The sequence below is a fragment of the Monodelphis domestica genome, chromosome 6, assembly GCF_027887165.1.
Source record: "Monodelphis domestica isolate mMonDom1 chromosome 6, mMonDom1.pri, whole genome shotgun sequence".
NCBI classification, from domain to species: Eukaryota; Metazoa; Chordata; class Mammalia; order Didelphimorphia; family Didelphidae; genus Monodelphis; species Monodelphis domestica.
The window spans coordinates 232,898,726-233,020,621 of NC_077232.1; the positions used below are offsets into that span (position 1 = coordinate 232,898,726).

Here is a 121,896-nt window from a genome sequence, read left to right on the forward strand (position 1 = left end):
ACATGAAAGTGTAGTTTAGAGGAGAGATTGGGCTGGATGGATAGATTTGAGAGTCATCTCAATTTAAACCTATGTGATCTAATGAGGCTACCAAGAGGAGGGAGAGAAAGGAGAGAATCAGGCCCAGGAGAAACACTTGAGGAGCCCCAAAGCCAGGGAGTGTGGCATGGATCAGGAACTAGCAGAGGAATCGTTAAACAGGTAAGAAAAGTCCTGGGAGGAAGTAAGGCCAGGAAAGCTCAAAGGGGAGAGAGTAGCCAAGAAGAGAATGTGGTCACCTGAGGAATGACCACTTAGGTCAATTCTTAACTCCTTTCCTATCGAGTATTAACCCTCTGTTAGCTATTTGTATTCTGTCATTGACAGGTCATTCTCCAGCAGAGAAATTGAGCAAAACAAGAAACTGAGCAGCTGTATCTTTTGGTGCAGTCATTTATTATTGTCCCATCCGCCCCAAGTCAAGGCTTTCTTTATTTTCTATTGATCTTATTTTGTCCCACTACTAGGGCAATGTCTGTTAAAGCAACTGAGCACTGAAGGCACTGCCCAGAGTCTGAAATGCAACACAGCCCAGCCATTGATAAGCACAGACACATCTTCAAGTTCACAAGGGAAAAGTAACCCAGGGCACAACCCTTCAATGAGTGAAAAAGCATCTTGGTGGTGCTTACCCTAAACTTCATGACATGAGGTTGGCAGAGGGTTAGAACAGAAATTCTTGGGTTTGCTCTGAGTTTAATCTCACCAATCTCAAACTCTTGGTATTTTAAGTATTAAGCTTTCCCAATGCCTATGAGCTCATTTTCCTTTTAAAAAGCTGTTGATTTGTAGTTTATTTCCATCACTTGTTCTCCAACTAATTTATTCTCCATCTTGACTTTTCAATCGAATCCATTTGAACCTGAAACATTTTTTTGTTTCTTCTTGGTGGAGATGAGAGGAAGGTGGCATTTTTTTCCCTCTAAGAATAGGAAAACATAGATTTGTCCCCTTTGTATATATGCACACTCCCATCTCATTATGCATATTTATTACCTTTGGGCTTCAGTTGGGTCACTTGGAGTCATTTGGATTTTAACTATGCAACTCTCAGCAGTTAACAAAAGAGGAGGCTGCATATTCAAAAGCAGATACTAGTGGGTCAATAGCAAGCATCATATTGCTAAGTAAAGCCATCACAACCTAATGGCACCATGGAGTGGTCACACATGGCCACACTTAGGAAGAAAAGACCCCACTGACTATTTGGAGCTTTGGGTTCATCCAAAAACATTTAGTACTTTTAGGCTACAAAGCACCTTGCAAATGATGCTATCTCATTTGAGCCTCACAGGCAGTGCTGGGAGGTTGGTACTACTATCTATCTCCATTTTATAGGTGGGAAAATTGAAACTCAGAAAGGTTACCCAGGGTTACCAAATCAGCAGATTTCAGAGGCAGATTAGAGCCCTGGGAGCCTGAGCTTGGGACTGTCCTGTCTGGTGAATGTCATGAGCCCACACTCACATGGCTAAATGACCCCCAATATCTGCCAGCCACAGCCACGATTTCCATTGTACCCTCTTCCATGGATATGTTCCTTAATCTCTTCTTCCTCCCTCTCCTGCTCTCTACAATCTCCATCTAGAATTCACAATCAAATCAATGTTGCTGTTATTGCTAAAGAGGATTCTATCCACCAAAGCACCCATGATTTCAGTTACATCTCTGTGACTTAAAACAAAAAACCATCCTGGCCACCATCACATTGTCTCCCCTAATTAGAATATAAACTCCTTTAGGACACAAATTGGTTTCCTTTTCTATTTTTACCACTAGGGCTTATCGTGATACAAGTATGCATTGAACATAGTTAATATTTAATAAATACTTCTTCATTCTTTCATTCTTCTCCCATGAATTAAGTTGACATTGCTAAAAGGACTCCTAAAACTATATATCTAACCCCAATTTCTTTCCAGAATGTCATCCATTGTCTCTAAGTGCTGCGTTAAATGCTGGAAGCTAAGTTGCAGAGTGGATAGGGCTCTGGCCTTGGAATCAGAAAGACCTGTCTTGCTGAGTTCAAATCTGGCCTCAGCTACTTATTAGATTTGATAAGGCTCAATCCCTTATCTAAAATGAGCTGGAGAAGGAAATGGTGGCAAGCCATTCCAAGATCCTCACCAAGAAAACCCCAATGGAGTCACCACGAGTTGGACGAGATTGTAAGGACTTGGCAGCAACAACAAAAGCTTATTGAACATCATTTGATTATCCCATGAGCAACTTATTCCACATTTCCAAAACTGAACTCTCAAACTCCTTCTTCCTCCCCCACACACACCCATTCCTCCTCCAAATGTCCCCAGATAATGGGATCCTTCTGTTACCTCTGAGTATTCATATTTCAGTTCCTGTTTACTGACATCAAACCCCTGACTGAACTTCCATGTTTTCTTTTTCCCAGTCAGAATGTAAGCTCCTTAGAGGGCGGACACAGTATTTTTTTTTCTTCCTTATATCCTCTTGGCACAAATGAGCACATGGTGTCTCATAAATGCTTATTTTCCAAGTAATTGATCTCAACCTCTTCTCCATGACAAACTAATAGTGATCACATGACACATCAGGGTGGTGAAAGAAAAAGGACAATTTATTGAAAAATAGAAAAAAAAATCCCCAATGGGGAATTGCCTGAAACAGAAATATTCTTTATAGCCTATTGCCAAAGCCTCCCAATCATTGGGGCAGGAGGCAACAAGGAGAGACCTGGACCAAGCCCCACCTTGGTGCCCTATACCTTTGCTCCCAATGCCCTGTGTCACCCAGACTTGGGGCTTTTGTTCCCATTGCTACACATGTAAAAGGATAGGCACTCATCATGCCATATACTCTGAGAGAGATAGACAAACAGGCAGAAAGAGAGAGGGAGGGAGGCAGGGAGAAAACACCCGCTTAAAAGTTGTCGACATGTACATGGAGTTTCTACATGCCCTGATTTCCAGCTTGCCTCCCTAGGGACTTCAGAGATTTCCCCTGTGGGTGAGCTTCAAGTCTCTTGGTTTGATCTCATCTTACTCTGGCAAAGAGTATATTCACTCTGGGGCACTTTCCCATATATGCTAATCTCTAAAATTTCTCCAATTTCTTTTTGCTCTTGAATAAATGGGTTTAGCCAGTCCTTGCTATTTGTGCCAGACTTGTACATGACCAGTGTTTGTGGGGAAGGGACCAAGGCAGCAGATACAAACTTAAGGCTTCCTCCCTACCCCTCCTTTAGCTAAGGGTATGTGACCAGCAAATTGAATTTTGTTTTGAACCATTAAAATATTCATCTTTGCTATGGTGTCAGATCCATAGAATTCTAGTCTACTACCCTCCCCCCTTGAAGACTGATAAACAAGAGTGGCCCTCTAGGACACCTCCCTTGCTCCCTTGCAGCTGAGTGGCTCAGAGGATTGAGAGCCATGCCTAGAGATGGGAAGTGCTAGGTTCAAATTTGGCCTCAGACACTTTCTAGCTGTGTGGCCTTGGGCAAGTCACTTATCCCCCATTGCCTCTCATTTACCACTCTTCTACCTTGGAACCAATACATAGTATTGATTCTAAGACAAAAGGTATGGATTTACAAATGAAATGAAACAGGAATTATTCTCACTTCTTTTAAAATTATTTTTTCCTTTTTTATTAATTCATTTAGAATATTTTTCCATGGTTACATGGTTCTGCCTCACTTCTTGCAGAGCCATAAATAAACAATAGCCCTTCATACTAAACAAGAGTCTCATTTAGACTACGCACACACGTGTACTTGTCTCATTCCTGTCCATCTTTGTATTTGCTCTTTACATGGATACTGTACACTTTCCCGTAGGCACTTGTTATCTTGTAAACTCCTTGAAAGCATGAATTGTTTCTTTCTTTCAACTTGTGTCTTCAGGACCCAGCACACTAGCTGGCCCCCAGTAGATGCTTAATAAATATTTGTAGATGCAGCGATTGTTTCATTGAGCAAGAAATGGCGAGTTAACAAGTTGTCCCCTTGCACAATCAGAAAAAGGGGATTCTTTCTGCTCTCTGCTGTGGGCCACGCTTGTGACTCTCCACAGGAAGGCTGAGTTCTTAACAATATGTTCCCAGTGCTCTTGGTCTGGAAGGGAATGTTCTCTGAGAGCTGGCAGAAGGCAACCTCGCCAAGTCCTGAGAGGGTCATCAGTAAGAGAGCTGTAACAAATCCACTGCATCAATGCCCCATCTGTAAGGCCAGAGGAAATCCCGATTTCCACAAACCACTAGGAGCAGCTAGATGGCACAGTAAATTATACCAGGCTTAGATTCAGGAAGACTCTTCTTCCTAAGTTCAAATCTGGCCCCAGCTACTTACTAGCTATGTGACCCTAGGCAAGTCACTTGACCCTGTTTGCCTCAGTTTCCTCATCTGTAAAGTGGGCTGGAGAAGGAAATGGTAAACCATTCCCGTATCTTTGCCAAGAAAACCCTAAGTGGGATAATGAAGTGACTTGACTGAATAACGACCACCATGATGACATTAGGAGTCTATGAGCTCAATAGTCTTTTCCCCAGTTTCTACTTCTCAGTCCTGGAAACTTGGAAGGTGCCCAGGCCTTGGAGATGGAAGACCTGGGTTCATGAACTGGTTTTGCCATTTACTACCTATGTGACTGGGGACAAGTTTCTGAGCCTCAGTTTCTTAATTCATGAGATAGTGATAATAGTGGCAAGAGTCAGATTTACTAAAATTTAGCCCAAATTTATGACAAATCCTACTGTTATGTTATTGTGGTACATATTATGTTTTTAAAAAATGATCATTATAGCTATATTGTCTTCCCCTCCCCATTTGCCCCCCCAAATAACTCGCCTCCTCCTGCTGCGTTTTTAAGGAAATAAAAGCTACAAATGAAAGAATATCATGCGGTCTATTTTTAAATCATTCCAATTCAGCCAATGCCTATGATGTTCAAGGCATGGGGAGTTCAAAGACAAGAATGAAACACAGTCCTTGTATTCAAAGAGTTTACACATTCTGCAGTACAGATCAATATATCTGAAGTATATAAAAAGTCATAAGAAATGGGAGCGGTGTTACTAACAACTGGGGGGGGGGTCAAGAAAGGTCACATTTAGATGAGCTTCACCTTTAAGGGATTCTAGGTTGAAAGAGATTCTCAAGTTGGCTGCAGGAGGATGAATTTTCCAGCCACAATAAAAACCAGCTAGTATGAAAAGTGGATAGAATGCTGGGTCAGAGTTAAAGAAGACTTGAATTCAAACCCAACCTCAGATGCTTCCTAGCTGTGTGACCCTGGGCAAGTCACTTAACCTCTGACTGCATCAGTTTTCTCCTCTGCAAAATGGAAATAATAATAGCACCTACCTCGTAGGATCCTTTCCAAGATAAAAATGAGATAATTATACAGTGCCTAGCACATAGTAAGTGCTACATAAATATTAGCTATAATCATTAAGCTGAAGAGTTATGATCTGTTTTGATAAATTATGTCCTTTAGTGAAATCACAGATTCTTGAGGTATAGAAGTTTATGTTTAACTACAAAAGAATCTGGAGGTAAAAAAAAAAATGAAGTTATCTTAAAAACAGACCTACATTGAAATAACAATAAGGGTGACCTAGAGACTCTGGAGGTCCTGGATTCAAATTAGACCTCAGATACTTCCTAGCTGTGTGACTCTGGGCAAGTCGCTTAACCTCCATTGCCTAGATTCCAGGATGGAAGGTAAGGGTTTAAAATCAATCAATAAATAACAATAAAAATAACTAGCATTTGCCTTGAACTTAGAGTTTGCAAAGTGATTTAGAAGTATTATCTCATTCTATTAGTGAACCATCAAAGGTTAAGGGACTTGCCCAGGATCACACAGTCTCCATTTGAACTTGGATCTTTCTGACTCCAGGTCCAGCACTCTAGCCACTCATGGTTCAGCCAACTAGAACAAATTGAATTCTGCCATGAGTCAATCTAAAAATGTTTTGGAGAGTAGTTTGGAGACATTCAATCGCCCCAGTTAAGTCAAGAGGCCCAGATTGATAACAAAAGTTTTCCAGTGCAGATAATATGAAAAGGAAGAGATTGGTTCGCAAAAGACTTACAGTTGTGATTTAAAAGAAAAAAGGAAAGTGTCTAAGTAGACAAGAGCTTGGGGGGGGGGGGTGGACCTCTGAATGTGTCTGAGGACAAATTATTATGTAATTCTAATTTACCTTCATCTGAACTCACTTTCAATGAATGCCCATTTCCTGTTCCCATGTTCTAAGTGGCTTTCCCAGAATAGATGAGATGAGTGTCCCAGCCAATTCTAGCTCTTCTGCCTAAATAAAGGATGTTCTGCCACCTGGTGGCTCAGCTGTTTCCCTGGTCACTTAGCAGGAATAAATAAAAAGAGTCTGTAGCTAAATAAAGTCTTCTGGGACCTCTTGACATTTCTCCCTTCCCTTTTGGCAGATAAGGAAATCAAGGCGTGCTCTCCTACTCTAACCCTCCCATCTCTGTCTCAGTTTTTCTCTCTGTCTGACTCACAGCTGTCCCTGAAGGCAGTGCTGAGTTAGAGATTCCTGATTCCTAAACCCAAAAGGGAGATAAGTCACTCACACTCAAAAAAGGACTAAGGAAAGATGGCGACCCTCGGAATGATTGCTGGTTTCAGAGCCTTTCAAGACACCATCCTGCTTCTTTTTCTCTTTCCCATGGGCATGGGGAAGCTCAGGAAAGGCAGCCTCCCTCTGGCTGTGCAGAGGAGACAAACCTTCTGCACTCTGTTGTCTTGGAGGACTGGAGATTTCCAATGGGAGCAGAGCTATGCCAGAGCCTATTTGAACCCACTCTAGAGACGGTTAAATTTTCAGTGTGCACATTTATACCTCAGGAATGAACAAATGCTACACATATTAGATTGACCCATTGTTTCCTTGCTCTTCTAGTCTTAAGAAAGTGATAGAGAAAATGTTAATGTTAAAGATTAAACGAAATGGGTGGTGTAGACATTTCTCACCCCCCTGGAGAGCTGATTATTAAACATTTCCCAGGGCACTGCTGTCTCAGAAGCCATCAAGGTCAATCCTTCCATTTTACAGATGAGGGAACAGAAACTAAGTGACTTAAGAGGTTGAGTGACTTGACCAAGATCACACAACCACTAGTTTTTGAACCCAGGACTTTCTGGCTTTGAGACCAAATCTTTATTCAGAATGTTGCCTCTTTGGGAGGGATCTTAAGCAGCAGCAGCAGAATAATACACTAAGAACATCAGTTAAACCTTTTAATCTTGCAAGGGTCAACTTGACTGCTTCAGTATATGATATTTAAGTGGAGATCTGAAACTTTTAAAAACCTCTACTCTCTGTCTTAGAATCAAGACTGTATTGGTTCCAAGGCAGAAGAGTGGTAAGGGCTAGGCAAGCAATGGAGTGAAGTGACCTGCCCAGGGTCATAGAGCCAGGAAGTGTCTGAGGTCACATTTGAAATCAGGACCTTCTGTCTCTAGACCTGGCGCTCAATTCATTGAGCCTTCTAGCTGCCCCCTGAAGTTAACACTTTACATCAGCCTCAACTTTGTGGTCACTTTAGCAACACAGACTCCTGGCGTGTGCTAAATGAATAGAGGATCTGACTGTCGGTCATATTAAACATCCTTATTGCAAATTAACTGAGGAAAATATCATTCATTGTTCTTTTGTCTTTGTATGAGATGAAAATCCCCTTAGGTACTTTTACTTTGTCATTTCTTATTCCTTAAAGAAGTAAAACTCTTGCCCTTTTCCATTTTGTTGATTGATTTGTCCTTGCATGAGCTTAGCCTCCTTTGGCTGCAAGTGAGAAGATCCTGATTATTTCTTGTAAAAGGACAGAAGACCGTCAGATCACATGTGAGTAGGCTGGTGGGGCCAGGATCTGGGCTAAAAGCCTCAGGTGACCCTGACACTTGAGACCCAGTCATCTCTGACTTTGAAGCACTTTTAACCTTTGAGTGACTGCTTACTGGATTTGTACCAGCAGGACTGGGGCATGTCAATGGGTTTTAGCACTTCATTCAGTACTTAAAAGTAGAATTATTAATTAGAGAGCATTATTGAACAACTATTGTGATGTACACCTTTGGCAAATTCTATATACAGATATTTATTTGTGTGTATGTGCGTGTATCTTTGAGTTACATAAAGATATTTAGCTTGGTGGGCAGCTAGGTGGCTCAGTGACTAGAGAGAGTCAGGCCTGGAGTCAGAAGGATTGGGGTTCAAATCTAATCTTAGAAATTTCCTACCTGCAAGTCACTTAACCCTATTTGCCTAGCCCTTGTCTTTCTATCTTAAGAGTTATTACTAAAACAAAGTATAAGAAGAAGAAAGAAAGAAAGACAGACAGACAGACAGAAGGAAAGAAGGAAAGAAAGAAAGAAAGAAAGAAAGAAAGAAAGAAAGAAAGAAAGAAAGAAAGAAAGAAAGAAAGAAAGAAAGAAAGAAAGAAAGAAAGAAAGAAAGAAAGAAAGAAAGAAAGAAAGAAAGAAAGAAAGAAAGAAAGAAAGAGAGAGAGAGAGAGAGAAAGAAAGAGAGAAAGAGAGAAAGAGAGGAAGAGAGGAAGGGAGAAAGAGAGGAAGGGAGGAAGGGAGGAAGGAAGGAAGGAAGGAAGGAAGGAAGGAAGGAAGGAAGGAAGGAAGGAAGGAAGGAAGGAAGGAAGGAAGGAAGGAAGAAAAGTACAGGGGGGGTGGGGAGGGGAGTGCAGCAGAGCTGCTCAGTGAATCAATAGCCAGGCCAAGATTTCAAATCTGTGACCTCAGACACTTCCTAGCTGTTTGATCCTGGGCAAGTCACTTAACCATATTCGCCTAATCCCTGCCCTTCTCTCTTAGAGTTGTTATTTAGAAAGAGAGTAAATGTTTAAAATATGTGTGTATACATATATCTATATATGCATATACAGATATATATATATATAACTTGATCATATACTAGTTATACATAAAGATATATATTTTTTATATTAGTGGACTATTTCTCTTCTTGTGTGTAAACACATACACACACACTCCACTAGTATAAAACATTGTCACTGTAATTTTAGCAGAGCTCTAGGACTTGCTCTGACCCCTGATTTACCCCTGAACCCTCTACTGGACATACATGAATGCCATATCAATGGTAAGAAAACCAAATCTCTTTTTCCTCTTTGAGAGAATTCTAGTCACTGGCTACATGCATCCTCACTATATTTCCTTTGTCCCATAGATTCAGCCAGCCCTAACCCCATAATTCCTGCAGTAGGTGGGAGGTATTTGTTCCATGGAATTTTCTTGAAGCGTTTTCTCTCAGTTGGTGAATCATGGTAGGCCAACTGGGAATCTACACTCCTCCATATTTGAGCCTATAAAATTTTGCACTAACTCCAGCTAAAAAGACTCAGGGTTCTCCAATTTTTCTTCCTCCTGGAGAAGGACTGCTGTCTTCCAACTCATAAACAAGGCCCCAAATCTAGAAGAAAAGCTGTTTCTCTCAAACCAGTTTTTAATCATCCATTATCAAGGGTCAAGGATAGCTACTATATCTTACCTCGCTAAGTCTCAGGTGAAGGGTGGAATTTCCTTTCTTGATATTCGCTACTGAAGAAAAGAAAAAAAAGAATTTTGTCTGGGTTCCAGCAGGGTTGGTGATCTGTTCTAAATCAGAACAGACTATAAAAGTCTCTGGTGTTTTATTAAGACCCTACTGACCACCAAGCTGACACAGGCATTCAACTCAGAAAATCCAAATCCGAGAATCCCATTCAAGGAGAAATGTGGAAGACAAATGAGAATAACAGTCATCACAGATTCCCTAGCCCCTCACTTGCTCCTCTCCCTCCCCCTGTCATTGTACCTGGGAAGATGTTTCCCTTTTTGGCCGACAGGCTGCCACTAGGGTACTGGAAAAGAAGTTAGGAGACCTGGGTTCTACTCCTAGTGTTGCCACAACGTTAGAATTTAGGCAAACTACATGCCCCTCTAGATCTGTTTCCTCAGCAGCAAAACCATAGGTTTAAGAACCAGAGAAAGTTATAGGATTAAGGGACAGTAGGGATTATTCAATCTATTTTCCTCTGATGGAGTAGAAAGTGTGCTAGGTTAGAAGTCAGGAGTCCTGAGTTCAAATCGAGCTCTGCTACTTACCACTTGTGTGCCTTGGGGGTAGTTAGTTGATTTTCCCATCCCTCAGATGCCTCAATTGCAAAATAAGGGGAGGGGGCTATCTGAACTCCAAGGTCCCTTCTACCTCCAAAATTCTATGATGTTTGTGCAGCCAAGGCTTGAGAAAGGAAGTGATACAAAAGAGGAAGAGCCATGACCCAGATTGGTGTCTTCCACTCCAAACCCAACATGCCTTGTTTGGCGGCCCTCAGTTTTGTGGTCACTCACACCTCTAAGCCCCGAGAGTCCAATTATCTTCACCACCCGAAGGACAATTTCCCTCCCTTAACAAGCCTGAGGGAGAATGACTTAGGGACTGGGGACAAGAGGACCCCCCCCCCAAGCAGTGAAACCTAAACTGGAACACGGGATTTCCTTTTCTCCTCCTCCCCTGGCTTGGGTTGGCCAATCCTAGTGGCTCTGTCGCTACTTGAGGCAGTCACTCAATCTATGACTCATTCAATAATCATGCATATCACGCTTACTACACGTTGGTCTGTGCTAAGCCCGGATAGAAAGAAAAAACCCCAAAAAGCTGACCTCAAGCAGGTTACATTTGAATGTGGGAGACTAGATCACATATGTGCCTATAGACACATGGATATGCATCTACATCCTGAATATACATGTGTAGATACATGGTACACTTAAGTATACATACACACATGTGTATATACAAATAGGTATGCATGCATACATACTCATAGAGGCATGGGGAGGAAGGATGGGAGAGAGACACAGAGAGAAAGACAGAGAAACAGAGACAGAGGATGGAGGGAGAGAGAAGAAAGGGTGGGAAAGATGGGAGATATGGAGGGAGAGAATGTGAAAGAGGGAGAGAGAAAGGGGGAGAGTGACACAGAGAAAAAGACAGAGGGACAGAGACAGATGGGAGAGAGACAGAGAGATAGAGAGATGAAAGGAGGGAGAGAGGATGTGAGAGAGGGAGAGAAGGAGGGAGGGAGAAAGGGAGGGAGAGTGACAGAAAAGAGAGAGAGAGAGAGAGAGAAAGAGAGAGAGAGAGAGAGAGAGAGAGAGAGAGAGAGAGAGAGAGAGAGAGAGAGAGAGAGAGAGAGAGAGAGAGAGAGAGAATGAGAATGAGAACAAGATTGGAAAGTGGTTTTTAAGGGAAAGAAAAGGAAAGGTATTAGCAGCTGTAGGGCCTGGGAAAGGTTAACTGGAAGAAGTGGTACTTAAATTTAGTCATAAGAAGCCAGGAATTCTAAGAGTCAGAGATGAGGAATGAGAACTCTCCAGGCATGGAAGACAGTGCAGAGGGCCAAAACCCAGAGATGGATATATGAGAAAAGAGAAGCTTGGTATGACTGACCCATAGAGTGGGCAGAGGGGAGTAATATGATAAAAGGATAGAAAGATAGGAAGGAGCCAGGTTGGAAGAGTTTTGCCTGCTAACTAGAGGAGTTTGTATTTGATCCTGGAGGTAATAGGGAGCCACTAGAGTTTATTATAGAATGAGTGATGAGGAAGGAGAGAATGATGCGGTCAGACCTGATAATTGGAAAACAATGAGGAGTTCTCCCATAGAAGAAATGACCTGCCTGGATCCCCCAAAACTCCTCAATTGAAACGTCCAGCATTCAAACATTCAGGGGACGGGGAAGGCAGAAGGGAGAGGGAGGGGGAAGTGGTGATCATTTTTCTAAGACTATAATGGCCTCCTGGTTGGGAAGAGAGAATAAGCTCAAGTCTCGTCTCTGACACAAGTTGATGGTGTGACCTTGAGGAAACCACTTCAGAGTGCTTCGGACCCCTCTCTAAGCTAAGGCTTGAAGAGCAAGGGCAGATGGGAATCAGCAGAGTGAGCCTCGTCCCTGAACCTTCCCCACCCCAAGTGGACTCTAATCCCCACAGGAACACGCAATCCAAATGCCTGTGCTCATTCTCTTCACCTTTATAAGGTGGGGCTCTTGCTGTGCTTTTCCTCCAAGCATGCTAGCCCTGCTTTTTCGGAATTCACTGATGTTGTATGACTGGTCCCTCAGAGCAGGGGGCCGGAAGGACGCGAAGAAGGGGACTAACTGGAGGGGGCCAGGCGGCATTTCCAAAGCTTCCCTTGCCAACATGAAGCAATTCCTACTGGTCCACGTTGTCTCTGGGAGGAGGCAGGCGCGGGCCCCTACACACCCTTTGCAGCACAAACCATGAAAGGCTGGGCATGTGGGCTCTGCTGAAACCTGATCTATTGAGGAGAAAGGTCGGACCACTCACTACAGAAGGCCAAGGCTAAAAATAAAGGCTGGCGCAGTGGGGCATCTTAGAGGTGTTCCCAGGGGTGAGTCATGGGGGGAGGGGCGGCTCAGGGAAGGAGGATGGGCGGAATTTCTCCAGTTCAGTCCTTCTACTGAGGAAAGAAACTGATTCTGAATGGAAAGTCATTTTTTTAGCAGAAGAGAACAGAGGGAGACACAGGCAAGGAGGGCAGCTATGAAATGAAAATATTGAATTCTATATAATTTTATTTATATTATAATAAATAAATAAATGTTATTTAAATAGTTATAATACCCAGAATAATTTATTGTTAGAGAAATAGTATACATTTATTATAACCATTATTTATAAGTAATATAGATTATTGTGAATAATTATACTAATATTTTCATTATTTTATGATATATAATAATGATAATATAGTAATACTATACACAAATTGTATTATAGAAATCATCTGTGTATAATATGATAAAAATAAATTCTATAAAATTTATATTAATATGTTACAATAGTGATAATAATAGCTAACAGTTATATAGCACCAACCATTTGCCAGACACTGTGCCAAGTATTTTTCACAAATATCATGTCAACTGATCCTCACCATAACTCTGTAAGGTAGGTCCTGTTATCATTTCTCTTTTATAAATAGAGGTTAAGTGACTTGCTCAGGGTCACACAGCTTAGACAGATCTTCGCTAACTCAGATTTTCCTGACTACAAGTCCAGCTTTTTGCTCGCCATTCCTTCTACCTACCTCATATAGGTCCAACTTTTTCAGGACTTACAAGAAATTGTCTTTTTTGCACTTCTGAGGGAAAAAAATGGGAATCTGTTAGTGTACCATTGTATAATTTCTGCATCAATATTTTGGGATTGTTTGAGAAGGAGGAATCCTGTAAAGTGATCTATTTAGAAACAAGATTCTAGTGTTAGAAGGGATTTCAGGCTACTTAGTCCAACTTCCTCATTTTACAGTTGAGTAAACTGAGGCTTAAATCAGGGAAGTGACTTTCTCCTAGAGTTATCTGGATAGAGCATTAGCCAGAAGTCTAGAGCATTGGACTCAAGAGTTAGGAAAACCCGAGTTGGAAATGTACCTCAAGCAACTAAGTTAAATCCTGCCTCTGACCAGGACAAGTCATTTAACATCTATCTCAGTTTCTTCACCTGTAAAATGCAGATAACAATAGCATCTGCCTCACAGGGTTGTTACAGGAACAAAATGAGATAACATATATGAAAAGCTTTGCCAACCTTGAGTCATATATAAATTATTAAATAACTATATATAATAATAATAATATAATAGATTTGCTATTGTGATTAGCTTGGGCATCAATCCAAGGTCAAAGACATCACAAATAACAGAGCCAAAATTGGAGCCCTTTTAGTCCAAATTCATATTTATAATTGATACACAATCGACTAAATATTTTCTAAAATCATATTTCATAAAATGAAGAGTACAAGTATAATGTATTTGGCTGCACATTTGCTATTCAATTGTAACTGACTCTCTGTGACTTGTTTTGGGGTTTTCTTGGCAAGGATCCTAGAGTGGTTTACTGTTTCCTTCTCTAGCTCATTTTACTGATGAGGAAACTGAGGCAAATGGGGATAAGTGACTTGGCCAGGGTCATATAGCTAGGAAGTGTCTGAGGCCAGATATGAACTCTGGAAAATGAGTCTTCCCAACTTCTGACCAAGTACTCTTTCTACTGTGTCACCTAGCTGCCCAGGTGCTATATTACTAATCTCATTTACAGATGAGGAAATCAAGGCAGACAGAAGTTAAATGACTTTCCTATAGGTGCTGGAGTTTGAATTGAATCTTGAAGAAAGCTTAAAGGAAAAAGTGAAGGAGGAGAGAATTCAAGGATGGAAGAAGCCTCTGTGCAAAAGGTGTGGCATTTGGGAAATGGAGAGTATGTGGAAGCAACAGCAGGTAGAGCAGTGAACGTTTAGTTTGCAAAAGCAAAGGAGACATGGAGCTAATCTGGAGGTCTCAACTTAATCCAAGCCAAGGATTCTAACCCAGTATATCCAGATCTATTCTGGACACTGGAGGAGGCACCAAGTTCACATAGACACAGTGTCTCCTACTCTCATGAAGAAGAACACACCAATAACTACAATGGGCAATAATTCAAGACAGGTAGTAACAGAGGTACCCAACACTGAGGCATCTTAAGGAGGATAAAGGTCATTACCAATACTGGGGGGAGGGGAAGGGGGAGAGAGAGAGGGAGAAAGAGAGAGACAGAGATAGAGACAGAAACAGAGAGAGAGAGAGAGAGAGAGAGAGAGAGAGAGAGAGAGAGAGAGAGAGAGAGAGAGAGAGAGAGAGAGGGAGGGAGAGTCCAAGGCAGCTGAGATAGAGATTATATAGTGCTTGGAGTCAGAAATACCCAGGTTCAAATCCAGTCTGAAACACTTGCCATGGGGCCCAATCTGTTCTGTAATACAGTGAGGTTGGACTTGAAAACTTCTAAGAGCCTTTCCAACTTTAAATCTGTGATCCTCTGAGCATCAATAGAGAAGAGGTCCAAGAACAGAAGTTTTAGGAGGAACATGTGTCTTGTGATAGACACAGTGGTGGTATAATGAATAGAGTAATGGACCTGGAGTCCAGAAGATCAAACCCAGCTTCAGACACTTATTAACTGTTTGAACCTTGGCAGGTCATTAAGCCTGCTTCCTGAACTGTAAAATGGGCATAGTAATAGCACCTACTTCATAAAGTTATTGCAAGGATCAAATGATAGAATATATTTTTATAACCCTTACCTTTCATCTTAGAATTAATACTAGCTATTGGTTGCAAGGCAGAAGAGTGGTAAGAACTAGGCACTGGGGATTAAGTGACTTGTCTAGGGTCACCCAGCTAAGAAGTGTCTGAGGTCATATTTGAACCCAGGACCTCCCATCTCCAAGCTTGGCACTCATTCCATTGAGTCACATAGTTGCCCCTGAATGATATAATTATTTTTTAAAATACTTGTCACATAGTCAGCCCTATATAAGTACTTATTCTCTTCCCTTACCCCTTTCCCTGATAGGACCAAGGTTTCCTGTTTCCTCAGAATAAGAATTTGTTTTCCCTGGAAAGCAACAAAGTTGTCCCTGGGAGTTCATTGTTGCAGCTTTCCTTGAAGCAATGCCTGGCACACAATAGTCACTTAGTGAATGTTTACTGATTGATTAAAGCTATTAAAAGTCCCATAAAAAGCTGGGCCTAGGTCTCCTCTGGCTTGCTGGATGTCTGAGGACCATTGAACTCACCTATCCTTTCCTGTAGACCAGATGCATTTCCATATGGAGATGGTAATGGGGGGATGGGGGCAGAGACCAGAACTTCATTGTTGTATATCTTTGCCATGTAAAATCATAGTAAACTTCCTTTTGTTAGCTGCTCAAAGACTTGTGAGCACCTGATTTTGTTCCAATATTGAGCCTGAACTAGCAGAATGGCAGAGTAAAGCCCATCTTTAATGTGCCATAAGCATTTATGAAGAAGAAAGATAGGGGTAAGGCAGAGAAGAAGTAGGAGAACCAGGAAATAGTGTTCGTTGTCCCTGAAGCCAAAGAGGAGAGTTTATCCTTAAAGGCTGGTGTGAATGATGGAACAAACTGTGTCAGTCCTTCAAAGAGGACAAGGATAGGGGAGGTGGCAGTTAGAGGTCATTGGTAACTTTGGAGAGATCATTTTCAAGAGGGAGATGACAAGAAGCCTGAGTATTACTGAAGTGGGACACTTCACAAAGTGAGTCCAAACACCCAGAATTTAAACTATTGGAACCGTGATTTATTAATAAAGAACAAATAAAAAAAAATCTACCAGCTGAGACAGACTTCCCTAGTAGAAGCTGCATCAGACTGACATTATAGGATAGCTTATATACATTCCAAGATACAAAGTTAATCCCTTTCAAATATAGGTTCTCATTTGACAAACAAACCTTATCACAAACACAGGTATGTGTAGTCAGAGACAATATTTAGGTTATCCAGGGGTTGTTAACTTTTACTGGTACCTTAATACACTCATCCCTAGTTTACTAAGTGTTATCTTGCATTCCATCCTGACCTCTTTGATATTCCTGAAATTCCCTTGTTTCTTGCCTTTCCTAATTCTCATCCCCAGGCTAAATAGAGTCTGGTCTGCTGCCTGCATAAGCAGCTTGACCTCCTGGGGGGAAGGAAGCTGGGACTGTTCCCAAAAAATGCTGTCAGGGATTTATCTGCTTTATCTACTTCAATTTTACTATCCTCCCCTTTTGGGACTACTTCATTTCTGTGCTCTAGGGTTTCCTCTCACTCTTATCTCCCTTGTATCTCATAGCCTATCAGTTATCAAGTGACACTGGCTCCTTCTCCTCACTGTCTCTCCCCTCTACTCCTTCCTCTCTCTCCCTTTTGACATAATCCTAGTAAGTGAATATGATTGTCTGCTCTCTGAAGAGAGATAGAAACAATCACTCCAGACTTTCCCCCTTCATGGTTCTAGCCTCAACTCTGCATTTAGAATCCTCTTTGGATCAGACACCTCCTTTCCCCAACATTCCCAGTTCTTATATACTGTATTATATAGAATAGTATACCATATATAACTACATAGATATATAGATATATATATAGTACACTATAGTCATATACTATGCCCTTGAAAATGGGCTTAGTATATATACCAAAATATTTATAGCATTTCTTTTGGTGGTGGCAAAGTATTAGAAACTGAGAGGAAGCTTTCTATCTGGGAAATAGCTGAACAAGTTATGGTATATGAATGTGATTGAATACTATTGTACTGTAATAAATAATGTAGTAATTTCAGAGGAACCTAGAAAGACTTGTATGAATTGATAAAACATGACGAAAGCAGAACCAAAACAATATATAGAATTATAACAATACTCCAAAGACAATCCACTTTGAAAGACATAAGAATTCTGAGTAACATGACCATCCATAATTCCAAAGAACTTATAACATATTCCATCTATCTCCAGATACATAACTGAAGGGCTGAGTGTGCAGTCCTTCTTTTCTTTTCTTTTCTTTCTTTCTTCTTTTCTTTCTTCCTTCCCTCCTTTCTTTGTTTCTTTGTTCCTTCCTTTGTTCCTTCTTTTGTTCATTCATTCGTTCATTTTTTCTTTCTTTCTTCCTTCTTTCCTTTATTTCTTCTTTCTTCCTTCATTCTTTAATTCCTTTGTTTCTTCCTTCATTCCTTCATGCCTTCATTTGTTCCTTCCTTCCTCCTTCATTCATTCTTCCTTTCTTTTTTCCTGCCTTCCTTCTGGCTAATTTGGGAATTTGTTTTCCATGTTTTCCATGACTCTACATACTTGTAATGGCTTTATTTTCCATGCCTTCTCAATAAGTAGAGAAAGGGAAGGAGAAAAAGAGAGAATTTAAAACTGAAAAATCAATTTAATTTCAATTTGATAAATTTAATTTACTTTTATTTTGGGAAAAGAAAGAAAATGACTAAGATAACACACATCTATAATCTCCATTACTGGGTAGCCTGAGACTGTTGGATTTCTGGAGCTCAGGAGTTTCAAGGCACAGTGAACTAAACTGATAGAGTATTTCTACTAGGTCTGGAACCAATACAATGAGCCCTCAGGAGTGGAGAGGCTATAGGGCTGTTGGGGGGGGGGGGGGGTGAACTAGCCTAGATCAGAAGTGAAGCAGGTCAAGCCTTCCATCCTGATCAGCAGGGGCTAGCTCCGCAGCAGCAGGAAGAACTTCGTTTTTTCAGCACAGCCTCTAATGAAGAGCGCGCACTAAGATACAGAGAGGTCGAGCTTTGGGTCAGCAGAGCGCCAATACTGACCCAGAAGAAATCAGATGTTGAGCTATGACAAATCCATACTTCCCCCTAGTGGTTGCTTGGCAGAATCTCTTACTAAATGACGCCAGCATAATTAGCCCAGAGCTGTGGAACTTTGGCACGCTTCAAAGCTGTGTTGTCTCCGTTATCTCCCTGCTTTTAATAACTTGTTTGTTACTAATTATTATTCATGTTAATGTTAATAAAATTGTATTGGCTGACTGTGTTGTTGTTAATGAATGAATCATGCTAATAATGGTTTGCATTGTATGACAGCGTCATGTGGTGCCCTGGGCTTTCTGAAGAGTCAGTTAAATTCCTCAATGACCAGATTTGTAACTGGGGAAACTAGGGACCTGGGAGAACTTAACTACTATTGCAGAAAGCCAAGATTCTCCAGAATCACTATGGGAGAAAGTATAAAGAATACTGGATCTGGCACTAGATAACCCAAATCCCGTGGCAGCGTAGATAGAGTGCTGAGCCTCGAGGCAGGAAGCCTCATCTTTGGGAGTTGGAATCTGGTCTCAGACACTTAGTAGCTGTGTGACCCTCAGCAAATCCTACCTCTGATATTTACTGACTGTGTGACCTCAGATAAGTCATTTGACCTCTCTGGGTCTCAGTTTCTTCATCTGTAAAATGTGAAAGTTGAATTTGATGACTTTTAAGATCTCTTTTGGCTTAAAATCTCTGATCTTGTAATCGATTGCTACTAATAGCAATGCAATTATCAAGAATAATCCCGTGGAACTTGCTATCAGCATCTAGAGAAAGAACTAGGGGAGTAGAAATACAGAAGAAAAATATATGATTTATCACTTGGTTACAAGGGTATATATGATTTGGGGTTGAAGTTTTTAAAAGATTACTCTATTACAAATATGAATAATAGGGAAAGAGGTATTGAGTGATAATACATGTATAAACCAGTAGAATTGTTTGTCAGCTCTGGGAGGGGTGAGGGAAGAGGGGAGGGAAAGAACATGAATCATGTAACTATGGAAAAATATTCTAAAAAAAAATAAATGATTTTTTAAAATCTCTGATCTTAGTATATTCCAGTAATATTACACATTTTTAATAATAAAACACAAGGTTAGATGAAATCCAATTAGAATAAATATAAAGTCTCCTTTTTTAAAAAGTCTCCAACTTCATAAATCCATGAAGCCATGGATAGAGAGCAGTTGAAAATATCTGGGTGTCTAAGTGGACCACAAGGTCAATACATATCAGAAGTATGTAGGGCAGCCAAAACAACGAATGCAACATCCTATTTTACTCCTCTGGAGACCTCTCTGGGAAAGAAAATCTCTTTATGCCAATATAGATTGCTACCTCCTGCATATTCTTAGATTATTGCTTAGAACAGTAGAGGTTAAGTGACTTCTCAGGCTGATGCAGCCAATATGTGGCAAAAGCAGGATGTAAATCCAGGTCTTCTTGACTCCAAGGCCAGTTCTTTATCCACTGTTCCAGACTGATTCTCCCATCATTACTAGTCATAAACTACAAAATATTACAAAATAGCAACCCAAGAACCACATGGTTTAAACCTTCTATAAACACCAAGAAAACTACTTATCCTGACATCTTTATCCAATGACCAATAAGTTGACACACTACTAGAGTAATAGCACTGATGTGCTAAGTATAAATGAAACCAAAAGACAAAATCAAGTGATGGTTTAATAGAAAAAATGGTGCACCCATTCTCTCTTGAGAGAATGACTTCCACAATAACACCAAGTCACTTCCTGTCTGGTAAAGTAGAAACAATTTCATTTTTTTATGACATTGTCTTGTGTTCATCCTGATTGTTTTCACCAGGAAAGTACTTCATATGCAAAGGTTTGAGACTTCTGGGTCTTCTATAACCTTTGACTTTTTTCTTACTCCTGAGCCAGATTTCCTAACATGCTCCTTGCCTAACTCAATATTGAAGTCTCTGAGTATCTAAGTGCATGTTGATTTAATTGGAAGGATGTCATCTATTTCTTCATAGAATTTCTCTCCCATTTTATCCAATAGTCCAGTCTGTAAGTCACAGTTTTTCCCCATGGTGATCTTTTTGCAAATTACCAAACTTCTCAACTCTGCCAATTTCTTCAATTTTTCTCTTTTAGGAGAGTGAGCAGATATGTCTACTTTCTTTAGATCTATATCACATTTTTAGGGGACTAACCCTTGAAAACATTGAAAGCATCCTTGAAGGAGGTATTAAAGAGAACAGGTAGGTCCTCATAAGTGAAATTCTAGTTGTTTCCCTTAACTATATGTATTTGCTACAAGGGCTTTAGGGTTTTTTCTTTTTCATTTTTGAGGAAAAGAAGGTAGATTTTGGTTAACTGAAAAAAATCTAATAAAAAATATCATATGCAACCATAAATATTTCCCATCAGAAACCCAACCAAAAGATATAAAGAATATAAAATCTCATTATTCTGATACATATATTTACACATTACAAAGATACATGTGTATATATATACACATACATAATACACATGTGTGTATATTTATTTATTTGTTTGTTTGTTTGTTTATTTATTTGACTTGGTAGAGAAAAATACCATCTTTATAGACTGTCCACCAAAATGATGTCTGCCCTATGTGTGAGAAAATTATCAGAGAGTCCTGGAAAGATACAATAACAGAGAAAACAGAGTTTAATGTCATCTGGTCAGGTAAGCAGAAAATAGGACAGTTACAAAATAAAAGAATTGACGGGTGGTTCAAATGTTTCATTAGTATCTTGACAATGTAAAAAAGAGGCAAAAGTTAAACTTCAAGGAAGACCCCCCCCTTGCCCAGTACATTCGGTTAACACCTTGTAGAGAATTTGTGGGGAGGGAAGAGAATTTGAATGCTGGACCATGAAATTGAATTGGTATTGACAGAGAGTAAAGCATGCAGTGGGACCAGTGATACTGATGTACAGTAGAAATTACATCCTAGTACTATTCCAAGATAGTGCCATATTATGCAACAAAAGCAAAGATTTTTTTAAAGCTTTCCATTTTGCCTTTGAAATTATGTTAAGGGAAGTCATTCAGATTTCTGAGAACATGATGAGATTGATTACCCTTTTGTTGTTTTTTTAAGTTATTTTTATTTATTGTGAAGATTTGAATGACTTTCCTTTTTTAAATTGTTTTATTTTAATTGAATTTATATTGAATTGAATTATTTGAATATCTTCCCTTCAGAGAGATGGATAGTAAACTAATAGAGGTAACCCTTCCACATCCCAACTTTCCCCATCCAGTTTCGCTATATCGCTGGTAAGCAAAGGAAATTAAAAGGGAATTTAGGGGGAGTCTTGCAGAAGCCACAGACAACGTGTGAAAGGCAGAAGACAACACAGAAAAAGTTCAGAAACTCAGATATGAATAAAATATATATGTAGTATTACATACAGTAGTAGCATACTACCAACACATTTTTTCTTATGCCATAAATATACACGATTTCTTTTTTTAAGTATAAGTAATAAGTAAATAAGTTTTATAGTAAAAATAAGTAAAATAAGTAAATAGTTAAATAAGTAAAAAAGTTAAAGTGTTCAAAAAGACAAAAGCCACATGCAAAGGCTAGAAATGGAGAGATAGGTGGCAGCTGGGTGGCTCAGTGGATTGAGAGCCAGACCTGGAGATGAGAGGTCCTGGGTTCAAATCTGGCCTCAGATACTTCCCAGCTGTCACTTAACCCCCATTGCCTAGCCCTTACCACTCTTCTGCCTTGGAACCAATACACAGTATTGATTCTAAGGTGGAAGGTAAGGATTAAAAAAAAGGTAGAAATGTCTTAACTTTGACTTACATATAGCCTACGACCAAATGCTTAAACCAGATTTTATAATAAGGTACTATAAATGTTCCATAAAAGAAAAAGAAAAAATCCAGACTTCTCTGGCAAGAAGGAAGGGTATATTTTTTACACAAATTATCAAGATCCCAAAGGTGCTGTGCCCCAACCCTCTCCCCCACACACATGTGATGTGGAAGGGAAACTTGTACTATGCTATTATTAGGATTAATTAAGCCATAGGGCTCATGGTAAAGAATAGTGGGTCTCTTTGTGGCCAGAGAAAATCTTGGCACGCCTGCCAGTTGGAATTCTGGGTAGTGACGTGTCAGTTGGTTTTCCAACTGCCAGCAGACTCCTGGCACTTTCTGGCCTAGGAGAAGGCTGGTGTTTTCTGTTCCCTGGAACAGAACACTGAACACTGAAGCAACCCAGTGGCAGGTGAAGGAGAAGAAAATCTCAGAGTTTCTGTAATAAGTTTGTGGGGGAAGTGAACAGCAAGGAGAAAGAGAGAAACTCTTTTTCCTCTGTGTGGAGTCTGAGAGGGCCCAGCCATTTTGCGACCTGCTTAGGCTGAAAAGCCTAGGTAGGCCCAAAAGGGCTGGCAGTGGGTAGAGTGAGTAAATAACCAAACGGGTTAAAAACTGAAAGAGATGTAAGGAGATAGAAAGAGACTGTGTGGCTGGAGACAGGAGCAGCCATTTTTGAGGCCTGTGTAAGCCCAGAAGCCTGCTTAGGCCGAAAAGCCTAGCAGTCGGCAGAGAGGCTGATTCAAAGCTGAGAGAAATTAACAGAGACAGTAAACGTTATTATAAATAAAAGGACTATAATTTAGCATAATGTATTTAGAATAGATCTGGGAATTAGTATAGATTAAGGAGTGATAAGAAGGCTTGGGAAGACCTGAGCAAGAAGCAAGTTTTTGCGAACTAGTGGGAAGTGGGTAAAAGTTTAGCCCCTCTTTTATTTATCTATTTTATTTTATTAATTAAGAAAATTTTTCCATGGTTACAAGATTCATGTTCTTTTCCTCCCCAATAACACCAACATAGAAGAAGTGTTTCAACATTTTTGATGTGTGTTAAATACTGGCATGGGGCTAGTAAGTACTACAGTGGATAGTGTACCAAGCATGGAGTCAGAAAGATTCATCTTCCTGAATTCAAAACATGCCCCAGCCGGATGGCCCTGTTTGCCTCAGTTTCCTCATCTGTAAAATAAGTCAAAGAAGGAAATGGCAGTTCCAGTATCTTGATCAAGAAAACTCCAAACAGGGTCAAAAAGAGTTAGATATGCCTGAAACAACTGAACAACAACAACAACAACAACAACAACAAAAACCCTGTTAGCATCATTACAAATGGCAGACTGGTATAATGCAAATAATGCTGGAATGAGAGTCAATAGACCTGGATTCAAATCTTGGTTCTGCTACTTACTATCTAGGTGATCTTGGGCAAGTCATTTCCCTACCCTCAAGAGCTCATCTTACTCTACAAATTGTAGGGATTACACTAAATGAACTCCATAATCCTTTCCAGCTATGAGTCTATGAGCATGGAAGGCAAAAGGATTAACCAATTAATAAGTTCTTAATAAGATATATGTAGATATAGATTTTTTTACATAGCCTAAGGATACATTAGATTTTTTTCAGCAATAACACACTATTGATATATTGAGCTTAAAGTCTATTGAAGCCCTAAATTTTATTTAAAAAATTTTATTTTTAAAGAAAAAAATCATAACTGCAGCCTCACTAATATGACCCAGGATATGAGATCTTCCTCAGCTTACACTCGTGAAATTGATTTTTTTGAAATTTCGTGTAAGACTTCTCATTTATCCAAATTAAATTTCCTATTGTTTGAGTCATTCCACAGATACTATGTAGAGGAAGGGGAGTAGAGGAGAAGGTTGGACATTTTCCAAGAACAGAGGAGAAATCCCAGGGTCTCCTCCTGTATATATTATATTCAGGTACAGAATGGTCCAATGTGCTAGAAATTTGGCATTAAAAATGAAGAGTTCATAACTCCATGCCTTGTTTTATTAATAGGTGCATGCATGTGATTATGACTGCTACCACATAATCCTTGAATGTTTTTGGCTTGGGTTTTTTCTTTTATTTCCTGTAGTCCTTTCTTTTAAACCAACCTTATTTAAGCTATTGATTAAATAACATGATCTGGGTTCAACTAGGTCTTAGCCACTTACTATGTAACCTGGGTAAATCATTTAGTATTCAGGGCCCCCCTTTTCCCTTCTTTAAAATGTGGGTGCTGGCCCAATGAAATTTCACATGGGCTATGGGAAGGGTGGGTGGAGGGGAGGGAGGGAAATAAAGTGATTATTGTAACCAAGGAATAATGTTCTAAATTGACTAAATAAACTAATTCAAATGGGGAAAAAATGTGGGTGCTGGGATAGAAGATCCCTAAAATCTATAGCCAAACAGGGTAATTGACTAAAATCTCTCAATTTATTTTTTTCAACACCCTGACTCTTCATTCTCCCTCCCCTTCCTCTGGCCTCAATGTTCTAGGATACCATTACCATATTTGAAAACCAAATGGGTTATCTCCTGGACTCCTTGTCACTTCTCACGTTGGCCAAAGGCCAGGCAGTGCTGGATTTGTACAGTGGACGTGTTCTGCAGAGCCCTATTCTCTCTGTCCTCTGGTAAGTGATATGAAGATCCTGTGATCACAGTCAGGTCATGTCCTTGGATGCTATTTGAGGCTTCCCTTTTCTTAAGAAAGTCAATGGAGTGAAAATGCTGAATATATATTCATTCCACTGGGAAACCTTTTGGGGGGAAATTCCAGCATCTCTTCTGAGCTAACATGGCAAATGCCACTTGTGCTAGGGGAGAGAAAATGAAGTCACTTCTATTTCTTGTTTCCTGTAGGGTCTAGAATATAGTCAACTAAAAATAATAGCCCTCTTCCTGGAAGGACTGAACACAGAAGAGATAGTACTGCTTCCTAACTAATATATAGGCTGAGTGTAAAACCTTGCAGGAAAATGAAGTTTGAATAATTTTGTGTATGTCCACTTTCAGAGAAAGAACTGATAAATCAAAACAAGCAAAACATAATTTTATATATAATAAATCTTGCCTTCTCTGGTATGAGGGAAGGAAAGGAGACATTTGAGAATTTAATGGAACAAACAAATAAAAACATTTAAGAAAATAAAAACTGATAGTAAAATTTAGAATGAATAGGCAAGAAATTTAAAGAATATTTATTTCAGTGTGATTTAGAGGAAACACGGTTGGATTTGAAGTGAAAGAAGCCAAATTGGAATCGTAGCTTTTCTATTTACTACCCCCTTTGAGTCCTTTGTGTAAGTCACAACCTCTTTGGATCTCATTTTCCTTATTTTTAATATGTGTCAATCTTGACCTCTACCATTCCTTCCTCTCTAAATCCTTTGATCTTTATATAGTCAGTATTTCAAAAGTTCTGTGGTTTTATCTGGGTGGGCAGTCCCTCAGCAACAGATCACTTTCTTCCTATTGCTTAGGAAGATTTCAAAAGTTAGTGTAGCCAATAAATCAATCAATCCACTGGCACTAAGCCTCTTAGATAATTTTTTTAAAAGAATATTTTATTTTTCCCCTATCACAAGTAAAAACACTTTTTTACATTCCTTTTTAAAATGTCAAGTTCCAAATTCTTCCCTTCCTTCTTCCTTTCCCCCAACCAATTCAGATTTTACAGGTATAATCATGTAAAACATCTTCCCATATTAATCATTTTGTGAAAAATATCTCAAGTGAAAAAAAAAGAAGAAAATGAAATATAGTGTGTTTCAGTCTGCACTCAGACTCCATCAGTTCTTTTTCAGAAGGTAGATTTTTTTTTTCATCATGAATCTCTGGGATTGTCTTAGATCATTACATTGCTGAGAATAACTAGGTCAGTCACCATTGTTCATCAAAGAATATTACTGTCATTGGGCATAATGTTCTTCTGGTTCTTTTCACTTCATGTTGCATCAGTTCATGTTAGTCTTTCCAGTTTTTTCTGAAACCAACCTGCTCTGCTCACCATTTCTTATAGTACAATAGTGGTCCATCACAATCATAAACCACAACTTGTTGAGCCAATCCTAACTGAAACAGGCTTTTTCTATATGACAAGCATCAGTGGGTCTATATTTGAAGTCCTTCCATCATGGTAGCCCAACGTAGACCTCCACAACGCTTTTCTCCACAACCATCTTTAAGCCACACACTTCCTCCCTTCCCTTTTCACCTCTACCTCTGGGAACAATAATCAACTCAACACTACTCTTCCTCGAAAGGGCACAATAATCAAATTTTCCAGAACCCTATTCACCATCTTTATTATTTTCTCGACAAAAATAACCTCTTGCTGGTATTCCTCCTCCATATGTATTATCTTTTCCTGTTAGAATGTAAGCTCCTTGAGGGCAAAGATCACATTGCTTTTTTGTCTGTATCCCCAGCTATTTGTGCCAAAGTATCTGGGACATAGTAAGTGGTTAATAAATGTGTGGCCATGGGCAAGTCACTTAACCCTATCAACTTCACTTTTCTCCATTTATAAGATGAACTGGAGAAGGAAAAGGCAAAACACACCAGTATCCTTGCCAAGAACACGTCAGAGGGGATCACAAAGAGTCAGGCACAACTGAAACAACTGAACAAGAACAACAATAAATGCTTTTTCATTCATTCATTGGCAACTAGGTTGCATAGTGGATACAGTGATGGATTTGGAATCAGTATAGAACTAAGTTAAATCCTGCCTTAGGCTCTTAGCTATGTGAATTTAATTTCACTGACCCAGTTTTCTCATATGTAAAATGTGAATAATAATAGAACCTACCCCATAGGTTGTTGTGAAAAACAAATATATGTAAGAAAAACTTTCTATACAAATAGAAAAGCTAGATAGCACACTAGAGAGAGAGAGCATCAAGACTGGAATTGGGAAGACCCAGGTTCAAATCTGTCCTCAATTCCTAGGTGTGTGATCCTGGTAAAGTCACTTAACCTCATTTGCCAAGCCCTTGCCCTTCTGTCTGGGAGGTGTTACTATGAGAGAAAGTCAGAATAAAAAAAAAGTTTTCAGTATTATAAAAATATTAAATATTATTATTGTTGTTTTAATACATTTATTTTTCAATTCATAGATTTTGAGTACCTGGATTTACCTCCTCACCACAAGAAAGCACTGGAGGAGAAATGTAGTGGAAGACCAAAGAATATGCCTAAATTTTTAAAGAAGTCATTATGGAAAATATAATTCTGGACTTTAAGACCTTTTTATACAGTGGTAGCTATAATAAGTACAGTGAGAATTTTTAAAAAACTTAATATATGATAATAGATGTAATACAACAACAAAATAGACAATTACTATTATTAGGATGTTTAGATAACTTTAGAATTAATTTGGATCTGTGTTTCATGGCATATGTTGAAAAAATTCTTATTTTTCATAGAGATCAATATAAAAATAATGTATTTTTAAAATAATGGGAGAAAATAGAATCCCATGTTTTGTTATAATTTTAAGAGATTAATGTGTGATAATGGAAAGAGAAATGGAGGGTCTCACCAGAGATGGTCATGTTTCAGTATGAAGAAAAGAACCCTTTATGTCCCCCCATAAAAGTTGCATTTTCCACCACTGGTTTCATTCAGGGTTCAAACTAGAAGAGATCTTAGATCATACAATAGAATGAGGACAATACTTATATATACTTAATGACAGTTTCTTATCCAAGATATAGAAAGAACTGACATAGATATATATACAAGGCCAAAAGTCAGATTCTACTCAGCAATTTTAGGCAGCTCAATTTAGTGGAAAGAATGCTGGGCTTGGAGTTAGACCTGAATTTGAGGCTGACTTCTGTCACGCATCATAGATATGGCTTTGGACAAGTCAAGTTACCTCTCTGGGCCTTAGTTTCCTCTAAGTCCCTCTCAGCTCTAGAGGACTCTACGTATTAAAAAAAATGAGTAAATATAGAGTGGAAATCATTAAATGGAAAAATGCTGCTGCTATATGAGGTAAACTAAAAAGACATGTGGCACACTTAACAGGTATTATACATTGTTGCTGTCAAAGACTTAATTTGACCAGTTAGGAGAATACTGCCCTAGAATGATCCCCATCCACTCACACATACATACACATAAATAGACAATTTGATTGACTCTCCAGGTCCTAAGAAAACTTCATCTCACAAATCTCACAAACATGGCATGAACTGTGTCAATAAATGGGCATAGTATGGTGTTTTAAAGGACCAATTGGGTATTCCTGTGTCCTACAGGAAGGCTCTGAGAACCCAGCTCTCCAAATGGGTCAATGAAGCCAGCGGTCTGTGTAGACACTGGCCTTGAAACCCAACTGATCCAAAGTTGAGCACTTCCTAAATTGGGCAAAATGGACAACCTCAGAACTCTAGCTAAGAATCACCCAAGAAACAATACCCCATTAACAGCATTCTTGATGCCCTGATAGCATTACAACATCATATGACCTATATCAGAAGGTGAGTGAAATCTGTCTACCTGTCTGTCTCTCTGCCTATCTCTCTATCTCTCTATGTCTGTCTCTGTGTCTGTCTATCTGTCTCTTTGCCTATCTATGTCTGTCTATGCCTATCATCTATCTGTCTATCTATCTGTCTGTCTCTATGTCTGTATCTGTCTATCTGTCTGCCTCTCTGTCTATCTATCTATATATCTGTCTCTCTGTCTGTCTATCTTTCTGTCTATTTAACTGTGTTTATATGTCATGCATACACATAGTGCTCTGCAAATCTTAAAATACTATATAAATTCAAATGATTATTATCATAATACATGCATGCATAATTTGTGTCACTAATAAATGCTTCAGGAATTTGAAGGTCAATCTGCTCATTATTTTCACTGTCCTAGCACCATAGATTTAGCTTTGCAAGGGACCTTAAAAGCCATTAAGTCTAATACTCTCTTTTACAAATGAGGCAACTGAGGTTCAGAGTGACTTATCTAGGGTCACATGAACCCAGGTAGATTTCTCAGGGTAATTAAATTTAACCTGATCCCAATTGGTTACACTAGTTGTGCAAGTGAAATTTCTACCCTTCGCATCATCCTATGAGTGTAATAAGCACACCTCAGCTGCAGGTTCTATGCTCTGGGGGCAGTGGACAGTGACTAAGGCCAATGCAGACTTCATTCTTTGATGGGCTGAGAAGCTCAGAATGAGCAAACATAGATCTATTACATTCTCTTTCCATAGTAATGTCAGAAGCGGTATCTGCTAGGGGCTCTGACCTCAGCTGCTGAGCTAATTTTCCCCTAAGAGGCAAGGAAATTGTTCTCAAAAATTGATTTGTCCCAGGGACTAGGGTTTGAGTCACTGATGATGTGATTTCAGAGTCCATGAGAAATCAGTGGTCGTGGGGCTTGACAAATAATCCATTGATGTGCAATTCAAAGCTTTTCTAGAAGAAGATGGCATCAACCTGAACTAGTGCTCGATCCTTGCTGAATAAAGTATACTTTCTATGCTATTGCTTAAGTAAACCTCTATTAGCTGTTAGATGGTCAAGGCATGTGTCATCACATTTCAGTCCTGGACAAGAACCATCAGATTGGCCCAAGTCTGGCTTGAACTAGAATGTTAGGTTTTAGTCGGCAATATTGAATTAGATTGAAGTGGGGGAAGAATGATATAGAGGATTGGGTGATGAAATGGTCAGATGCGGCATCCTGGAACCCTGTGGCACACTTCTGACCACCTAGAAAGCCATTTTTGTGAGAAAGAGAAGAGCCTCCCATTGATCCACCTCTGAGGACCTGGCTCTCAGGCTTGCCTGTCTCAACAATGTCTTTGGCCATTACAAAAAATAAAAAGAAGCAGAAGAAGCAGACACATGACTTTAATGGTCATTTATCTGGTAATAGGGTTCTCCTGGGGCATGAAAATCCTGACAAATGGTGTTCTATCATTTGATCTCCTGATGGGATGAACTGGGGACCATATTGTTGGTAGATAAACAGTCTTGAAAAAAGAGGGTAGATACAATCTTTCCCTACACTGTTTGATGGATGGCGGATGGTCTAGCTAAGTGGACTGGGGCATGGAGAGAACAGGATTAAACTCTCAAAGTTTCTCCCTTTTGGGGAAGATGGATAATGGAAGAATTTTGTTCATGCCTAAAGTTCTGAGCTTGTCAATGGACTACAATCCTTCTGCCTCTGCTGAACTGATCAGGTCCTTACATGAATGGCAAAAGCTGGGAAATGGATCCATCACTCATTAGGGAGCCATGATGTCATGTTACACTGGGTACCAGACCATATGGTCTCATTAACCAAGGATGAGATAATGACTTCTGCCTAATGGTGCTCATTGTTCTGGACAGTTCACTTTTGAAAGATCAATATACATGTTCCCATATGGTTCCTGACTTGCCTCAGACTTACAAATGGATTTATTGGGCCCTCGTCCCATTTCAGTATTAGTGGTTTGCCTTTACTTCAGTTGGTATCTATTCAGGATCTAGCACTACTATGCCAGTCAAATCTGCCACTAGAGTTCTCATTAAACCTTTTAGAATATGCCATTCTTTTATACCATTACCTCTGATCAGGACATCCAAGAGACCGAGAATGGGGTCCAAGATTGGGTCAGTGCTGTCACATTTGATGGATTTGATGATGATGACAATAATATAAATCAACAGCTAGAATTTATATAGCACCTACAAAGTGCTAGGCACTGTGCTAAGTGCTTTAAAAATGTCTCATCTGAAGGAAAAAGAGACCCTTAGGGAAACTCACAAAGGACATCCTAAATAACTAATGGGTCAAAGAAGCAATTAAATTTTAAGTAAAAAAGAGCTATAAGAATGGAACAATATATGCCATACCCAAATGGCATTTTTTAGAAAAATTTCCCATACATCTGGTGGGCAGTGGTTGTCAAAATCATAAGAGCCCTTCCTTCCTCTTCCCTGCTCCTGATCAGAAGGTGGAGCACCTCCCTCTACCTGAGGCAACTGGTGCTGTTGACCACTGGATGGGCTCTTGAAACAACAGCTTTATCCACCTCCAGAGAAAGAACAGTTGGAGTTGGAATGCAGAGGAAAGCATGTGATTTATCAATTGTTTATTGGGTACATGTTTGGGGATTTTGGTTCTGTAACATTATTCACTTACAAAAAATGAATAATATGGAAATATATTTCGCATGATAATACATGTATAACCCAGAATGAATTGCTTGCCAGCTCTGGGAGGGGAGAGGGAAGAAGAGAGGGAGACAATATGGATCATATAACTTTGGAAAACTTATGTGGAAATTTGTTATTAAAATAAAAAAAATTTTTTTAAAGAAACAACAGCTTTGTCCCTGTGCCCCTGACTGGAGGAGTTGTGTCTTACCTCCCAGAAGTCATGTATAGGTCAAATTAATGCCACCCTACCAATAGGGCATGCCCTCCTGTTAAGTTCAATGGTTTCTTGGAGCAAGCCTCCAAGAATACTTAGCTGATAAGTATAGCCTCCTTTTATAGGAAGCCTGGTTGATTCTTTCATACTTCTTTGATCTCAATCCTACCTCATAGTTGTCTGGGTCTCAAAGTCCCTGCCCACTTCAGAGGATTCCATATCCCCTGAGAAAATGATTTAGGTTCTCCTCTATTTGATGGCTGTTCTTTTCTTCCGGGTGGTTCTAAGAATTCCTTGGTTTGTTTGAGAAAGAACTTGGGAGAACATGGTGTGGAGTTGCTGAGAGATGTTTTCTTTAACATGGGGGAAGGTGAAACTGCCTCTACATAACTACGGAGATGGTGACTTGATGTGTGCTGGATGGAAGTTTCTTAGCCAACTTGATGACAATACCGAGAACCTGGATGAAGGTCAAGTAGAGTTCTCATGCAGGCCATGTGGAAGAAGAGGCAGATCCCCAGAAAAGGCCTCCTGAGGAATAGAAGGGGAAAAAGAAGGGTGAGAAGGAGAGGCAAGAGATTTGGTCCTTGCTCACCACCCCAAGCACTTCCCTCATTGGCCACCTCCCAATGAACACAGTTAGTGTTGGCAGTGTAGACTCAAAGTCAAGCTGATTGCCTATCTGGCAGCTCCATAGTGTGTTTGCCCTAGATTTTTTTAATGTGTTTTATTCATAAATGTACCCACAATGATGTGATTCCAATTTCACTAGCTTTCAGAGCAGAAATCTTACATCCTTTCTTCTGGAGAACCTGCTTCAATACAACAGTCCTCTTGCTGTTTCCCATTCTTGACTGGTTATAGGATGGCCATTTAGAAAACCTGTTCAAACAGGAGGAAAGGGGAGGTTAAAGGGAGAAGAGTTGATATTTCCAGAAGCACTCCAAGTCTTGGGGGTAGGGAGATTGCATAGGATCCTGTGGCAAAATGTCAACAGATTACTCAGGTGGCAATGCTGTTATGTTTCTTCTGAGGGGAACTACTGTTTTATATATTACACATTACATACACATATCATATATGTTCTAGCACATATACATAATATATGTAATATCTACATATCACACTTACACATTATGTTTTGTATATTATATAAAATACGTGCATATTTTATATATTACATATATTTACACAGAGAGAGAGAGACAGAGAGAGAGATTGGATTTAGAGGCAGCTATGAATAGTCATTGGACCCAGAGTCAAAAATACTTGAGTTTAAATCCAGCCTCAGACATTTACCAGCTATGTAACCTTGAATAAGTCACTACTTCTGTCTGCATCAGTTTCCCTACTTGTAAAATGGGGCTAATAACAGCACCTACCTATTATTAAGAATACATAATATAGGAGGCAGTTAGGCTCAGTGGATTGAGAGTCAAGCCCAGAGATGGGAGGTCCTGGGTTCAAATCTGACCTCAGACACTTCCTAGCTGGGTGACCCTGGGCAAGCCACTTAACCCCCATTGCCAACCCATTACCACTCTTCTGCTTTGGAAGCAATACATAGTATTGATTCCAAAATGGAAGGTAAGGGGTTTTTTTTAAAGACGTATAATATCTATTACATATATATATATGTATATATATAAATTAATTGTTGGTAATAGTGCCTCCCTATTATTGTGAAGATTAAAGGGAATAATAATTGTAAAGTTCTTAACACAATGCCTGGCCCATAGTACGTACTTATTAAATACCTGTTTCCTTTCTTCTTTCATGTACCTTATGTTTTCTCTCTTTTTAGGGACCCCTGTGGGTCCTTTTCATCTTTTCTCATTTTCTGTGGGATGGAATAAAGGCTATCCTCTGCCTGCCATATATTTATTATTTTCAGTTTTTATGTGAGAACTGGAGGCTAGAAACCTGGATATGAATTCTACCTCAGCTTTATTTGGAGATTTTCCTGGAATAAGCTGTAGGTGGGAGCATCAAAGCCAGGGAGAAACAATGTGCTTGGGCAGATCCCCCAGATGCAGCTTGGGGAGTTGTTAGACTCCCTAGACTAGTTGAAGGGAGACCCTAGGCTCTGGATTACATTAATCCTAGAGAATGAACCCAGAGAGTTCTCTTTCCTTAGCTGGCTGTTCTCACCCAGGGATTACTTCAGGAAAATCTGGTTTAAGCAGAGCTCTTGTCTAAGTTTCCACAACTGTAGTTAACAGAGGTCCTAGTTCCCATATAACAGAGCTCCCCAGAAATGTCAATTATATGACTATATTTATAGATATGTGGACATTTTTCTATGAAATACTGAGTGAAAAAGTCAATGATACACACATATAGATATCTGCACCTACATCCATTTACATGTATATGAATGAATTCATGTATTATGTCATGCTTTCAAGTTTACATAGCATTTTTAATAGTCCTGTTACAGAATTAGCAAGTCGAAGTGTTATTATCCATATTTTGCCAAAAAGGAAATCAAGGCTCAAGAGGGTAAACGACCAAACTAAAATCATAGGACTGGTATTTATCAGACTCAGATATTCTAGTTTCAAGTCCAGGGCTCTTTCCATTGAGTTTTCAGAGTACCAGTATCTTTTCTTGTTATTTGGATAACCACTTAATTATTGGCTTTCCTCAAGTCCTCCCCTGATGTCTCAAGGCAGTCATCAAGAGCAAACCCTGGCATGTTCTACCAAAAGGGAAAGTTCTCCTTCCAGCACTTCCTCCGCTGGGCTCTCTCTTCTTCATCAGAGGAGCAACCCAACTAAATGTGGAGTGTCAGCAATAGAACATTCACTGGTTCTTAGATGTTCACTTCTCCCCATCCCTGCAAGGAATACATTTTAAGGGGGTTGCCTTGAACCCAGGACTCCAGCTTCCAGACCCAGAGTTCTGTCCTCTACATAATAGTGCCTTTTTTTTTTTGACATTGTAAAGATATTATGGGTAAATATTTTTGAAAAGGTCAGAAGAGAAGCAGCTGGATTAAGTACAGTGGAAAGAGCAGTAACTCTAGAACCAGAGGACCCCATTTCAGATAGGGCTGCAGTTTTCTCAGTTGTAAAATGTCAGATTCCCAATTTCACCAAATGTCTTAATATTCAGAGCTAATTTCATTTCCTGTAAAGTCAGCGTTAAGCTAACGATAGAAAGTCAAATTTTTAACTAAAAATCCTTCTCTGTTCCTGCACACCCAGACTCACAGTCCTTGGCAATAACAACGTACTAATTAATACCTTACATTTCGTTTTCTCAGTCACCCAGTTATTATAATGAGAATAATCTGGGTTTAGAAAACTAATCATAGACGCCCCCAATCGGCATGCTTCCAGCTAATTACCAGCAGTGTATTAAATGTCCTCGCATACTAAACACTACCAGGGTTTCAGAGCAAATCTGAAGTGAATAAATCCCTGACCTAAAGTAGATTTTATGTGGAATAAGGAAGGACAGAAGACCCCCCCCCAAACATGGGAAACAGAGAAACGCACAGAATACACAACCCAGCAAAAGCACATGAGCTGTATCACAAATGTCCCGTCCAGCTCTGAAGGCTACGATTCTTTGGTACCAAGGGCTGCGAGAGGAAGAGGCGCCGGGAGACTGTCAGAGGATACTGAGAGGAAGGAACCAGCGGTGCGCTCCCTCTTAGGCTCCCTGAACGTTGGGGTTCGGGGGTGGGGAATGGCGTGCGAAGCTTCCTACTCCTTCCCCAAAGCCCTTTCTTGCTCGAGGGAGCCAGTGCAAGCCCGAGGTTAAAGCCCTTGTGGAGTCGTTTTCCACGTCTGTTCCCTAGTCAGTCCGTCCTGGAGGCCGGCTCCAGTATGCTATAAATACAGCAGGCCACATGCTGTTGTGACATAATGTTCCCTCCAGAGCCCAAGCCTGATAACATGAATTTGCCCTTTAAATGTCCCTAGAGGGAGCAGCAGGCCCCCAACCCGCTCAGACCTCCCGGAAGCGCCTCGCCCTCCGTGCCCTCTACTGAGGAATGGGATGGAGAGGGTATCCAGACACCTGTCCAGCCAATGCGCACGGAGCCAAATGGCCCGAGGGCCCTCCTCCTTCTCTCGCGAGACGGAGGGTCATATAAGGAGGTCTGGGGGAGAAGCGCTCTGCCCCTTTTGGATCCTGGTGGTGGGACGGAGAAGGGGGTCAGGGCTTCTGGCTGGGGGGAAGTTTAGGGAGCAGTTCCTTTGACATTGTGGGTACGACCAACTTCCGTCATGGGTGACCAAGCGCTGAGCTTCCTCAAAGACTTTCTGGCAGGTGGCATTGCCGCCGCGGTTTCCAAGACTGCGGTTGCTCCCATTGAGAGAGTCAAACTGCTTCTGCAGGTGAGGATTAGAGCTGGAATGGTTTTTGCATGCATTAGGGGCGAGGAGGTGAAGGGTCCTGCCCCGGGGAGGCAGTACCAGCTAAGTAGCTTTGAGGACAGGTGCTTTGTCCTCGGCCAGGGTGAAGGTGGGACAGGCCTTGGTCCAGCCCAGGTGGAAATGGGGCGGAGGGGCTCAGATAAGGGGGGTGAATGACTCGGGAGTCTAGCCTAGGGGAAAGCCGCTACTCTCTGGGCCGGGCCGGGGACGTGGAGATGGAATTGCTGGTGTCGGGTGGCGCCCAGCACTTCAGTGCCTAAATATGGAAAGCCTCCTGGGGATCGAGTTACATTGAGCAAGACTTCTCCCAACTGAGGCAGTGCGCAGACCTAGGCAAAGGTGGCAGGAGCTGTCCTCGCCCCGGCTCCCCTTCGCTCGACCTCCTTGTCCCCTTGCCCGGTAAAGGTCACTCATCCTCTGTTCTTACTACCTCCTCACCCTTCCTTAAAGGCAAAGGGCCATCCATGTGGGTGGAGCGTCCCAGCTGGGGCACCTCCAGGGGAGAGAGAAGAAAGGCTGGATTGAGAATGAGGAGACTCCTGTCACTGATTCACTGGAGACTGGACAAATCTCTCAGCCGGCGTCTGCCTCTGTTCAATGTGGCAGAAGGCTAGATTTTTCCCAGCTCTAACATTCTAGGAGCTGATCCTGGCACTCTTCCCATCCCTAGCTAGGGACTTGGGCAGCACCCCCACTACGGCTTAGAAAATGAGGCTTCCGGGACCCCAGTGAAATGCAAAGGCAGGAGTTTGCCGTCCCCGGGGGAGGGAATGGAGGGAAGTATTCATTGGCTGGCCCATAAGGCCTGAGCTGGGAAAGCGGTACAAGTCATTTTTTTCTCCCATCCCTTCCCCTCTTTCCTTGTCTTTTCCACTTCTTCCTGTGGTCTAGGTCCAACATGCCAGCAAACAGATCAAAGCAGAGCAGCAATATAAAGGCATAATTGACTGCGTGGTGAGAATCCCCAAGGAGCAAGGCTTCCTCTCCTTCTGGAGGGGCAACCTGGCCAATGTCATTCGTTACTTCCCCACCCAAGCCCTGAATTTTGCCTTCAAGGACAAATACAAGCAGATCTTCTTGGGGGGTGTGGACCGGCACAAGCAGTTCTGGCGTTACTTTGCTGGCAACCTTGCTTCTGGTGGAGCAGCTGGGGCCACTTCCCTCTGCTTTGTCTACCCACTGGACTTTGCTCGAACCAGGCTAGCCGCTGATGTGGGCAAAGGTGCCACTCAACGGGAGTTCAGTGGCCTGGGCGACTGTCTCACCAAGATCTTCAAGTCTGATGGCCTGAAGGGCCTCTACCAGGGCTTCAGTGTGTCTGTCCAGGGCATCATCATCTACAGGGCTGCCTACTTCGGGGTCTATGATACAGCCAAGGGTGAGAGGTTAATGGGGATAGAGTGAGAATTACCCAAAAGGGGCCCTTTTCCCCACTCACTTATCCTGATGCTACTGGCTGAGGAGGTGGGGATGCATTTAAAGGGAGTGCAATTTTCTCCTCTGATGGCCTCATTTTTCAGAGAGGAAAGTGAACAGCTTTTCACAGCAACTATCAGAGTAACTGATCCTTCCCTAGGATAAATACTGTTTAATCAGTCCTGTGGGCTCCTATGCCTTGGTCAGGCACCAAACTAAAATTGTGCGCTTCCCTATTAGCGCCTACCACTTCCCAGTTGACTGCTTGATACTCAAAGTCTAGGCTAAACAGGAAGGACATGAGGCAGGAAGTGGGGTGGGGATGGCTTTTTTTCCTTTTCTCCCAAAGTGGGCTAAATAAACAAATGTATATGTTTGATGCTGTCGGCATTCTTTACAGGAATGTTGCCTGACCCCAAGAACGTGCACATTATAGTAAGCTGGATGATTGCCCAGACAGTGACTGCAGTGGCAGGACTGGTGTCCTATCCCTTTGACACTGTCCGTCGTAGAATGATGATGCAGTCTGGCCGGAAAGGGGGTATGTTTTTCTTCATCTTCCATGTTGCTGCAAGCAAGGGGATAGGCAATTTCAGGAATCTGGTACGGCTGACTTGTCTAGCTCCCACCATTAGCAGTGATCAGTTCTTTTTACTGTCTAAAATGGCAAGAGAGGGGAGTGGAGAGGCTGAGATGATGGATTAAAAACTAGTCCCTCCTATTAGCTTTCCCCCCATTTTATTCTTAGGAAGAAATCAAAGACATCATCTTATCGAGAGAAAAAAGGGGAAACTAATTTAGTCGATAGTATGAGGGAACATGAGGGAATTAAAGAAAGGTTCTTGATCAGTATGGTGGCCCTTGGGTTACCACTTTTACAATCTGTATATACACAAAGTTAGAGAGCCTGGAGTCGATTATTCAGCTAAATTTCTTCAAGTATTTAGCTACTTCAAGTGCAACTATATTTCTTGAGGCGGAGGCTGTGTGGTAAATCATTTCTGGAACTCAGTTCCTGAGATTGTTGTTGTTCAATCATTTCAGTCATGGATCTTTGTGACCCCATTTGGGGTTTTCTTGGCAAAGATAATGGCGTGGTTTGCCATTTCTTTCTCCAGCTCATTTTGCAGATGAGGAGATTGAGGCAAAGAAGTTAAGTAACTTGTTCAGAATCACATTCATGTCCACATCTGAACTTGGGTCTTCCTTACTCCAGGCCTGTGCTTAATCTACTGAGCCAACTAGCTGCCTTAAAAGCAAAAGGGCTCTTTCTGTCTTAGCTTGTAATTTGATGGAAATATCTGCATAAATATCTATTCTCCAATTCCTCTTGTAGCTAGAAAAGACTAAGAATAAGAGGAAATCCTTGTCTACCCAGCTAAAGAAGATTTAGGCAACTGGTATTACACAGAACTGGAGCATAAAGTTCCAGTGGCTTAAATTTCGTGGATAAGATCTAAGCCTCTGTCACAAGAGATTTTAGAAAATGGGCTTTTATTAAAGTTATGAACAACTTACCAATTTTTGTCTCAACAGCTGATATTATGTACACTGGGACACTTGACTGCTGGAGGAAGATTGCAAAAGATGAAGGATCCAAAGCTTTCTTCAAAGGTGCCTGGTCCAATGTATTGAGAGGCATGGGCGGTGCTTTTGTATTAGTGTTGTATGATGAGATCAAAAAGTATGTCTAATTCAATTAAAACTCTTAAGTTCATTGGTCCCAGATCCAGTTTCTAATGTTACCCGTGGTTTAATAGACACTTCCTCAAAAACCTGGCAACACTTACATGGGATAACACCAGGCTGACATGGATATCATAGCATAAACTTGTTTTAGTCCACTGGACCACATATGAATTTTGCATTATACAGACAAAGTATACTTGCAAATATAAGGTAACCTTTATTTCTATGCTTCTACAATTAATTTGGGAAATGATGACAATGACCTAATGTGAACCATCAATAAATACTATTTAAGGCTCATTCTCTAAATTTTTACTTTATTAAAATCTTAAATGTCAAACAGGATGAAGAGTTCTTAAATCCCAATTGCAGATTATATGAAAAAGTAGTCCAAATGAAGGGTACAATTGCATGTCATGAACTATTTGTAAATATTTTGTAAATAAGTGACAATTTTTATAAACACAGACTACTACACTGACTACAAAGTTTTAGTAGCAACTCAAGAACACATACCCTATGCACAATCTTGCGGCAGGGATAAATAGTGGAGGATTAGAAAGGAATAAAATGGACAGCAATTTAAAATGTTTTACATGTTCTAACACTATTTCAAAGAGACATCTCAAGGGGCACTGGGGCTTTTCTTTCAAATAGTTTTAAAACCACTGTTTTAGGTAAAATGCATGATCTAGAAACAAATCCTGATTCAGTAAATCTATGCAGGGAAAGAAAAATAGATTAAGAAGTCATTTTAAATTGTATAATTTTTATCTAAAACAGAATAGGGTATAGGAATAAGGATTACAAACAACTGGGTTTTGCTCTATTACTATTAAATCACTTGCCCAGAAGTATAAAGCAGGGGCAAAATTAAGTAGAATTTGATCAACTCTCTATAGAACTTCACCTATGTAGCACCTGCTGGTTTCTTGAACATTTATTTGGGAGTTTAAAGAATGTTTAATTGAATTCCAAAAGGAGCTAACAGCTAGATGGAGGAATTAAAAGAAAACAGAACACAATTAAGCACTAAATTAATATGTAACAAGGAGAGGTAAAAGAGAAAGATCAATTATTAATATGGGAGTGGGAGAAATTAGAGAAGGCTGGAACTTGGCCTTAGAGAATAAGTAAAAAGACCTTTGAAGATGTACAAAAGCCAACAACTAGCTAATCTGATAAACTAATATGGGTTGATTACAGAGAAATAAAAATGCGTTTTCTCAACACAATATTTAATTCATCTTGCCCCTCCAAGGAAGTTTTGTTGGCCAGCTCAAGTGTGGTGCTAACAGAAAGGATTTCGGGGGAGGAAGGAAAGAGAAAGTCATCTTTAGAAGCATTTTTTCCCCATGATAACTATTAATAGACACAGCTAAATCATTCTTAGCCCTAAATACAGGAAATGTAGGAGAAAAACTCTGAAACATAAAAAAATCAGTCAGATCTAGGGAAGAGGAAGGTAGGCTGGTTCATGATTTAAAATCTATCCATTAAGCTAGATTAGGCTTAGACAAGTGATAAAGGTGATAAAAGCAAAGGTGCTTTTTAACAAAGGGAAAACCAAATCTTAACTCTGAATGTGTTCCAGACCATACATTTTGAAAAATTTATGCCAAAAGTACCATTTTGGGTCAAGATGGGGTTTCAGGCAGGCTTACATGAAAATCTCAATGAAAACTTGAAAATCTCAAGCTTCTACATTGCTTGGTTATATTTTGCTTCTCTCTTATTGCCTAGGAAGGCTTTTTAATCCCTATTAGCTATTAGTTAACCTCATGGCCTCTGTCCTTCCTGGACCTAAATGTTATAGAAGTCATTTAAGAATTGAAGGTAGCAGAGGGGCAGTTGGGTGGCTCAGTGGATTGAGAGTCAGGCCCAAAGACAGGAGGTCCTGGATTCAAATCTAACTTCAGATACTTCCTAGCAGTGTGACTCTGGGCAAGTCACTTAACCCCCACGGCCTACCTCTTACCACTTTTCTGCCTTGGAATCAATACATAGTATTGATTCTTAGATGAAAAGTGGTTAAAAAAAAGAAGAAGAATTAGTGGTAGCAGAAGATAATTAAAACAATCTTCTGGGGAAAAATCTTTGAAGATTCAGTAACAGAAACCATTCTCATGCCCGCCCGCTCCCCCCACCCCAACTTTACAGTTAGTCTGAAAAGTTTGGTTTACATAAAAAGACAACATCTAGCCAAAAGGTAAATCTTAGTTTAATTTCTCTTGTAATTTTTTTCCCAAAGTAATCTATAACAAAGGTCACAACGTGTTATTTAAAGCTTCATACACTAATTCACTTTTAAAACTGTACTTTGGTATTGTGATGACAGAATTTGACAATAAGCCCACTGGAACCATATCATGGTGGTTGTTTTTCTCAAACCATCCCTATGTGGTAGAAATAATCACAAAGAAAAAAAATAAAATCAATAAATTTAAATTTAAAAAATCACAGGACTCTCCTACCCATTATAATGTTCTCACTTCATTCAACCTTTAGCTTAAAGCGATTCTCTCACACTATTATGAGAGACAATCTTTAAGATATTTACCAAAAGATATTTTCCAATGCCAACAATGTTTTATGCTTTCTTTACATAGTTATATTGTATTTCTACCCCAAAATCATAAAACTGGTATTATACTTATAAATTTAAAAGGAAAAAATATCATAATTCCACCTATGATAAAAAATGATGGCGACTAGAAGCTTTTTAAAAAGCCATTGAAAATATAGGATAATGTGTAGTGCAATAAAAACTATAGTATATTAAGACCGAATATATTCACAATTAAATACCTATCCTTTAAATAGTTTAATTTAGTTAACATAATGCTTGAGACAATTATCTTAATTTCAAGAAAATGCTGAGACATTACTATTCCTGTAAGACTGCTTTACATTGCTTTCATTCTATTCAAAAGAAAAAACTTTATTTGAACTTACTCTTCATCTTAACAAATCATTTTTCTAATGTTTCAAATGGGGAAAATACATTTTATGACAGCCAAGATCAAAATCTAAGAACCATAATTTCAAATATTTTTTTCTAAACAGTTTTTTCCCATATCTATAAAATCTGAAGAGCTAAACCAGAAAGTTATACGTTTACTAAATTACTGTGCCAGAATTGTGACAGTTCTGTGTTAATAAAATTAGACATTATTGCACTTCATCTATGGCCATAGGTTTCACTACTCTCTTTCCCCTAAATGATACACAAATCACTTAAAGACTAAGATAATAATAAACTTAAGCACTGGGGCATCTAGGTGACTTAGGGGAGAGAGTATCAGATCTGGAGTTAGTTCAGTCACTTCCTAGCTGTGTGACTCTGGGCAAGTCACTTAAACCTAGCTGCCTAGCCCTTATCACTCTTCTGCCTTGGAACTAATATTTGGTATCAATTCTAAGACAGAAGGTAAGGGTTAAATAAATAAAATACACTTAAGCAATTGCCATATAATATCCCATATTTTATGATCTCCATAATTAAAAGATAAACTACATCATTAAAGTGTAAAATGAATAAAACTAATGATTATCAAATAAAACTTCTGGATTGTTGTTCAGGCAGCATTTGGAAATGGAGGTGATAGTTGAATGTATTTCTTCTACAGGCACCTGTGTTCAAGAAATACTTGAAGAAGCCTCCTTGAAATCAGAGACTTGTGGAACACTGTTTTAAAAGCTAGTGCCAAATTCAAACATACAAACACAAGTACTTCGTTGGAGTACTGTCTAAGAATGTTTTTGTGGAGATTATAAAAATGTCTGGCCATGCCTTGCACTTCCCAGCAAGGGAAATGGATCTCTTCCACAAGAAATAGTTCTAAATGGCTTGGAATTTGGGGACGAAGCATTTTGCTTCTAAAAAGAACAGCAGTCAGGTTAGCATTTGATAAAGAGCAAACCAATTCTGAATAAGAGTCTGGGCTAATAATCCTAAACCTAAGGGACAAATCACTTAACCAGAACCTTAGTTTCTTCATTCATAAAATGAGCAGATGGGCTATGTGATCTCTAAAGTTGTCTTTCAGCTCTAGAGTTTAGGAGTATGATTTCTGGTTGCAAATTCTTTCTAGGATATCAGAATCCTGAAATGGCAATCATATATTTACTAATTGGCTCAAATGTAAACAATTCTAAACATGTGATGGTTCTTTATGTTCATACTAGGCAATCTAGTGCTACCATAAACAACCTTCAAAGTACCTTTACTTTTATATCCAGAATATCCCCATTCTTCCTCAACTCTTGGGTTATTTTTATGGCACAGCTGAGTGGCAATCCAGTTCTATCCATGTGGAAATAAAACAAGTATGAACAAAGCTGAAGACCATCCCAACTTTTCTCTCCTATTCTTTTCCTTTAGGTTCCACCCCTTTTAAGCCCAATACTCTGTTGATCTCTGCTCCCTTCATCTTTCCCACTAGTGAAATCTAGAGCCATTAAGTTGATATCTAGGTTGACTGGACAGCTTTATTATTAAAGCTATGGCTGTGCACTCTTCAGACATGTTTCAGTAGTATTTCAAAGACCTGAAAGATAGCACAAATATTTAATAGATGCATACAAAATGCTCTTGGAGACTAATGTAGTTATGAACATAATAAACTTTATATTAATTTCCCTTCCCATTACAACTTACAAAAGCAACATACAAAAACTGACAATTTTCATCACTGAATGTCCAACATGCTGTTAAAATTCAGCCTCTTATTCCCCCCCCCCCAAGAAAGTTGGTGTACAAACATTAAAAGTGCAAGTTTAAAATGTGATCTTAATATTAAATACAGCTGTATCTCATTTTATAAGCAAAGCATGGTAAAACAGTTTAATTACCAGAGCAGCACATTAATAATTATGGCAGCGGCATTCAATGAACATTACAGTCGCAATGGAAGAAGCAGGATAATCTCAGAGTCAGTTTGCTTCCACATCACTGTTTAAACTCTGCCCTTGGCTCCCTCCCCCCACTAAACAAACTGTTCTAGATGCTAAGGATGTGAACTGATGTACAAGTCAGAAAACTGAGAATCAATGTTTAACATAACATAGTTTGGCTTACTGCCTAGAGTGCTGAAGAAATTAGCTTGTCTGTCTTGTCGACCAAATGTAGTTCATTTCAAAAGCACAGCAAGAGCGAAAGCTGGAGAATAAAAACCAACTCCCTTATTCTTGTGGCCATGGATCACAACTCTCAAAAAATGATTTGGCATTTAACATAGAAATGCCCCCCCAACTCCTCCAAACATTCTGCTGGGAGACTGAGAAGGCAAGTAGAGAAATAGAGTAATAATGATGGCAGCAGCATTATACTTCATCTTATGAAAGAAAAGCTTTTAAATAAGGACAGAAAAAGTTTCCAATTACTTATACCTATATTAAAACTCACTGTCCACTACCAATGTTAAATACAACTTGCAGTATTAAATAAAAGCTTGGCAAAATTATAGCTCCAGGCTATGACAAAAAAAAAGGGAAAAAAAGCACTAACATTTAAGAACAAATGTTGATTATTTAGGATTTCTTTTAGAGCACTATTCCTTTTAGCCTTATCAGTACTAGTAGCAACATCAAGAACTATTAAAAAATGTTGAGTCCTTTACCAAGTTCTTCCTTAATTCAGTTAATAATAAATAAGAAAATAAGAACATCACATACTAATAATGTTATCTCCTAAAACACAGATTGGTTTGATGCCTCCTGCTCCGCCTCTTAGCCTTTCAAAATGTAGTACCATCTTATTCTGAATCAAAAAATGTTTGCTTTGTTGCTTGTCTTGCTTGTCACACAAGACTAAAGCTGATGCAAATTTGGTCTTTAAAAAGTGCCATAAAGCAGCAGAGTTAAATTCCAAACTTCCCTTCACTCGCTCATTAACAATATTTCTATTCATCTAGAAATGGTGTGAAAATGTGGAAGAAGATTTTATACTCTGTACTCTCTGATGTTTGTTCACAGTTCTGAGGAGAGGAATAGATTAAAGTTTCAGGATCTAACTTGGGGCATCTATAGAGAATCAATAGTTGACTATTGGGGTGGTCCCACTATACACTTCCATCAATCTACCCTAACAATTTTCAGACCAAATTAACAGCTCCATCTGAAGGAAAAAAAAAGAAAATTTCAGTATATTTCTTAATGAAAACCATCAACTTAGCAAAGTGCTTCAATTATAAAATTCAAGCCATAAATCCACTCACATAGGTCCTGAAGCCCACTGAATAAATCAATTTAGGAGGTATGCTCATGGTTTAAAGTTTACTGGGAAAAAAAGAGAACTAAATAGTTAAAAATCCTGGGTCCAAAGTATTGCAATACCACCAAGCTGTCAGCATGACATTATGACTTGTTAATATGGTGAGAAAATTTACATGTATACTACCATCCCTGTATTAAATATACATGTGTGTATATATATATACACATACATCTCAGATAAATACATCCACACAGGAAACACTGATTTGACATGAAATTGTCCTTTGTAAAGTAAATTTTGCATCGTTACAATAAATTAATATAATGCTGTATACTTTAATCACTTAAAATAGGATTACAGACTTTTGCACAGAGAATTACAGTAATCTACAAGAGCAATTCAATAGAAATCTGGGTAATAACAATGTTCAAAATAAAATAAATTTCTTATAACCAAGCAGTACGAACATTAGGGGGTTTAGGTCTCAGCAGAGGGCCACTGGAAGCATCAGAAAGTGATCTTTCACTCTTACGACTGAGAGCACTCGTAGCACTGGATGACCTGGATGCTCCTCCTGATAACATACAAAAAAGCATGGAAAATTATCCAACCACATAAAATCTGGTCGTTATCTGATGTTCTTCACTTTCTATCTCTCACTTTAAACATTTCTTCAGTTCAAAAGATCTAAAATTAGAAAACTAAACTGTTTCCTTTCGTTTTCTCTAGGATGACACCAATTTTTGGGAAGTAGAAGCAAATTGAAGGGAGAAAAGGAACAGAACAGCTAAGATATAGCAAAAATCAATAATGGATTTGGAGTGGGCCACAAGATATGGATGCAAGTGCTGGTACTGCCACTTCCTGGCTGTGACCATCTATCCTCTCTGGGCCTACTGTTTTCTCATCTGTAAAATGAGAGGATGAGACTAAATATATAAGAGAGTCCCCCTTTCCACTCTGGCTAGATTCCCAAGAACTATTTCTTAAGCATAGACAATATAAACTATACTATTCCAGGCCCTGGGGAGATGAGAAGATTAGACAATCTCTTCTCCCAAGAATTTACCACCTAATAGAGGAGAATAATTTTAAAAATACACAGTTATTCAGGCAGAGATGGAATGAGACAAAATGAGAATGTATGAAAAGTGATTTGTAAACTTCATATAAATTACAATGATGAATATTGAGATTAAAGGCAAGGAGGCAAGGGAATGCCTGAGTGATAGTATAAACACAGTATATAGAAGGCTAAAAAGCTTAGATGGTACCAGATAACAGAAGGCCTTCCAATACCAGGCCCTCAGATATTCTGAATATTCTATTAGATAAAGTTTTGTTCTTTATTTAAGAGCTAACAAGAAGTCATGAAGATAAAGAGTGCCATGCTTCATAAAAATCTGGTAACAGTATGAAGAGTAGCTTAAAGTGGAAAAAGGGATTCAAGGTAGGAAGATTCAATAGTACTTTCATAAGAGTTCCTTTACTAGCCTAACAAGATATGATATGCTGTACTTGTAACTTGTAAAAGACAGAATTACAAAATTTCAGTGCTGGGACCCTCAGAGGCTAGTACTTATTAATCCATACAGGAGAATCCCCTCTGATGAGTGGTCACCAAAAGTAGGCATGAAGACCTCTTTCTGAGGGGAATTCACAATTAATAATAGCTGAATTTGCAAAGGCATTTTACATGTGTATTATTTCATTTGAGTCTTATCAATGCTAATAGGGTAAATACTAAAAATATTATCATCCCCATATGTAAAATAGGGAAACTGAAGATCAGGAAGTTTAAAAGACTTGCCTGTGGTCAATGTTAGAGTCATTCTGAATCTAGATTCATTTTCTGGTAACACTGGAAAAATCCATTTTTGGAAAGCTTTTCTTTACATCAAGCTTAAAACCACCTCTGCAATTTTCACCCATTGCTTCTAGTTCAGCCTTGTGGGATCAGTCAGACAACTCAAATCTCTCTCTTCTCCTGAATAAAAGTCCTTCAGAGATCTGGAGGCAGCTGCAAGCTTCTATTCCCCAAACTCTAAGATTCTTTTCTTCAGGTGAAAGGTCCACAATTCCTTCAACTAATTCTTAAGTAGGATGATCTTTAGGTCCTTTCCCATTCTAGCTGCCTTCCTCTGGAAACTCTATAATTTATCCATGTCCAGCCTATGTCATCTAAGCCAGAAAACAATACACTAGATATGGCTTGATAAGGGGAGAGAAGAGATGAGATATCAATTCCCTAGTACTGGTTACTGCTTTCTCTTAATGCATTCAAAGATCACATTAGTCTTTTAAATTGTTATAAATAAATATATATACATATATATATATGTAAAGCTTACAATACATTAAAACCTCTATATCTTTTTTATTTATTATTATCAAGTCAGACCTCTTCCATCTTGCATTTGTGAAGTTGATTTTAACTGAAGTGTAAGACTTTACATTTGTTTCTAATAAATTTCATCTTCTTAAACACACTGTTTTAGATTCTTCAGATATTTTGGATCATGAGTCTGCTATCTAACTGACTGGTCATCCCTCCTAGCTCTATGTTATTTGCAAAATGTGAAAACGCATCCTCTATACCTTCATCCAAATCTGAAAACCTGTTAAATAATATAAGGTTTCATTCTGCATTAAGCAAGTTAATTTGAAGATATTCACAACTAGCTACTCTTTTGAAGGAATTCAACTTGTTCCAGGCCAGCCTAACTATATTAAACCTAGGTTTGCAACACAATTCTTACACTTCATTTTCTGTGCCTCAGTTTTAGCATTTGTCAAAACAGAAATAGTATTTCTAGCACACATTTCACAGGTTGTCATGAGGAAAGCAGATCTTAAATCTTATTATCTTTATAGGCATGAACTATGTGCTCAAAGAAACCCAGTTTCCTTATAAAGAGGAGAAGATCCATATAAGATTACAAGATGTTAGCAATAAGTCTAGTTTAGATGTTAGCAATAAGTCTAGTTTAGGGGAATCTGACTTTGTGACCCACAGGCCCATGAATTAAATGTTCTTATATTAATGAATAATGAAAGGTTATTATGTTCAATAATCTAAAGATGTAAAAAGAAGTCAAAATTATACTTACTTAGTGGACTAATCTGACCATGAGTAGACTTCACTCGTCTTGAGACTGGGGATGTATTTAGGTAGCCCATATGGCGATGATAATCCATCAGCTGTTCTGTGCGTTTCATACCAACAGTGGGCTTCACAGCTTCAAGTCTTTTCAATAAAGCCTTCATTAAAGAAAATCAATTGAAATGTCTAAGATAGAGAGAAATACTTGAATATTGTCTAGAACTCTGAATCAATAAATCATATTAATGAGTTATAGTATATTATTATATATAACATGATATAATTAAGGACATATTTTATATATTACTATGTTACACAATTATATTAATAAAGATTGTGTATCATTTGAAAATAATCCTAAACTTTTAACGGTTTGAAAGTATGTTTATGTTAAGATATCAGATAAATCTTGAGTTGATATCCTATTAACATAAAAGTTGATCTGCCAGGAAGATCTGGGGTTCAGGCTCATCTCTGACATACTATCTGTGTGACCCTGGACAGATCACTTAACCTCTCTAAGCATCTAGAATTCTAAGTTGCAGAGAATAGTCACTGGGGGTTCCCCACCCCACTGAAATCACAGGTCTTGGATACCTTTCTGCCCCTACCACCAATGTAAATGATGTTCAAAGATGAGTCATTTTGACCATGCCTGTGCTCCCTAATAGCAATGCAGACTGTAACCCTTCTCTCTGACTAGCTGGATGGTCTCCATTTGCTGTGACCAACAAACTGACTACTTTGAAATGTCTATCCAATGTAGCTTAGTCTTTACAGCTTGGCATGAGGTTCTTGGTCAAGGCCTTTTTAGCAAGGTAGAGCTTGTCAGTTCTTGTGCTTGACAGCCATAGTTTTTAAGAACAGAATCTTGTCCCCACTATGATGAGACAGCATTAGAGTGGGTCTTTAGGCAAATAATTCTTTGTCAATTCTCTACAAAAACAGTATTATAATAGAGGATTAAATTCTATAAATTCCTGATCTAAAGGCAAAAACAAACTTTTTTAAATTAATATGGCCACAAATACTATACTTAATCAACTATAAATGATATATGTATACCTAGACATAAAGTAGAGTACAAGTCTTTCTAAAAGGGCAATACTATAGTCAGTCACATAACATTAATATGATATAGTATCTTGTCTTTGAAATCTTTGCTTTATCACAAATAAGAAGGAAAAAAATCCTTCATCTAGATTTGGAAAGCAGAAGTTTCTTTGGATATCCTCATTAGTTCTGCTCTTTACCCGCTTATTTGTTAACTTGGGCTTTTTAGTAATGATTATTATACATGACAGTTTATCTTTCTAAGTTTGGTGCCTTCATCACTATCACTCTCTGATGTGACCACCTCTGCTTTCACAATACAGCAAAGCAATAGAATGCAGAATTTTCTCTATTTTAAATTACAAAACAGTGACAATGCATATTTTGTCAACCACTGCAAAAAAAAAAAGGTCCTTATAATTCATCTATTTGAAATGGGAGAATAATCCTTTTACTACCTACTTCACAAGGTGATGATCATGAAAGTGCTTGTAACTACACTACACAAATGTAAACTATTATTTCAAAGAAAGTTTTAAAACAATTTCTGAAAGCAATATGCATGACAATTGTCACTGTTACTATCAGAACATGGACACATTTAAGGAAACATTTTCGCTCAGCTTCCAAATCACATGTACCTATTCCAAGTGTCAAGCTATCCATGAGATGAAAATGGCAAGCCCAGGAAAAATCCAAGTACATGCTACAACCAGAAATAGCTCTTGCTATTGTTATGTGTTGATTATAATTTAAACACATGAAAATAGATTTATATGGATCTTAATTAATCACAATTTATTGGTCAGTGTCCATAACACACCAAAAATGAGAAATCACTATCATGGCTCTTGGTTCTAGTACTATTTTGCATTATTTTTTAGCTGTAAGTTGTATAGTAATTAATCTCTTTTACCCAGCTAGAGAGCTTCAACTATTCTCTATATTTTTTGCATTTCCTCAGTGCCTAACAGAATACTAAGAACAGAGCTGGCATTCAATAAATACCAGCTGAATGAATAGGAAAAAATTCTTCTTGGGCTCCAAATAAAATGTTGTCACTCAAAATCTAATTGTTTTCTCTTTGGGAACATACACTCCTAGTTAGAAAGCAACATATCCATCTGGATCTGTCTCTGCTTCTAACTTATTGGAAACACTCAATTCTAGTGAGTAGCTTTTAAGCAATTGCCAGACGAAGTTTTCACTGCTCCTAAAGTGACATAGCACAAACCAGAGAACTAGGGCTGCTTTTGGGTGCCTTTTGTTATTCCAGTGAAAGGATAGGAAGTAAAAAAAAGAAAAAAAGGAATAATCAGGCTGAAAAGAACATACTGCTTTTAGTTCAAATGAAGAAATTAATCAAAAGAGAGCTTTCTCCTCTAGGAAAAAAAAAAAACTTTCCCTCTAATTAGGATCACTGTTTTATATATACACATACATATATGTAGATATATGTATATACTCATGTGTACATATGCATGTATATGTATATATGTACAGGAGAAGTTACTTTTCTGGATTTAAATTTTCTTTTAGTGTTTAATGAAGTTACATTACAAATGTGAGAGAAACATCTCAAGAGCAATTGCTCCCTCTACTGGTCAAAATGACTATTTACTCTTGGCTTTACTAGCATGGCTGGACTCATACTGTTTAATAAATATTAACATTTTTAATATTCTTTAAGTTGAATCTTTTAACTTTTAAAATACATCATTAATTTATCCTGCTCTAATAGAGAGGGTAATATCACCTGCTCTTTCTTGAAAATGATTAAAAAATCAATTTTACTTGGGTAATAATAAGTCTTTATCTTCAAAACAAATTACGTTTTTCTTTACCCGTCCACTTTTGTGAAAGTCTTGTTCCAAGGGTTATGTAGCGCTTACTGCAAACTCTGCTTAGAAATACACTAAAGCATCCTTTTAAGTTCATACAGGTTTAACAGCTATGCTTCATTCCTCAATGCCACTGCCTTTAATGGCTTATTCTGAGTTTTAGTAGCAAGGCAATGATTCAAAAGCAGAAAAACTAGGAGGGAGCTTCATTGGTAATTATTTTAAAATTCCAAGGCTCTTTCTCTTTCCATATAGTGAGAAACTCAAGTATAATTAATTGCCTTTCCTTGCTATCCTGCTTCCACTAATCCCACAGCCCCTAAGATGTTCTTGTCCTTCTAGAGGAAAGGAAAACATCAAAAATGATGAAATGGAGGCAAATAAAAGCCTCCAGGTCTACAATAAAGACTAATGATTCAACAGATCATAAACCGGTGGAAGTACCTGGGTGTACATTACTGCTATTTCCCTTTATCATATTTCTGTTGACCTCACACTTGGCATGGAGCTTTTTACAGGCAAAGTAGGAGTTCAATAAATGAATGGAAAGGTCTTAAAACATTTAGTCACCACAAAGGCTATTTTTGAAAAGAATAACCTATGGGGAGTGAAAAGAATAACGTATGGGGAGCAGCTAGGTGGCATAATAAATAGAGCACCAGGCCAGGAGTCAGAAGGGCCTGGGTACAAATTTGCCTTGATACTTCCTAGCTTTGTGGCTCCAGGCAAGTCACTTAACTCCAACTGCCAAGCCCTTGCTGCTCTTCTGGATAAGAACTGATACTAAGATAGAAGGTAAACTTTTTTTAAAAAAGAAAAAAAATTGTTTTGAATGTTTCTGCTTCCTACAGGAAAATTTGTTGAGAAAGCACCATCAATTCTAACTTCCATGGAAAGACTTGACTTTTCTTTATAAGACATTTCAATGATCTGGACTTCATCTGAAATAGAAGAGGTTTCCAGCAGGAGGGATATGGGTTTGGAGATCAATTTTTATAAGCTGGAATGTACCTCTCAAAGGTCACCTTTTCCAATATCTCCTTCAATTCAGTGACTTGCCCAAGGATACACAACTAAGAAATAGCAGAGTAGGGACTAAATTAAAAGGTTTAACAAATTCATGATGGATACCAGGTTATCTTAAGAGCTCAAGGTAGATAAGTAAGGATCATCTGGTCATAAACCCTCACACTACCATAAATTTAAGAGATCAGATTTCAAGAATTTTAGAGAAAGGTTGGGGTAGATCAGTGGATGGAGAGTCTGTCTACACAGGGAAATTTAGGTAACCAAACTTTAAAAGAACAGAAACAAATGATGGAACCAAGGGCAGTTAATGTTGGGGTGGGGGGAGTGGGTTGGGGCAGGGAACCCAGTCCTGTGTCCTAGTACTAGGTTCTTGCTGGATTTTGCTCATTAACAATAAAGACAGATGAAAGTTTTTGGAGAAAGCTGGTTATGATGATGTTTGAGCCTCCTACTGCCTTTAACAGGTGGTTCACAGTTCTAGTATGCCAAAGGGAAGTCAGTCTTTTAAAACAAACTGGAATAACTGTCTGGAGAAATCAGGTATTACTTGGCTTTATTTGGCCCACTTCTCCCCAGGTTGGTGTATCCCTTAATTCCTTACTTTTCTAAATTCTAATGCAAAACCATCCCTTAAAAGTGTTCCATAAAAGAGAGTAACCATCTATCAAGGATACCTGTAGAAAGGATTCCTGAATTAAAAGAAAGGGTATTGGAAAAGATGCCAGGGCCTTTTACATGACTAAAACTATGAGTAAATAAATATTTAGTGTTTACTATAGCTAAATTTGTTTTAGATTAAACATGGTGTGCTGATATGAGACCATGAACAAGTAATGGAACCTCTCTGAGACAACTTGATTTGCACTCTGGCAGTTGTTTTTTGTGGCCCTACTTTCTTCATCCTTCATCATCTCACAGACGTCATTCCATATATTTCTGGATTCTTCCTATTCTTAAGTAATGATGATGCATGACATTCCATTACAATAACATGTCAGAAATTCTTTAGTTAATACCTAATAATTAGGTATGTATTTCATTTTCAGCCTCATCATTATGAATAATGGTGTAAATATGGATCCTTTCTCGCTGTCAAAATTTTGAGGCATATTTTTCATAATGAAAACTTTGGGTCGGACGTTATGAATAACTTCATAACTTTTCTTTCATAATTACAAACTATTTTTCAGAAATATCAAATGATCTCTATATATAGACAAGATGAGCTTGCCCATATCCTTACTACCCTTTAAAACATATTTTCCTATCATTTAAGAATTTGATAGCTTCATAATTATGGAGTTACCTTGAGGTTGCTTTAATTTACATTCTCTAATTATTAGAAACTTTAGACATTTTTTAAAAAATCCTTACCTTCTGTACTAGAATTGATACTAAATATGGTTACCAAAGGAGAAGAGCAGTAAGGGCTAGGCAACTGGAGTTAAGTGACTTGCCCAGAGTCATACAGTTAGGACGTGTCTGAAGTCAAATTTGAATCCAGGACCTCCCATCTCCAGGCCTGGCTATCTATTTACTGAGCCACCTACTGTCCCAACTTTGGACATTTTAAAAGTGGTTCCCTAGCTTACATTTTTTCTTTTAAAATGTATTTATTCAGGGGGCAGCTGGGTAGGTCAGTGGACCGAGAACCAGGCCTAGAGATAGGAGGTCCTAGGTTCAAATCTGACCTTAGACACTTCCTAGCTGTGTGACCTCGGGTAAATCATTTAACCCCCATTGCCTAGCTCTTATTGCTCCTCTGCCTTCAAGGTAAGGGTTTAAAAAAATTTTTTTTAATTTATTTATTCACATTCTTTGACTACTTGTTTAAACAGTTCTCATAAGTATGTCAGTTCCCTATAAATTGTTAGGTATGTAAAGTTAAGAAATTCCTCAGTTTTTAACTTTACTTCAGCTACATTTTACTTGTTTGAAAGCTTTTTTATTTCATGTAATCAAGGAGACATATATAATTTGCCTTTTATGAACATCACTTTCTCCAAAGAACTAAATAAAAGATGAGTACCACACAGAGGAAAATGGAAAAGTACAAAAATGGGTTGGTTTCATGGTAAGAGTGAGGAAGGGCTGCCACTATTCTTCTGGCTCCTTGGTGATGTCTGGGTAAAGCAAGAAAGTCCTTCCAATGACATGTCAGCAACTTGAGGGCAGGGATGACCTCAAAAATGAAACATATTTTTCTTTTTATATTCCTGTATCTAGCACTGTGCCTGGCATACAGAAGGCACTGAATAAATGTTTGACGACTGATTAAACTAAACCTGTTTTTCAGGCTGCTTTCTATTTTTTTCAGTAATCCTTAGAAAGATTCCTTGGCCATTTGTTTACTGGCCATTTGTTTCTAGCACACAGTTCCACTGACCTGCTTTTCTTTTCTTTTTTTGTTCAGTGCCAGATAGCTCTAATAAGGATTGCTTTGTGATATAGTTTGAGAACTGGTAATGGCAATCCCTTTTCCTCCCTACTTTTTTCTCATGATATCCTTTGATATTTTTTGCCTTTTATGCCTCCAAATGAACTTTATTATTATTTTGTCTAATTGTACAAATATATTCTTCTCTTGGTAATTTCACTGGTATTATGTAAATTTGTAGAGAAATGTGGGTATCATCTGTTTTATTTCATTCTTTTTATTTGTATCCTTAGTACCTAGTACATAGTCTTGGAACACAAAAGGCACTTAAATGCTTGCTGATCAAATTATTATCCCAACGCATGAACACTACATGTCTCTACCATTATTCCACTCTAATTTTATTTCTACCCCAAAATCCCAAGCCCAAAACTTTATATTTATAGGCAAGTCCTTCACATAGTCTATGAATCCTCTGATATTTAAAAATTTTGTCTTAAGAAGAGTTTCCCTACTTTCTAGGGTTTTTTAAAGTGATATACTAAAGTTTATTTTTGTGCAATCATTTTAAATCTTATCACTTACTTCAGGCTATTTGTCTCAATTAAAATTCTTATTTTTTTCTCTAGCTTATGCCAAGCATACTAAAACATCAGCAAAGGTATAATTTTTCATTTCTTTGTGAACTTCACCTATAAATCCTTTTTTGGAAAGAATCATAATGCTAGTGTAGCATTCTAGCATTGTGCCAAAAATAGTGGCACTAGCAAGGAACTTTACCTTACCATACATCAGGGCTTCTTGGTCGGATTAGTTTGTTTTCTGAAACCTTTTACTCACCTTCTTTCCTTCTATATTTTTAATGTATCTATTACAACATGACAAAGTGTTTTTTTCTTGTTGTTGTTGTTGTTGTTGTTTTTTAACCTGTCATGACATTCATCTGCTCAGAAGATGGCAGTGGCTCCCTACTCCCTACCAAGAAAAAGTCAAATCCCTCTACATGGCATTTGAGTTCTTCCTCCTCAAACCTAATACTATATAATCTTTCCAAATTTATCTCATATTACTACCTTTTGGATAAACCCTCTAGGTACCTCAGACAAACCCAACTTACCATGGAACCCCAGGATGTATAACTGGAAAAGACTCTAAAGTTTTCATTTTAAAGAGGGCAAAACTGAGTACCAGGAAGTTTAAATGGCTTGTCAAATATCACAGGAATCAAGTGGCAGAGTCAGAATATGAACCTAAATATTCTTTTATTTTCAACGGTAGGCTCAGCTACTGGACTGGTACTTTTAGTTTGATTTTGCTAGTGATTTGTTCTGCATAAGATACAACAAATCTATTAAAGTAATAGTCAATGTACCACTGGTAGGCTCCAGTCAAAAAAGCTACACAGTTGTTTACAACCTGCTATCATAATCTGAGGCTGAGCCCCAGCTACGGTAATAAAAGGTTCTGGAGTAAGTACTTTGAAGCCTTGGGCCACCTGTGCCACCAACTAGCTACATGGTCACGGATGAGTCACATCTCCTTTGTGCCTCGGGAAACCTTTAAAACTTTTCAATAATGTTGTCCAATGGATAAAACTGTCTTATTATTATCTATTTTTGTTTTCAGATAACTAAGCAAAAATCATAATTTACTTAAAAAATCATATTCTTTGAGTTCTTTAGTGAAAAGAACATACATTTGCATTTTTTTTTTAGTCTCTCAAAGGTCTAGGGTGACTTACCAAGTTCTCTCTCTCAATCCTTTGTTGCTCCTTCTGTCTGTTGAGAGCACTGTGGTACAACTTTGGCTGTGGAACAACAGGTTTCCTAGGAATGGTACTCTTAACTCTTGGTTTTTCAGCCTGTTTGGATAGTTCTTTTAACAACCTTTGATTTTCTCGATCGATCTGTCTTACCTCCTCCTTTGTAAAAGAGTAGTTTTTCTTGGGTAGTGGAGAGGGTCGATCAACATTAAATTTTTGTTGTTCTTTTTTGTCTAGTTGCAGAAAAGCTTTAAGAAATGAACAAAAAATCCTCAGATAAAAATCATAAAGTAAAAAAGTGATATCACTGAAGTTTCATAAAATCTATATGTATTTCTATATATTCTTTGCTCCTGATATTTAAAGATAGTTAGCTTATTTCCTTTTGAACTCTTTACTGATAACAGGATTATACATCTGAAGCATTTTAACTAGATACATAATATATACTTTCATAATTAACAAAGCCTGAGCTCACAATCTGCTTTCAATTCAATGCCTTTTCAAAATACACACTTTTCAATAAGCCTTCAACCAAGAATACTCTTCACTAGCAAGTTCTACTTATAATAAATAGATGGCAGATAAGTCATCTTAAGAGGAATTAAAAAATGTTTTTTGTCTGCTTCAGATGTTTTTATATTTAAAGTACTGTGTGTACAAATACCAGTTCCTGATGACCAGAAAACCTTTGTTTCCACTAATAGTTTTTAAAGTATTACTAGTTCTGCATTAAGTACTAAATACTTAATTTAGGAACTTAATATACTGGGGAAAGTTTTACTTCTCCATCTAGTCATAAAAGAGGAAAAGTGATCCAGGTACCAGGAGAAAATTTTGCTGAAAATATGCTAGAATAGCTTTGAAATCTTTGGGATCTTTAAGAACTGCTTTAAGAACTGTGGTTTGACTACCAAGGCAAAAATAACTCTGGGCTATCCTGAAGCAAACAAGCAGCTTGATATTTTACTTTACAAGCCCTACCATAAGTAAAATTTCAAAACATAAGCAGTATTCCAAATATACATTGTCTTTAAAAAACCAAAACATTCACTGCTAACTCAAAACAGAAATTTGAATGAGTTAACATTATCAAGTAAAATAAATCCTTTTTGGTCCTCATTTCTAAAATTTCTATTGATTTACTTAGCTAGTAGAATATAATTATAATTTTCTTGATAAGTTATTAAAAATTAAACACTCTTATAGAAAAGACACCAAAATAAATTTCTGTAACAATACATGAAATATTTTATAGATTAAGTTCTTTATGGAAATAAGTTTTTAATTTCTAGAAAATATCTGACACGTTAGCTTTTAAGAATCCAGAATAATAGCAGACAATAAATTTGAGGCACATTTGCAAAGCAGTATGTTAAATAATTAGGCTGATCATAACTCTTATGGATACAAAAGACACACAACAACTACGTAAAAATATAAGGTTACTGTAGAAAGAAAGGTACAAAGTGCTGCTGGAGCAAAGGTAAATTGTTGATTTGGGGAAGGAGAGGACATGGGTAGAGAAACTGGATCAGGGAAGGCTTTTCAAAGAAGATGATATTTAACCTGCTCTGCTCTAGAAATGACATGTAAGATTTTAACAGGCCAAGAAAGGGAAGAACATTCAAGGCTTAAAGAAGAGTGTAGAAATGCATAGAAATGGGAAGGTACAGTGAAAATAGAGGTGTATGGATAGATTTAAGGGGATCCATATTCTTGGACAGGAAAGCATCCCTCCAACACATCTTTATTTTCACTAACCTTTAAATGAAAAAGAACATTTCCTTCAAATATTTAAAAAACATTTTGAAAAATAGGTTCATAGGTTTCATCAGACTGCCAAAGGAGACCACCATACAGAGGTTAAGAATTCTTGTTCTAAAGGATCTACTAAGTAGAAGAGATCAATAAGAGATAAATATGAAAAAATGAAAAAAAAATATGAAAAAAAAATGAGAGTTGGAAAAGTAGAGTTATTTCAGATTATGGGCAGACTTGAATGCTAGTCCAAAGAGTTTCACTTGGTGGTAAATAGGTTAAAAAGGAAATTTTTGAGTTAAAGAAGAATATGACTAGATATCTATGCATCAAGATTAGTCAGGCAGGCAGTGCCATGATGAATGCATTACAGGGGGAAGAGAGTGGAGGCAGGAGGACTTTGGTATTAGGCTACTGGAACAGTAACCAAAGGGGAATAATCTAGCAAAGGAGCAATAGGAAAAATGGTAGAGACAAGAGATAGTACAGAGAAAGAATGCAAAGAATTTGATATTAGATTCATTATTAAGTTGAAAGAAAAAAAAAGCTTAAAGCAAAATTTCAAACATGGAAGACTAGGTCAATAGTGGCATCAAGGGGAAAACCAGAGACCTCTGAAGAAGCAGTTTTAAGGAAAAAAATAGTAGGTTTGTTTTTGGACATTTTGGATCTTGAAATGCCAATGGAACAGATAAGTAGAACTACTCTGCAAGCAATGAAAACTCATCTAAAATGTAGAGTTGAAAGCTAAAGTTTATTTTTTTTTTAAACCCTTACATCTGTTTAAAATCATATTAAGTATCACTTCCAATGCAGAAGGACAGTAAGGGTTAGGCAATTAGGGCTAACTGCTTTGGGCCAGGGTTATACAGCTAGGAAATGTCTGAGGCCACATTTGAACCCAGGACCTCCAGATCAGTAGTCTCTATCCACTGAGCCACCTAGCTGCCCCTTAAAGATAAGATTTGGGAAAGCTCATTCATATAAAGTTCATAATTGAACTTGGGGTAATGAATGAGAAAATGCTGAAGGAGAGAATTCAGAAATGAGGAGTTCTAAAGATATTTATTGTGTACATTTTAAGATTTACAATATACTTTTCAAAGTTCTATTTTATCTTCACAACAACCTATTTTGATTAAAGAGATATTTCAAGTACTTTTCAACATTTCACAATTTACAAAGAAATAAAGGTTCAGAGTACTTATGAAATATTTGAATTCACCAAGTTATTAAGTGGCAGTGCTGGAATGTGAATGTAGGTTAACTCTAAATATGGTGTCCTTTCCAATTCTCAATAGCTGCCTTCCATATTTCTAAGGAAAATAAACTCTTCTCTCTAGACTTATGTCTGGACTCTACCATGCAACAGCAGGTTCCTTAGCCCTTCAGTTCACTACATCCTTCTCACTCTGGAAGTACACTCTGCCCATATGGCCACTTCTTATTGGTTGGTTCTTCCCAAAACTAGTCATTTTAAGAAAAAAGCTCAGGTAAGTCATGTCTTCTCTGACTCTCAAGAACTTCCTTTCTACTCCTCCTTTTTCCTTCCTTTAAAGTACTGTCTAGCCCCCAATGGAATGAAAGCTTCTTGAGATTTGAAAGTGTCCTTATTTTTGCTTATATTTTTATTCTCAGTGCTTAAAAGAAATCCCAGTAATGCTTAACTTATGCTTTTTGACTGGATTTTTCATACTTACCATTTAATATGCTGGTCTTCTATCATCCTTTATATTTTTCAAAACACCAAATATACAGAATTTTATTTGATCTTTATCATATAACATACCAATTAAATGGCCAGTGCTATACCAAGATGGAAAGATTTAAAGTGTGGGCCAGAAATTGGTTTTTGTTAAAGGACTAGACTAAGTTTATAGAGGCTTATCTCCATGTTGAATTTAAGGGGATTTTTTTCCCCCCAAACTCATAAAAACCATGTAGTACACAGCAAACTTAGCATCCCTTTATAAGTAGAAGTGGAAGGTTAAGGGGAAAGGCAGTGATCTGAACTGCAGAACTTTTAAGTAATAAACTTATTTCACCTGAAATTAAAGTAAGTTTAGATCTAATTAAGAACATTCAACTATGCATTAAGCATCTAGATGGAGAAAACTGCCCTGAGAGTGAATTAGATGAAACAATTAGATAAAACATCTTAATCTAACCAGGAGATGTGATACCAAATAAATTGGAATACAAATAATACATAATTACATAGGATAATGCAAACAAAGTAGAAAGGAGAGAAGGGAAATCAAGAAAAGCTTCATGGAAAAATAGGAGATCTGAAATAAGCTTTAAAAGCTGTGAGCTGTCAAAGGATTTGTGTGAAAAAATGCTCCAAATCACATAATTAGAAAAATGAAAATTAAAGCAATCCTGAGGTTTCACCTCACACTCAACAGATTAGCAAAAGTGGTGGTGGGATGGGATGGAAGGAAAATAACAAATATTGGAGGATCGGCAGGAACATTATCTTTGACCCAGTGATATCTCTACTACATCTAAGTTGCAAAGAAATCAAAAGGGCAAAGGACTCATTTGTACAAAAATATTTACAACAGCTATTTTTAATGCAGGAAAAAAATGCAAATTAAAGGGATGCCCATCAACTAGATAATGGTTAAATATACTATGGTATATTAATATAATAGAATATTATTGTACTATAAGAAATGACAAAAAGAAGTTTCTGAGAAGAGGATTGTATAAAATGATGCAAGAGTACAATTGAGAAGAACCAGGAAAACTACACAATAGCAATAATATAATGCATAATTATTATAAAGGTTCTCTTTTTCTTTTTTTTCAATGTCAAGGTAAGAGAAGGAAAAGAAATATCAAAGAAACACTTTAAAATGCACAATAAAGAATAGAAGGAAGGCCAGAAGGAATTATAGAAAAGCAGGGCAGTTTTGAATGTTACAGCTGAATTCATTATGTACTTGAAAGAAAAATAAACTTCGCATAATAGATATGCAGTTTTACATAGAATCCTTTTCTTCTATCCTACCATCTATATGGAAGTGCTCATTTTATTTGGAACTTAAGTTCAGGATTAAAAAAAAAGAAAACAGAAAAAGATGGACAGGAATTCCATAGCTAGAGAGGGAAAATACTAGGAATAGAGAATGATATGGAAACAGGGAAGTTCAATTTGGCTGGAAATAAGGTAGACAGAAGAGTAGTATAAGATAAGGCTGGAAAAAGGGTGTCAAAAAGTCAGGCTCAAGCACATTAATTTTACTGAAAAAGCAAAGGGAAGACAATAAAAGGTTTTGAGAGAAAAAAAAAAAGAGGGGCATGACCATATCTCTACACTAGGAAAATCAGTCTGGCAGCAGTGTGTAATATGGATTATGGTAGAAGAAATGGTAGGCATAAAGACCACTGGAAGTGAGAGACTGGTACTGTAAGTATAAATGATAATAGAGAGGACAGTTACATAGTAGAGATACTGCATAAGTAGAAGGGGCAAGCCATATTAAGTGATTAGTGATGAGATATAAAGGAGAAGGGAAAGTCAAAGAAGACATCAAGGTTTAGAATGTAGAAGTCTAGGTGAGCACAAGTATAAGGAAAATACTGAGTTTGGTGTACCAGTTGGTACAACAGGTAGAGCTGTTATAAGCTCAAAACTGAGCAAAACATCTACACTGAAAGACAGCTGAAGGGAATAAGATTACCAAGGAAGAGTACAAAATAGGGTCAAGGACAGAAATTTGGGAAATATCATCTTGAGAGGATAGGAAGAGGCAACAGAGGAGACAGACAAAAGTGTCATTAAAGTAATGATCAGCCTTTCCTTAACTCTTCTCACAGCTATTTCTCAGAAACAGTGATATTACCTGCTCTCTTCTTAACCTATGTCTATAGGAACAACTGCTTATTTCTCTTCCAAATTTAAACAAAATTATAAAAAAATCTTGATATTTAAAATTATTATCACTTGAAAAGAGTGTAGAGGAATACTGTGAAATTGTAATATATACTCAAGTATTTCTGTCACAACCTGGCCTAATCCTGAATAGTCAATATTTTCTAGAAGAGTTATAATAGCTAATTCTGAATTCTAGCTAAAAGCTAAAAGCTAAAAGCTAGATTCCCAGATATAAGAAACAACCTGCCCTCTGGTTTATCATAGGTATATCCTTCTCATTGTTATTTCTTTCTGTTTTCATTTGTCTGCCCAACACAATATGGTGTGCCTTGATATTTAATACTTTTACTTGGAAAAGTGGCTAATAATGTGTCTCCTTTTTATACCAAGATCTGGACTCTACATATTTATGGACTCCATTACATTTTCAAAATGATCAAACAAATCAAATTGTTCCAACATATGAAATAAAGAAACTTTTTGTAATTTGGGGAAGATATTACTAAACATTTTAAAGTCAAAGATTTTTTTAAAATCTGGATCTAAGAGTTCATCAACTTGGGAAACTCCTGATGTAGACATTTCTTCCATTCAGCAGAAAGTTTCTTAAAGGGGACAGTCTTAGAGATATGTCTAAAGCTAGTAAGAGGTAAAGTACTTCCCCAGGCTTATAGGACAAGACTATCAAAGGTTGGTCTTAAATGAAGATCACAACTTGACCCACTTCTATCCACTGAACTAAATGCCAACATATTGACAAGTCTCTTAAATTCTAAAGCCAGGTCTTCTGATCAATGAAATAATTTAATTAATGAACAGAGTACACAATATTTTTTGGGTAGCAATATGGCTTAGATGTCTTAAAAAAGAACGACAACAAAAAAAACAACAAAAAACTCTTACCTTGTCTTAATATCAATTCTAAGACAGAAGGGCAAGAGCTAGGCAATCGAGGTCAAGTGACTTGCCCACAGTCACAAAGCTAAGATCTTAACCCAGGTTCTCCCAATTCCAGGCCTAGATCTCTATACAACGTGCTACCTAGCTGCCTCAGCTTAAATGCTTTTAATGAAAACCTAAAAACAAAGCTGTCAGAACATACTTTCAACATTTACAAATAATGTTGTCTGAGACAAATGTTTCAGTGACTAAACTGCGATTTTACCCATTCTTCCCACTATTAGGAATATACTCCTAAGAAGATCAAAAGCACACAAGTCCAATAAATACCTAAGAATCTCGCATAACAGAATGGTAAATGAGGAATTGAAAACAAAGAAATAATTTTAAGATTTCTATAATAATATCTTGCTGGTGACCACCTAATATTGAGTTTGTGGTACTTAGAAATCAATTTTTAAAAATCCAAATGTTCTAAACCTCTGGTTATATTTGAGACCTTTTAAAGAAATGTGCAATAGAAATGTCAGCCACAGAATCCAGACTTGGAGTCCTTCAGTAGAAAAGAGAAGAGAATGCAGTAAAAACACACTGAAGAATTAAAAGTTGTACTTATCTAGACTTGAGGGAAAAAAAAGATTATGCTAAACATCATCCCAAGCTTCAAGTGAAGGTGATCAGGAACCGGTGGTACAATTAAAAAAAAAAGTTAAACTGGGAGAATATGCTATGTAGAAATCCCACAGAAAACAAGTTTTGGACATAGTGAGTTTGCACAACTCATTGTCCAAAGGGAAACATGTAAGCAGTTGAAAGAAACAGAGGGAAAAATTTGAGGATTGGTCTGGTGACATTTTGGGGAAGTTAATTTGGCCCATAGGCTGAAGCCACAGAAAAATATCCTAGCAAGGATTAGTCCTGTTTTAGAGGTGGCAGAGCTGAGATTACAAAATAGGGGCCTCTGAAAGGGTAATTTCTGATGAAATTTAGTAGTTACAACTAAAATATGGGTCTTGAGCCTAAAATGATTCCTTTCCATTTTACTCCCTTCTTCCAATATTAAATTCCTGAAAGTCAAGGACAGGAGGAGGTAAACTGTCCTATGTGTCTGCTGGAAGAACAGACTAGTAGTCAAAGGGGTGGGAGTGGGGGGTGGGGGGTGAATGGCAGCTGGACAGCTCAGTGGATTGAGAGCCAGGCCTACAAACCGGGAGGTCCTAGGTTCAAATATGCCCTCAGACATTTCCCAGCTGTGTGACTCTGGGCAAGCCACTTAACCCCCATTAAACTCTTCTGCCTTGGAACCAATACACAGTATTGATTCCAAGATGGAAGGTGAGGGTTAAAAAAAAAAAAGCAGTGGGTTCTATTCCTGACCCTGTTACTACTAAATGAACTTAATTGGTACAAACACAGATCTTTAAATGAGATCTATGTAAAAAGACAAATTCAACATGTAGCAAAGCCATATGAAGGGAGGAGAGAAAGAAGGGTTGACTAGAACTATAGTCAAAACTAATTTGGTGCCTGGGAGACCTGAGGCAATGTAGTTGTCATCTTCAGGACTATTTCTTCATTTATAAAATAAGTGGGTTCAACTACAAGTTCTCTGAGGACCCTTTCAGCTCTCAAATTCTATAACATGCAACTCATTATGAATGGATAGAATTTAACACATAAGAACATAATATATTTCAGGTTTTAGCAAACATATTATTAAATCATGAGATATATAAAATCAAATGCACTTTATAGTCCAATTTTTATATAGCTTTCCCTGTCAATTTCTGAACCCTATGTAGTTTGCAGTTTCAAGGACCAGAAAATAAAACTGTTCCAAGTATTTCTCTGTGATCTGAATTTTTGAATATTTATTAATCTTAACTATAATTAAAAGAGGAAGCAAGGCAAAGGAGATAGAGCAATTTTAAGTGCTATATAGATGCTAATGATATCATTATAATCACATGAGAAAGCAGATAACTACAATTTACACAGTTCACTACAACATCTGAACTGGACCTTCAAGTTATATATACAGATACGTTACTGCATTTTTCACTGACTTCTTTAACTCATGCTAAGAATTTATCTCCATTCATAAATGAAAGCTTTGCTTAGTGTTTAAATATTCTAGTAACTGAAGTAATTAAAAAAATCAAATATAGTTTAAAAAAACTTCTTACTGAAATTCCAAATGGCAGATTAAGATTTCCTAATTTATTATACATATAATGAGTGATATATTAGAAAAATGATTACAAAAATTTTATTAACATGGATATGAGCTACTTTACCCTAATCAAAGAGATAAACTTGACTGAAGGCTGATTTAAATGGGCAATGGTCAAAGAAATTTCCATATAGCCTGCATATACATTTAAATAATGTGATCAAATTAGTTCTTTGCTCCCAAGTAAAATAAAATGTTCATTTTATACTCACAAAGCCTTACAAAAAAAGCTCAGTGAGGCAAGTGTTTTTTCCCTCTTATTAAGCTTGTGTTATCATGTAGTATCTGTTGAAGTTTTGATCTCCAAAGATAACTTCTTCAACTTCTAAGAACTTATTTGAATTAAGAATGCTGACTGAATAATCTATATTCTTTCTTTTCTAAACTAGCTTTAAAAAACTCTCAATTTTTGGACTTTGAGAGTCTCACCACCTTTCTGCTTTTTAAAAAACTACCTGTACTGGTAAATAAAGATTGACTACTTTCTAACATAACATTTCAGTTGAAGGGTGGAGTCAAGATGGCAGCTTAGAAGCAGCAAAAGTTGATTCTTCTGAGAAAACCCTTCCACACCAATCAAAAACAAAGCTCTTCAAGGGGCAGTGAAAAACCAAATCCAACAACAAGACAAAGCTGCAGAACCCTCCTGCTTGATTCAATTTAAAAAGTGTGCAGAAAAAAGGTTGAATTCTAGGATTTAAGGAAAAGAAAGAAGGAAGGTTCACAGTGCCCCTCCCCCACCTACTGTGCTGAGACTTGGGCAGTCAGTGGACTCTCAGGGCTAGGGCTTCAACCCAGACAGAGTGCCTTACTATCACAACTACATGAAGCTCAGGGCTCTGACAGCAGCTGGCAAGGAGGTAGCTGGAGGAGAGAAGCAAAGGCAGACTGGTTACAGCCTTCAGCCACCACACCTCCATTTTAGGCCACTACCTCTAAAAGTTTTGGCCTGAGGGCACATTCAGCTCTGCATTATTTTACTTAGTCCAGTTTATCAACAGTGCAGAGAAGAAGCCTCCAGAGGCCAGAAAAGCTCAATCTCACAGAGCTAATAAACAACCAAAAGAGCAAGTATACAAAATAGACAGAAAGTAAACTCACCAAGACAGAACCACAGGTCTCTCCTACTAGATGCAACCTGAAAGGTATGCAGATAAAGTCAAATTCTTGGGTATGAGAGAAAAGATCCAACACCCCTACCCCACCTACTGCCCTGAGACCAGAGGTAGGAATCCAGCTGACTGGGATCCCAGGGCAAAAGTTGCAACCACAATGGAGTACCTTGGTACCACCATGAGAAGCTCAGGACTCTGACTGGGCAGCTTGCAGGGTGGCGGCTGACAGAAAGAAGTAGGGAGGACCAAAGGTAACTACCTTCAGCCTCTGCTGGCAGTTGGGGAAAATCTGGCCTCAAGGCACATTAAAACAACAGGTCAGCTCCATCAGCCTAATCTAGTTAGAAGTCCCTTCAAGGCAAAAAAAGCCCAAATTCATAAATTCAGCAAATAAGGAGGGGAAAAGAAGGAAAAAATATGGGGAAACAACAGAGAAAGACAAAAAGAAATTACACTCAGTTTCTATCCAAGTAATGAACAATGGAGAACAGGAATTGGAACAGAGTATAACCAAGGAACACCAAGCAAAAACTCAGAAAGTCCAGCTAATTGGACTCAGGCTTTGGAAGAACTCAAAACACAATTCAAAAAAACAATTAAAAGGGGTTGAAGATAATTGGGGAAAGAACTTAAAAAGCAAAATGGATCATCTGGAAACAAAGGCACATGAACTAAAACAAGAAAACAGTTTCTTAAAAGCCAGAATTGACTAGTTTGAAAACAAAGCAAAAAAAAAGAAAAAGAAAAAGTAAAAGTAAAAGATAAAGATAAAAACAAAGACCTACAAAGAAAAATAGATTTAAAAAAAGGAGTATCAAAAAAGTCAGGGATGAAATTTAGTCTTTAAAATTTAGAATTGAACAATTAGAAGCGAATGACTTCACAAGGCAGCAAGAATCTATAAAACAAAATCAAAAGAATGAAAAAGTTGAGGAAAATATAAAATTCCTCATTGATAAAACAGACCTGGGAAATAGATCCAGGAAAGACAATTTGAGAATTATTGGACTACCTCAACATCATGACCAAAGAAAATGCCTGCACATCATTCTACAGAAAATTATATAAGAAAACTGCCCTGATATTCTTGAATAAGAGGGTAAAGTAGCTATTGAAAGAATCCACAGATCATCTCCTGCATTAAATCCCCAATTGATTTATATTCCTATATGAAAAGATGACATTGGTAACTCTTAAAAATTGTTATTATCATCAAGGTAGCTAGTTATACTTAGAGGCTATAGTGACAAACTGTATAGGATGATATGTCAAAAAAATTATAAGAAACTAGGGGTAAAAAAAGAATAATACTAAGAGAAATGGGAAAAGAGATAAAATCGGGTAAATGTATATTTCATAAAGAAGTACACAAGGGAAGGGGAGGAAGACCAATACAATGGCAGGGAGGAAGAGGTTGGCAATAGCTAATCCTTAAATCTTAGGCTCACTGGAATTGGCCCAGAGAGGGAAGTCGGATCCATTGGGGCAAAACATTGTATTGTGCCCTATGGAGAAGATGAAGAGTAATAAAAAGGTTAGTGGGGAGGGGAGGAATAAAAGGGAGGGAGAGGTGGGGCGGTCATTTAAAAGGTACTGTAGTAAGAGGGGAATAATAAGAAGGGAGGGGGTGGAAAGGGGAGTAACATTAGGAAAGGGGGAGACTGACTAAAAGTGAAAAGTTGGAGGGGAGGGTAAGAGGGATAAGAGAAAAGGCACAATCAAAGGAGGAAGTCAAAATGGAGGGAAATACATAGACAGTAATCATAACTTTGAAGGTGAATGGGATAAACTCACCCATAAAATGGAAGTGGGTAGCAGAATGGATGAAAAACCAGAATCCTATCATATGTTGTCCACAAGAAACACACTTGAGGCAGGCAGACATACACAGGGTAAAGGTAAGAGGGTGGAGCAGAATTTACTGGGCTGCAACTGAGACAAAGAAGGCAGGACTAGCAATTATGATCTCAGACAAAGCTACAGCAAAAATACATCTGATTAAAAGAGATAAGGTGGGTAATCACATTTTCATGAAAAGCAGTATAAATAATGAAGAAATATCAGTACTCAACATATATGCACCAAATGGCATAAGCATTCAGATTCTTAAAGGAGAAATTAAAGGAACTTAAGGAGTAAAATACAGTAAAACCATTCTAGTGGGGAACCTCAACCTTCCCCTATCAGAACTAGATAAATCAAACCAAAAAAAAAAGAAGGAAAGTGAATGAAATGTTAGAAAAATTAAAGCTAATAGATATCTAGAGAAAAATAAATAAGGATAAAAAGGAATATACCTTCTTTTCAGCAGCACAAGGCATTTATACAAAGATTGACCGTGAACTGGGGCAAAAAATATTACAAACAAATGTAGGAAAGCAGAAATAATAAATGCAATTTTTCAGATAATAATGTGATAAAAATCATAATATAAGGGCTCATGGAGAGGCAAATTTAAAATTAACTGAAAACTAAATAATCTAATTCTTCAGAACTGGTGGGTCAAAGAACAAATCAAAGAAACAATTGCTGATTTCATTGAAGAGAATGGCAATGAGGAAACAATATATCAAAATCTATGGGATATAGCCAAAGAAGTACTCAGGGGAAAATTTATATCCCTAAGTGCATAAATCAACAAATCAGAGAGGAAAGAGGTCAATGAATTGGGCATGCAACTTAAAAAAAAAAAACTAGAAAGAGAACAAATTTGAAATGTCCAGGCAAAAACAAAATTGGAAATCCTAAAAAATCAAAGGAGAAATTAATAAAACTGAAAGTAAAAGAACTATTGAACTAATAAATAAGACTAGGAGCTGGTACTTTGAAAAAACAAAACAGATAAAGTACTGGTTAATCTAATTTTAAAAAAGGAAGAAAATCAAATTAACAGTATCAAAGATGAAAAGTGTGACCTCACCTCTGGTGAAGAGAAAATTAAGGTAATTATTAAGAATTATTTGGCACAATTATATGACAATCTAAGTTAAATGGGTACATATTTTAAAAATACAAATTGTGTAGTTTAACAAAAAAGGAAATAGAATACTTAAACAATCCCATCTCAGAAAAAGAAATTGAAGAAGTCATCCAGGAACTCCCTAAGAAAAAATCTCCAGGATTTACAAGTGAATTTTATCAAACATTTAAAGAGCTAATTCCAATACTATACAAACTATTTGACAAAATAAGAAAAGAAGAAGTTTTACCAAATTTCTTTATGACACAAATATGGTACTGATTCCAAAGCTACAGACCAATCTCCTTAATGAACATAGATGCAAAAATAGTTATCACAAGGATTATTCACTCTGACCAGGTGGGATTTATACCAGGAATGCAAGGATGGTTCAATATTAGGAGCATCATCCATATAACTGATCATATCAATAACCAAACCAACAGAAATCACATATCTCAACAAATGCAGAAAAAGACTTTGACAAAATACAACACCCATTCCTATTGAAAACACTAGAAAGTATAGGAATAGAAGGGCCATTCCTAAAAATAATACACAGTATATATTTCAAACCATCAGCAAGCATCATCTGCAATGGGGATAAGTTAGAAGCCTTCCCAATAAGATCAGGAAAGAAGCAAAGATGCCCATTATCACCTCTATTATTCAACATTGTACTAGAAACACTAGTGGTAGCAATTAGAGAAGAAAAAGAAATTGAAGGGGTTAAAGTAGGCAATGGGAAGACTAAACTATCGCTCTTGGTAGAAGAAATGATGGTCTACTTTAAGAATCCTAGAGAATCAACTAAAAAGCTAGTGATAAATAATCAACAATTTTGGTAGAGTTGCAGGGTACATAATAAACCCACATAAACCATCAGCATTTCTATGTATTTCCAACATAATTCAACAGCAGGAGTTAGGAGAAACTCTATTTAAAATCACTCTAGACAATATAAAACATTTAGCAATCTATTTGCCAAGACAAACACAGGAATTATATGAACACAACTATAAAACACTTTCCACACAATTAAAACTAGATCTAAATAACTGAAAAAACATTAATTGCCCATGGGTAGGATGAGCTAATATAATAATAACAATCCTACCCAAATTAATTTACTTATTCAGTGGCATATGTATCAAACTACCAAGAAACTTTTTTACTGAATTAGAAAAAAATTATAACAAAGTTCATCTGGAGGAACAAAAGATCAAGAATATCAAGGGAAATAATGAAAAATAATGTGAAGGATGGGGGCCTAGCAGTACCAGATCTTAAAAGTGTAGGATAAAGCAGTGATCATCAAAACAATATGGTACTGGTTAAGAGAGAGAAGGGTAGATCAATGGAATAGACTTGGGGTAAATGACCTCAGTAGACAGTTAAGATAAACCCAAAGATCCTAGCTTTTGGGACAAGAACCCAGTATTTGACAAAAACTTCTGGGAAAATTGGAAAACAGTATGGGAGAGCCTAGGTTTAGATCAACATCTCACACCCTATACCAACATAAAGTCGGAAGAGTAAATGACTTAAATATAAAAAAGGAAATTATAAGTAAATTAGGTGAATACAGAATAGTATACCTGTCAGATCTATGGGGAAAAAAAAGAATTTAAGACATAGCACGAAATAGAAAATATTACAAAATGTTAAATGAATAATTTTGATCACATTAAATTAAAAGTTTTTTTCAAACAAAATCAATGTAACCAAAATTAGAAGGGAAGTAACAAATAGGGGAAAAATTTTTTGTAACAAAAACCTCTGACAAAGGTCTAATTTCTCAAATTTATAAGGAGCTAAATCAATTGTACAAAATATCAAGCCATTCCCCAATTGAGAAATGGGCAAGGGACATGAATAGGCAAGTTTTCAGAAAAAGAAGTCAAAACTATCAGTAAGCACATGAAAAAGTGTTCTAAATCTCTCATAATTAGAGAAATGCAAATCAAAACAACTCTGAAGTACCATCTCACACGTAGCAGATTGGCCAATATGGCAGCAAAAAAAAGTGATAAATGTTAGAGGGGATGTGGCAAAATTGGGAGACTAATACACTGCTGGTAGAGTTGCGAATTGATCCAACCATTCTGGAAGACAATTTGGAATTATTCCCAAATGGCTTTAAAAGTATGTCTACCCTTTCATTCAGCAATACCACTGCTGGGTTTGTACCCCAAAGAGATAATAAGGAAAAATACACATACAAAAATATAGCTGCCATCTTTGTAGTGGCAAAAAATTGGAAAATGGGGGGGGGTGTCTATTGACTGGGGAATGGTTGAACAGATTGTGGTATCTGATGGTAATGAAATACTATTATGCTGAAAGGAATAATAAAGTGGAGGATTTCTATGTGAACTGGAAAGACCTCCAGGAATTGATACAAAGCAAAAGGAGCAGAACCAGGACAACATTGTACACAGAGATTGAATTGATACAACAGACTTTTCTATTAGTAGCAATGTCAAGGACAATCCAGAGGAATTTATGAGAAAGAAAGCTATCCACATCTAGAGAAAGAACTATGGGAACAGAAACACAGAAGAAAAACAACTACTTGATCACTTGGTTCAATGGGGATATAATTGGGGATGTAGACTCTAAATGATCACTCTATTGCCAATAGTAATAATATGGAGATAGGTCTTGATCAATGATATATATAAAACCTAGTGGAACTGCTCACTGGCTATGGAAAGGAGGGTGGGAGGATGGGAGGAAAAAAGCATGAAGCATGTAACCATGGAGAAATATTCTAAATTAACTAATTAATTTTAAAGAAAACATTTCAATTGAAAGAACAAATTTTCCCCCCAAATCAAAGATTTGGCATACTAAAGAAAATCCTTGGACTTTTAACTTATAACATACACATGTCCTAAATCGACTTGATTTTTTAAATTTTTAATTCATGCTAAATAGCTTTTCTTGTATCTATGTGTGCTCTGATACTGTCTCAAAATTGCCACTTTTTTTCTCTTACAGTTGTACAATATAGTGCAAAGGATAGTAATCAAACTATTAAGTATACAGATCCAGATCTAATCCTCATTCTGTCCTTCATTTGCCATGTGACTCTGGGCAAGTTTAATAACTTCTCTTGAATCTTAGTTTCTGCCAATGAAGAATTTGAAATTGATAGTTTTTGAGGTCACATCCAGTTCTAAGTTTTTAGGAGTCCATATTTGTTTTCCTTTATCTCACTATCCAGTTTAACTACAAAATTATAATTCACAAAGATCATGTCTGTTCATTTGTAGTGCAAAGTGCTTAAAACAGAACCATGAATATGCAGCAACCTAACAACTTCAGAGCCATCATATTCCAAAATACCTTTTTATTCCATTATGAATTTGAGATGGGAAAAATAGGTGTAATATAAATTTTAACACTAAAATGCAAACATTTTAAAAATTAATACAAAGTTGATCACAAGACATTTAAGTGTAAACATTTAATTAAATTTCAATCTAAAACACAAAATTAAATTTATTACTCCTCTAAATCTTTTTTCTTAAAGAAAAATTACCTTTCAAAAGCTGATTTAGGTCCAGCGTATCGTGTAAGACTTTTTGTTTATATCTGTTGTCCAAGTTGGATTCTAATGAGAGTGACTTAGAGTTGAGATTGGCTCCATTTTTTTCTTTCCTTACTCTGGCTGATTTCAGATATTTTGAATTATACTTTGAGTCTCCAAAACTTCCATATACTTCTTGGCTCACATTTTCTTGCCTTTTAACTTTTGTTTTCTGATCATTTGATGCAGCCAGTTCAAAAGACTGAATAGGGCTGATGTCTGGAGTTGATAAAGGGGTTACATCAGTCACAGTATCTTCAGATTCCTCAGTGAATTCACCAAGTTTTGGTTTAGACCTTTTGGATGATGATTCTGTTAACTTTTCTGATTTGCACTTTTGTTTTGGTGACAGCAGAGCTAAACTAGGTGACTTCTTCTTTGAATGAATTGAATCAGAGAGACAGATATCAGACTCTGTAGCTGAACAATCTGTATCTGTACTTGTAGAAGAAGAGGAAGATGAAGAGGAGGAGGAGGAAGAAGATGAAGAGGAGGAAGAAGAACTGATTTTGTTATATTTTTTACTTGTGCACTTTTTAAAATTATTAGATGGTTTAGCTGACTTGGGTCGGATATGATGATGTCTTTTCCCATCATCACTACTCTCTTCTCCATCTGTATAGTAATTATCTTCACCTTCTCTTACTATTTTAGGGATTCTGGTTGGGATGGTTAAATGTATTTTTCCACCTGATGAAGTACTACTTATGCTCTTCAATCCTGAATTTGATAAGGATGATTTTCCAGTCTGTACAGTATAGTTTTCTAAGGAGTGATCTTCTGAAGTTATTTTCTCTTTCCTTTCATTTCTCTTCTCAATAAGATGATCTTCCTTTTTAATTATACCCAATTTAAAACCTAAATTTTCTTCATCTGCTTCTCTTTTTCCATATTTGTCAAACTGTTTGTCAGCTGCTGAAAAAGTGCTTCCACATTTCTTTTCTTCTCCATCAAAATCACTATCAAAGAACGAATGGTCTACTTCACCATCTGATATATCTCCATACTGGTCCATAATAGCAAAAATATTCCTGAAAAAATGAAAAGTGTTACAATCAGAACAAAGCAATTTTCAGTTATAGTAGCTCCATAAAGCCACCATATCCACAGGTAATTTTCTATATTGTTAATGCTATGCTTAAATGGGTAGGCCCTCCTAAATAATCTTTTTTTCCCAATCTGTTGTTTAATATATGCATAGAAAAGCTGGTAATTCTTTTAAAACAATTTGGCTAAGTGTACAAGATAGTAAGTCTACTAGTTTTAAAATAATTAAGGTATATAAATATAGAGGAGGGAATCTAAATCTACAATTTGTGATTATTTAACATGGTAAATTACCACTCTAGACATATTGCTGACAATATCCAAGTGATTTCCTATTAGTAAATCCAGGGAAATAGTAAGTCTTTCAGGCAACAAGGGCAATGCATTGCAATAAAAAAGCACAAGTACCTTTTTGTCAGAGGAAATCTGATTGTCATATGAATTTCACAGACTGGCTTCAACTTAGCTTTTCAGACTTATTTCAGATTATTTTTCCAGCCATCTCCAACTTCTAGGCCTTTGCACAGCCAATGCTGAAAATGTTCATTCAATTCAAGATGCTTGGCAGCTAGGAGGCACCAGAGTGCACAGAGCGCTGTACCTGGAGTCAGGAAGACCTGAGATCTGATCTGATCTCAAAATACTGTGGGATGGGGACCCGGACCCTGGGCATCACTTATTCAGTCTGCCTCAGTTTCTTCAACAATAAAAAGGGGATAATAATAGCACCTACCTCCCAAGATTGTTTGTGAGGATTAAATGAGATAATATTTGTAAAAAGTGGTTAGCACAGTGCCTGGCTATATAACCATATAGACTAAATATATAAACATCTGTATCTATCTATATATATACACATATATAAAACCATTATAGAATTTTTTTTCCCTCTTCCTCTACTCCCTTCCCTAGCTCAGTTCAAGGCTCAGCTAAAGAACCATGTATTGCCCTGAAAGTTCTGCCTAATCTTCCAGTTATCAATTCTCTTCCTCCCCAAATTACTTTGTATTTGTTTCATTTGTTTTACATTTTATTATTTGTATACATAGTGCAATAGAATGTAAGGACATTGAGAATAGAGACTGTTTTCATTCTAGTTTTTCTAATCCCATCACCTACCCCAATGTCTGCCATATATCTAATAAATGAAAAAAAAAAACAACTGAAATGAATAAACTTAGCAAGGAGAAATAAAATTAGTCTATAAACATGATAATCTTGATAATGCCAAAATTATGTTCTATCTAATTCCCCACAAAATCCTTAAATTGGCCATCAATTTCTTTGGGGGAGAAAAATGATGAGGTTATGTGAGCAGATTTTTAAAAAATAAAGGTTCCTGCTCTCCAAACAAACCTTTCATATGCCATGGCTAAATAATACATTTCATGAAAATGTAAGGTGATTTCTCTTGAAAGCAATTTACCTTATTAAAAGCCAGGGTTTTACTTTAAATTCTCCTACCAGGCACCTTCTAAAGTGGACAACTACAGGCTAATAGTGTTAACCCAAACAGTAATGCCAAGGAAGAGGACCTATGAGTACTGCTATTTTTTCCTCACTCCAGAAGTTACTGATGTACTATATATAGTTCAGGAATACCACTGTGGTTTTTGCACTTTTCTATGAGTATCTTCATTTTTAAAAGTGAACTGTGAAAAGGCATGTATAAAAAAGACCATAGATCTAAAGCAGGAAGGGACTCAAGAAGCCAGTCCAAACTACTGAGAAAAATGAAGCCGAGGCAGGGTAAGTGACTTGTCCAAGGTCAAATAAGTAATAAGTGGCAAAGTCAGCATTCAAACCCAGGTTTCTCCAACTTCAGTGTCAGTGATCTTTCCCCTGTACCAAAATATATGAAAAGTTATCATGCTATTTTCAAACATGATAAGGCACTGGTACAAAAAGGAAAAATCTAATCTCTTACTAAAGGGAAAATAACGCCTAACTTAAAAGCTGCTTTGCCCCTACAGGCAGTTATGGAATGATAGAAATCCAACAATTATAACAAAACAATTTTTTAAAATGCAAAACCGTATTTCAAATTTTACTGATAGAATTTAGGATGATGAACCTTGTAAAGAGGCAGGTGATAAAGCTGATAGTTGATTTGAGACCTCCTCTGTGTGACCCTGGGGCAAGTCTAACCTCCAAACTCTCAGTGCCAAAGGCAACTTGCAGGTTTTAAGTTGAAGAGAAGGCGTCAATCTTGCATTAATAATAATAATAATAATAATAATAATTACCCTTCATAGTTTTGATTTTTGAAAAATAAGTAAAGTAAAATATCTTGAGAATACTAAAAATAATGATAGGGAACAAAGAGAATAGATAAAGAGAATGATAGTAATGTAATTATAAGAGGAATGAAGTTTAAAATTAATAATAAGGCAACAAAAGAAAATAGACTAATTTCAGGCAAACTATTTTTGAAAAATTTATATTAAACACCATACAAAATTTCCTTAATAGTGGTCACTCATTTCTCAAATTAATTTGTAATGATACAATGGCTATTTCAACGTTAACTTAAATGTTGTAAGCAATCTCATTATGTATTATATAGAAACAATGTTTTAAAAATAGTAATACTTGACACAATTAGAATTAGAAGGGGACTTCGAGATCATCTTATCCAGTTCCATCTTAGATCCTACTTGTTATGCAACCTTGAGCAAGTCTAGTGGCAGAGCTCAAGAGTAAATTTGTGGATTACACAAAGCTAGGTAAGATAGCTAAGTTGTTTGAAAATATCAGTCTTTTAAAATTATGGATATATTTCACTTTAACACCATCTTCATTTCCAAATATATCCTTCTTCCTATCCAGAAAGCCATCTCACATAACAGAAAAAAAAGGAAGAAAAATTAGCTCAACAAAACTAATCAAAGAGTTTGACAAGTATATTTAATGTTCCATACCCATGTCTACCACTTCCATAAAAGGAGAGAATTTCATTTTCCCATCTTTTCTTTAGGGCCAACATTGGTATTTTAAAATGCAACATCTATTAAGCATGTACTGTGTAAAAGACTTTCAAGCCATCAGATACAAAGATGAAAATAGGTGGTCCCTGTCTCAAGTGTAACTGAGGTAAGTTAAGTAAGATAAGAGAGATAAAATGTTAACTGTTATACTTAGGTTAAAAAATTAATTGCACTGATTCTGGCTGGGGCTAAACTTGGCTTACCAGCAACAATTCATGTGGAACAAGCTCAACAAGAACAAACAGACCTTGCCAACCTCCACCCTCTCTACTTCCAAAAAAATCCCCCAACCTCCTACTGCATTCAAAGAAGGGTCTGAAATGGGAATAACAGTATTTGTACTATTTACTGGACAACATTATTATTAGCATCAAATGACTTAAAGGATGTAAAGCCTTACATCACACATTATTACTGTAATAAGGGGAAATAATTCCAATGCACATAAATGAAATACTGTTCAGTTTTGAGCATTATTTTAAGGATAAATTCAAAACATTAGAAATTGGGGATGCACAGTCTCGTGAAAAGCAGCTAAGATGGAATATGGCAGCTGACTTCAAATACCTGAACAGCAGCCATACAAAGTACAGCTATGGATTAAAGGGAGAAGTTATGGAGAAGCAGATTTCCATTCAATGCTTGGAAGATCAATCATGTAAAAATTAGAATGGAGTGTCTGATAATTTCATTGGGTTTAGAAATAGCACAGGGACCTAAGAGATCATTTAGTCCATATTCCTCATCTTATTAATAAAGAATGATGAGACCCCAAAGATGCTAAATAACTAGCCAAATGCCACAAAAGTATAGGTAGTAGATAATGTGGGCATTAGAACACAGGTCTTCTGTCTTTAGTTCCAGGACTTTTCCATACTATCAATATTGCCAAGAATGATTTAGCAAGAATGGTATAGAATTGGTTCCTGAAATAAGTGCAGGACTAAAATGACCCTTAAGATTCCTTCCAACACTAAGATTTTATGAACTGCAATTAGGATCTTATTTAGTAAATCAAACATTTATGGTTGTAGAAACAACTTTTAGGATTTGCCATCATACAATTCAATCTATATTTACTATGAAAAAGGTAGTGAGATTCAACTGAATATTTGTATTAGAGATGGAAGCAGATATATTTGGGTTCAATACCTATAAAAGAGAATGATTCAGCTCACATATCATCAAGTATCACTGGAAGGAGAAAAAATTGGCTTACTTCTTCCCAAAGTGCTGGGTATGCCAAATACAATGAAAAGGTGAACGCAAATTCATCTCAAACATAGATGAAGTTACTTCTGTTCCACCCAGAAGCCTGTATGTCAGTAACTATAAGGCAATGCCTTCACAAGGCCAGGCTGCAAAAATCCATAGAAATAAATAAAACAGTAGCATGTCATTTTTTAGTAGTGGGGTATTGGGGGGAACAATTAGATCAATTAGCCAGGGACCTAGACTTGGAATCAAGAATCAAGACAGGAGGTCAAATCGGTCACTTAACCAAGTGCTCAACCTGAGTCCACAAATCACGCCTGCCTCAATTTCCTCAGCTGTAAAACGAGGATAAGAATATCACTTATTTCATGGGGTGGCTGTGTCGACCAAATGAGATGTGCCTATAAAGTCCTTAGCACACGTGCTTGACATGTAGGGTATGCTTAATAAATAATGCTTCTTCCCTTCCTTTCTTTTTCAAAAGGCCAAATCTCCCACCCACCCACCCCAACAGTGTTTTTATCGAAAGAATAGAGCTTCCTTTTGGATTCTGTACTTGATGGGGAGGAGGGGGAGAATGTGTCACAGATCAGGGGAGGATGTTTTGTACAGAATGTTCTTGCTAGGCTGCCTTTGTCAATTTCCATTTTTAAGAGGCTTCAAATGATGTAATGGAAAGGGGGTCCCCACGCAAGAACCCCATTAGCTCTCCAAAACCCGTCACTGTCCTCCCCAAATTCCAAATGTCTAGGTCCCATAGAATTGAGAGAGCTGACCCTGCCCAGAGGAGAAGGGAAAGAAGGAAGGGGGGGGTGGGCGGGAAGGGAGGAGGTCGCTAACAAGTGGCAGGATGAGCAGGAGAGTAAGGGGGCAGACGGTGTCTCCCGCTCGGGTCCTTCAATCAGTGACCACGGCTAAAGGCAGCAGCATCTCGCAGTCCCCACCTCCGGCCTCCCGCCTATGGCCCCGGCCCAGGCTGGGGGCTCCCCTGCAGACCTGGGGCCTCCCTCCCTCAGGCCAGGGGGCCTGATATCACTTCCAAAGCCCAAGGGACAGCTGAGCGGGGCAGGCGACCGCGGTGGGGAAGAGATCAAGGCTGGCGGGAGCGTCCAGCGAGGAGGGTACTCACGGAGGAGCCGCCGCCGAAGAGGCCGTCGCCGTCGCCGTCGCCGCCGTCGCCGTCGCTGCCGCCGCCGCCACCACCTCAGGCTCGCGCCGCATCAGGGGCGTCCCCGAGCTTGTGCGCAGCCGCGCTCCGCCCCACCCCCCCGGCGTCTCCGTCTGCCCCAGGTTCGTGCTTCTCGCGCCTGTGCGCAGGCGCTCATGCAAACGCGTCTCGGCCCCTGGAGAAGGGGGCGGGGAAGGCAGGGAGAGCAGAAGGGGCGGGGATGAGGAGGGATGAAACCGGAGCGGCTCGGTTTCCGGCGGCAGGGGCAAGAGGAAAAAGTGGGGCTCGGGCGTGGACCGGGTTGAAATGAGAGTTGGAGGGTACGGGCACGAGGTTGGTGCTGTGGCGGAGCGCCGGAGGGTTTGCTCTAAGGGCCCCAGGATTGCGGTGTGTTTCTCAGCCCTGCCTCAACTCCGACTACCTTCCCCCCACCCCCCATGGCCTCCCCTGCAGGTGTCTTGTAGGGGGCGTCACAGAGCTGGTGCCAAAAAGCCAAGGTTAACCGCTGGGACTGAAAAGGGCCCGCGCCGGGCGTTGCGGTGTCAAGTTCAAGTGCGCGCGGGGCGCTGCCAGGGTGGGGCAGCTCTAGATGCGTAGGACCCGGCTGCGGGTTGCTGGAGTAACTGGAGTACCTTGACCTTGTGCTTACCTCTGAATATGAAAGGGATCGAAGCTCTGTAGAGGTTCTCTGCAGGCCAGACGGCTTTCAGCTCCGGAAGGAGGATCCCGTTACTGGCTGTCCACTAGTGGTCTGCCTCCCCGGTCCGGTTATTCTTACACTGTGGGCATTTCTGTTTGGTTTTCCTGGTGATGCCTTTTCTTCGGCTTTCCCTTCTCTGCTCTGTCGACTTGGAATCTAAGAGAACCCCAAGTTTAGTCAGCTTGAAAGATGGAGACCCCACAGCTTGCCCTTGGTTCCCGGGAAAATCCACTCTGAAGGGAATCTCAGATTAGCAGTTTCAAACTGAATAATAGACCTTAAGATGTTTAATGGACTTAGCTGGGTGCTATTAACAGATTTTAATCAAATGCTAAAATATTATTTTATCCCAGTAGCTTCTCCCTTTGTATCGGAGTTCCTGTCCCAAGAAGACCCACACCTGTGCAGGGACCACTCTTTTACACTCCCTTGTAAGTAGTCCATTCCCTTACACCCTATCCTCTGGCAATGGTTCTTTCCCAAGCCTAACTGTATCCTGTCAGTATATTTTGAACTTCCCATTTCTTTGTAGTCATGGTAATGTCAATCAATCATGTTTCCCTGTTCCCTAGTTTCCCAAAAGAATATATAAACTTCCCAATTTTCATGGCTCTTTGGAGCTGTCATCTAACCAGGTGGCACTCCCAGGAGTAAGTGGCCAGAGCAGCCAGTCTCAGGGCTGTGTGTGGGTGCAGCTCTGTGTGGAGGACTAAGAGGAAAAGCACTGAACCCCCTTCCTTAATTAAAGTGTGGTTTTCCTGACATTTAATAGTTCTGTGTTTTTTCCAGTTTAACAGATCTCACCTTCCTTTTTCAGATGGCTTGTATCTATGCTATCTGTTATATACTTCCTCCATTACCATATAAAAATATTGGGGGCGGGGTTGGGTATATAGGGGTATGGGGTGTGTTGTTTTTCCCATTTTTTGATAAACGGACTTTCATCTACTCTGTATATCTTCTATGCCTAGCTGTTACTCCTTAGATGCTTGTGCTTTGTTTCTTCCCTTCTCTGTAATCCTGACCTTTGTCCCTGGAGTTCCATGTCAATTAAATGACAAGCCTAGTCGTATCTCCTATGTCAGTTGTTCTCAAAGTATGGATTCAAGGGGTCTATGAAGTAAAAACCATTTTCCTCATAATATTAAGACATTTTCATTTATAATATACTAAATGTAGTAACCAATGATGTGCTGGTAACCATTTAACAAGCAGCTCTTTGGAAAAAATGTACATAAAACTTACTTTTAAAATTAATCAGCAATATGAACATTTTCTCCATCACTTTCTTAAGCCTACATAATCAATAAAACAATAAATGAAATCTTGATTTGTAGCAATTGTTGATTTCAGAAAATTCAAAATTGGCTCCCAAGCTGGCCCCAGAATCCCTGGACATAACCGATATAAACAAAAACTCTTTAGGGCTTCCTCTATTTTTAAAAGCATGAAGGGGTCCTGAGACCAAAAAGTATAAAAACTTCAGTTTATAGTTTGTGAATATAATTTTTTATTGGATGTGACAAAACTTAGCCTGGGGGAAATTTATATCTCTAAATGTTTACATAAATAGCAAAGAAAGAACAGATCAATGAATTGGGCATGTGACTAAGCAAACTAAGAACAAAAGGGAAATCTCTCAATTAAATACCAAATGGGAAATCCTGAAAATCAAAGGAGAGATTAATAAAATTGAATGTAAGAAAAATTATTGAACTAGTAAATAAGACAAGAAGTTGGTTTTGGGGGGGGGAATAAATCATTTTTTAATTTGATTTTAAAAAGGAAAGAGGAAAACCAAAGTACCAGTATCAAAAATGAAAAACATGAACTCAAAGCCATTGTAGAAGAAATTAAAGCAATTATTGGAAGTTATATATTTCCAAATTATCCTACATAGAAATAATCTTATTGCCATTGCCATTTTATATTAATATCTTAAACCTAGTATAGAGTTATCAAGTTTGGAATAATTACATTCAATTAAAGAAATTGTCATCATTTATATAGTATAGCCCTAAAATTCTCCCATCTGTTAATAAAGTCTGAGACAGAACTCCACGCCAATAACTATTTATCAAAGGAACCAGTCCCCTTCAACAAATAGGATCCCAAAACTTAGTCATGGTCTGATCAATTTTGTTCCCCTTCCACCTTGTTCCAAGGTACAACATTAAAAATATTAAGTTCAAATAATAATTAGTATAGACCCTTCTGGTACTGATACTGGTACAACTCAAAATATACATTTCTTTGGGGTATTAAAATTAAAAGCAGGGGTGACTGCTACCAGCTCATTTCATTACCAAGTAAGTATAATTTTTGTTTGTGATTTCAGAAGTGTAGGGGAAACCCCAGATATGGAACCTTCTTTCACTTATTTAATTTACCAACTGCAAGCCTTCTTTTTTATTTATTTATTTATTTATTTTATTAAACCCTTACCTTCCATCTTGGAGTCAATATTGGCTCCAAGGCAGAAGAGTGGTAAGAGCTAGGCAATGGGGGTCAAGTGACTTGCCCAGAGTCACACAGATGGGAAGTGTCTGAGGCCAGATTTGAACCTAGGACCTCCCATCTCTAGGCCTGGCTCTCAATCCACTGAGCTACCCAGCTGCCCCTGCAAGCCTTCTAATAAGCTTGGTTACAGAGTTGTCCCGAACACTTAGGAGTTTAAGACAGATCTCCGACATCTACATTCTCCTAAGTCTCAGATCTGCTAACTAGGCCTGGCCATCTTTCCTCAGTAAGATATAGGTTTCTAATAAAATTATATTTACAGAGCTAGCATAGTATACAGTTATATATAAGGCCTTGAGCCTAAGAATCAGAATATCACAGAATGTCAAAACTGGAAGGGAATACAGATAAGCAAATATTTGGCAATTAGGTCACTGATGATTTTTGAAGGAGCAGTTTCAGGGAGTGATTTGTATATTAATCAGATAGCAATAGGCTATTTAACAATCCAAAACCCTCATTTTACAGATGAAGAAATTGTGGATCATGGAAAGGAATTAACTCACTCAAGGTATTTGAATGTAAATCTGGGATTTTAGAAACCAAATGTCTGTACTCCAAATCCTGGGTTCTATCCTTGTCAAATTATTAACTATCTCTTTGATCTTGGAAATAATGTTTAATTGCTTTAAATGAGATTTCTTTATTTGCAAAATGGAAGTGACATATATCTTCATTTCTTTGACTAATAGCTAGGATGAATGCTTACTACTATGATTTAAAGTTGAAAAATAAGCAGCAATAATACCTTAAGGAAAGAGGCTTTTGTTAGACTTTTTAAAAAAGACATGAAGGAGGTTAATAGATGTGTTTTTTTTGGATCTATTGTTCACATAACCCTACTATATCAAATTTTACTCCAGTACCTTCTCTTCATGGCATGGTGATGACCCTTGGTTCTCAAAGGTTATTTACAACAAATGACACTGCAGATTGTATCCTACTGTTGATACAGGAAATGCTTTGAGTGGAAACTATATAAGAAGGAAAATCTCATCAGTAATTGGCTGAGCAGTTGGTGAAGACATTTTAACAGATGGCAACCAAGAAACAAAGAAAAATATTAAATGGCCTTTAATCCTGGGTAGCCCCATGTCCTTTTGCAATGAAAGGATGCAAAGAGTGCTAAGAATCCTGTATATAAACATTAACTTACTTGTTACTGAGTAGGTATACTTACTGGAGGAACTGAACCATGACCTCCATAACACTCACTAAAACCTGAAACTAGAACTCAAAAAGAAGTCACAACTATTTAGAGTGATTGCTCACAGCAAAGCAAGGGCCTCATAGTTGGTTTTATGACGCATTCAAAGGTAGTAAGACATATTTCAAGGAATATCTGGTTATCTTCTGTTGTACTGCTCAGGGTTAGACTTGCAAAAAGATCATCATGGTGATTAAAAAACAAAAACCTGAATCTTCTGTCTTAGAATCAGTACAGTAAGGGCTAGGCAGTTAGGATTAAGTGACATGAGTAGGGTTGCACAGCAAGGAAGTATTTCTTTTTTTTTTTTGAACCCAACAATAGGCCTGTCTCTTATTCTATTGAGCAACCTACCTGCCACCACCAGGGTAACTAAGGGGGGGAATGACCATGAACTATGAGACTGCACAGAATAAGTACTTTAATGATGCAATTCCCACATGGACTTTGGAGCCTGCACAGTCATTTTTTAACTGGTTAAGGTCTGCTAACCACATGGTGAAGGGGATCTTCTTTGAATGGCTGAGTATTAGAACTGGGGAGGCAACACCAATCAAGACTAGTCAACCAGAACCACCTTCTCTTGGTTTGACTTCTTCCTGTTAGATGTTCTGTTAGATGAAAGAAAAGAGATGATGCAATGAGGGGAAGAGGCTTCCCATCCAAGTCCAATGTATGGTTCATAAAAACAGGCACTAATTAACTGCCTTGGTATTCTTTCATTGTGGGTAAAGGAGATGAAAGATGACCAGAAGTCAAGGCCATGCTAGGTTTTGCCTTTGATGCCCTGAGGAGGATGGGACCCACATCAAAAGTAGTTGAGATCAGGACTCATCCAACAATGATATCTTATTTGGATATCACTTACGCAAGTTAGAATTTTTTAAACCTCTGAGCCTATTCTCCCTAGAGACCAAAGTGGTATATAAGTCTAATCTCTTTTCTAGAGCCAAGATTGCTCATTATAAGAGCATCCCCAAGGTTTTGGGAGAAGGGATATTAGAACTTTTGGTCTTGTTATATCTCTAAATATGCATTTGTAAAAAGTAATCCATTTAATTGATTAAATGCAATCAGACTACTTGTTGCTGGCAGTCAATGGTGGGAGGGGATATCGGGAAGGGATCTCAAGATGATGCACCAACTCCAATATGAAAAATAAGCACACTAATACACAGTTTGTTTCTTTGGGTTTGGTTTTGGTTTAAAACTTTACTTTCTAAAGTGACGCTTTTAAGACAGATGGACAAGGGATAGGCATTTGGAGTTAAGGTCATATAGCTAGGGATTATCTGAGATCAAATTTGAACCCAGGTCTTCTCAATTCCACACCTTGTGCTCTATCCATGGTGCCACTTAACTGCCTCACTAATGTACTGTGGGTGGAATTATGAGTTGGTACAACCAACTATTATGGAAAACAATTTGGAACTATGACCAAATGGCTATAAGACTATACCTTTTGAACTAATAACCCCAAAAAAGAGAAAAGAAAGGGAAAGGCCTAAATCTATAAAAAATATAGCAACTTTTTTGTGATAATCAAGAATTGAAAATTGAGGGGCTATCCAACAATTGGGGAATGGTTGAACAAGTTGTGGTATATAATTGTGATGGAATACTATTATGCCATATGAAGTAACTAGCCGGATGGTTTTAGAAAAACCTAGGGAAACATATGAACTGATATAAAATTAAGTGAGCAGATCCCCAAAAACCATTGTACATGGTAATAGCAATGTGATAATAATGACCAATTGGGAAAGTGGTGGTAGTGTAAGTGGAGACTATATATATATATATTTGATGATGCTTCCCTTAACTCTTCAAGGGGAGATAAAGCTATCTTTGCTGTAAAAGTTATGCAGCAGAACCAGGAAAACATTGTACACAGTAATATATTGTTTGATTGATCAGCTGTGAAAGACTTAGCTACTCTCAGCAATACAATGATCCAGAACAGTTCCTAGGGACTTAGCATAAAGAATGCTATCCACCTCCAGAGAAAGAACTTTTGGAGACAGAATGCAGATCAGAACATACAGCTTTTCACTTTAGCTTAATAGGGCTTTTATTGAAGGGGGAGTTGTGTGAGTATTTTATATGAGTATTCTCTTAATGAAAATGAACAATATGGAAATGTTTTGCATGATAATAAATGTATAATTCAGATAAAATTGCATATCAGCTTTGGGAAGGAGGAGGGAAAGAGACAATTCGGATCATATAACTTCAGAAAACTTATATAGAAATTGTTATTATGTGTAATTGGTAAAATATCTTTACAAAAATAACCTAAAATAAAAGAGTTATGCCAGAACACCTGATGCAGAAAAATTGTTTTTCAAATATTGAAGCTTAATAATGGACCTGGAGACAGGAAGAGCCAGATTCAAATTCTGCCTCAAACACTTGTTAGTTATGCGACTCTGGGAAGTCATTTAATGTCTGCCTCAGCTTCTCATCTGTAAAATAGAGATCATAGCATCTATTTCACAGGACTGTGGTAGAAACACTCAAACGAGATAATACTGGTAAAGTTTTTTTGTAAACCTTAAACCACTAACTAGCTATCATGAATTTTTTCATATTCTCTCATGGTTTTTATTTGCTTATTTACTTTAATTTTAAAAGACGTATTCCTGCCTTTGGTCTTTTCAGCTATCATTTCTAGTAATATTTTATACTACCACCACTTGCTAAAAATTCTCTCATAACAGAAAAATAAAGCAAAATCAACTAGCAATAATTGTGCCTGACCAATTTGGAACTATGCCCAAAGGGCTTTAAAAGAATGCTTGCCCTTTGATCCAGCCATACCACTGCTGGGTTTGTATGCGAAAAAGATGATAAGGAAAAAGACGTACAAAAATATTTATAGTAAAGCTCTTTGTAGTGACAAAAAAAAATGGAAAATGAGGGGTTGTCCATTGATTGGGGAATGGCTGAACAAATTGTGGTATCTGATGGTGATGGAATACTAATGTACTGAGAGGAATAATGAACTGGAGGAATTCCATGTGGACTGTAACAACCTCCAGGAACTGATGCAGAATGAAAGGAGCAAACCAGGAGAACATTGTACACAGAGACTGATACACTGTGGTACAATCAAATGTAACAGACTTTGCTACTAGTAGCAATGCAATGACTCAGGACAATCCAGAGGAATTTATGAGAAAGAACACTATCCACATCCAGTGAAAGAACTGTGGGAACAGAAATGCAGAAGAAAAACAGGATCAATCATATGGTTCAATGAGGATATGATTGGGGTTTTGATGTTTAAAGGCCACTCTATTACAAATATTAATAACATGGAAATAGATTTTTGAACATGTTATACATGTATAACCCAGTGGAATTGCTCATTGGCTCTGAGAGGGGTGAGAGAAAAGGGGAGGGAAAGAATATAATCATGTAACCATGGACAAATATTCTAAATAAAAAAATAAGCTTAACAATAAAATAATAATGGTACCGGACAGTGAACACAATGCTTCCCATCCATTATTCCCCATCTTTCCAAAAGAGAGAGATATTACCTAAACTCTTTTCCATGACCAAGATTGGTTATTAGAATAATATTCTTTTTGTTTATAATATTATAGTCATTAGTTTTTCTTCTATTTACTTCACTATGCATCAGTTCTTACAAGTGTGGTACCCCCTCTAAGATTGTCTCTTAGTTCTCATCCACATAAAGTCCCTAGAGCTAACTACTACTGTATTCAAAGTTGTAGCTTCCAGCACTGTTGTAAGCCCCCACTAGTATGCTTCCCATTAATATCAGTCATACTAAAGTAACTTCTTAGACAAGAATATTTACTTCATTTACAAAGATGTTAGCATAATAACAGTTGGTACAAAAACATTCTCTTCACTCCCACCCCTAATTGGGGGTATAATCTCCTCTTGCATATACAAGATCCTTGGAGAGTGTAGACTTAAATTTAAAGTATAATGTTAGTGAACATGTGTAGGGAACATATGTGCAAAAGTGTACCTCTTCTGTTCCTGCAAGTCATTTTCTCCCTTTGTAGAGTTCTCATAGAGTTCATTTCAGGGGATGGTGTCAGTGATGCTAGCTAGATAGGTTGATGCCAATCTGTTTCTGGACCAGGTTACTTTTCTGATGCTTCTGGCACTCTTCCCACCTTCTATTCCTCAGACCATGTAACAATACAACAGTGCTGCTTAAACACATCCATCTATCTCAAGGTTACTACTTAGTTGTCTCCCAATCTTAGGACTGTTGTTCCTAACTCCTGAGGACACTGTTGCAAACTGAAGTCACTGGTGGAATCTCTTGAAATCTCAGAATCTCTAAAGCACAAATGGTTACCTTGGATGGGATTAAAGAGAGAGACATTCTCTCCTTCCTCCATATGACTCCATCTCAAGGTCTTGACTAGAGCTTTTCCACACTAAACTGCCATACTGCAAGGCTGCTGCTTTATATATAGACCCAAAGTTATATCTGATTCTTTCAGCCAATCATAAGATATTGCCTGTATGATGCCATCTGTCCTTATCCAATGATCGGGGCATTGTAATATTCTCAAATTGATTAAATATTTATTCATGCCTAGCTTGTATTTTTATTGGTCTATTGAGCTTTCTGGTCCCTCTTTGATAATATTAATTGGTAGAAACCCCCACCCTCATATACATTTTCTGAATTTCTCATATTCATTATTTCTTCTGGCACATCAATCATAAACCAATAGACACTGAATACTTATTATGTAATAGACACTATGCTAAACACTGATAATAAAGAAAAAATTCAAAATATTATATTCATATGCCACCATTTCTTTAGTCCCCTTGTGTGGAGTGAGAAATTAATGTTATTTTCAAGGTAATAGTTATTAATATATCAAAAATGAATATGCCTGATACCCAGTGAAATTGGTTTCTCCTGGGATTGCCTTACCCATTCAGAATAGGGAGGCCTTTTAAATACCTTTGACCTGGGTGGAATAAAAACAACATATGTCTTTACTATACTATATCAATTATTTGGGGGATTGTGGGATATGACCTTCAGGTTGATACTTTAAGATTTTAACAAGTTTGTGCTTTCTCCCAGTTTCTATAAACCTTACACCATGTACCATATATCTGTATTCTGAGTGAATATGCAGATTAGAACCTTTAACTGAATCCTGACCAGAGTGTTCCAATGGATTCTGTGTGGTTATGCAAATTAGAACTCTAACTGACAAGAGAGTGTTCTAACTGAATTCTGTGGGACTTAGCGAGGGGGTTCCAATGGAGTAGGTAGCAGGTCAAAGATGTGAGGGACTTTTCCCCAGGTTTTTCTCTCTTTCTCTCAATAAACAACTGCATTGTGTTTGACAGGAAACCAGAACAACAGAGGGTGCCTCAGTTTTCCTATCTGAACAAATTATTTGTTCAAATGGGTAGAATAGGCCTCTCATTATGCTTCTGAAGAACTTGGGTATGGAGAGAGAAGCAAGAAAGCCTACATGGAGCAGGAAGCAGTAAACAGTGGCCACCCTAGAAGAACAGTGTTCAATGTGAGTATCAATAGAGACCCCTGGTGAGAGAGATAACAAAGGTGGGTGGCTTAGGAAGGGAAAATTATAAAACTAGGATTATAAACTATGGTCTGATTCACAAGATCTCTCAGGCAAGACACAGACTGCCTGGGTCAAGACTGTTGAGGCTGGGAGTGAGTGAATCAGGGAAAGATTAATTTGCAAGACGTCTCAGACAAGATCCAGTTGCTTAAGTCTGGACTGGTGAGTCTGAGAATGAGGAAACTAATGAGAATGAGTAAACTAAGGACTGGTTTACAAGATATCTCAGGCAAGACACAAGATGTCCAAGTCTGGACTGGTGAGTCTGGGAGTAAGTAACCCAGTGTCTGATTCACAAGATTAGGGGAAATTTAGTACCCAAAATAGCTCGGCTACTAGTATATCTCATAGGAGTTATAGGATTGGGGTCCTTGTGTTGAAGATCAAGAGTTTGGGTTCCTAGAGAGGAGAACTTGGGACAGAGATAATCCACAATAGAGAAGGAGAGACAGGCCATAATAGATAAGGCAGAGCAGAGCCTGTATCCATCGGATGGCCCGTTGGAATTAAAATTACAAGTTTGGAGTAGGTCTTCCCATTTTGCAGTTTATGACAGGAAGGTTTTTTGTTAAATACTGTTGTTTTCAATGGTCCGGATTAGAAGTGCACAGCCAGAACCAGAAATACTGGCCAAAATATGGGTCAGAAGAAACCTCAATTTATGAGAGTTTGTATTTGACAATCAGTAGGAGAAAAATGAGTACTAATGAGGAAAAGGCCTATGCCACCATTTGACTTCCAGATGTAGAGACATTTGTATTGAGGAGATGGGAAGAAAGGAATAACAGTAGTGGGAAGTAAGGGGAAAGATTCTGAGTTGGGAAGAGGAGATGGAAAAGACTTGGGACCCACTGGAGTCTCTTCTACCACCCCCTTATGCGCTCCTTCCTCCTGTTCCTGTTTTTCAGGCACCACCAGTTCTGGTTCAGTCTCAGGTGGTTCGTGTTCCTACTCTTCCCCCACCAGTATCAGTTCTTTTCTCACCACTACCAGCACCAGTTCCTCCAGTTACTCCTCTAATTCCATCAGCTCCTCTACTGCCTCACACAGAAACAACAGCAATGGTTTCCCTAGATCCATATGGATCTATGACCAGAGAGTTCAAGAAATTATTAGAAGATCAGACAAATCTCTCTTTTGGAGGATTGACAAAACAGTATCCACTCTAAGAGAGGTTCCACAGGGCAGGGTATAGGGTATGTCAGTGCCCCCTTCAGCACCTCTGAAGTGCAGAGCTTTAAAAGGGAAATGAGGAATTCATTAGAAGACCCTGTAGGAGAGGCAGAACTGGTTGATCAGTTATTAGGACTGAATCTCTATTCTTGGCCAGAATTAATGGCAATTTTACAACAGTTATTCATGGAAAAGGATTGAAGACAGATTAGAAGGGTGGTAATGCAAGCCTGGGACAATGAACATGAGCTTGAAGGGGGGCCAAATGTGGAGCAAAAATACCCCATAAGAGATCTGGGCTGGAATAGTAATGAACCTGTCCACCATATGAATATGAGGGATCTCAGGAAGATGATTATTCAAGGGATAAGAACAGCAATGTCCTGGGAGTCAGAATTTAAATAGAATCTATGAGACTAAACAGAAAAGGATGAGACCCCCATTGAATTCATTAATAGGTTGAGGGAAGCATTTAGCAAATACTCTAGTATAGATCTGACTGAGCTTTTTGGACCAGGTCTCTTAAAGAGACCTATTCTTTAACTAATGCATGGCCAAATATCCATAAGAAGCTACAAAAGATAGATGAATAGGTGATGAAACCCCTTGACGAATTGTTACAATGGACTCAAATGATCTATGTCAGGAGAGAGGATGAGGAAGAGAAGAACAGACCCAAAGTTCTTGTTCAGGTTATTAAGGGAATGCAGAATGGACAAAAAAAAAAAAAAGCTTTGCAGGTTAGACTGAGGCATATAGAGAAGAAGTAAGGAGAGAAGGACAAGTCAGAAGAGGGATGACAGAGCAGAGGAAAAGACAGGGAAGTCCCCAGGGAAAATGAGAGTTTCCTTGACCTGCTACAATTGTGAATTGGGACATGTGAGGAGAGACTGCCCCAAAGTAGAGAAAGTATGTAAGATATACTCACTCTTAGAAATAGAGGCAGAAAAGGGAGAGAAGAATAATAACTCAGAATTGGGGTGAGAGGAGAGAACCCAGGACCTGCTTGAGGACCTCTCTTTCCCCTTCTCTTGTTCCTCCTCCTGATCCCCAAGTGCTACCTATCCTTCTGCTCCTGTTCCCCCTGTACCAGTACCATCACCCCCTCTTATAGGCTCACTTCCTCCTACTGTTCCTCAACCTCCATCAACTCCTCCAGTACTTCAGCTAGAAGCAGAGCAGAGAAACTTACTCTTAAATGGAGTGGTGAAGCAGTGCCCACTGGCACGGAGGGAAGCTCCACTGGGACAGGAAATTGACTATCATAATGTTTCCTTTAATGGATCTGAAGGGAGGAATTTTAAGAGAGATGGAAAGTCTTCTAGAAACAAAAGAAATGCAGAGCCAGATCAGACAAGAGACTATGAAGGTTTGGAATAATGAAAGTCCCATAGCCCAAATCAGATTGAGAGGTGAACAGGAATTTCCTCTCTGGAATAGCAATGAATCTTCCCACCATACCAAGCAGAGAGAAGAAACTCCCATTGAATTTGTAAATAGATTAAGGAAGGCATTTAGACAACAAATCTCAAGGGATATAAGGATTATAAGGAAGAAAGGATGGAGCAATCAATTTGGAAGGCCTCTAGAGGTCCAGTCAGCTCAAACCTATGAGCTATGTGCTTTAAATCAGGCCTTGAAAATACTGGAAGATCAATGAGGAAACATGCTGACTCAAAATATACATGTAGAGTATTTGGAAAACTTTGGTGTGGACTAGAAATGATTTCTAGTAAGGTAAAGGATCAAGCACATATTGAGCTGCTAGAGAAAGTGCTTGAAAATATTAGGGTCAGAACAATTGGCTGGGATCCACATGAATGGACATCAAAAGGGAAATTCCATTGAAGCTAGGGGAAACAGAATAGCAGATGAAAAAGCTAGAAGAGCTAGAGTTGAGGAAATTTTGCATTTTGCTCTCTGCTCTTCGTAGAAGACAGAAGCTAGAACATGCTTTAACTGTCTGTGTTATCTGTCTTTGGTAAGTCTATGTTCTGGGTCATGTGTGTCATATCTTGTGTATGCATACTGGGAAGGTTTTTGAGGAAGAAAACCTCTACTTGATGAGGTACACTGTCTCTCCTCCATTATTCCAGAAAAATAAAGGAGCTGATAGACCAGAGAATATGTTTAAGGAATTCAAAAAGAACACTCTTATGAGAAGGAATTTTGCATTTTGCTCTCTGTTCTTTCTAGAAGACAGAGGCTGAAAAAATGTGTTCAACATTTCCTCCTTCCTCTGATGGCCAGCAGAGAGAGAAGGTGGAAGAGAAGGACAGAAAGGGATATTTTGACCCCACAATTAGAAGGTATTAATTTTAAGGTTGATGTATGTGGTTTTGGAAAATCACAAAGGATTCTGGAATGTACTTGTGGAACTAAGAAAATGGATGTAAAAGTGATTAGTTAATAATATTCCAGAAGGATTTTATTCTCTTTTACTTGTGAGAAAGCTATGTGTTCCCAATGAGAATTAAAGTGAACGATGGCTAGAGATTTGAATGTTTGAACATGCCTAAAATTTTGTTATTTGAGTAAACTGAAGTTGGAGATCAAATGACATGGGTAGTGTTCTTCAATTTACTCATCCACAGTAGTCAGCCTGATTGGCCTACTATTTATTGGCTGTTTAATGAAAAATGAGGGTTAAATGTATTGTAATGTATAATTTTAAGAAAATTCTGTATAATCTAAATTGTTGGGTTTACAAATGAAAATGTGGAAATATTATATTATTATGATTCTGATATAATGTAGACATGTTTTGATGTGAACATGTTTAGATGCAATTTGTTAGAATGTAATTGTTTTGAATTACAAATGATTTATGACTTGTACTTCAAACTAAATTAATGTGTGAAGCAAATTGGATGAGACAAAATGCAAAAGATATTATGTATATGGTTAATACATTGTTAATAAGATTCATAATCTTGGCTCTTTTGAGTTATCAATGGCAGGTAACAGGATCCTTGATAGCGAGGATGTTTTAGAGACTAGAAAGCTTAAGCAAGTAACTCTTTCATTTCCCTTTCTTACCAAGAAGGAGAGACAAAGTTGTATAACCCTGTGTTCTCAGAGAAGTGGATAAATGTAACATATTTCCAGTTAGATCTATGGTAAAGGCATGAGAGTCTTTTTGCAGACCAAAAAGTTAAAGAGTAGTAGCTATTTTATTTGTAAACATATAAGGCTTTGAGAAACTTGTTTGGGTTATGGAATCTTAAAACAGTGAAATTAGATTAATGAGAAGCTGGACTTCTCTGAGCTGTAATGGGCAAGATTTGTCATGTAAGGCAAAAAGTCTTTAGGGATATCAACTGAGATTATTGTAAACTTGAAATCCAACTATGACTATCTGGTAACTGATGTATCAGCAAAAAGAAAGGATGACAATGAGGTACTGAGAGGATAAGTGAAGGCTCTTGGGAGAAGTTGGGCAAATTGAATTTTGATGATCCCTGAATGAAAAAGTAATGGCATGAACCAAACCAGTAATAGCTTACACCTGTAGTGAAGTCAGAATGTGCCCTTTTTAAGGCATGAGGACAGTTATAACTTTTCCCTGGCCTTTTCCTTTGTGACAAATTCCTATAATCAGCACAAAAATAAATTGTGAAATGAAAATGTTTATTTCTCAAAACAATCGAATAGTTGAGGATTAGGATTTACCAAAGTGCTAGCTTTAGCTAAGTATGGGTTGTAATTTGCCTTGTAAAGATTTCTTTTTAGCAAAAGCATCTCCAAAATTTCTGCAAACAACTTGGGCCTAAAAGAGCAAGTTTCTGCAAGCAAGATTTCTCTTGAAGACCTCTGAAGATGGGGCATGTCTAGTTAGCAATGTTCTTCGTTGTTGTTACATATGGGGGAGGCAGGTGAGAATAACAGAATTCTGAAAATTAAAATCAGAGGGTCTGTGTGGAGTGAGAAATTAGTGTATTATTCTCAAGGTAATAGTTATTAATATATCCAAGATGAATATGCTATTGTGAATTGGTCTCTTCTGGGATTGCCTCACCCATTCAGAATATGGAGGCCTTTTAAATACCTTTGACTTGAGTGGAACAGAAACAACTTATGTCTTTATTATACTATACAAAGCATTTTGGGGATTGTGGGATGTGTCCTTCAGGTTGATACTTTAAAATGTTAATAAGTTTGTGCTTTCTCCCAGTTTCTGTAAACCTTACACCATGTACTGTATGTCTGTATTCTGAGTGAATATACAGATTAGAACCTTTAACTGAATCCTGACCAGAGTGTTCCAATGGATTCTGTGTGGTTATGCGAATTAGAACTCTGACAAGAAAGTGTTCTAACTGAATTTTGTGGGACTTAGAGGGTTTCAATGGAGTAGGTAGCTGGCCAAGGATATGAGGAACTTTTCCCCAGGTTTTTCTCTCACACAATAAACAACGGCATTGTGATTGACGGCTTCCCAGTCTTTGAACACTGGCTAGATGGCCATTGCACACACCCTCAAAAGGAGCTCATACTTAGTCTCTAGACACTATGGTAGCAGCTACCATAAAAAGTGCTGCTATTGGCTTGGAGATGGGAGGTTCTGAGGGCTTCAGACAGTGTGAAACAGGCAAGTCATCTAACTATAATTGCCTAGCCCTTACTACTTTCTGCCCTAGAATTGATACCTATTATCATTTCTAAGACAGAAAGTAAGAGTTAATAAAAATTGAAGAAACATAAATGTTGGAGGGGATGCTGAAAAAATGGGACACTGATGCACTGTAGGTGGAGTTGTGAACTGATACAACAATGCTAGAGAGCAATTTGGAACTATGCCTAAAGGACATAAATAAAACCCTTCATACCTTTTGACCTAGAAATATCACTACCAGGTCTGTATCCCAATGACATTTTTTAAAAAAAGAAAAGGATCTACATCTACAAAAATGTTTATAGCAGCTCATTTTGTGGTTGCAAAAAATTGAAAATTGAGGGAATTTTCATCAATTGGGGAATAGCTGAACAAATTGTAGTACATAGTTGTGATAGAATAATACTATTTTGCTATAAGAAATGATGAGCAGTACAATTTCAGAAAAGCTGGAAAGATTTAGATGAGCTGATGTAAAGAGAAGTGAGCAGAAGCAGAACATTGTACACAGCAATAAGAAAACTGTATGATGATCAACTGTGAATTGTTTAACTATTCTCAGCAATACAAAGATCCAAACAATTTCAAAGGATTTATGAGAAAATTTACACAGATTAAAGATTCTTTTTCACTTCCTTTCTTCCATCCTCTCCCTCCTCCCTCCCTCTATTTCTTTCATTTTCATTCACAAAATCACTAACATGGAAATATATTTTGCATGAGTGCACAAGTATAACCTATATCAAATTGCTTGACTTATCAATGTGGCAGGAGGGGAGAGGAGGAGGAAGGGAAAGAATTTGGAACTCAAAATTTTAAAAAATTATTATTAAAAATTGTGTTTTACATGTAATTAGGAAAACAAAATAAAGAATATAGTTGGGAGACATGAGAGAAAACAAATACCAAATAATATAATTAATTGATTATTTATAAATTATTAATTAAACATTAATTTAAAGTCAATATTATAAAATAGGTGTTAATTATCATTAATATTTATTTATATAAACATTAATAATGATGATATAGCCAACAAATCAAATATTGCATTAAGATTAATTTTTTATTGAATAAGATTAAATATGATCATATTTCAAAGAACAGGAAATGGCTGGTTACTAATGCAGCTGTCACTTTTGAATCAACCATTTCTGATCAGACATTAACTTGGAAGAGCAAAGATTTTGATCAGTTCTAAGACAAACAAAATAAACTTGAAAAGATATGGTATATAAAATCAAGGCACTCCAACCGAATCTATTTAAGTAAGCTATTGGTTCTTTTAAAAAAGGAAATAAGTTTAAAAGAAAGTCAGCAACACAGACTATGACCATTCACTAGGGAAATTTAATTGATGAAGATCAGTCTACATAACAAGGAGGCCCAAAGAGTCTTAGCAAACACTTGACCTCTTTTCCAAGCAGAGAGATATAGCATTGGTTTAGAATATCTGCAAAACTGTACAGAGGAAGATGTTGGAAGATTATAATATATTGCATCATAAAACAATTTAAAGGGGGCAGCTGGGTGGCTCAGTGGATTGAAAGCCAAGCCCAGAGTCTTGGGTTCAAATATGACCTCAGATACTTCCTAGCTGTGTGACCCAGGGCAATCACTTAACCCCCACTGCCTATCCTTTGCCACAGTACTAATTCTAAGATGGAAAGTAAGGCTTTTAAAAAAAACAAACAGAAAAATAAGAAGTAGCATTGATATCTGACAAAGTTGAATTTAAAATCGGAAAGAATAAGTGATTAAAGTGTATGAAACTTAATAGTACTATTCAAAGTGAAAGTATATAAATTTTAAAATGTCTGAATCTAATATTATATTTAAATAATTAAGGAAAGAGGCTTAAGGTATTATTAGAAAAAATATATGGAAAATAATACTAGTAGGTGATTTAAAAGCCTGCTATCAATATCTCAACAAAAAGAGAAATAAAAATGATTCTATAAACCTGAGAAGATTGTCGGGCAAACTTGTTGAGAGGTTTGGTGAATTTAAGGCATATCCATAACTATATCTAGTATACAGCAATATAGAATATATATCTAAAGAGAGAGGGGATTTAATGAGAAAAAGCAAGTATCCTTCAAGTAATTATGAAATATACAAGAAATTGATTCATGGGTTTATGATTTCACCAGTGCTGTCTGAAGACACAGAGAAAGCAGATCTCTTCTTTGACTTAGTAGATATTTTTCAGCAGTTACCATGACCAAAAATTTTAATAGTTTGTGACAAACTTGGTGATAAGCCTCATGGTGCCTGGCTTATACTAAGCACTCCATAAATGCTCACTGACTTAGCTTACTTAGCTGGACTGGTCTTTAGATAAGATGGCATGTCCCTGGCCCATATTCAAAGCCATATCTTAGCAAGATCTGCCAACTTTTGCTCTTTATTACCATAGCCTTCCAGAAGCCAAGGTCACTTCTATGTCTCTGCTAACATGGCAGTAGGAATGGAGTAGAATATAATAAGTGTATACATTTAATTTAAGCAAAATGTGAAGTTTCATATGGAAGCTAAAGAAAACATTTGTTGAATCAGACTGGGGTGAAAGAGGAAATTATAAGAGCAATAATAACATGCTACTTCAAAGATAATGATGAAATAAATATTACATGTATGAAGCTATGGGGCACACTATGCATCCATGGGATGGATGCTTGCATTTATGAATTAGAGAAGTAATATGGTATAATGGGAAGAATTCTGACCACAAGAATGCTTATTTCTCTGGTTTATATAACCTTGAGCAAGTTACTTCTACATCTAAATCCTATGAATTCCCTTTATAATCCTGGTACCTTTTCAGGTATTAAAAGGATGGATTAGATAATCTCCAAATTCCCTTGTAGCTCATACACAGACTTTGTGTGTCAGTGATCAATAATATTTTTCAAAGATTCAATATTTGTCCTTTAGAATTAGATAATAAAAACATATTTACTTTAAAAATAAACCTCCATTTAATTTTTTTGTTTCCTTTGCATGATATTTATGGTCCTTTTCTTTGTTGATACCATAACAAAAATATCCTTTGATAGGCTAAGTGACTGAGGAGAAATGAAGTATAGACATGGAATAGAATATTTAACCAAATATGAAGTTGGGAATAAACAGGAGCCAAATGTCAGCTTGAAAATATGTTTTAATACCCAAATCACCAGAAGCCATGCTTCCTGGGTTATTTCTTCTGCAATCATATTAAAACTACATTTAGGACTTTGTATTTATCTCATAGGACAGCTAGGTTGGCCCAGTAGATTGAGCACTGGGCTTGAAATAAGGAAGACTCATTTTTATGAGTTCAAATCCAGCCTCAGATTCTTACTAGCTGTCTGCCCTAGGCAAGTCACTTAACCTTGTTTACCTCAGTTTCTCATCTGTAAAATGACCAGGAGAAGGAAATGACAAACTAGTCTGATATCTTTGCCAAGAAAACCCTGAATGGAGTCATGAAGAGTTCAGCATGACTGAAACAATTCAACAGTGTATCTGATTAGCTGGCAGTAATAAATTTATACTTTAAAATACTGAAATCTCTCATATGAATTAATTAGAATTTAATCAATCACCTGGGTAGGACAAGCTAACATAAGAAAAATGACAATCCCACCCAAACTAATTTACTTATTTAGTGCCATATCCATCAAACTACCAAGAAACTTTTTTACTGAATTAGAAAAAAATAATAATGAAGGTTATTTGGAAGAACAAAAGATCAAGAATATCAAGGGAAATAATGAAAAAAAATGTGAAGGAAGGTGGCCTAGCAGTACTGGATCTTAAACTATATTATAAAGCAGTGGTCATCAAAACAATATGGTACTGGCTAAGAGACAGGAGGGAGGATCAGTGGAGTAGACTTGGGGTAAGTGACTTCAGCAAGACAGCCTATGATAAACCCAAAGATCCTAGCTTTGGGGACAAAAATCCACTATTTGACAAAAATTGCTGGGAAAATTGGAAAACAGTATGGGAGAGATTCGGTATAGATCAACACATTGCACCATACACCAAAATAAACTCAGAATGAATGAATGACTTGAATATAAAGAAGGAAACTATAAGTAAATTAGGTGAACACAGAATAGATCTTTCAGATCTTTGTGAAAAGAAAGATTTTAAGACCAAGAGAAAAAATACAAAATGCAAAATAAATAAATTGCATTAAATTAAAAAGGTTTTATACAAACAAAATCAATGCAACCAAAATTAGAAGGGAAGCAACAAATTGGGGAAAAAATCTTAACAAAAACCTCTGACAGAGATCTAATCACTTAAATTTATAAGGAGTTAAATCAATTGTACAAAAAATCAAGCCATTATCCAATTGATAAATAGGCAAGGGACATGAATAGGCAATTTTCAGATCAAGTAATCAAAACTAATAAGCACATGAAAAAGTGTTCTAAATATCTTCATAATCTCTTATAATCAGAGAAATGCAGATCAAAACAACTCTCGGGTAGCACTTCACACCTAGCAGATTGGCTAACATGACAGCAAAGGAAAGTAATACATGTTGGAGGGGATATGGCAGAATTGGGACATTATTATATTGCTGGTGGAGTTGTGAATTGATTCAGCCATTCTGGGAGGCAATTTGGAACTATGCCCAAAGGGCGCTAAAAGACTGTCTGCCCTTTGATCCAGCCATAGCACTGCTGGGTTTGTACCCCAAAGAAATAATAAGGAAAAAGACTTGTACAAGAATATTCATAGCCATGTTCTTTGTGGTGGCAAAAAATTGGAAAATGAGGGAATGCCCTCCAATTGGGGAATGGCTGAACAAATTGTGGTATATGTTGGTGATGAAATAGTATTGTGCCCAAAGGAATAATGAACTGGAGGAATTCCATGTGAACTGGAACGACCTCCAGGAATTGATACAGAGTGAAAGGAGCAGAACAAGGAGAACATTGTACACAGAGACTGATACCCTGTGATACAAACAAATATAATGGATTTCTCTACTAGGAGCAATGCAATGATCCAGAACAATTTGGAGGGACTTATAAGAAAGAATGCTATCCACATTCAAAGAAAGAACTGTGGGAGTAGAAACACAGAAGAAAAACAACTGTTTGATCACATGGGTCAATGGGGATATGATTGGGGATGTAGACTCTAAATGATCACCCTAGTACAAATATTAATAATATGGAAATAGGTCTTGATCAATGACACATGTAAAATCCAGTGGAATTGTGTGTCAGCTATGGGAAGGGGTTGGGGAGAGGGGAGAGAAAGAACATGAATTGTGTAACAATGGAAAAATATTCTAAATTAAATAAAAATTTCCAAAAAAATAATTTAATAACATTTTAAATTTAGTCAAATTCCTAGACTGTTTTCTTTTAAACTTTTAGCATTATGCCCATTTTTTATTTCTCATCGCTTCCCCTTACTTCCATTGTTTTCTTTGTCTCCTGTTTGTATCAATACTATTATTAATTGTGCTTATTGTTAGATTGGATATAGTGTTGCAGGCCTATAATTCTTACTGTCTAGGAGGTTGAGGCTGGCTGATCTTTTGAACTTGGGAGATGGATCTAAGTTGTAATAGACTGTTTCTGTTGTTATTTATACTAAGTTATGCAATAATATGGTAAGTCCCAGGAAGGAGGGGGGTCATCAAGGAGCATCTAAGCCACTCTGGTCAGAAAAATGGAACAGGTTAAAGCAGCCCTGCTAAACATTAAGTAGGATAGGGTCAGTGAGTAGCCCTTGCATTTCTAGCCAGGGCTAAATAGGGAGATTCCATTTAAGAAAAAACAAAAATTAAAACAATTTCTATAGTGTTTTAAAGTTTAAAAAGCATTTCCTAACTACAATACTTTCATCTTTCTTTGACCCTTAGAGAGCTTTCAAAAACTTTTAAGCATTCTATAAATGTAACTTCCTTTTACCTCCAAATTTACTGAAATTCAGAATCAGTGATTTGCCCTAGATCATATGACTAGTAAATATTGGAGCTGAGGCTCAAATCCACATCTTTTTGACTGATCAGTGTCATTACATGCAACATCAAGAATTAGAATATACCTTAGAAGTATCTAATGTGGACATTTAATACTAGCCTGTAACCTTTCCTTTAGTACCCCGATATTAGCTTTGGATTTTTAAAGGGAGAGTTTTGATATTAAATTTGAAGTTACAGCTTGGTTTCTTAAGACCCTCTGATTGATTAAGAATGCAAACAAAGCCTACTGTTTATCTATAAACTGTCTCTTAAAATAGTGGTTAGAGGAAAGATTTAAGTCCTAGGATGCAGAAGTTCCTTATTTCTTGCTCTCCATGACTCATTGACATCAGGAAGAGGGAGCGCAGAGCAGGCAGCCTGGTCACAGAGGCGGAGACCCTCCATATTGCTCCAGCCTTCCAGGAGGTTTTGGCCTCAGAGCACATCCAGTCCAACCCAGCTAAAATTAATCCCATCAAAAGTCTTCAGAGGTCAGGGAAGCCCAAGTTCCAACACCCCTCCCCCATAGACAGCTGGATTTTAATCCAATCAAAAACCTCCAGGGGACAGAGAAGTTCAAAATCCAACACCCCTCCCTCACAGACTGCAGTGAGAGATCTTCTATCAAAGGCTCCAAGATGGGAGACTGACAGAAAACCCCAAAATCAAAAAAATGAGAGGAGCAAGAGCACAGACAAATACAGGGAGTAAAGAAGGGGTAAATATGAGAAAACAACAAAAAAGAAGAAATTACAAAAGACAGCTTATATACAGGCAACAAACAAAGAACAAATGGAACAGAAGGGGAGGAATCATCAAACGATAAATCATAAATCCCAGCGAATTGGATACAGGCCGTGGAAGACCTCAAAATGCAATTCAAAACACAATTAAGAGAGGCTGAAGACAATTGGGAAAAGAACTTAAAAACTAAGATAAGTCATCTGGAAACAGAAAATAGTGTCTTGAAATCCAAAATCAACCAACTTGAAAATCCGGCAAAGGAGATGAGAGATGAGGTAAAGAGGATGAAAGATGACCTCCAAAGAAAACCAGACCAGAAGGAGAAGGATGACCAAAAAGCCAGGGATGAAATCCAGTCTTTAAGAACCAGAATACAACTAGAATTAAATGACCTCACAAAGCAGCAGGACACTTATAAAACAAAACCAAAAGAATGAAAAAAATGAGCAAAATATGAAGAATCTCATTCACAAAACAGAAGATTTAGAAAATTGGTTAAGGAGAGACAATTTAAGAATCATTGGTCTACCAGAAGACCATGACAAAAGAAAAAACCTGGACATAATACTGCAGGAAATTATTCAAGAAAACTGCCCCGATATTCTAGAACAAGAGGGAAAAGTAGAGATTGAAAGAATCCACAGATCACCTCCTGTACTTAATCCCCAACTGACAACACCCAGGAATGTTATACCCAAATTCAAGAACTATCAGACCAAAGAAAAAATATTACAAGCTGCCAAGAAGAAGTCATTCAACTATCATGGAACCACAGTGAGGATAACACAGGATCTAGCTGCATCTACACTGAAGGACCAAAAGGCATGGAATATGGTATTACAGAAAGTAAGGGAACTAGGTCTACAACCAAGAATCAACTACCCAGCAAAACTGACTATATTCTTACAGGGGAAAGTATGGTCATTCAACAAAATAGAAGCATTCCATGAATTTGTAAAGAAAAGACCAGACCTGAACATAAAATTTGATGTCCAAGCACAGAACTCAAGAGAATCATCAAAAGGTAATTTTAAAAAAGGGAAAAAAGAAAAACAAAACAAAACAATTATAAAAAAAACTTTTTGTTTAAGAGACTCAATAAGTTAAAAAGGATATGTATCCCTATAAGAAAAGAGGTCATTGGTAACCCTTAAAAATTGTTCTTGTCACCTGGGCAGCTAGAAGAATTACACTTAGAGGGAACAGTGATAAACTGTATAGGATGAAATAACAAGAAATAAATAGGTATATAGATATAGGTATGCATAAATACATATACATGTGTATGTATATATTTAACTAGAGCTAAAAAAAGAGGTTAATACTAAAAGAAATGGGAAAAGAAACAAAAGGGGGTAAATTTATATGTCACAAAGAAGATCATGGCAGGAGGGGAGAGAACATCAATACACTGGAAGGGTAAAGAGTTTGGAGATAAGAAATACTCAACTCTTATGTGCATTGAAATTGTCCGAAAGAGGGAAGAACAATACAATCCACTGGGGCAGAGAATAGATTCTCGCCCTATAGGGGAGTAGAAGGGTAACAAACAGACTGGTGGGGAGGGAAGCAGTATAAGGGAGGGAGAGAGTGGAGGGTAGTTTTAAAAAGACTGCAAAGAAAATAAGGGGGGGAATAAGAAGGGAAAGTGAAGTAAAATAAGGGTGGGAACTAGGGGGACTGATTAAAAACAAACATTGGTGTTGAAAGAAATAGTGAAAGAAGAAAAGGCAGGACTAGGAGTAGAAATCAAAATGGATGAATACTTACAAAAATATAAATTGCCTAGACTAACAGGAAGAAATAGATTACCTAAACAACCCCATATCAGAAAAAAGAAATTGAACAAGCCATCAAAGAACTCCCTAAGAAAAAATCCCCAGGTCCAGATGGATTCACAAATCAATTCTATCAAACATTCAAAGAACAACTAATCCCAATATTATACAAACTATTTGACAGAATAAGCAAAGAAAGTGTTCTTCCAAATTCATTTTAAGACACAAATATGGTACTGATCCCAAAACCAGGCAGGTCAAAAACAGAAAGAAAACTATAGACCAATTTCCCTAATAAATATAGATGCAAAAATCTTAAATAGGATACTAGCAAAAAGACTCCAGCAAGTGATCACGAGGGTGATTCAGTATGATCAGGTAGGATTCATACCAGGAATGCAAGGATGATTCAATATTAGAAAAACCATCCACATAATTGACTGTATTTAACAAGCAAATCAACAAAAATCACATGATTATCTCAATAGATGCAGAAAAAGCCTTTGATAAAATACAACATCTATTCCTATTGAAAACACTAGAAAGTATAGGAATAGAAGGGCCTTTCCTAAAAATAATAAACAGTATATATCTAAAATCATCAGCAAACATCATCTGCAATGCAGATAAACTAGAAGTCTTCCCAGTAAGATCAGGAGTGAAACAAGGATGTCCATTATCACCTCTATTATTTAACATTGTACTAGAAACACTAGCAGTAGCAATTAGAGAAGAAAAAGAAATTGAAGGTATTAAAATTGGCAATGAGGAGACCAAGCTATCACTCTTTGTGGATGATATAATGGTCTACTTAAAGAATCCTAGAGAATCACAAACCTAGAGAATCAACCAAAAAGCTAGTTGAAATAATCAACAGTTGCAGGATACAAAATAAACCCGCATAAGTCATCAGCATTTCTATATATCTCCAATCCATTTCAGCAGCAAGAATTAGAAAGAGACATTCCATTTAAAATTACTCTAGACAATATAAAATATTTAGGAATCCTTCTGCCAAGACAAACATAGGAAATATATGAACACAACTACAAAACACTCCCCAAACAATTAAAACTAGATCTAAATAATTGGAAAAACCTTGATTGCTCATGGGTAGGATGAGCTAACATAATAAAAATGACCATCCTACCCAAATTAATTTACTTATTTAGTGCCTTACCCAATGAACTACCAAAAATTTTTTTTACTGAATTGGAAAAAACCATAACAAAGTTCATTTGGAAGAACAAAGAATCAAGGATATCCAGGGAAATCATGAAAAAAAAATGCAAAGGAAGGAGGACTTGCATCTCTATATAAAGCAGTGGTCATCAAAACAATTTGGTACTGGCTAAGAGACAAAGGAGGATCAGTGGAATAGACTAGGGGTAAATGACCTCAGCAAGACAGCCTATGATAACCCCAAAGATGCCAGTTTTGGGGACCAAAGCCCACTATTTGATAAAAACTGCTGGGAAAATTGGAAGACATTGGGAGAGATTAGGTTTGGATCAACATCTCACACAGAATGGATGAATGATCTGAATATAAAGAAGGAAACTATAAGCAAATTAGGGGAACACAGAATACTATACTTGTCAGATCTTTGGGAAAGAAAAAACTTTAAAACCAAGTAAGAGCTAGAAAAAAATCACAAAATGTAAAATCAATAATTTTGATTACATCAAATTTAAATGTTTTTGTACAAACAAACCAATGCATCCAAAATTATAAGGGAAGCAATAAATTGGGAAACAATCTTCATTACAAAAACCTCTGACAAAGGTCTAATTACTCAAATTTATAAAGAGCTAAACCAATTGTACAAAACATCAAGCCATTCTCCAATTGATAAATGGGCAAGGGACATGAATAGGCAATTTTCAGATAAAGAAATCAAAACTATTAATAAGCACATGAAAAAGTGTTCTAAATCTCTTGTAATTAGAGAAATGCAAATCAAAACAATTATGAGGTATCACCTCACACCTAGCAAATTGGCTAACATAACAGCAAAGGAAAGTAATGAATGCTGGAGGGGGTGTGGTAAAGTTGGGACATTAATGCATTGCTGGTGGAGTTGTGAATTGATTCAACCATTCTGGAGGGCATTTTGGAACTATGCCCAAAGGGCGCTAAAAGACTGTCTGCCCTTTGATCCAGCCATAACACTGCTACGTTTGTACCCCAAAGAGATAATAAGGAAAAAGATATGTACAAAAATATTCATAGCTACACTCTTTGTGGTGGCAAAAAGTTGTAAAATGAGGGGATGGCCTTCAATTGGGGAATGCCTGAACAAATTGTGGTATATGTTGGTGATGGGATACTATTGTGCTCAAAGGAATAATAAAGTAAAGGAATTCCAAGTGAATTGGAATGACCTCCAGGAATTGATGCATACATAGTGAGAGGAGCAGAACCAGGAGAACACTGTACACAGAGACTGATGTCTGTGTACACTGTGGTACGATTGAATGTAATGAACTTCTCCAGTAGTGTTAATGCAATGATACTGAACAACTTGGAGGAATCTTCAAGAAAGATCACTATTCACATTCAGAGGAAACATTGTGGGAGTAAAAACACAGAAGAAAAACAACTGCTTGAAGATATGGGTCGAAGGGACATGGTTTGAGATGTAGACACTAAATGAACATCCTAGTGCAAACAAACAACATAGAATTAGGTTCTGATCAAGGATACATGTAATACCCAATGAATTTTTGTGTCAGCTGTGGGAAGGGTGGGTGGAGGAGAGAGAGGGAAATAAAATGATTATTGTAACCAAAAAAATTAAATTAAAAAACTAAAAAATAAAAAAAAATTTCTTATTTCAAATTAAATTGAAATGTCTTTGTAACTTTCATATACAACTCTTAGCTATGCTCTCTTGAACCATGTCTAAGATTTCTAGAAAGAGAATTAGGTAGTAGATACAATAGCATATTGTACAATGGTTATGAAATAAGAAAACTAGGGTCAAAAATCACATTTGATTACTTCCTGGATGGATAACATTGGGCCTATAATTTATCCTCTCAGAGGCTTGAATTTTGTTGCTGGTGAGAAAATCAGATTCTAATTCCATTTGTAATTGATTCTAATTCTACATCAAGTCACCAAAATGGTTCTAAAATTGCTTGTTACATTTCTTTGTGTTTTGAGCTCAGTAGTTTTTTCCCTCTAAATCTTAAAATTTAGCTGTGTACAAATCACCTTAATTCAAAGAAAAATATTATCCCTACACATTTTATTGCCCACAAACAATTCAGGAAGACCACATGTGCCTCATGTCTACATAATTTTTTCATGTTCCATTTGAAAATATTGAATAGAAAATATATTACATTATAAATAATTCCATTTATCCATTTGCTTAAGACAGAATTTTACTAATCACATAAAAACTAAAATCTGGAGACACAAGTAGAAAATACAATATTCAAAAGTTTTGTCAAAGGGACCTGAATCAGATTCACAAGGTTTTTTTCACTCCAAATGGAGCCAGCAGTTAGCTTCCCAAGGGTGTATAAAAAATTAGAGTGGAACGAGTGGAGTAAAGGTATATCAATTCTGACAGTAGTGAAATGAGCAATGGTGGATATTCCTGTTGTTTGGAAGGGACACAACAGCATGAATAATTCTAAGAGAAGTTAAAAGTTTTCATCAAAGGTACCCATTGTATTAAAGAGATAATCTAGTTACATCGCTAGAGAGAACTACTAGGAGGACCCTGAGGGTGACTAGTTATAAATGGAGATAGAAATATTTCTTCAGATACTGAGGGATAGAGAGATGCTAGAGGGGTTACTCTGGGGTTGCCTATAGATGACTAATAGAGCAAACTATTTCCTACCCTCTACCCTTTCTTCACCTCCCTTAACCACCCTCTTCTTGAAGCCCTTTTGGCTTTGCCCCTCCCAGACTATGAGATTTATGAAGAAAACTCCTTTCTTATCCTTCCTCAAGGAAAAAGGGTTTATTGAGGGTTGGGAGGATTTTGGGAAATGTCAGTCCTGTCACAGATGTGACTCAGAGACAATCAGAGAGATGGAGGACAACTGTTAAGTCTTCTTTCTTCCTCCAATTACACAAAGCCACCAACAAAAGTAAATATTTTTTCCTCAGAATAATTCTAGAAGCCCTCCCAAAGGTCTCTCTCTGCCTAGATCAGAAAAAGCCAGTCTCTCTCAGTCAGGAATCCCAGAGAAGAGGTTTCTCCCGTGGTCAGTAACCCCAGAGCAGAAAATTTTCAGTTCATCTCCTCTGGCCAGGCTTCCAACTGCCTTTTCTGGGAACATTGCTTTTGGAATCTTCACTTTGATTGACAGATCAGGTCCTTTACTTTGGTTTGCATGCTTGTCTTGTCATGTAAATCCTCTCTCTTTCTTAATGCCTCTTCCATACCATTTTGCCTATATATATATATATATATATATATATATATATATATATATATATATATATATATATATCTGCAGTATAAGACCAACCATCCCTAATGGAGAAAGGTTCTAAAGGGCTCTGATAAAATCTGATCAATCATTGTATCTTCCTAAGATCCTAGTAGATTGTCCATAATGGATGATATTAAATGTTTATTGAATACATATTGCATGATGGCAAAGTGCACAGGCATTTTAAATATGGGTAGATAAATTTTACTAAACAGACTTTTCAACATGTATAACCTTGTACTTATAAATCTCAAGAGTGAAATATTATTCATCTATTATTAAAACACAATCATGAGAAGTAAAGGATCTTTTAAAAAAGACAGAAGCAAGACAAAGAAAAATAGATACTCTTTCCCATTCCATCTGTACTTGTCACTAATCCTGTTCAGGTCCAAAGTGACCATTTTCCCAAGAACTGCTCTTTTACATAGTCCCACATATACCTCTCCTTGCTTCTATGTCCACTTTCCCTTATTTAGCAATAAAACATTTCAATGGAAAACAGGAAATGCATACTTCATAGAAAATCAAATTATAGCACTAAATACCATTTCTGTAAACTTCAACCCTTACAGCTAATACACATATACCCATTTTCATCAAAGGCAAGTAAAACATTGTTTGGCATGGGCATATATTTGATCAATGAAATATTTGATAAGAGAGAATTTCTTTCTTCCTGAACCTGGCCAAGTCAGAGAGGCAGATGAAAAACTTATAATAAGAATGGGGATCTTTCCCCCAAACTGCAGAAATTTATGGCATCATAAATAATCAGAAAACAAAATGTAAGTTCTTTACTATGGATTTCCAAATTGTAGTCTAAAAATTTTTAAATGTTTTATTGAGTTTTATCTCTCTGTAGAATTCATTTTAAAGAAAAATGTGAACAAAACCAAAAGTTGAGGGAGGACACAGACAATGGTCATAACTATGAATGTGAATGGGATGAACTCACCTATAAAATGGAAGAGGATAGAAGAATGGATGAAAAACCAGAATCCTACCATATGTTGTCCACAAGACATGAGGCAAGTAGACATACACAGGGTAAAGGTAAGAGGCTGGAGCAAAATCTATTGGGCTGCTACTGAGACAAAGAAGGCAGGAGTGGCAATCATGATCTGAGACAAAGCTAAAGTAAAAATACATTTGATTAAAAGAGATAAGGATGGTAATTACATCTTGGTAAAAGGCAGTATAAATACTACTATTTAACATACATGTACCAAATGATATAACATCTAGATTTTTAAAGGAGAAATTAAAGGAGTTTAAGGAGGAAATAGATAGTAAAACCATATTAGTGGGGGACCTTAACCTTCCCCTATCAGAACTATATAGTTTGAACCAAAAAATAAATAAGAAGTAAGGGAAGTAATTTAAATATTGGGAAAATTAGAGCTAATAGGTATCTGGACAAAAGTGAATAGGGATAAAAAGGAATGTGCTTTTCAGAAGCACATGTTACACATGGAAAGATTGACCAGGTACTAGTTCATAAAAATATGGTAAACAAATGAAGAAAAGCAGAGATAATGAATGAATTTTTTCAGATCATAATGTGATAAAAATCATAATAAGGGCTCATGGAGAGACAAATTTAAATTAATTGGAAACTTAGTCATCTAATTATTCAAAACTGGTGGGTCAAAGAATAATCCATAGAAACCCTTACTGATTTCATTGAAAAGAATGACAATGGGGAAACAACATATCAAAATCTATGGGATACAGCCAAAGTAGTACTAAGGAAATTTTATATCCATAAATGCCTATATTAATAAAATAAAGAGGGAGGGAATCAATGAATTGGGCATGCAAATTAAAAAGCTAGAAAGAGAACAAATTAGAAATCCCCAGATAAAAACTAAATTGGAAATCCTAAAAATCAAAGAAGAAATTAATAAAAGTAAAAGAACTTTTGAACTAACAAATAAGACTAGGAGCTGGTACTTTGAAAAAAACAAATAACATAGATAAAGTATTAGGTAATCTAATTTTTAAAAAGAAGAGAATAAAATTAACAGTATCAAAAATGAAAAGGGTGATCTCACCTCTAGTGGAGAGGAATTTAAGCTAATTATTAAGAAATATATTTTCCCAATTATATAGCAGTAAATATGATAACCTAGGTGAAATGGGTGAATACTTAAAAAATATAAAATGCCTAGATTAACAAAAGAGGAAATAGAATACTTAAATAATTCCATCTCAGAAAAAGAAATTGAATAAGCCATCAAGGAACTCCTTAAGAAAAAAAAAATCACAGGGCCAGATGGATTCACAAGTGAATTTTATCAAACATTTAAAAAACAACTAATCCCAATACTCTAGAAACTATTTGACAAAAAAAGCAAAGAAGTCTTACCAAACTCTTTGTATGACACAAATATGATACTGATTCCAAAGCCAGGCAGACAAAAAACAGAGAAAGAAAACTACAGATCAATCTCCTTAATGAACATAGATGCAAAAATCTTAAAATACTAGCAAAAAGACTCCAGCAAGTTATCAAAAGAATTACTCATTATGACCAGGAAGGATAATATTAGGAAAACCATTTCCATAATTGACTATATCAATAACCAAAACAACAGAAATAACAGGTTATTGGAAATAATTAACTTTAGCAAAGTTGCAGGGTAAAAATTAACCCACTTAAATCATCAGCATTTCTATGTATTTCCAACACCATTCAGGAGCAAGAGTTAGAAAGAGAAACTCCATTTAAAATCACTCTAGACAATATAAAATATTTAGAAATCTATTTGCCAAGACAAACACAGGAATTATATGAACACAACTACAAAACACTTTCCACACAATTAAAACTAGATGTAAATAATTGGAAAAATGTTAATTGCTCATGGATAGGCTGAACTAATATGATAAAAATGATAATACTACCTAAATAAATTTACTTATTCAGTGTCATACCTGTCAAACTTCCAAGAAACTTTTTTATAGAATTAGAAAAAATTATAACAAATTTCATCTGGAAGAACAAAAGATCAAGAATATCAAGGGAAATAATGAAAAAAATGTGAAGGATGATGGCCTAGCAGTACAAGAACTTAAACTGTACTATAAAGCAGTGGTCATCAAAACAACATGATACTGGCTAAGAGGAGGGAGGATCAGTGGAATGGACTTGGGGTAAGTGACTTCAGCAAGACAGTTTATGATAAACCCAAAGATCCCAGCTTTGGGGACAAGAACTCACTATTTGACAAAAACTGCTCGGAAAACTGGAAAAAAGTATTTGAAAAATTATGTTTATATCAACATCTTACATCCTATACCAAGAAAAATTCAAAATGGGTAAATAAATTAAATATAAAGTGGGAAATTATAAATAAATTGGGTGAACATAGCATAGTATACCTGTCAGATATATGGGAAAGAATTTAAGACTAAGAAAGAGATAGAGAAAATTACAAAATGTAAAAGGAATTATTTTGATTATAGTAGTCTAAAAAGGTTTTGTACAAATGAAACCAATGCAACCAAAATTAGAAGGAAAGTAACAAAATGGGAAAAATTTAATAAGAAAACTCTCTGAAAAATGTTTAATTTCCCAAATTTATAAGGAGCTACAACAAATTTACAAAAAATTAAGCCATTTGCCATTTGACATTGGTCAAGGGATATTAATAGGCAGTTTTCAGATGAAGAAATGAAAATGATCAATAATCACATGAAAAAGTGTTCTCCCCTATCAGGCTGGTCAATATGGCAGCAAAGGAAAGTGGTAAATTTTGGAGGGGATGTTGTGAACTTTAAATTACTCCACCCTACTTAGATCTTACTTTATGGTGAAGATAAAGTTGTAATCTCCTGATTGAACAATGAAGGTAATTAGTTCTTATTTTATAGTGAAGCTAGAACTTTAAGCTAAGTCTATTTTTAGATCTTACTACAAAAATGTGTTAAGTAACTATAAAGGGTAAATTAATCACAAAAATGTAAAGTAACTAACAAAAGGTGAACTTAACAAAGAAGTGCTAAGTAACTCAAAAGATATAATCTAATCAAAGAAGATGAGAACTAAAGAATGGGCAGTCCTGGAGAAAAGCCTCTGATATAATTAGTAGACGTGAAAATTTAGAGGATGGGACACAAGAGTAAAAGGTCTATATATTTTGCGCCATTTCCTCTCTCTGGTACCTTTGGTGGCAGAGAGTTGGCTGGTGCCAGTGTGCTGGGCCTTTTGGCATGTTGGTGTAGCTATAGCTATTGTCCGGTTTGGTGGTGAGTTTCTGGATGAGTTTTTCCTCCTTTACTTTCCAAACTTCATCCTCTTAGAAGCCTCTAATCTCCTTCAGAGACCTAAGTGGAGATCTTGAACTCCCTCCTGGCACAGGCCAGGCACAAGAAATCCTATACCCTCTTCCCTCTTTCTCCTTAAATCCTTCCCTCTATATTAATTAAAATTACCATAAATTTCCAGCCTGACTTGGGTATTTTATTTGGGATTATTCCCTGGCAATCAATTAATTTAGATTTTTAAGTCACAACTCTAAAATTATCTTTACAATGTGGCAAAATTGGGACACTAATACATTGCTGGTAGAGTTGTGAATTGATCCAACCATTCTGGCAGGCAATTAGGAACTATACCAAAAGGGCTTTAAAAATGCCTACCCTTTCATTTAGCAATACCACTGCTGGGGGTTTGTACCCTAAAGAGATAATAAGGAAAAATCTGTGTAAAAAAATCTTTATAGGAGGCAGCTGGGTAGCTCAGAGAATTGAGAGCCAGGCCTAGAGACGGGAGGTCCTAGGTTCAAATCTGGCCTCAGACACTTCTCAGCTGTGTGACCCTGGGCAAGTCAGTTGACCCCCATTGCCTAGCCCTTACCACTCTTCTGCGTTGGAGCCAATACACAGTATTGACTCCAAGACGGAAGGTAAGGGTTTAAAAAAAATCTTTATAGCCATGCTCTCTGTAGTGACAAAAAATGAGGGTCCATCAATTGAAGAATGACTGAACAAATTGTGGTATCTGATGGTGATGGAATACTATTGTGCTGAAAGGAATGATGAACTGGAGGATTTCTATGTGAACTAGAACAACCTCCAGGAAGTGATGTGGAGCAAAAGAAGCAGAACCAGGAGAACATTGTACATGGGGACTGACAGACACATTGTGACAATCAAATGTAATAGACTTTTCTACCCGTAGCAGTGCAAAGACCCAGGACAATCCAGAGGAATTTATGAGAAAGAATGCTATCCACATCCAGAGAAAGAACAGTAGGAGTAGAAACTCAGAAGAAAAACATATGATTGATCACATGGGGATATATGATTTGGGGTTTTGGCTTCAAAAGCTCACTCTATTGCAAATATGAATAACATGGAAATAGATTTTGAACAATGATACATGTAAAACCCAGTGGAATTGTTCGTCAGCGGGGGTGGGGGGGAGAATAGTGAGGAGGAAAATAATATGAATCATGTAACCATAGAAAAATATTCTATATTAATTAATTAACAAAGAAATAAAACCAAAAGCCGAAGGGAAACAGCATTTAGGTCTCTTATCACTCTTTGCTTGGAAAGTGACAGATTTATTGTTTTAGTGTAGAGGAATGAGAATTTCACTGATTAAAGAAAAGAGAATTAAATATAGTTTGAAAGTACTAACAGTGAAATTCCAAAGTGAAGAAAAAAGTTTGCAGTTCACATTTTGAATAACTATTGCAGTTAGTAACTATCTATTATTAAGTCTTTCCTGGTTCATGAAAAGTATGTTAAATCAGGGAAAAATTAAAAATGGTTTATAAGAACTTTTAATTTGGTACTTGGGAGTATTACAAATTAAAGTTAAGCACTATCACTTTAAGAAGCAATTATTGACTTGTGTATGTTTGAAATTACAAATTTTGTTGTAAATTATGTTAGACTCTTTTATTTGATTATTAATTGGAATAGATTTCAAGTAACTTGGTCAAGAAGAAAATGAAATTCCTACACATTTTGAAATTATCAACACTGTTTTTGTTAATAAGTTCATGACAGAAATGAAATATGTCTGTTTTCTTCCCTAGATGGCACAAGAAGTGTATAAATGAACATAAGAAGATCATCATTGATATATAATGAGAGAAAGAACAAAGGAAAGGAATGTTTGAACCAACATTTCCACCTCACTCCCCGGGAGAGTTATACCCCTGAGAAACTACTCAATATACCAAAACTAAAGGTTAAAAAAGAGGAAGTCAGTTTGGGTTAAGTCTCTTAACCAATTTACCCTTTTTTTTTTTTTTAAGAACTGCACTATTTCCTGCCCATAGAAAGAGAAGATTATTTAACGGAACAAATTGAATGTGAATAAAATTTAATTTGGAAAAGTGCATTGTGTAATTTCAATGAAAAATATAACAGAACTTAAACACTGGGGTAAATATTGCAATTGCTTGGTGTTGTATAACTTTGTGCTAAAATTGTTAAGAGAAAACTCAGTGGAGTAAAGATTAGTTCAATGGGTAAATTTGGGATATGATTGGGAAATAAAGATTAGAGGAATTGAGCAGATAGAAGGAAGTATAGGAATATTTCTGGCTCACTATATTAAAGGAGAACAATTAAAGGGCTTTAATCAAAGTCCAAGGTACCAAAGTAGTGCAGTGGATAGAACTGAGGTCTGGAGTCAGGAAGATTCAAAAATTTTTTTAAGCTTCACTTTTGTTGACTTTTAGGGAACACAAAGAGGACGTTTTCACAGAACAAAATAGCCCTGTGACCCTGGGCAAACCTCTTAACCCTGTTTGCCTCAGCTTTCTCATCTGTAAAATGAGAAGGAAATGACAAACTATTCTAGTATCTTTATAAAAAAAAAAACCCAAATGGAGTCACAAAGAGTCAGACACAATTGAAAATTACTCAATAACAAAAAACTAAAGTCCACTGGAGAGATATAGACAGAGAAGAGAAAAAGTTTAAGCAAGTAGAGTTTGAAATCAAAATGGGGCTTGGAGTTTTTAAGGAAGGGTTTTGATTTCTTGAGATAAGGACATGAGAAATATAGTTATTCCTTATGATATGGAAAGTATAGTAATATATTTGTAATATTAAATTATTTAAAGATAGTACACTAAAATTCTGTCCTTAAAGGACCACTAAAAGAGTAAATTTTAGTTATGAATATAACTATATTAATTAAAAAATTTAGATATAATCTATATATAATAAATTAATAACTAATAATAACTAATAATAAAACATAATGAATATAAAATTCTCATGGTCCCTAAAGAAGGGGATGAAAATACAAGGTACCTTAAATCTTTGGTAGGAGACCATTTCAGAACAGTGAACACTATAATGTGAAGTCCTTGGAGAACATGGCCCTTCAAGGAAAATTGAGATTTTGATTTTGTGATTTTAAATCTAGATTTGACATGGTAAAGATTTGTCCTAAAACTAAATTTTAAGTGGTTTGGCATTAAGGTAAAATGCTGAAAGAGTCTGGATTGAGGAAAACATAAGGTATGAGATCCAATCCGTAAATGTGTTGGCTATGTAATTTTAGGCAAGTAATGTAATCTCCCTTTACTTCAGTTTACTAAAGGGATAAAAATGGCATTCATCTCCCAGGGTTGTTGTGAGAATCACATGATTGTAAAGTGTTTGACACAAGACTTGGAATATGGTAAGCTCTCTATAAATGTTAAATTATTGTTATTACTTTAATTGAATACAATTGATCCATAGTGAATTTTTTTCAAACCTTTACCTTCCATCTTGGAATCAATATTGTGTATTGGTTCCAAGGCAGAAGAGTGGTAAGGGCTAGGCAATGAGGGTTTAGTGACTTGCCCAGGGTCACACAGCTAAGAAGTGTCTGAGGCCAGATTTGAACTTAGGACCTCCTGTTTCTAGACCTGGCTCTCAATTCACGGAACCACTTAAGCTATCCCCCATGAGTATAAAATACTAAAAGTGACAAAACTGATGATTTTCTATATATGATAATTTGGAAATGCATTTTACTGAATTGTTGTCTATATCAAGTTTTTTTTTACATGATATTGTGTTTCTAAATTTTCTTGTATTGTATATTCTGGGAAACCATTGCATAACAAATGCTGATAAGAGGACGATAAACTTGTGTCATTAGAGAATTTAACTCCTTTTAATTTGGATACTATGAAATTATTATCATTTGAGGCTATTGTTATAATGTTAAAACCTCTCAAATATTTAATTGGGCATGTTTAAAAAGAGAATAGTAATAACATAATGTGTGTGTGGGGGGGAGGGAAGATGATCTTGTAAAATTTCCTTATTGGTTAACTTGCCAAGTTTCTTGGGACCATCTGCTTGAGTAAAGTCATAAAATCTTTTAAGTTCTGTGCCAGAAATTGCTGAGTGTTGTGAAATTACTAGTCAATGAATTGGTTTATTGAAAAACTAGGATCTCTTCTTTTCTTTGTAAAGTATGGTGGTGGTAATTTGCAAGCTTGCTTAGAGTAAAGTGTGAGTTTTAGCTAAGATTATATGGCTATCACTTATGAAAATTATGAAACTGTATCTGCTAAATAATATGTTTTGAAGTTATATCTTGAGCCAATTTAATCTCTATGGACTCCATTCTTCAAGTTTCTTTCCTTAAGGGGTTAATATGCAGTACCTTAAAAGATGGATATTTTGTTAGTCTGGAGATTTATAATACTTAGCCAGTGATTTCTTTTTTTTCCCTCTGAATTTTTTTTTAAACCTTTACCTTCCATCTTAGAATTAATATTTGTGGGAAGCCATCAAGCCCACACTGTCTGACATGGTCACATGTGAGTTCCAGAGTTGCAAAGTGACTTTCTGGAAAATAAGGAACCCTCCTTTGTGTGACTTATCTCTCTAATAGAATTGTTATGATTATTGTTCCCTCCCCAATACAGGATAAATAATATGAGTGCAAAGATTTATAGGGTTAACACACATATATCCCACTTTAATGCCCCCAGATTATTACCCTAAAAGATTATGTTAACAGAATTAAAACCTAGAGATCATTACCCATTACCCTCCTCCTTTCCCTCTTCACAGAGTAACTTTCATTCCCATTACAAGCCAGGCAAGCCAAGAACATCAATCACTCTCAAGACACACTCCACTGAATTCTGTTTATGGACAGAAACCAGGCAACATTGCCAGGTGCTTTAAAGTAACACAAGAAAATAGAACTTGTAAATTGAGGAAAACCTGGTCTGTCATTAAATTGCCCTCTAACATGTACCTAGCTATGAAATATTTTGTTACCCATCTCCTAAGTAATTGTGATTGATTGTGAAAGCTGACCAAAAGTAACAGTGATTCTCCTTAAGTCAGGGAGAACTAACCTCTAGATCACAGATCACCCTGTTTATGTCATTCATTTATAGCAACAATGTTTCATTGACTATCTCCTTAGGCTATGTATCTGTTGTTAAGTACTATGGAAACACATATGTAGAAAATTGATTGTGTGCCAAAGAAGTTTGTAATCACAAGCCTGCATAATAAATGAACCTCTATGCTATGGTAGAACACTGTGTGATGCCTATACATGTGGGCCTGAGCACACAGTGTTTCTCATCTCCATTACTCTACTGGATTGTCACATCTAGACGGAGTAAGCCCTCACCTTCAGAGAGACCACTGGAAGGCTCTCAAGGAATACTATTTATTGGTTTCAAGGCAGAAGAGTGATAAGGGCTGGACAATGGAGGTTAAGGGACTTACCCAGGGTCACACAGCTAGGAAGAGCTTTAAGGTATCTCTTCGAGTTTGAAGTGAAATCCCTCTATGGAATTCCAGAATGTAATTATTTTCTTAATTTCTAATGACTGATTTTTTACACGAGGATGAGTTTTTTTAAAAAAGAAGAAAAGAATGATGAATTTTTTAAAAAGACCTGATAAACGTTTATTGCTAATTAACTTATTACACAATATAAGAATAGTAATTACTGTATCCAAATCTAAGATATGTTTTGTAAAACTTTCTTATTTAAGGTGAAATCTTGTGGGACTGTAAGCTAATATTGTTATGAGTTTTGAATGAATGATTGATTATGTCAATAACCTACTATTTAAGGGAAATCCACTAGCTATTCAAGTGAGTTCAGCTTAAGAATTATTAAAGAATGGATGTCTATGCCTAAGAAAGTTTGAGGGGATGACCTTGGCTTGGACTAAGGTAGAATCCTCTTGACTTGGTTTCCCCTTTGTGTGATTTCTTTACCAACTAGGAATATTTCCCTGTGAATGATATGGAACTTTTCTATATGATTGGCTGTTCCAAATAGTAACTGAAAGACTGAATCAAATAGAACTAAGCATGATTTATCTTATTCTACCTATGCTGAGTTATTCTATGTCCTTAGGCTTAGGTCTAAAGACCAGTCTTGAAGCCTTTACAACCATGCCCCTATTTTTTTCTTTCATAGCAAATCTCTCTAACCAGAGTAGGTAAAGCTGTAACTTTAAAATAAAATGTAATATGTGTCAATACTCAATCTGAATTTTTAGGCAGCTAAGTAAATTTGTTCTTGTGCTCATCATCCCCTTGCTAAAAGTTATATATTTGGGTAAAGATAAGGTCCTTGAAATATCCAAAAAATGTGTGAATAATTAGACAAAATGAAGAAGTTTGTGGGACAAATATTTAAATCCATTAATTTTCAGTTTTTGTTGTTCAGTTGTTTTCAGTTCAGTCAAGACTATTCATGGCCCCATTTAGGGTTTTCTTGACAAAGGTACTGGAGTGTTTACTTTATAGATGAGGAAGTTAAAGCAAACAAGGTTAAGTGACTTGCTCAGGATCACACAGCCAGTAAAGCATTTGAGGCCAGATTTGAATTCAGGAATTAGTAAAGTTAAAATGGGAAACATCATCTGTTTGTTTTAATGAAAAGTGTTTTCATTTAATTATCTTAGAGGAGAGTAATTTATGAACTATTTTGTGTAACCTCAAAAGGAAATCTAGTTTTAGGTTTAATATTTAATTTTGGATGAACATGTGTGTGCAAAGCATATCCTGAAGTATATATGTATATACATATATAAATACTGCACTTTATATACAATCTGAGATTAAATATGAGAGGAATAACCACTTATTCAAAAGAATCTCAAACTCCTCGTTAATGTGGCAAAGGCTCTTTTATTTTATCCTTGTGAGAATGGGTACTTACGAGCCAATGTTACAAATGTTACAGCCAGTAAATACAAAGCATGGTGCAACATAGGCTTCTTTTATATTAGTCCCTAACAGCAAAGATGGTCTCTCCCCACATTCACCATTGACTGGTTACTAAAGAGTTATAATCTTATCTCATAAACTAGGTAATTAGATGTTCAATTTACAAAGTCTATTATCCTAATTATTCAAGTGGGTTTTAACCAATCAAAACAAGGACTGTTTCAATCCTATTTGCATATCCTGCTAGCCTTTTAAAGGAATAGCCCATCATCATGTTCCTTGTCATGCCCTACTGATGTGGATGTGAGGAAATGAGGCCTAAGCTAGGGACATGAAACTTAACTTGTTTTGATCAAAAGGCTCTCTGACTCCATCTTAGTGATTCATTGAGAGGAGTACACCATCTTATTGAACTTCATCTCTCACAAAATACTTAGTTTATTTATATGTTCCATCCCAAATCTTCTGTTACATGTTACAATTGAAGTTAAATAAGCACTTTTGTATAAGTCAATTTGTATAGTCAATGAACCTGGGGGGGGGGTATTGTTTACTTATAAAGAGCCCTCTTGTTTAAGCCTCTTTTTAAAGATCAGATCCCTAATGCATCTCATCCTCCTAAGGAAGACATTTAGAGGAATGGAAATTTTTGAGGAAGTAACAAGATCAGATAATTATATATGTTGAATATAAATTATTCTAATGGAATATACAGGCTTTGAGTACATTCTAATACAATACATTTTAAAAACTGAGTTTAGGATGTTATATATAAAAGTGTACCATTTGCACAAATCAGCCATTTTTATTTTGCTTTGTTTCATTTTAAATGCTTAATTTAAAAGTTTCAGAGTTCTGCCTTCTTTGGCATTTCAAAATATTTAGTTTTTTGTTTCTTAAGTATATCTATATAATATGCAAATTTATGTCATGGGGAAGTTACAAGTTGTAAAATTGAATGAGGCTTAAATCAAAAATCAAATTAATGAATGCCAATCTTAAAAAGTTAAATGATAATGGAGTCAATGCCAAAGAAAAATACTCTTCATCTTGGTTTACATGCTTACTTTGGTAAAATATTAAACTTTTAACCAGAAGAGCTTGTTCTATAAGTCAGATTCTCATAGATGCTTTTTAAGATGCTCCCTGTTGTTTGAGGTGTCAACAGGGTTTAGATTAAGATAGAAACAGCAATGATATGTTTCAAGGAACTATTGGTTACTAATATGAGGTTCTGAAAGTTCTCATGTTAATTGGAATAAAGTTAGTTTTCACCACATAAACTAGTTATTAGAAAAGCAAAATTTTAAAGGTTGTATTTGTCTTGAGATCTGTTACTGGTAGATCTGAGCAGAATTGCTTAGAAATCTCTGTAAGTGACCTAGAACCAGAGAAGCATATCTTTGAAGAGAAGTCCCCTTCTGAGTTGCCCTGATAATGAGGCCAGAATATCCAGCAGATCCTGGATCTGGGATATCTGGGATCCAAGATGAAGTGTGCTGAATAAATGGATTTTGTGTGGGTTACCAGCTCCCAGGCAGACTTGATATTATTTACTGTCTCTGATCATTATTCTATTATTTTGGCTTTTAGTATCATGGTATCTATGTTTGCTTAATTTTCTTGCTTACCTTGATAATATGTAAATCTCTCCCCTAAAATTAGTCCATGTTTTTAGATATTCTTGCTATGGTGTGTACTCTGATTAATTAATCTTGTTCTTATATTAACCAGTCAATAGAAATTGTGACAAACCTACATAAATAAGATCCAATAAGTTATAGGAGAAATACAACTACCTGCCTTAGGGGACCCCATTAGCCAGACTGTTAGCCAGAGAGCTCTTATTACTCTCTGTCTTTTTAAGCTTTGCCTTAGTTGCTGTATTAAAAACTATTCTAAACTTGTACCAGAAAAGCATTTGTTGGTGTGTTCTACTGGTAATTATTATGTTAAAAATTTTGTAGGATTAGCTTATAGATAAGTGATCTATAGGAGACATTGTCTTCCGTTGATCAAAGGGAATTGAAAAAAAAATCAAATTGATTCTGATTCCATTTTGCAATTGATTCTATTCTATATCACCACCAACATGTAAAATTTTCCAAGTAACATTTTTTTTTGCCTTTAAATTCAGAAGTTCAGTTTCCCTCTCTGAATTAAATTAAAAAGTTTAGCTGTCTTACAAATCATCTTAATTCAAAGAAATGTATTATTTCTACATATCTTATGCCCACACACAATTCAGGGAGATCCTTTATCTTACTAACAAGCCTTACATACCCATATACAATTAAGGGAGATCTGTTAGCTTGCTAATAAGCCTTGCAAGATGCAGGTGGGAGCCAGGAATTCATTATCTCTGAAACACTGTGCTTCAAGAAAGTCTAATCTGTTATTGCTATGACATAAACTAGCCATGCAGGTGGATAGAACCAATGAGCTTTCCATAACAACCAGCTGGAAGGAGGGGTTGTTGCTAGCTCTACATTCCAGACTTCCATCCAATCATATTTTTTTCCATCAACTATGACATTTCAGACTTTTTAACCAGTCATAATGTTTTCCATCTGTGATGCTTCCTGTTACTGTATGAAGGTTAGTAAGGTGGGAACCTCTAGGTCTTTTGGCTGGCTGGAGAGCTGAGAGTTCCTTTCCCAATAAATTGAAGTGTTTAGAACTTT

At 37.0% G+C, this 121,896-nt stretch overlaps 2 protein-coding genes across 7 annotated transcripts; one reads left to right on the top strand and one right to left on the bottom strand.

The window, feature by feature from the left end:
- Window positions 1-31,829: 31,829 nt before the first annotated feature.
- On the bottom strand, window positions 31,830-121,660 carry CFAP97 (cilia and flagella associated protein 97). 6 transcript variants are annotated; one of them, XR_008912973.1, is made up of 9 exons: window positions 121,496-121,633; window positions 79,886-80,092; window positions 79,198-79,411; window positions 72,772-73,850; window positions 56,353-56,621; window positions 48,319-48,469; window positions 45,676-45,782; window positions 32,292-32,380; window positions 31,830-32,029 (listed from the first exon to the last, which is right to left on the bottom strand). XR_008912973.1 is itself a non-coding variant. In XM_007496052.3 (8 exons), exons 3-7 carry the CDS (start codon window positions 79,287-79,289, stop codon window positions 32,316-32,318), a joined length of 1,656 nt encoding a protein of 551 aa, XP_007496114.1. In that variant the 5' UTR covers window positions 79,290-79,411; window positions 79,886-80,092; window positions 121,496-121,660; the 3' UTR covers window positions 31,830-32,029; window positions 32,292-32,315. The 6 variants fall into 6 exon arrangements, 5 of the variants coding, with proteins under 5 accessions (XP_007496114.1, XP_007496111.1, XP_056658940.1 ...); XM_007496052.3 differs by lacking the exon at window positions 45,676-45,782 and having other exon boundaries at window positions 121,496-121,660; XM_007496049.3 differs by lacking the exons at window positions 31,830-32,029; window positions 32,292-32,380 and having other exon boundaries at window positions 43,599-45,782; window positions 121,496-121,624.
- Window positions 35,072-39,291, top strand: SLC25A4 (solute carrier family 25 member 4). The gene is made up of 4 exons (XM_001363356.4): window positions 35,072-35,847; window positions 36,778-37,264; window positions 37,703-37,843; window positions 38,839-39,291. Exons 1-4 carry the CDS (start codon window positions 35,737-35,739, stop codon window positions 38,994-38,996), a joined length of 897 nt encoding a protein of 298 aa, XP_001363393.1. The 5' UTR covers window positions 35,072-35,736; the 3' UTR covers window positions 38,997-39,291.
- Window positions 121,661-121,896: the final 236 nt, after the last annotated feature.

What these genes read in the sequence shown, in the direction of transcription:
- SLC25A4 (XM_001363356.4), top strand. Translation starts at nt 35,737, where the DNA reads ATGGGTGACCAAGCGCTGAGCTTCCTCAAAGACTTTCTGGCAGGTGGC. An exon ending in GAGTCAAACTGCTTCTGCAG is followed by an intron (nt 35,848 to 36,777) that starts GTGAGGATTAGA and finishes CCTGTGGTCTAG; the next exon opens with GTCCAACATGCCAGCAAACA. An exon ending in GGTCTATGATACAGCCAAGG is followed by an intron (nt 37,265 to 37,702) that starts GTGAGAGGTTAA and finishes CATTCTTTACAG; the next exon opens with GAATGTTGCCTGACCCCAAG.
- CFAP97 (XM_007496049.3), bottom strand. Translation starts at nt 79,289, where the DNA reads ATGCGGCGCGAGCCTGAGGTGGTGGCGGCGGCGGCAGCGACGGCGACG. An exon ending in TCTTCGGCGGCGGCTCCTCC is followed by an intron (nt 73,851 to 79,197) that starts GTGAGTACCCTC and finishes TCATTTTTTCAG; the next exon opens with GAATATTTTTGCTATTATGG. An exon ending in CCTAAATCAGCTTTTGAAAG is followed by an intron (nt 56,622 to 72,771) that starts GTAATTTTTCTT and finishes CATTTCTTAAAG; the next exon opens with CTTTTCTGCAACTAGACAAA.